Source organism: Danio rerio, chromosome 25 (genome assembly GCF_052040795.2).
Source record: "Danio rerio strain M-AB ecotype USA chromosome 25, GRCz13ab, whole genome shotgun sequence".
Taxonomy (NCBI): Eukaryota; Metazoa; Chordata; class Actinopteri; order Cypriniformes; family Danionidae; genus Danio; species Danio rerio.
Genome location: NC_141045.1, coordinates 11,851,619 through 11,973,514, shown reverse-complemented (window position 1 = coordinate 11,973,514; position 121,896 = coordinate 11,851,619). Strand labels below are relative to the sequence as shown.

Below are 121,896 nucleotides of genomic sequence, written 5' to 3'. Positions count from 1 at the left end.
ATATATATATATATATATATATATATATATATATATATATATTGTTTGTCCAACAGTGTGTGGCTTAATTGTAACACCCTGTTACAACTAACCCCATTGTGTCATGTTTTTCTCAAAACTGGCTAGCAGTCACTGTGTCGCTTACATATTTCAAAATGGTTCCATCTTTTAGCCTAGAAGACGGTGATCACAGCAATATAAATATATACTTCCCTTCTTAGACTTTACAGACCTGAAACTTGCTTATAGCACTTATTCATTGTTGCTCTTGGTTGTGTAAATTGCTTCCTTGTCCTCATTTGTAAGTCGCTTTGGATAAAAGCGTCTGCTAAATGACTAAATGTAAATGTATAAGATTTTACATTATATAGCCTAAATTGTCCATAGTGTATGGGTGTGAATGAGTGTGTGTGGATGTTTCCCAGAGATGGGTTGCGGCTGGAAGGGCATCAGGTGCGTAAAAACTTGCTGGATAAGTTGGCGGTTCATTCCTGCTGTGGCGACCCCTGATTAATAAAGGGATTAAGCCGAAAAGAAAATGAATGAATGAATGAATTAATATTTGGTTTGATTTTCCTTGTATCCTTGTTGATGTGGGTCAGGCTGTTACATTAATGTTGTTTTTCAGAATTTTCTTCAGATGCTGAAAAAAAAAAAGAAAACTAATTGTGAACATTGAGAAATCACGTGTCATTAAATTAATCTTACAGTTCACATTAAAACTGGAAGTCTCAATAATACATCAGCAACATTTGAAGAACTGTAATAGCATAACATGTAAAAAGCAACAAAACTAATATTTTATGCAGCATAAAATATTTTAAGCGGGCATAATGTCTTGGCTAATCAAGCCAGATTCCTGTCTGTCCACAAGTGAAATAATTAATAACATACCAAATTAAATTGAAAATGCACTAAAGCAAGGATTTCAGTAAAGATGTGCTTTCATATTAGGATGAGGAAGTACATACAGTAAAACATGTTCACACGGGAAAGCTGTGATTTATTTCTAAATTTTTTCACCTATAATCAGACATCAGATACAGTGTCCTTTCTTACAAACAAAACATGACTCCTCTGATATCAGATGTCCAAATGTTTCCACAATATTCTACGGACGGCTTTCATGTCAAAAGGGTTCTCGAAATTTCTTGTATTACTGCACCACCAATCAAACTCAAAGATGTTTTAGTATTTGAAACATCATATAAGATGCCAACATGAGGTTTAGCATTCTGCCATCTTTAAAAATTCGGGATGAAATGACAAAACCCAGACAAAGATTATGTGCAAAGGAAATGCACAGTGATTTTACCAACATTTACTTTTTGTGAACTGTAACCCTACTGAAAAAAAACAGCTTAAACCAGCCTAAGCTGGTCAGGCTGGTTTTAGCTTGTCACCCAAGCTGGTTTTAGCTGTTTTTTTCAGCAGGGAAGTGACCACTAAATGATTATACCACTTTAAATTAGTTCATGTCACATGTTTTCCGTAGCTCGGGTAACAAATAGGTTAATCAAATTAGCAGAGCGAAGAGGATACCTGTTTCTGTGCAGTTCGAGGAGATGAGTAGCAATTTATGAAGAAAGGAGGCTTAATCCTGCTCGGTTTATATCGTAGAACTCTTTGGTAAAGTGTGAGGTATGTGAAGTTGATTATTTAAGCCATATGAGTTTGTTTGTATGTATATGTTAATCGTCTTTATACACTTCATTGCTTACTTTTCTCTCTTTTCATTGTTTAGTTCATATATAGTGTCATATTTTTCTGTATACAAGTTGTATTTATTGATTTTTGTTGTTTCTTTGTGTAGTTTCATGGTGCTACGCAACGAAAGTTTAATGGCTCTCGTCTTGAGCAAAATAAAGAAAGAAGTACCTTTCAGAAACTCTCTGTCTCATTCATGGATGCCAAAGAGCAGCTAATTGAACAATCACAAATAAGGTGAAGGAGGTGTCTGTAAGGCTGTAATAACTGTTCACAAACCATTTTCTAGATCTTTCTGAATGAAATGCCTACTTTACTACATCCAATCAGTTCACAGTAGAAAAAAGCCACGCCCACAGTTTTCTCATTTAATATTCTATTTCTCTAGGAATCGCGTCACAAGAAAACATTGTGAACATTACTGCATCCAAAATGGTAAAAATCCTTGGAGTAAGGATTGATGATCAACTAAACTTCTCTGACCACATTTCTAGAACTGCTCGATCTTGCAGATTCGCACTCTATAATATCAGAAAGGTCCGACCCTTCCTATATGAACATGCAGCTCAACTCCTTGTTCAAGCTCATGTTCTCACCAGACTGGATTGTTTCAACTCTCTACTAGCCGGACTTCCATCTAACTCTTTCAAACCTCTTCAGCTGCTTCAGAACGTCTTTGAACCTAAAAGAGCACATGTCACTCCGCTACTCATCCGTTTGCACTGGCTGCCAGTTGCTGCTCGCATCAAATTCAAAGCTTTGATGTTTGCTTACAAAGCGACCTCTGGCTTTGCTCCTTCTTATCTGCTCTCACTTCTGCAGATTTATATACCCTCCAGAAACTTGCGTTCAGTGAATGAACATCCCTTGTGGTTCCATCCCAAAGAGGGAAGAAATCACTTTCCCGAACTCTTATTCAATCTGCCCATTTGGTGGAATGAACTCCCTAACTGCATCAGAATGTCAGAGTCACTCGCTGTCTTCAAGACATTACTAAAAACTCAACTATTTAGTCTCCACTTTCCTTCCTAATCTGCAACTGCCTTTCTGGCTATACCACTAACTGTACTCAAAAAAAAAAAAACTTACATTACTAATGCTTTGCTAGACTTTACACACCTGAAACTTGCCTACAGCACTTATTCATTGTTGATCTTATAGTTGTGTAAATTGCTTCCTTGTCCTCATTTGTAAGTCGCTTTGGATAAAAGTGTCTGCTAAATGACTATCCGTCTTTCGGATGAGACGTTAAACCGAGGTCCCGACTCTCTGTGGTCGTTAAAAATCCCAGGATGTCCTTCGAAAAGAGTAGGGGTTTAACCCCGGCATCCAGGCCAAATCTGCCCACTGGCCTTTGTCCATCATGGCCTCCTAACCATCCCCATATTCCAATTGGTTTCATCGCTGTCTCCTCTCCACCAATCAGCTGGTGTGTGGTGTGCGGTCTGGCGCAAAATGGCTGCCGTCGCGTCATCCAGGTGGATGCTGCACACTGGTGGTGGATGAGGAGATTCCCCCCATTGTGTGTAAAGCGATTTGAGTGCCCAGAAAAGCGCTATATAAATGTAAGGAATTATTATTATTATTATTATTAAATGTAAATGTAACTAGAACCTAAAGTTCATTGATAAACTTTGATGTTGGCTTGAGAAAGCCAACGTGACTGCGCTAGGACTGGGAATGGCAGTTGGCAAAAAGCACGGCGGCGGTTGCTAAGTGGTTGCTAGGCAGTTGCTAAAACGTTTATGGCATTGTTAGGTGGTTGCTAAGCAGTTGCTAAATGACAATGCTCGTGTACATGTTTGATCAAATGCTAATACTTAGTAGGCATTTCTAGCATATGTTATTGCATTTAGATAATCATTTATAGCATGTAGCTAATCGTTATTAGCACTTGGCTTCCATTATCATTGTTACCATGCATAGTACACAGGAAGTCCCATTTGCTAGCACGAGTCAAACAAGCCAATGGCCAGGTCCCTACGATGTTCTGATGTAGAGATATTGCTATATTTAAATGGTTGCTAGGTTATACTGTTTTATTGCTATGGGGACATTTGACAGGTTAGTGATGATACATCAAAGCTTCTTAGCAATATGAGTGATCTAAATCAACCCCGATGTTTCTATGACAGTCTTTATGAGTTTCAAAAACTGGACTTGAACATTAAGTTGGCAGTTCATTCTGTTGTGGCGACCCCTGATTAATAAAGGGACTAAGGGAATGAACATTATGTAAAATTGGCTTGCTGTATTTTTTTGAAAATACAATGCTTAATAAGTGTGAAAGTGATACATGCAAAAAAGGCTTGCCATATCAGTAAAAAATATGGAGTTTAAGTAAAAAATGGCTTACCATATTTTGAGAAAAATAATGCTTAAAAATTATTTATTGGAAAACTATAAGTCTGATAAACCTTAAAGATATAGCAACAAAATCTAACGCATCTAAATACAGCTTTTGGCCAAATTTGGGGCTTGTATAATTTTTTTTATATACTCGGATTATAAAAATTTTATATTTAACATTTTTTAATAAAAAAACAATAAGTCTTATAGGCATGAGGAAATATAGCAACAATCTTGAATGTAGAAGGCACATTTTGACCACATTTGGGTCTTGCGGCATGAACGGCCTAGGAGGAGATACGTTTGTTTTCAAGGACAGAGAAGTATAACAGTATGTTGGCTTTCTCAAGCCAACATAAAAAGAAAACAAAGGCATTGCAGCTTCTAGTTCATGCAGACTTTAAACTGAGTTGGCTAGAAATAGATGAAAATTCTTTACTAATTATAGTAACATCTTGCAACATCATGTCTTGTTTTTTTGCTTAGTTTATATGTGTTGTGTTCATAATTAAGTCAAACCGTTCCATAAGTAATTTGGAAGTGGACAGAGACTTATCTTTGGGGTGCACCAGGGGAGCATTGTGCAGTAATTGCACCATGACTAAATGTATAATTTCCACTCTTAGTGAGAATCTCCAGACACACAAGATTTTAAGGTGTTTTCTGCAGATTCTCAGTATTCTGAAGGTTGTACAGTAATATTATTTTTCATGCTCCACACAATGTGAGTGGGTAAAAATTCAAATAGATCATATTATCTGAAAGGAAAACATTTTTCAACAGTGAAATTAGGCCTACCACTTTCTCTCTATCCTGCTGCTTGGTATCTCTTCCAAATAAGCATTGCCAAACCAACAATTATTGCACATACCAACAGTACAGAAACAGCAACAGCAATCCATATGTGGTTTCTCTGAGGTTCGGCTAAAAGAAAAATTCAGAATAAGATCAGATTAAGATTTTATTTGAAACGGTATTTCATGTGTGGAAAAGATAATTACCCAAATCAATGTGATATTCTTTGCCCAGGTGTTTAATAGAGCAGGTGTATTTGTGTTTTTGTCTCTCCTCTGCTCTGATCTCCAGACTCTTCCTCATCTGGTACGTCCCGTCCCCATTGGGCAGCAGATCTCCTCCAGTGACCTCATAATCAGATACAGGCTGTCCATCTCTCAACAGGGTCAGGTTGATGTGACGAGGGTAAAACCCTGTTGCCAAACAACTCACACGAAAATCTCCAGAGTCTGAATTTGCTTCGTAAAAGAGTCTGACTTCTGGTTTCACTGTTGAGAATAAAAAAGAACTGAAAGATTTCATTATATTAGGCTAAATGTCAATTGGTTCACTATTTGTGATCATTCAGTTTACCTTTTCTATTGACTTGATCCTTCCTTTTTTCAAGGTAACCCTTGAGCGTCTTATAGCAGAATGGTTGATATAGAGTTTTATGACGGTTTTTGACCATTTCAAGAGTTTGTTCTATTTGTTCCTGTGGGATGGATAAGTTGATGTGAAGGGTAAAATTATGGTCAACATATAGCAGCGTATCTATGGTGAAACCTTCAAAAGCTTCTTGTGTAATCATTTGTCCCGGTTCACCATCATCTTTTAGCTCACACATAGCCAGAATTTGAAGGACAAAAACACCTTAAACAGATAAAAAACATCTTTAAACTAGTGTTTATATTAAAAACCACTGCATCTACAAATCAATTTTTCCATTAAATAAATCCTACAGTGTTTATAATCTAAATGCCCATTTTGCTGACTATAGTCTTAAACAATACTTACCATCAGTTTTATTTATATGTTTTTGTGCATATGCCCATCTTTGCTTAAAAGCTGACTTTGTTTTCCCATTTATATCTCCAAGAACATCTTGATCATACACATCATCTTCAGCTGTTGTGTTTCTCTTGCTGTGAGACTGTCTGTATCACCATTATAGTATAGGACACTGACATCATCCAGCATCACTACATAACTCAATTCAGGAAATGGCGTTTGTCCTTTGATGTACGTTGCAAGCATCCATAAAGAGTGAGAACCTGTGAAATTAATAGAGAATTTAAAAAAAAATCATGATTCAGAGAAATTACGTGAGGAAAATATTAGTTAATTTGTCACATAAAAAGAATATTTAAAGGTTTCTTTATGTTTCCTTGTGATCTAAAACATAAAAACAAAAATAAAAGGTGCATGTAATGTTCATTCATTCATTTTCCTTTGGCTTAGTTCCTTTATTCATCAGGGGTCACCACAGCGGAATGAACCGCCAACTTATCCAGCATATGTTTTAAACAGCAGATGCCCTGCAGCTGCAACCCAGCACTGGGAAACATCCATACATACACATTCACACACATGATTCAATTCACCTATAGCGCATGTCTTTGGACTGTGGGGGAAACCGGAGCACTCGGAGTAAATCTACGCCAACACGGGGAGTAAATGCAAACTCCACACAGAAATGCCACCAGAGCCAGCTGGGAATCAAACCAGTGACCTTCTTGCTGTGAGGCAACAGTGCTAACCACTGAACCACCATGTTGCCGGTGTATGATGTTTTTGGCAGTTAAAATTTCTTATTTCTCTCATGTTTCTTTGAACATTCTTTGAAACATACAAGATAGTGTAACTACACAAGTCAGTAAAATATACCAGTGTTCTAGTGTTTTTCAGATGTTTCAATGTTTAATGAAAAAAAAAATAATCTTAAATATTGAGTTTTTAAATTTGACCTCTGTAGTTATTATGGTGAGAGTAACTAAAAACTAATACAGAAATCATGCGATGCATTCTAACAGTCACAAGTAATCCATAATGTTTTACACTTTGAAAGCAATAGGGATCCTGTTTAATGGTGTCAGATATTATTATGGCTTTTTAATTCAATATAAAATCATGCTACAAAACATAAAGGGGTCTATTTTGACCATCCATGCGCAAAGTCTAAACCGTAGGGCGCAAAAGCATTAAGGGCGTGTCAGAATCCACTTTTGCTATTTTAAGGACTGACAAATCCGCTTTGCATCATGGTGCATGGTCTTACAGGGTTGAGCTTATTCTCTTAATGAGTTATAGGTGTGTTTTGAGAATAAACCAATCAGAGTTTCATCGCTCATTCCCTTTAAGAGTCAGTTGCATCACTCCATAGCACATTTGCTATTTACATGGCGGACTTTGTAAGTAAAAAACTGAATCCTTCACTTGCAAGAAAACCGTTGAACAGAGCAAGAATGTGAGAATGAGCCTCCTCATTCTTTAGTTTCACTTTCACTCTCGTGGATAGGGAAACGTAATGTATGCACAGAAATCCATTAGCCTATAAATAATTAATTTTTTTGTAAAGCCCAAAGATTTGATTTAAAATTATTTCTAAATTCAGTTCTAATTTCCTGCAAACTAATAAATGAACAGTAATAACAAAGTGTGGTCAAAAAATTTTGGTTAAATCTAAAATGCTGCGACCCATATGGTCTAAAGCCTGCAGGTGGGCAAATCTAATCTTGTTTTCAATAAAAGAAATATAAATATGCATATAATAAATACTACTACTACTACTACTAATAATAACATTATGCAAAATCAAATTGTTATGAATAAACTGAAAAAACTTCTCAAGATGAAGAAGGCATGAAAGTGTTTTTTATATTTATGTAGGCTAGAAAATAATATTTTTGTAAAATTTTAATCCTTTAATTCTTTTTCATTTGTAAAGATATTTGCGTATTGCTGTAAACCTTGTGTGTATTAAGCAATGTGAAAGCGAGGCACACAACTAACGCACTCTGCGCTGGACTTTAGACCTGCTTTGATCTGATCTATTAAACAGTCTATTATAGTTCTTCAAGTGCTAGCAATGCACTTTAACATACCTCATTTTTTAGACCAGAACGCCTATGGGCGCACATATGAGCGCAAATGCATTTGCTATTTAAACAGCATAGTGCAAAACATCAAAACAACTCTTGCGCCAAGCTGAAACTAGCAAACAACATTTGTGTCGTGCCTTCCTGGTGTATCATAGGGCCCAATGACACTGTCATAATGACAGTATATGTATTGACTATATGACTATATATTGATAAAGAAAGTGTTGTGTGACTCCAAAGCATTTCAGACATCAAAATATGAAGAAGTCAAATAAAAGTAAAAATATGAAAGAGTAAATGTGACACATTTTAATAAAAGTAAGTAAATACAACAAACTTTGTATTTCTGTAACTACTTTTTTATTTTTTCCCATTTTGACTTCTCACAAAGTTTGACCCCTTTTTTAAGCATCAGCGGTTTGTAACCAGGAAATGATGATTAAATAAGCATATACATTTTCAGTCAACACTGTGATTATATCTGTTCTGGTATTTTATTATGTACTTTTATTTAGGTTTTTTTTATGTGTACAAACATACTTCAACAGACTGTTCAATCACTTCCTGTGCTAAAAAATAACACTAAAAATCTTTTTGAATATGATTTTCATATGGTACATTTATTGGCAGCATATTCTGTTCAGCTACTGACCAAACTGTTTCTTTTATTTATTTATTAATTATTCTCCAGTTAAGAAACAGCAGTCAAATTTAGGTAAATATCTCTAAAACAGATTCCATTTGCAAGCTAATTTTAATGCAAATTCAATAAATTGTTTTAAAACCTTACCTTTTGTAGGTACAACTAGAAGTAAAATTTTAACCATGTTAAAGACAAAGTGTTGTACTATATGTTTGCAGTCAGCAATCACTTGAAAATTATCAACTTTAAAACACTAGAAATTCTTTATAAGATTTCTATATAAGAGCTTCTTTGCTTTTCATTTCTAGTCTCCAAGTCTCTTAAAACAAACAAGGCTTAATATGTCCTTATTAATCAGAAACTTTTCTGTTTTAAAAGCCAAGACCAACAGTGGCCGGTAAACCTGCAAAATAGACAGGGATAGTTCACCCAAAAATGAAAATTCTGTCATCATTTACTTTTGTTGAACACAAAAGATATTTCTAATAATGTTGGTACCTGCACCCATTGTATTTTTTCCTACTATGAACGTCAGTGGGTCCCAGCAACAGACCATCTTCCAAATATCTTCTTTTATGTTTAAAAGAAAGAAACTCATGAAGATTTAAAACCACATGAGAGAAAATTAATAAAAAAAAACTTTTGGAGGGGGTGGGGGATGAACTATCTCTTTAAATCTCAAACACGGAATTATGTCTAATAAAATGTGTCACTAGTGATATTCTTCAAAATGTACACTTCTGTAATTTATTAAATTATAAAGTATTTTTACCATAAAAATACATTAATAAAGTGGTGGGGTACATAACTGCAGACATTTTTTAGCATAAAGCTTGCACTTGAAAGGAAGTGTATATTACTAAAAGTACTGATTATCCAACTTATGGCTTGGACCAGAGAAGATAGATTTAATTGCTCTTGTGCATCAGTGAATATTCATTGGTTCATTATTTTTACATATAGTTGTTAAATATTTATAGAAAAATACAAAAAGTATATATAAAAAAATTAGTTAACAATAGCTGTGGCTTGAGTCTTTAGTAAAACTCAAGATGACCTTTAAGATGACTTAAAATGAAAAAAGAATAATACAAAAATGTACAAACAACTATAAATCAGGGTATGTTTTTTTCCAGGTTAATTAACATAGTTTAAGTATATTAAAACAAATAATAGATGACTTCAATCTAAAAGCAAAACAACATTTGAGGTAAAATTATAAAGACATTTATAATTATATTAATGAATTCCAAGTTAACACAATGTTTCACCAGTACATTGTCAATTGCTTTGTTCCTCAGATTCAAAAAAGCTGTGTCAGGATGGTAGTTTCTAATTTTCTTTGGGTTCTATAAAAATAAGGTTTTGTTGTTGTTTAATGTATTTAATGTATCACATTTAAGGTCCAGTTTAACTGGAAATTGTCAACTGAAATGGAATAAGTAGGGGCCGATTTTTATATTTACTCATCTCTAAGCTTTCGTTTGCAGTAAACTAACAGTTGGAGTAACAAGGCATATAATATTTGACCCAAGCCATCAAACTGATGTCAACAAAGAATATAATTACTTTTCCAGAGCAGAAGCAAATGGTCAGATTTTGATTAAAACTAAAAACTGTTTTCAGTTAGCTAAAAATAAAAATTATTTAGATTATAAATATGATAGATAATTTAATTTGTACACAAAATAAAATAATAATAATAATTAAATAATAAAAACTGAGTCCAGCAATATACTGTATGCTTAATCACTTAAGAAAACAAGCCATTTGGTTAAGTGTGCTTTTTTGAAAAATGGGTCATACATCTGATATTTGCAAATTTAGGGAATATGTCTCTAAAGTAACAACATTCTTTTACACATTTAAAACATCAGTAGCATTTTAATAAAAGCCTACAATCATACAACCAGCTGAAACATGTATAGACCTAGTTTTCATTTAGGCTCCCTAAAAATCCCACTTTTACATTTTTAATGTCATTGTTTGAGAAGCGAGGATTGATGTAGCCTAACTGTCTATGACGCAGCAAAACACATATGCAGCTATGAAAAAAGGTCTCCTGCCTTTGCTTTGAGTGCTGTTGTGTGCGTCTATAATGAACCGTCAGTACACAAGAGAGTCGTTTTGGCGTTTGTACGCTATTAGCAAGACATTCAGAAAGAACGAGGTTATGCTCAGCAAGGGCGTTCGGCGCATTCGCGTGCTGAAACACGTTTAAGTAAGACGATCGCTAGTTGTGAATCTCTGTATATGATTACGTCATCATGCTGTTATAATAGGAATTACTATGTCAAGTGCCTTAGAAGTTCTTTTTAGGTTGTTTTATGCCTTGCCAGTTTTTGAGTACTTTCGGTTTGCATTGCATAACGTGTTCGGCTAGTGGATAATATGTTGTGTAGCCATGCATATGCCCTGACTTTATACACTGTGATTATAGTGGATGTGGTTTTTGAGGTCCAATCATGTTATGCAGATTGTTTCTTTGTTTCAGTTTCATTGTAGAACCACACTACTCATATACCGTATGAGTATTTTTACAACCACCTCAGCGTTCGATAATAGACTACTCAAATTGATTAAAATGTACTGCCTGATTCACTGTGTTCTGATCGATTTTAATACACTATAACAATCTAAAATGTTTGAAAATGTTGTTTAAAAATTTGTTATTTCTTTCTTTTCTAATTCTTTTGATAGGCCTATATGAATATTAAAATTCAATGTACTTGTACTTTTTTACAACTTTATACCACAAAATAACATAATTTGAACAGTGATTTTTTCACAATTTATCATCGCATAGCAGTCAAAAACGGGAAAATGTAGTTCAGTACAAAAACAAGGCATTCTGGACCTTTCGCTGTGGGCATGATCAACAGTTAACACGGCCCAAGTAAAAAAAAAACCTTGGACACCCCGACAACCACATTAGAAAACTTTCACTTCCGTTTACAATGACGCGAATTAAAGTATATAAACAATGTAAACATCTTACCATAAGACGCAAGTGGAAATGTAAGTGAAAAAATTAGGAGTACTGACTCTGTACATTTGTACTGCATGTCTTTAGTCTCAGCCTTAACTCGGTCAGAAGAAACTGGAAAAGGACTTAACTGACCGGGGTTTCATGTGTCGTTTCCTGCCCACTCACTACTGATTGGTTGAGAGGTTTGTTTTTTATGGATAAATAGTTGTGCGTCCTGGTTTCTTTTCCTGACCAGCTTTCCTTTATCCGCCTTGCAGCCAGAGCTCACTTAATATTGGATGGGAAGTTTATTTTTGTACTCACGACCTGCCTGGAAACCCCACATTAAAAAAACTATGGTAGTTCAAAGTAAATATTTTAGTGTTTTGAACTATACTACAACAGTACTTGAAATAATCTGTGGTAATATAATTATACTACATCTGCTAATATGTAAATTACATACTGTACAACGGTTTCAAATAGCATAATGTATGCACAGTATTATACGCTGTAGTATGGTTTTAAAACACTACTATGTATTACAAAAAATTTCTGAAAAAAAATTCTCGTGGGACTTTAGCTGTGCATCTCCCTGAAAACAATTACACAAATAATTGAATAAATGGTTGCCCAGTGATGGGTTGCTGCTGGAAGGGCATCCGCTGCGTAAAACATATGCTGGATAAGTTGGTGGTTCATTCCGCTGTGGCGACCCTTGATGAGTAAGGGACTAAGCCGAAAAGAAAATGAATTAATTAATTGAATGCATTTTCATCAGAATCAGCCCTTTATTTAATTACATTTAAAATTGCATTGCAGACACAACTTTAAAGTATCAACACGGAAAAATATTTACAAAAAATTTTAAACATTCAGGGTGAAATGGTGGTGCAGTGTACTGCTGTCACCCCACAGCAAGAAGGTCGCTGGTTCGAGCCTCGGCTGGGTCAGTTGGCATTTCTGTGTGGAGTTTGCATGTTCTCCCCGTGTTCGCGTGGGTTTCTTCTGTGTGCTCCGGTTTCCCCAACAGTCCAAAGACATGTGGTATAGGTGAACTGGGTAAGCTCAAATTTTCCTTGGTGTATGTGTGTGTATGAGTGTATGTGTGTGTTCCCCAGAGATGGGTTGCAGCTGGAAGGGCATCCACTGCATAAAATAATGCAGGATAAGTTAGTGGTTCATTCTGCTGTGGCAACCTCGTACTAATTAAGGGACTAAGCACAAAAAAAAATTAATGAATGAATGTATACTATCGATGTTCTAATTGTACTATGTAAAAGACAGGAAGTACTGAATTGTTTCTTTTAAAAATGACAATACATTTGATGTACACTTTACTAGGCACACTTACTAGTACCGGGTTGGACCCCCTTTTGCTTTCAGAATTGCCTTAATCCTTCGTGGCACAGATTCAACAAGGTACTGAAAATATTCCTTAGAGATTTTGGTCCATATTGACATGATAGCATCACAAAGTTGCTGCAGAACTGTCAGCTGCACTCCATGATGGGAATCTCCCATTCCACCACATCCCAAAAGCTGCTTTATTGGATTGAGATCTGATGACTGTGGAGGCCTTTTGAGTACAGTAAACTCATTGTCATGTTCAATAACCAGTCTGAGATGATTCACGCTTTATATTAAATTATGACCCTACCAACCAAATATTGCAGCAGAAATTGAGACTCATCAGCAGGCAATGTTTTTCCAATCTTCTATTGGCAAATTTTGGCTGAGCCTCTGCAAATTGTAACCTCAGTTTCCTGTTCTTGGCTGACTGGAATGACACCTGGTGTGGTCTTCTGCTGCTGTAGCCTATCCGCCTCAAAGTTGGACGTGTTGTGCATTCAGAGATGCTCTTCTGCATACCTCTGTTATAGCAAGTGGTTATTTGAGTTACTGTTGCCTTTCTGTTCAGCTCGAACCAGTCTGGCCATTGTCCTCAGACCTCTGGCATCAACAAGGCATTTGCGCCCACAGAACTGCCGCTCACTGGATATTTTCTCTTTTTCGGACCATTCTCTGTAAACCCTAGAGATGGTTGTGCTTGAAAACCTCAGTAAATCAGCATTTTCTTAAATACTTAGACCAGCCCGTTTGACACCAACAACCATGCCACATTCAAAGTCACTTAAATCCCCTTTCTTCCCCATTCTGATCCTCGGTTTGAACTGCATCAGATTGTCTTGACCATGTCTACGTGCCTAAATGCAATTAGTTGCTAAAAAGTGGCCGGTGAGTGTATATTTTGTTGATTTTTCTTGTACACATTTTTGTAGTTAGACAAACACAGTGTGTATCAAACACACTCTATACCCTTGAGATATTTTAAGCCAGTGTGTTCAAAATGTGATTTTCAAATTAGCCACAGGTGTTTGCTATCAAATTATTTTATTTATATATATATATATATATATATATATATATATATATATATATATATATATATATATATATATATATATATATATATATATATATATATATATATTGTCTTTGCAGCACAAACAGAAATTGCACAGTTCAATTTTAAACAGCAAAATTATACAATTTAATAGTTTGTGTTTTACACACTCTGGACTGAGATGTGACACATTATGATTACCACCAGCATAAGATGTAACAATAAAATAAGAACTGTGACCAAAAATGGATTTAAAAAGCTTTTTATTTAAGATTGTGTATCTGTGTAACAAAGCTATTTTTGTCTATATTCTGAATACCAGCAGATCTACCTCACAGATAACATACATGTTCAAAACTTTTCTTGCAATGACTGAATGAGCCGTTTTTAATGAATCTGAATGAATAATTATGTGACTAAGATTTTTCTGTTTAAATTTAATAAACCCTGTATTTTATTTTAAATTACTTTATATTTCGATACTTAGCATTTGGAAAATATTAGATTATTAAAAATATATATAGATTTTATGTGAAATATGACATATGTAAGATAGAATTTTCCTTAGAATATTGAACTCTGCTATGATATGCTATGATATGCTATGATATACTATAAAATAGTATAACAAATAGCATCTTATATAATGAGATAAAGCATGTCCATTTAAATATGTAATTTACCAAAGATGTAAAGTGTTGGAAAAGTTTGAATATGCACCTAAATGTGCTCGAAAAGTCCTTAAATTTGACTTTGGACTTTGTGTAAGAACCCTGTGTTTGTCGAAATAACCCATTAGAAGTTACTGTACAGGTTATAATCAGCTTATTATCCCTCAAAATACTTAAAAAGTTTCATAACCAATGAGATGATATTGAATTAAATATATGAATTTGGATCACCGAAGCATATTTATTACACAAAATACTGAAAAAAGCTGACTCAATAGTAAATCTATAATTCAAAGCCTGATTACTGTCCATCTGATGATGCTCTGTAAATGTTTTATGTTATTCTCTAAAGGCTCTTATATAGAGAAATACAGTGATACAATTTGGGCAACACCCATTATGTTTAAGCAGACTGAGCCACCAGCCAGTCTGTGATGTCCTCCTGGTTTTCAGCCACCCATTTTATATTGGCTTTTGTCTTCTCGATGGCCTGTTCCAGAGCTGCTGTCGCTGATCCAAAGCCGATCTCAGAATTATCACTTTTAAACTTCAGCAACTTTTCACATGATTAGAAATATGAATAAAAAATATTCATGTCAAAATTTTACATGGTTTCATTAAATTCATGAGTCGTGGTGATAAGACAATATTAAATTATTTAGAAAACTCTCACCTGCTCAAGTTCAGCTTCAGTTGAAAAGGTTTTGGTTATGCCACTTATAAGGCTGGCAAAATTAAATGATCCAACGCCATACCTAATGACACAATTTAAATATGTCAATTATGTGCCTGTATTAAAAAGTACACTTCAAATCACCAAAAAAATTTTATATGAATATTAATGTACAAAAAGCTCACTCTGTGAACATATATTCCCATTTATTCCTGACAAATTCCCATGCCAGCTTCTGACCATCAGGATTACTAGCAATATACACAATCACAGATGTGGCGTCCTGTTTACGGATCATTGATGGGTCCAGCGTGTAGCCAAGGTACCTATATTTATGATAGTAAAAAAATAAATAAGATAAAGTAAAAAAAAATAAGATAAAAAGTTATATGAATAACTAATTTCAAACCTTTTTAAAAGAGTTTGATTTTTTGCACAAGCCAGGGATGACATGAGTTTGTCAGCTTCGATGGCGGCGTTTTTAAACATCGTCCACCCGAAGTCCCACTCTTCAGCTCCCCCTGTGGCAATAGCACTGCAGTACACTGTGGACCTCAAATTGGGGTGAATCCTTTAAACCAGAAACTTCAATTAGACATACTCAGTGCTTAATTTGTAAATGAATAATTCCCAGAACAAAACTAGGAAATAAAAGTTACTGTGATCGGCGTCCACCAAACCATTTCAGTTTTCTTGGAAAACATGACATCATTAAACGGTAATATCGCAAAAAAGAGCCTCACATTTCTGAATGGTCTTTTATTATTTTGTGTCATGTATAACATTATAGGTCAGTCATGGATAATAAAACATTTAGCTACAAACTTAAATCGTATGAACAATCACTATTCAGTCCACTTCACTATTATGGCCAAGTGGAAAACAAATAATTTAATGACTTACTCCGTCTAATCTACAAGAAGAGCCCAGTTACCTCTTCTGTTATGTTTTCTGGCTGACTTGAGATCCTTTCTCCTGCTATCCAGATCCATTTGCACAGTTTCATCTTATCAAGATCTCTTTTGATCAGGATCATTATTAGATTTACTCGTGGTTTTAAAAAATTAAAATATGCATGACTGGCTCTTTGCCATTTTGAAAATACAAATATTACTTAGGCAAGCCACTATGCTATTATTTATTTTCGCTGCTCTTTGTGCGTGAAACAAGAATCACCAACCAATGAGACTGATTGTAAACACACACGTAGGTATTCACCATGCACAAGTTAATGCCGGATTTAATAAAATAAATACCGAAACAAAACACCAATATCGGAATTTTTTTCAGAACAGGATCCGGCTTAAATTAAGCATTGGGTATGTTTATTAAATAATGTTGCTATACTAATAAAAGGTCATCTAACATTTTGTCCACATTCTGATTCCTGATGCACCAAGCTGACAAGAGCTAACACCATGTAACAACAAGATTCCAGTAACAAGCAATTGGCAGTCTGTGACGCAACATGACAGAAACATTTAAATACCAGCCACTACAATCGAATCGAGATGTTAAAGGCTTAATTTAATCCAAGTATTACATATTGAACCTCTTTAAGATGATTAATAGGCCACTGAATGACTCATGTTGTTGATTTGCACTGTCATAGTTTGGAGTTTCATTTTCAAATCGTCTGCTATTGCTAAGTATTTTATTATTAAGATCTGAAGTGAACCATCTGCTGCTGCTTTCAGTAGTATGGCAATAAATGTTATGTAAAATGGTATTCAAAGTCACATAGATAGAATTCAACACTGAAAAAGCACACAATCTGTACCTGAGGGGATCTTTGTCATAGTAGTTTATGCTGTTGTTCTGCTGAGGCATTGTAGAAATAGGCAGCATTTCAAAAATTGAAATTTTGCGTATCATAGTCGCAGATGTTTAGGACAAAAACTTATTTTAAGATGCAACAGACCTTTCAATGCATGTCACAGTGCTACGTAGCATGTAGTTAGGACACAGTATCACTGTAGCATTATAAAGTTAAAGAGTTTACAGGTGTTTGCAAACTAGTATGTGCTTTCAAAAATTATCATCTACATCAGGAGCAGATATCAATATTGATCTATGATATTTATCAGGTATATCTGTATCACCTGATAAATTATTTTATTTTTAATCTTACTAGTATTTGGCAGATAAGAAAATTATTTTTTTCACTGCTCTTTTATTTAATAGAAAAATCACACACCCATTTTATCTTTTGCCTCTGTATTGTTATTTTAAAAAGGCTCCAAAAATTCACATTATAGGGATAGTTCACTCACAAATGTAAATCTACTGACTATTTACTCTCTCACAAGTGGTTTCAGATCTTTATGGGTTCTTGATGAACACTAAAGAAGACATTTTGAAGAAAGATGAAACCTGTAACCACTGACATCCTTATATAGTAGGAGTAACAAATACTGTGGAAGTCAATGGTTACAGGTTTCCAGCTTTCTTCAAAATAACTTCTTTTTCGTTCAACAGAAGAATGAACACAAAGGGCTCTATTTTGACGGTCCATGTGCAGAGCGCAAAACGCAGAGCGCAAACGCTTTCAGGGCGTGTCAGGACGCGTTTTTGCTAATTTAAGGACGGGAAATCTGCCTTGCGCTTCGGCGCATGGTCTAAAAGGGTTGAGTTTATTTTCTTAATGAGTTATAGGTGTGTTTTGAGAATAAACCAATTAGAGTCTCATCTCCCATTCCCTTTAGGAGTCAGCTGCGTCGTGCCAAGAGCGCACTCGCTATTTACAGGACGCAAAGTAAGTCTAAGTGGAAAAAATGAGCATTTCACAAGCAAACAGTTAACAGTTAACAGTTTTTTTAACAGAAAACTGTTAAAAAGAGCATCTACTGGCTGAGAATGAGAGATAATGGATCACTTTCACATTCGCTCTTGGATAGGGAAACCTTTACGCACATACATCAATTAGTCTATAAATAAATACTTTTGTTTGTTAAGCTCAAATATTCGTTTCAAAAACTATTTCTAAATTCAATTCTAATTTCCAGCAAATGAATAAATGAATAATAATAACAAAGTGTGCTCAAAAACCTGAGTTATATCCTAAAACACATGCTGTGCCACATATGGTCTAAAACCTGACAGGTGGGCAAATCTAAGCTTGTTTTTAATAAAACAAATATAAATATGGATATAATAAATAATACTGCTAATAATAATAACATTATACAAAAGCAAATTGTTATGAATGAACTGAAAAAGCCTCCTAAGATGAAGAAGACATAAAAGCAGTGATTTTTCATATTTATGTAGACTAGAAAATAAAATGTTTTTTAATATTTTAATGCTTTATATTGATATTCTATATCTATTCTTATTATTATTATTATTATTATTTATTATATATATCCTTAATATTTTTTTTTTTCATATGTAAAGATATTTGCCTATTGCACTCTTGTGCGTATTAAGCAGTGCGTAAGCGAGGCGCAACTCTGTGCCGGAGTTTAGACCGGGTTAGTTTTGGTCTAATGAAAAATCTGTTTTAGTTTCTTAAAATAGCGACGCGCCAGCGGTCCGCCTCAGAACGACTTCCTTTTTAGACCAGAACGCCTATGGGCGCACAAATGAGCGCTAATGCATTTGCTATTAAAACAGCGTAGCGCAACGCCTCAAAACGACTCTTGCGCCAAGTTGAAACTACCAAAAGACTATTGTGCCGCGCCTTGCACCACACTGTGTCGGGTTTATGATAGGGCCCAAAAAGGTTTGGAACAAGTGAAGGGTGAGTAAATGAATTTGTCCTTTTAGATTTGTATTTACTGGCCTCTATATTTATTGGTTTTTCAAATATAAATAGTTATCTGTTATTGATGCTGACTAAAATTTCCAAATATGTGCATGTCTAGGTCTCTATAGTTCGTACTCCTCATGGAAAAAGGGAAATTAGAGCAGCACAACACTGCAAAAACTACTGACTCTATGAATAATTGGCTTGATCTGTCAAAGGAGTACCAATTGCTCAAATGCATTCTGAATATACTCACGGGTTGTGGTTTGGCTGGTCCATCCATTGTTTGTACCAGCTTGAAGTGAGATTTTGACATTCATCTACACCAGTGCTGCAGGCGAATCTAATTGCATTAACTTGATTATACCTACAGAATGACAATACAAAAAATAAATCAAATGTCAATTATTTATGACTTTTTTATGATACAATTTTGGCATCACTTGAAAATGTCATTATTTATGGATTACTTACTGGTCTGTATGGCCAGAGGGAACATCAGACCAGTCTTCAGTAATAGTCTTGAAATAGTCAAAAAGTGGGGTCACCTGCTTTTTAGTGTAGCTCTACAACAAGAAATGCAAAATTTATAAAAATAGCATGCCTATGTACATACTTATACAACAGACCCAATTATCAAGTATGATTTATTTTTAACATCGATTAATTATTAGAACAAACCTGTAAGAGTCGATAGACCTCAGTTTGTGTAAACATGAGGTAGAAATAATCCAAGTTGTTGAGGGCAGACTGCCACGGCATATATTCTCTTTCTTCAGATAAGTATGTGGTTGTTTTTAGTGCTAAAGTGACAGGAATTATCTTAGCCCTTGAAAAAGAATTCAGATTACATTGAAATTTGCATTCACATATTATAAGTAATAACTATTTCTTTTGACCCCAGAGTAATAAAGGGACTAAGCCGAAAAGAAAATGAATGAATGAAATATTTTCTTCTTAGTTCTCTTCATTTGTGCTGCATATCTCTTTACCTTGCGAGATTAAATGCATCGTCTACTATCTGAGCTCTGTTGATGACTGAAATGACCTGTATGAAAATTATGCAGTAATAACATATGAAAGACAGATAAATGTGGCTAATTTGATATTAAATCTAATCATGTCTATGTGAATTTACCTTGTGATTCTCTGCCAGCTGATTTAAGAGACGTTCCCAGTTCCCAATGTCATAATTCACTCTGTAATACCCTGTGATGTTCAGGTTCAGAAGCACCCACTCACTCCCAGTCGTCTTCATATCATTATATACAGCTATATGTTGAAAGATAATTATGTAAATCTGTTTATTATACATAAAGAGTGTTTGTTGGTTTCAGAACTGCCTGACAGGATAAAATGACATAATCAAAACATGTTTTTGTGTTCATACCAGTTCTTTCCAAAAGCCAAAAGCGTGACTGCACCATCTTTGATTTCATCCAGTTAATGGGTACAATCCATTCATAGCTAAAAGAATCAGTAGAAATAGTATTAAACACTATAGAAAACAGGCGTAAATGGAACACTACAGTGGTCAACATTTGAAGTGATTCAAAACCTTGCATCAAAGTTATTTTAAACCTTTAAACGACACTCAATTTTGTCTTAGGACAATTTTGTTGATCCACTCCAAATGTTGACCACTTCTGCAGCTTCTGAAATGACTTTAGGCCTACTTGAATGGAGACGTCCTCTGCAGAGAAGACTCGGGATCCAGAAGGAAGTGCATCTGAGAGACCTGACCAGTCGTAGTGTTGACCGTGACCACAGGGAAACCCATTTGAAGAACCCAGCGGTCCATGATTACTTTAACACTTAAGGGAAGTACTGTTCCAGTCTTATTAACAGCCTAGATGTGTTACAGGGATAGTTCACTCAAAAAGAAACATCATGTCATCATTTACACACTCTTTATTGGTTAATACGTTTCAGAAGGAATTATTATTATTATTTATTTATTTTATTTTTTTGTCGTCGGTTATTTTGATACATCAGCACATACAAATACAGTCTCAGTCATACAGTGGGAAAGAATTATTTTTGAAATATTCTGTGACATAACTTACACCTTTAAAAAGAGTAATGAACCACTAGAGGGCAGTACTGACAAACATTACGTTTTCTGAGAACTTCTATGTAAACATTAGTCAAATAATTACGTTTTAAATGCATTATATTGACATATTTAAGTTTATATTTAATTTTGAGGTAACTTACAGTTTGAAGGTGATCCCACAGATCCTCACCGACTGTATTTTGATCGGCAAACATGGTGAGATAAGTCTTTTAAGAGGAAAACATAATATAATTTTACTTTACTGCATATATGGAGCATAAACATTAAACTTAGAAACAAAACACACGTTATTATCACATGCAAGAGGATGCATCTTACATTTAGTCCCTGAACGAACACAGGCTCTGTGAGGAAGTCTGACAGCATTCTCAACACCGACGCCCCCTGCAGGTAATGAATAAACATTGAGTTTTTTCTTATCAGTGTTCTTCAAGTTTATCAAGTGTACTGTACCTTGCTGTAGGAGACAGTATCAAACTGCTCAATGATCTGCTCGGGTTTTATAATATCTTCCTCTTTAGAAGACAGCGGATGAGAGGAGGCCAGAGCATCCACAGCAAAAACGCGGTGTACGTCTTTAAGAATGATCAAGTCTTTCTGTGAAAACGTACAGGAAAGGGAATAATATAAATAAATAACCTAACATAATATAAAGTATTATCTGTTTCCTTTTTTATTGTTTTAAAAATATATTTTTGTCAGTTATTTTAATGTCTCCATTTGGCGTGTGGTGACTCGGGTGGTGACGTAGGGAAACAAAGAGCGGGTGTTACCAGAGTTACTCCAGATTTATTTTGAAATTTCTCTCAAAACGTTTGAGACTCAGGACGAAGAAGCAAATATTTGAGCTGTTAAATGTCGGTAGGCGTTTCAACGATTATAGGTGAGCTTTGTTTAAGGTAGTCAATGGCAAAACGTTTATCAACGTTTTTTTTTTTTTGTCACATTAAATTTGTTTGTAGATCTGAGGCAGGATGTAAGGCTGCCACATGGAAATGAACAGATCTTTACAAAAGACAGTTGCAGTTAAACCACGGTAAGTTAACGTTAAACTCAAAACAAACTTGCTTTTGCTACACTAATTCTTTAAAGTTTTTATATAACCTTTGTATACAAAAATCTGTAAGGGACTTTAAAAAGGTTCTAGATCACCCATATAAAGTTTTTATTTTTTTTGTCTTAGAGCACCTAAACTTCTCAGTTTTTTTTTTCAAAAGATTGGCTATTTGATTTTTATTTTCTAAAATGATTTGTCAGCTGCTGTATATTATAGAGTTTGTAAATTTAAAAAAAAGTACATTATGTTTTATTATTGCTTAAAAAAATGAACATGACGTTACCCTGACTAAACTCTAAATAGAGTTCATTTTAAAAGATGTAAATGTTTTTAATTGATTTTTGCCACATGTAGCATTAATTTGTGAGCACTCACCACGTTCCAGGATGGTTCTGCAAAGTCTGCACCAAGATACGACACATAAGATGCAAAACCTTCATTCAACCAAACCTCATTCCACCATTTTAGAGTCACAAGGTTGCCAAACCACTGAGCAGTAAAACACATAAAAAACATGATATTATTATATTACACATCATAGGTATTATACATTTAACTTGTCATATTTTTGTGAATACAAGTACCATGTGAGCCAGTTCATGGGCAATAATGGTGGCTGTTCTTTCTTTGTTTGCATTAGATGAGACGGTTGGATCGTATAGAAGGTTAGATTCTCTATACATCACCAGACCCCAATTCTCCATCGCCCCAAAGTAAAAATCAGGAAGGGCAATCTGGTCTTCAAGTGAGAGAAAGAGTGAAAAGAATTAATTTCCCCTAAGCCAATAATATAATAACATTCATGAGTTGATATAATATAAACCCACCTGATTTAGAAAGTGGATAAGGTACATTGTAATAGTTTTCAAAAAACTTCAGGATTGGGCCTGTTATATTCAGAGCATAATCACCATGGCCGTCCTCAATGGCTTTCTTACGGGCCCATATCCGTATCTGCTCAGAGCAAACATCATTTAGTCATACGCATTACGAGCACATATGCAGTTAGGGACATTTTGTGCTCAATAAACATAATTTTTATCTGTTAAAACAGCTTTACAGCTCATGAGAGGCGAATGAGAGCTGTACCAAGGTGCCATCTGCTGATGTAACATTAGTGTAGTCACTGACAACCAGTGCCAATAGATACGAGGACATGATCTTTGTGGGTTCAAATGTTGTCACTGTAACTGGCTGTCCATCAACAATGGTGTCCACGTTTTCTAAATAAGGAAAAAAAGCAGTAAACCTACATTAAAGCTGTATAAGTCAATTCAACAATGTTTTCTAATTCAAATCAGTCTTAATTCTGCATTAGCAAGTTTTTAAAAGTGAAGGGTACACATTAGGGGAATACAGTCTTTGGTGGTTGTTGCTAGAAGGGATACAGCTGCGGCTGTAAATATTATCGATTAAATTAGCCATTACTTGTATTTCATTAATGTCTAGCCCTACCCCAACCCTAAAGCCAACCATCACAGTAATGTAAAGCAGTAATTATACTGAGTATTATTCATATTATTAATTAAAATACCCTTTAAATAGTATTTTATTTACATCTTCCTCTCTTCCAACCCTAAACCCAACCCTCACAGTAATGTAAAACAGTAATTATACTGAGTATTATTCATATTATTAATTAAAATACCCTTTAAATAGTATTTTATTTACATCTTCCTCTCTTCCAACCCTAAACCTAACCCTCACAGTAATGTAAAACAGTAATTATACTGAGTATTATTCATATTATTAATTAAAATACCCTTTAAATAGTATTTTATTTACATCTTCATTTCTTCCAACCCTAAACCTAACCCTCACAGAAATGTAAAACAGTAATTATACTGAGTATTATTCATATTATTAATAAAACTACCCATTAAATTGTATTTTATTTACATCTTGTCCTCTTCCAACCCTCACAGTAATGTAAAACAGTAGTTATACTGAGTATTATTTATATTATTCATTACACTACCCATTGCATTGTATTTTATTTACATCTTGCCCTGTTCCAACCCTAAACTCAACCCTCACAGTAATGTAATACAGTAATTATACTGAGTATTATAAATATTATTAACTAAACTAAGTATTAAATTGTATTTTATTTACGTCTTGCCCTCCTCCAACCCTAAACCCACCCCTCACAGGAATGTCATTAGAACTAACCAATCTCCATTCCATTGGACAGGGCCACGGTTCCTCTATCATGGATGAGAGTGATGTGGAAAACGGCTTTCATTGCAGGCTCATCGAAACATGGGAAGGTCTTGCGAGCATGTGTGGGATGCATCTGGCTGGTGGCAACTATCCTGGAGGAAGTCATTATTGTCATATCTGCAAGATACTTTGTTCCTAACAAAAAATGGTAAGTGCAGACAGTAAAATCCACACTGGGTTATTAGTAAACCATTGTGTATAAAAATAGGTATTTTATGTGTTCAAACAACGTGTGCATGATGATTGAACCCCTCACACATGAGAACTTCCCTCTATCATATAATGCTTAAACATAAACATAAAAAGCTGCTTTATGGCTGCTGTTAGTGTCTTCTCTTTTTTATATGAGGGTGCAAAGGTCAGACAGGTATAAAGCTCCTGAGAGACTCCTGAGAGAAACAAACATGTGACCTGCCAACTAAAATAGCCAAGATGATGATCTTAATGCAGATCTGAATGTCTTGCAGATCTTAAAAATCTCATATGGACTTACTTTTTCTCTCCGTCCTCATCGTATTCACTACGGTACAACCCGGCCAGGTCGTCTGCAAGTTCTCCAACAAACTCAGTGTAAAGCACATAGAGCTCTCCAGCTTTGAGTTTACCATTCAGTTGCAAGACAAGGTACTGCGTCATCTCCTCTATCCAGGTTTTCTTCACTGAAGGCACCTCTGAAGTACTAAATGCTGATAGTTTGGCCAGATATCCATCTTCTGAGGTCAGGTTCAGCTTATTGCAGTGAATTATGATGATATCAGTCTCCCGCAAACATTTAAAGACCACGCTGGAATTTCCAGTAAACACATAGAGGCCGTGATCATCCGGCTGGAGTCGAGGCCAGAGAGTGATGTTGTAGTAGTGTGGAAACAGAGTGTCTGGTAGACGATACTCTTTCCAAGGCTCGACATGAGATTCAGTTGTTGGAAGGAGTTGAACGGTCCACAAACCAACAATGGTGGCCAGTGAAGCCATTCCCAAGAAGGTGCATCCAAGGCACATTGCGCTAAAATGGATTCTCTTCATGCTCCCTATCAGTTTAGGTCAGCTACAATCAGCCCAAACAGATGTTATTTTATTTATTCTTCCCACCTTTTCTCCTCCCAAAGGGTATAATGGCTCATCTATTAACACCGAGACTGGCTAGTGAAAGAATTTGGAAATCTGATAAGTTGAGGTGCACTAGGATAATATACCATGCCATGTGTCTTTCCTGACATGTTTATGCAGCCATTACTCTTAAGTAGAATGTGACGGTGAGAATCGTGGGAAGGAACTCATGAAAACAAACATGGATGCGTCTCAGTCGTGAAATTATCTAATGTAAACAAAAAATATATTATGGTTTGGTTTAAATTTTATGTTTAATTATATTAGAGGCCAGTTTATAATAAGGCTACACACTCAAAAATATGTTTGCTGATTGTTCAAACTACTTATTTAAAATGAGCTATAATGTATTAAGCTAATTGGCTAACTTAATTCTTATTATGTTGTATCAACACAAATCCATTGTGTGGAAATCAGCATTTTTTACAATGAGGCATAAATGATGAGGGTATCGAAATTCTTTGCTTCTGTGGTGCATCGTGATGTAGACTAGGATGATTCGGTATTGTTTTAGTAACAGACCATACCTAGTTATGATGTACTGAAGGTTTCCTGACTTACTTTGTTGTGGTAGCATATATGGCAATGGAGGCAACACGTGTGCAAGTAATTAAAAAGTGCATCATTGATTCATTGTTGATGCATCGTGATATCATTCATTCATTCATCCCTTATTTATCAGGGGTTTCCACAGTGAATGAACCGGCAACTATTCTGGCATATGTATAATGAAGCTGATGCCCTTCCAGCTGCAACCTATTACTGGGAAACATGGTGATATCAATGACATGATAATTATTATCAAACCAAACCATGAAACCAGTGTACTGTAGTTTTGCAGCCCTACTAAATGATAAAACAAATATTCAACAGTATCACCTTTGCCAACTGTTTGGAAAACTATGCATCATCCAGGCATTCTTAAAATGAAATGTTTCATTGTTTTGTTTTCCTCGAGTGATTCCAATGAAGAACTATTTTTGGTTTCTCAAAGAACCTGTTGGCGTTTCTAAAAAAACATTACAAATATTAAAAAAACACTGACTAGAAAAATTCAATTGACGCTAAAGGTTCTTCATGGTTCTCCACTGATGCCAACAAATAAACTTTATTATAAAAAGTGAGATTTAAAACATCAACTTATGTCTGTGATTGCATCTCATTTCCTTTAAAGGATGCATTCGAAGGGCACTGCATCATCATGGAGCAATGAAGGCTGTCTTTCAAATGCAGCCTCCAAATGTTTCCCAGGTAATAAAGGATACAACTGGTGGATCCTTTATGGCCTTGAACATACCTAGATTCATTGTCTGCTGATAATGGCAAATTAAAAGGATTAAAAGTATTAATTAGGTTTTATTTTACTTGTCTATAAATAAACATGTTAAAAAACAAAAAGAGTATGAAATGTCTTACTAAAAGTGATTTTACTATCAGATCGCTTAAAATAAGTTTTAAAATCACTTTGAAAAAAGTAATTACAAGTTTTATTACCACTTATTAACGGCGACTATGATAGTTACTAGGAGAGGAGATCGGTCCTCTGTAGGCTTGATCGTCTCATTTCAAAACACTTTGTTTGGCTTGTGTGGTTTTCAAGGACTCATCTTTGAAGTGTGCATCATTTCCAGCACACAAAACTCCATTGCAAACAAATGGCTTTGCAAAATATTATGGGCTATTCATTTCAATAGGAATTATTTCACTTTCAATAGGAATACAGATTTCACTTAAAAATTCAAGCAGCTTGGTTTGAAAGTGACAAAAATCTGCTGAAATAAAATTATTCTTTTGAATCAAAGTTTGTGGCTCAGTGGTTAGCACTGTTGCTTCACAGAAAAAATAACGTTGGTTTGAGTCTCAGTTGATATTTCTGTGTGGAGTTTGCATGTTCTTTTTACAGTAATTCACAGTCCAAAGACATGCGCTATAGGTGAATTGGGTAAACAAAATTTGCCATAGTATGTGTGTGAATGTGAGAGTGTTTGGGTGTTTCCCAGAACTGGGTTGGGACTGGAAGAGCATCCGCTGCGTAAAATATATGCCGAAATAGTTGGCGGTTCATTCCCCTTTGGTGACCCCTCATAAATAAGGGACTAAGCTGATGAAAATGAATCAATCAATCAAAGTTATTTGACACACACAATTTGATTTTTTGGTTATGTTTGATTCAACATTTCAATTACGAAAGCTCCTACTTTGATGTATATTATAACTTTTGAGAGACAAGGTAATTTACTGGCCTCTGACGGCTGGCACAGCTTTGAAATAATAAGTTAGAAATGTATCCTTATGCTTGAAAATGAGCTTTGGAACAAAGATAACCAAGAGATTATGAAGTATGAAAAGCCCTAACAAGTACTACAGTCAGAAAACAGACAGTTAACTAGATAGACTAGACAGTTAATCTAGTTAGACTAGAAAAGTAGAAAAGATTATGGATGGATGTGTTTATTTTCATTACACAAAATATCAAAATGACAAATACCAAATAATCATGCACCATTTGCATATTCAGTTCTACAGTTATTTAACATTATAATAACATTATAAAACATTGCAAAGAATGATCAAAGACAAAATGAATAATTACAACATGAAAAAACTCCAAGAAAACATATTTATACACTGTACATCTTCATAGGAAGAAAGTAGCTGTGGAAAATATTGCGAACATCATGAATAATAAATAATCATTTTTCTTGAGTCCTCATTTAGATATAGCAAAACAGCGTGTTCCCCAGTGTTCCTCTCCTCCTCAGAGCAAACTAATCACAGCATGTTCATAGCTTTTAGGGTTTGGATTGGTCTTTAAACCACTGTAAAACATCAGCTTTGTTCTGTTCCACCCATTTGATGTTGGCTTTTGTCCTCTCAATGGATTGCTGAATGGCTAGGGATCCGGAACCGAAGCCGATGTGCTCGTTGTCCTCCTTGAACTGCATTAGCTGCATTTGCAAAACAGAAAAGGATATTTAGAAACATTCACATGTACAGTTGAAGTCAGGATTATTAGCCCTCCTGTATAGTTTTATCCCCAATAACTCAGGGATATATTTATCCCCAATGTCTCAGGGACAGAAATAATTTTTTTTGTTCACTTTTTTTTCGAAATAAAACAAATAAGACGTTCTGCAGAAGAAAAATATTATAGAAAATACTGTGAAAAATTCCTCGCTCTGGAGAAGTCATTCGGGAAATATTGGAAAAAGAAAAAATAATAATAATAATTTTGACTTCTACATGATGGCAGTCAAATAAATCAAGCATTGATGAAGAAGATAACATACCTGTTTCAGTTCAAACTCAGTGGAGAATCTCTTTGTGACGCCGTTGATCAAATTGGAGAAAGAAAAAGATCCACCTCCATACCTAATGGAGAATTTTAAAAAAAAGTGGAAATGCGTTTACTATATAGAAAACTATGGGCCCTATCATACACCTTACGCAATAAGGCGCAGGACATATTTGGCGCGATTTGTTGCTATTTTTAGACCAGTAAAACCCTCATTTTGAGGTTTTACGCCACTTTGTGGCATATTTTTATATATATATATATATATATATATATATATATATATATATATATATATATATATATATATATATCCATATCTTTATCTATCTATCTATATATATATATATGTATGTGTGTGTGTGTGTGTGTGTGTGTGTGTGTGTGTATGTGTGTGTGTGTGTGTGTGTATATAGAACTGCCTCCATGCCTTCATGTCGGGGAGCTTTTTTAGATTGTTCATGACAATTTGTGCTTGTATAATGTTATTGTTACTAACAGTATTATTTAATATATGCAAATTTATATTTAGTTTAGATTTGTCCATCTGTTGGGTTTTGGAGACGTATGTTATAAGAATAGGAAGTGTTGTTGTATATAACTCAGTTTTTTGAGCACACTTCATTATTATTGTTAATTTATTCATTTGCTTGAAACTAGAACTTAATTTATAAACAGTTTTGAAACAAATATTTGCATTTAAAAAACATAAATATGTAAGGTAATGGATGTTTTCAGTGGAGTCCATACAACACTGTTTCCTCACTCCACAAAAGTAAAGGAGTAAAGAGTAAAAGAATGGAGGAGTCTCGTTCTTTATCCACGCGCTGCAGATGGTCTGTTTAACTGTTTTCTCGCTAGTGAAGACTTTTGCAACATGCGCTTTAGACTTTGCACTTAGAACATTAAATAGAGTCCAAAGTGTTCCAAAGAGTTTACTTACTGGTTGAAAATGTACTCCCAATTGGCTCGAACAAAATCCCAAGCCAATGATTGGCCGCCTACATTGCTTGCAATGCTGACAATGGTAGAAGTAGCATCTTGCTTGCGAATTTTGTTTGCATCCAAAGTGTATTCGAGATACCTGCAACATAACCCGAAGCTCATGTATTTAACTGAATATAATGAGAGATATATACATTTGTTAGTATTAACCTGCCGTGAGCTCACCTGTTCAGTAACCAGGGCTGGGTGGCACATGCCATTGCAGCTCTCAGTTTGTCTTTTTCGGAAGCGACGGAAGTCTTTTCAAACATTTTCCAGGCGAATTCCCACTCTTCAGCACCACCTGCAGCAATGGCACTGCAGTAAACTGTAGACCTCAAGTTGGCATGAATTCTGATGCAGAAAAAAACAACGGTTAAAAAAAGAGTTAAATGGCAGTCTATTGATTCAACGTTTGAATTTTGCAGTCAGTAAATGTACTGAAATACTGCAAAGGCTTAATATGCAGTGGCCCCATAACTTTAAAAATTATTTAAAATCTTTGATGTTCTTTCTGGAGATGTTAAATGTTACTTTTGACCCTGTTGCTAATCATGAAAATGCATACAAACTTTTAACACACTGATGTGTTGCGAAGTTGTGTTTAAGGAAAAAAAGTATTACATATTTGATGTTATTTATTCATTCATTCATTTTCTTTTCGGCTTAGTCCCTTTATTAATCATATATTGCCACAGCTGAATGAACCGCCAACTTCTCCAGCATATGTTTTATGCAGGGGATGCCCTTCCAGCTGCAACCCATCACTGGGAAACACCCATTCACTCTAATTCATATACACACACACTACGGACAATTTAGCTTACCCAATTCACCTCTAGTACATGTCTTTGGACTTGTGGGGGAAACCGGAGCAACCTGATGTTATTTATTTTAATATAATCCACTTCATTACTCATTGCATTTATATAGTGCTTTTTTATACACTCAAAGTGCTTTACACATTGGGGGAATCATTGGGGGGCATTTAATAATTAAAAAAAATACATCTTATATTATTTGACAAATTAAATATTTATACATGTTTTGTAACAACATTATAGACATACTACTTTATACTTTCAAAACTAAGAATTTATAATATTGGCCTACTGTCCCGAGAGCCCTGAGGTCATAAGATCCTTAAGCCTGAGGCTCCCTCCCGTTTGCAGGACGAGAGGGGTAGTTTGAGCTCAGGTAGGTCTCGAGAACTCCCCCCTTTGTTTAAGGGCTGATGGCAGATAATAGTAGAGCTGGTTATGAGCTCGACTATAGTACTAATTAAGATCGATCAATTGACTTATGACACATGTTTTCAACTGTGGAAAGAAAACTGGAGAACCCGGGGCAAAACTCACGCGAGCATGGGAAGAACATGTAAACACACAGAAATGACAGCTGGCTTGTTAAGGATTTGAACCAGTAACATTCTTGCCGTGAGGCAACAGTGTTAACCGCTGAGCCACCACTGAGTGGAAGGGGGGATTCTTCATGGAGAAGATAACTGTAGTAAAACCTCTGGCTATTTATAGTGAGTCAGAAATCATCTGATTAGTGAATCAGGTGTTAGTTAATGCGAGACCAGCTGTGTTCAATCATAATCACGTGCTCCTCTCAAAATTTGTTCATGAATAAACTTCACAGTTGAAATCAAAATTATTAGAATTTTTTCATAGAATTTTAATTCATAGTATTTTATATAATTTGTGTAAGTGATATGAAATGTGTAAGGATTGATGCTAGGATTTTTTTTCATAGTGTTTTCAAAAATATTTTTTTCTTCTGAAGAAAGTCTGATTCCTTTTATTTCGGCTAGAATAAAAGCCGTTTTTAATTTTTTACAAAACATTTTAAGGTCAATATTATTAGCCCCCTTAAACAATATTTTTTTCAACTGTCTACAGAACAAACCATCATTAAACAATGACTTGCCTAATTAACCTTATTAAGCATTTAAATGTCACTTTAAGCTAAACACTAATTTCTTCAAAAATATATTAAAATATCTAGTAAAATATTATGTAATGTCATCATGGCCAAGATAAAAGAAATTAGTTATTAAAATTGTTATATTTAGAAATGTGTTCCATTTAAGCAGAAATTGAGGAAAAGATATACAGGAGGGCTTATAATTCAGGAGGGCTTATGATTCTTACTTAAACTGTATATTATATCAGAGCTATAATAATAATAATATTCTTATGGGGCGTCACAGTGGCACAGTGTGTAGCACGATCGCCTCACAGCAAGAAGGTCAATGGTTCGAGCCCCGGCTGCGTCAGTTGGTATTTCTGTGTGGAGTTTGCATGTTCTCCCAGTCCAAAGACATGCAGTACAGGTGAATTGGGTGTGCTAAATTGTCCGTAGTGTATGTGTGTGTGAATGACAGTGTATGGGTGTTTCCCAGTGATGGGTGGTAGCTGGAAGGGCATCCACTGCATAAAACAAATGCTGTTCATTCCCATGTGGCAACCCCTGATTACTAAAGGGACTAAGCCGAAAAGAAAATGAATGAATGAATAATATTATGTAGCAAGAACTGTATGATCTGCTTTAGTATACATTTTATCATCAATGCTATAATGCGATATAATGTAAAATAGTCAGACACAAAATTTCTGTTTACTCCAGTGTGAAACTTACGGGTTGGCATCTTCATTGTTCATCCACTCTCCGAACCATGATGTAACAAGATCTGTACAATTTTTTAACCCAATGCTGCAGGCAACTCGGAGAGCATTCACTTGATTGTATCTGCAGATACCAAAAAAAGTATGCAATAAATACATATTTATGTAAATATGGTAAATGCTGAATATTCATGACTTACTGTTCAGTATGATTGTCAGGCACACCCTGCCAGTCTGTTAGTTCTGTAAAGTATTCAAACAAGGGTGTCACCTGCTTTCTAATGTATGCCTGCAAACATGAAAACAACATGATTATTAATGTATGTTAACAAATATTTAAAGCTTAGTTTAGCTGGTGTTATTGAAATATCCAGAGACAAACTTACCTGCATGTGGCCGTAAACCTCTGAGCGATCAAACATGAGGTAAAAGTAGTCCAGGTTGTTGAGAGCAGACTGCCATGGCATGTATTCGGTTTCTACATCTAGAAACTCTGTGGTTCTTAGAGCCAAGGTTGTTTTAATAATTCCTGCTCTATAAAGGATAGAGATGATTATTAGTATTTGGACTGACTGGAGATTATACTCAGAATTTTAAAGAATGAAATTGGCATCTTACTTGGCCAGGTTGAAAGCATCATCGATTAGCTGTGCCCGGTTAATAACTGGAATACTCTGAAGGAAATCACATTTAAAAGTAGTTATTATGCTGAATAAAAACAGTATATTAACAATAAACCTTAGCAGGAAAAACACACACGCATAACATGTAGACATTTATGCTGATATTTAATTATTCAATATATTGTGAATATGGACATGCACAATATTGATATCAAGAGCACTTCAAAATATTGTGAATAATTATTTATTATTTAAACTTTCTTTTAGTGTCTTTTAGTAATATCCAGGTTGTTGTATTGGCAGTGGATGATCATTACAGCAACAAATTAAAGATTCATAAGTGGTTTATTTTCACCATCTTCACCTGCATGTGGAACACATATGATTATGTGAATACCCAAATTAAACACATTGAACATCAAATCAAGTATGAAACACATGGAAAATGAATCGCACTTGAAAGAAATGTGGAACACATGAAATATGTAAATCACACGTAAAACAAGCATGGAACACAGATGGAACTTGTAAATCACACTTAAAACACGCATGGAACACAGATGAAACATGTAAATCACACGTAAAACAAGCATGGAACACACATAGAACATGTAAATCACACATGAAACAAAAGTGAAACACACATGGAATGCATGTGAATCATCAGCCTGATCTCACGAGGAAACGTAACTATTTTATTTTTTTGTAAGTTTAGTGGCTAATTCTTATGAATTAGCTACTAAACTGTTTGGTTGTACAAAACTGTATTATTTTAAAAAGGACACCAAACCCCACCCCTTAACCCAACCATGGGGATAATCAAATCTTATTAGATTATACAAATGAGATCGAACAAATTTGTACAAATTAGCCAATAAATCACAAAGAGATAACATTGGAATCACACGAAACGTAGTGTCATGTGAAAAAAAATGTTATCACTTAACTTAAAATAAAATAAATATCACTTAAATAAAAATGTTCCAAAACCAAGTTTCATGCATAATTAATATGTGTTTCCAGTATATTTTATATGTGATTTTAACAGACAAGATGCTCATTTGACACTGGCTGAATTGTTAATAAACATATTTCTCCTTACCTCTCTGGATGTCTGGAGAGCATTAAGCAGGCGTTCCCAGTTTTGCTCATCATAGTTAACCCTGTAGTATCCTACCATGTTGATGTTGGCGAGAACCCACTCATTTGCATTCGTTTTCATGTCATCGAATTGAGCTAAAAGAGAAAAAGCATAGATTTACCGTAAGTAAATGTTGTCTTTTATTGTATTTATCCAAACATGACAAGATATGAATTCTGAAATCGGAAAAAAAAATTGTAACATCATCATCATTCAATTATGTTTTTATTATGGTTTTATAAAGGTTTTGTATGTATCTATATATATATATATATACATTTGAAGCCAGAATTATTAGCCCCTCTTTAATTTTCTTTTTTTTCTTTTTTAAATATTTCCTAAATGATGTTTAACAGAGCAAGGAAATTTTCACAGTATGTTTGATAATATTTTTTCTCCTGGAGAGTCTTATTTGTTTTATTTCGGCTAGAATAAAAGCCATTTTTAATTTTTGAATAAACATTTTCTACAGAATGAACATTCATTAAACAATAACTTGCCTAATTACCCTAACCTGTCTAGTTAACCTAATTTACCTAGTTAAGCCTTTAAATGTCACTTTAAGCTTCATAGAAGTGTCTTGAAAAATATCTAGCAAAATATCATCTGTCATTATGACAAAGATAAAGAAATCCGTCATTAGAAATGAGTTATTGAAACTATTAAGTTTAGAAATGTGTTGAAAAAAAAACTTCTCTCCGTTAAACAGAAATTGGGGGAAAAAATAAACGGGGGCTAATAATTCTGACTTGAACTGTGTGTGTGTGTGTGTGTGTGTGTGTGTGTGTGTGTGTGTGTGTGTGTGTTGTGTTGTGTTGTGTTCTTCATTTACTGTCATTGTATGTAATAGAATATAGAATATAATATGTATCCTTTGTCATATGAAGCATACTAGATGATGGCTGCAATGCCATTTTTTTGCAATGCTGTCACAATATAAATCAATCAATATTAATGTCAGTATCAATCTTAAAACTCACTGTTTTTCTGCAGCAGCCAATACTGGGGTTTTATTGCTTCATTCTTTGTCCATGTAATTGGTACAAACCACTCATAGCTGAAAAATAAAGAATACTGTGATATAGTTATTCCACATTTTTATAAGACAGAATTAATATGTAGGATATATCTTAGAGGGCTTTTAAATTGTTTTCAATTTTAAAATGGTAAACTTTTTGTGTTTTAATTGTTCTTCAACATGACAATGCAGTTTGAGGGCCTATAAAATAATCTATTTTTTATTTTTGGTAAATTATTGCTGCGTAAATTTACACTATTTCAAATAGCCTCCATCAAATGCAAAAAAACTGATCTTGCAAGCTTTGTCAGCACATATTTACACATACTTGTTGTTTTTGCTATACACTAGGCTCTATGCTAATTTTGTTATTGTCAATAATTTGCACACTTAAATTGTTAATTTTCAGTATGTTTATCAGCGTATGACAAACTTTGGAAATTAAATTTTTTCGCTTTTATTCATTTATTTATTTTCCTTCAGCTTAGTTCCTTTATTCATCAGCGGTCACCACAGCAGAATAAACCGCCAACTTATCTAGCATATATATATTTTACACAGTGGATGCCTTTTCAGCTGCAACCCATTACTGGGAAACATCCATACACAGTCATTCACCCATATACACTACGGCCAGTTTAATTAAAACTAAAATGTTCTTTTATATTTTTAAATATAAAAGGGAATTTAGTTTTTAATAGTGACATCCTAGATTTAAAGAATCTGGCAAATCCTGCTGACTAAACTCAGTGATTGATGCTTTTTGTTTGACATACTTGAATTCTGATGGCTCTGGTTTGGTTTCAGGGTCCAATAAGAAGTGCTCCTGTGAGATCTGTCCAGTTACGGTGTTAATAGTGACCACAGGGAAGCCCATTTGAAGAACCCAGCGGTCCATAATATCTTTCACAGATCTGGGGAGTTCAGTTCCAGTCTCGTCCACAGCCTATAACAATTCAGAAATGAGCATTTATTCTCTGTATACAGTTGAAGTCAGAATTATTAGCCCTCCTGACTTTTTAGCCCCCTTGATTAATTGTTCCCCAGATTTCTGTTTAACGGAGAGATTTTTTCAACACATTTCTAAACATAATAGTGTTAACTCATCTCTAATAACTGATTTATTTTATCTTTGCCATGATGACAGTAAATAACATTTTACTAGATATTTTTCAAAACACTTTTATACAGCTTATAGTGACATTTAAAAGCCTAACTATGTTAATTAGGTTAACTAGACAGGTTAGGGTAATTAGGCAAGTTATTGGATATTGATGGTTTGTTCTGTAGACAGTCGACAATAAAATTACCCTAAAGGGGCTAATAATTTTGTCCTTAAAATTGTGTTTAAAAAATTAAAAACTGCTTATTATTATAGTCAAAATAAAACAAATAAGACTTTCTCCAGAAGAAAAAATATTATCAGACATACTATGAACATTTCTTTGCTCTGCTAAACATAATTTGGGAAATATTTAAAAAAGAAAAAACAAATTCAAAAGGGGGCTAATAATTCTGACTTCAACTTTACATAGTTGAACACTCTTGTTAAATTTCGACATACCATTTGAAGATGGTCCCAAAGATCTGTGTACACTGTGTTGTTAAATTTGAAATGTTCCAAGTAGGTCTGTTGAAACAAATCGGTCATGAATGAACAGAACAATAAATTCCTTAAATCAAACCAGTAAATAGTGTACAAACGAACTTACTCTGAGCCCTTGAGTAAACACGTCCTCAGACAGAAAGTTTGATAGCATCCTGAGTACTGATGCCCCCTAGAGGAAAATACTACGTTACAAAAAATAACATTTGCAATCAACATGTTAGACGTTACAAACTTAGCACAAAGTTTACCTTACTGTAGGAGATTGTGTCAAACACTTCGCTAATTTGCTCCGGCCTTTGGACATCCTCTTCTTTAGATGATAAGGGATGAGATGAGGCCAATGCATCAATAGCGAAAACTCGGTGCACATCATTAAGAACGATCAGATCTTTCTGTGAAATTTAAGAGTTTGAAGTTAGCCGTAGCTTTTAGCATTTAGCTTTCGCTTTGGCCTCAAATACTCACAATGTTCCATAATGGCTCAGCTTTATCCGCCCCAAGATATTCCACATAAGAGGCAAAACCCTCATTGAGCCACAGGTCATTCCACCACCTGATAGTCACAAGGTTTCCGAACCACTGGAAATATAGTGAAAATGTTTATTAATGAGAGAAAGCAGCTCGAGCTAACATAGCTACAGTACATATTTGCGGAGAAGTTGCTAAGGATGTCTTATCATTAGTACAAAAACCTATTTTATATATAGTTGTGCTCCGTAAACCCACTCTCAGATCATACAAACATTTTTGAATAAGACTAAACAAATTCATATGAAATAACTATTAAATCAAAAAGTTACGAATTGCCATGGAATTGTTTTTGAGAAAGTTTTAAGTTATTGGTACAGTTCAGTAAAGTATGGGATCAACCCAATCAGTATCATTTACTTCTAATGCAAATGTCATCATGTAGTCAGGGGTGCTCAATCCTGTTCCTGGAGATCTACCTTCCTGCAGATTTCCGTTGCTACCCATATCAAACACACCCGAACAAATTAATTAGGACCTGAACACCACGTGATAATTACAGGCAGGTGTGTTTGATATGGGTAGCAACTGAAATCTGCAGAAAGGTAGATCTCCAGGAACAGGATTGAGCACCCCTGATGTAGATACTTGGCACAAGAAGGCGACAAGCTTTGTTTGAGCCAGGCATGGTTTATTGTTGTACGCCATCATTGTAATATGTTATGTTTCAGCTGTGTATTTAAAAATGGAGCTTGCTGTGTTGTCATTCCCCTAGCTTAATTCACATGCAGGTGATGATTCTCTGTACATTTACATTTAGTCCAATGACAGATGCTTTTGTCTAAAGTGGCTTTTAAATCAGGAGACATTCAGCAAATTATCAAGAAAGACCAATAGAGTTCAGCAGTGAGTCTAGCTCCACTCTTTCCAAAAATGTGTTATGGTATGGTTCGTGTTTTGGTACCTTTGACAATGAAAAACTAATAAATGCATACCGTATTGCACTCCACCAGTGGAAACCGGCCATAATAAGAACATCTGTAAACATTTCACATTTAATTTCCTGTCATAAAAAGTGATTCCTACCTGATGGGCAAGTTCATGGGCTATTATAGTGACGACCCTCTCTTTGTTTCCATTTGAGGACATTTCTTCATCGTACAGCAGGGCTGTCTCTCTGTACGTGATTAAACCCCAGTTTTCCATTGCACCAGCGTTGAAGTCCGGCAGAGCGATTTGATCTGCAAACATTTTGAGGCATGAGTAAAAATGCAGCTAAATTCATTTTAAGGTGAAAATGTAGTCTTTAGGAATTCATAAAATGCAAGGTAATGGCTACCAGCAATTTAAAAGAAACAAAAAATAAACTATATTAATACCTGTGGCACTTGACAATACATTGAGGTTTTAAAAAGTGAACTATTGGTTTGTGCAAGAATTTGAACATTAAAAGCTTAGTTCACCCAAAAATAAAATGTTGTTATTAATCACTCATCCTTATATTGCTTAAAAAATGTGAGACTTTGAAACACAAATGAAGACACATGTTCGTCTTTAATAAAAACAAATGAAGATATTGTAAGTTAGATTTGATAGCTCCCTCTTCCTCTATTGAGAACAATGGTCGCTCATTCAAAGTCCAGAAAATTACCAAAAAAAAAAAAACTTTCGCAAAAATAGATCATATGTCTTCAGTGGTTCAATTGGACTATTATCAAGTGACAAAAATACTTTTTGTAAGCATAAAACACAAATATCAACTTGAATCTGCGGACGATTTTTGCTATTTCTGTGGAGAATTTTGGTGCGCAGATTCCGTGTGGGCGTAGTCATGGTACATTGCTCATAAACTTGCACAATATACTGACACTGAGGAGAATAAATTGTTAAACAAAGTTGTTTTTTCTCCTTTACGGGCACACAAAAGTATTTTTGTAACTTAATAATATTCAGATTGAACCACTTTGGTATTTTATTCCACCTCTTTGGTATTTTATACTTTGAAAGAACTAGGACTGTTGCTGTCTTTGGAGGATGAGGGGGCTCATTTCATTAAAAATATCTTAATTTGTGTTCAGAGGATGAACGAAGGTCGTTTGGAGTAACATGAGCTTGAGTTCTTAATGACTGAAAATCATTTTTTAGGGTGAACTTACCCTTTTATTTTTCATCAGCAGCCACAGGTATTAATTTTGTGTTGCCTGTAGTGGTTTCTTTGACTATAAAAGTGCAGATAGCTGTGGATTATTAATTTATGAATCACTAAAGATCATAATCCTTTTTTAAGTTATACAGAATAAAAAAAGATGTCTTCTGAATGGCTCTAAGTTGAGAAATTAAAAGCAAATGTAAAAGCTTTTCTGTGAAGTATGCTTTTAAATTCTAATAATAAAAATTAATGAATTGAACTTTTTGGGATTTAAGGTTCTTACCTGATTTGGGCAGTGGGTAGGACGAATTGTAATACTCCTCAAAGAATCGGAGAATTTTTCCGGTCACATTGAGTGCATACTCTCCTTGATTTGCATCAATGGCTTCTTTACGTGCAAAAATTCGAATCTGATTAAAAAAATGAATACAAATCGTAAATTAACACATGCTGCTTTCAAATTTTTGCTACATTGAGCAGTAATGTCTTTCTTAAGATTCTGAAGAAATATTAAGTAAATTACCTGCAGATCATCAAGTTTTTGTTCAATGTAGGTGAATTCGCTGACTATAAATGCCAACAAATATGTCGACATTTTTTCTGTGGGTGCGAATGTGGTTTTGGTTAAAGAAATGCCATCCTCTGTAACTGGAATCTCCTCTAAAGAAAGAAAAAGATAGTGAGTGATGAAACATTAACTTTCAAATTTGCTGGAGTCAGTTTGAAGATGTAAGGAAATTAATTGATTTAAGTTAATCTACACTGTAAAAATGCTGAGTTCCACTCAATTCCTTCAACACAAATTGGTTAAGTTAACTTAATTGTTTTTACAAATTGAAGTGGATTGAACATAAAACAATTAAGTTGTCCCCAAAAAAACGTAAGAATTCAACTCGTATTAAATAAGTAGTTTGAACAAGCTGCTAAAGTAATTTTAGCTGTTGTAATAACAAGCTGTTGATGCAACGAAATACTAACAAATGTTTGCTAACTCGCATCATTTTTTGTTTTAGTAAAATCAGATTTGTTCTAATGACGCTTAAGTCTTAACCACACATAGCATAGTAAAGTCAGATTTAATTTAGTAAATCTTGAACTTTGCTCTGTTGTAGTAATGTTGGAAGATCTGATTCATTGTGGTTAATCGGTTCTTGTTGGTAGTTCATTTAAATGAACAAGTTCACATAAATGATTCAGCAATTTGAGCCCATTGGTGTATTTTCTATTAAAGCACACTGTTTTTGGATTTATTCAATATAAATCCTGTTTAGATTTCATTCTCTAATTGAGATTTTGTATAACAAAAATGGTGTGATTGCACCACTGATCTATAATTGAAAAATTTTTTAAAGAACAACCTGTAACAAGTAGACAACCGGTAACAAGCAGAGCTGATGATAAACATAAAGTTTGACTAACAGTCAAAATGGTATAGCTACTTGTTAGATAAGGTTTTTATTTATTTATTTATTTTTGTGTGTGTGTGATCCTGGACCACAAAACCAGTCTTATATAGCTAATGTAATGTAATGTAATGTAATGACCAAAAATACCTTGCACACCCAACATGATCTTATGGCAATTCGTAACTTTTTGATTTAGTGGTCAATTCGTATGAATTCGTAAAATCTCATTCAAACAATGTAGTGTGATTTCGCTTATCCCCCAATGACGGTTGGGTTTAGGGGTGGGGTTGGGTGCCACACCTCCTTTTTAAAATCGCACATTTTTATACGACTGAACTCATGCAAATTTGTACGAATTAGCCACTAAACTGACAAAACATAAAATAATTGTTTTCTCATGAGACCAGGCTGGTACACCAGTGGTTGCCAACCAGTCTATCAACCCGAGCTTTATTACTCTCCTTACAGATCCCAAAAATGACAGAAGAATAAGTACATTTGATTTAACTGCTGTTTTGATTTTCATTACGGTTAACTGCTGCAAACTTCTGTATACAGCTCTCTGCATGTCATTCTTCATGCTCAGAATACTGGAGATAAGCCAAACACATACAATATCCACCAAGAACGGGAAGAGGGATTTGTTTGTACCATACTGAAAGATAAGTGTGTTTGAATATTGGGTAATGAACAACCAATTGTATAATGAAAAATCCATCAAGGTGCAAGATCACACAGAACGAGTTGCCACGCAATTCAATGCAAATGATGTTGTGTGCTTTTCTACTGAAGCAGCCGTTTGCTTTCCTATAACATTGTGAATTGGAGCTGCATGCAAAATATGATGCAAAACTGCAGTTTCAGTTGCAGAATTATGCTTTAATGTTTGTTTTGGTATACTTTTTATAGTATTATTATTTTTAGTTATCTTTGCTTTATTTTTCTGTCAGATTTTTGATGAGTGGATCTTGCATTTCAGCAAAGCTGAAGTTAGGGATCTTATGCTTAAAAAGGTTGTTGACCACTGTTTACTTAAAGAGTGGGTAAATGCATAGCCTTAAAATTGACAAGTTAACTTTACTGAATAAAGTGAGAAAAAAAAGCGTCAAAATGCAGCTTAAAAGCGGCAAAATTACTTTACATTAAAAAGTGAGTAAACGTTTAGCCCTAAAAGCAACACATTGACTTTACTTAAATATAGTGAGTAAACCCAATGTAACTTGGAACAGTTTTTCTAATTTTGCACATAGTTCATTTACTTAATAATTAAGGCAACAGCACTGTAAAAAAATGGCCGTGATTTCAACGGTAAAAAACATGTAAAAATGCTACAGTACAAATCCGTAACATGGTTAACAGTATGTATCCTTAATATAAACGGCAAATAACCATAAATTTACTTTCCCAGAATTCCCTGCATGGCACATAACTTTTTATGCATTTTGTTGACATTAATATGGATCTTTTTAGTTGTTTCCCCATCAGTTATGTACATTAGAGATTTATGTTACATCTAATGTTGATAAACAATGTTTATTTCATTACTTTAATTTTATGCGTGTTACCATACTGGTGTTTAGTAGCTGTGTGAATGACACTGAGCACCTTCTAGATGCTAATACTCTTTTCTGCTTGTGGGAAAAGTTGATTGTGATGAGCATTGGCTCATTATGTAACTTCCTAATCATCACCTGCATGTGGGTGTGCTAACGTGTCTAACTGTGTAACAAAAGATGTGTAGACGTTGGTCATTCAAAATACAGACATATATAAATTAATAAAATACGGTAGTTTACCGTAAAAATGAGAAATTACTTTTACGGTTTGTACCGTGTTTTTAACGGCAAAGTACTGGCAACCACAGCTGCCGTTTTTTTCCCGTAAATTTTACGGATTTATTTTTTACAGTGAGGTTTACTACATTTTTTAAGACAGTTTATCAAGTTCACTAAGTAAATATTATGTTCCGTAAAGATATTTTGTCAACTGTAACTGCGCTTTCCTAAGACAAATTTAAAGGTGATTTTCTTAATGTTTTGATTTTATTGAACCCTCAGATTCCAGATGTTCAAATAGTTGTACAGTATCTCTGCCAACTATTTTTCCACACACAAAAAATTACGTTTCCTGTTTGTTTAAACTACTTAAACAAAATAAGCTAAAACAACACAATTCTTGAGTTTTTTAAGGGTACAACATAATTTGTTTCATGATAAATCCACTTAAAATTGTAATAAAAAAATGAATTTGTTAATTTAATTTCTTCATGTTGTTCCGACTCTAATTGATTGCTTTTTTACTGTGTACATCTTAATAAACCATATACAAGAATGTAAATCTTATGTATTGATACAATTTAGTTTTAAAAAAATTACACTTATAACTGGTTTTGTGGTCCAGGGTCACAAAATATGATTTATCAATCTAGCTAGATTATTGTGTGTAAATTCACATACCGATCACAACGCCATTGGAGAGCGCGACAGTTCCTGGATCATGGAGAAGAACGATGTTGAACACGGCTTTCATTGCTGGTTCATCAAAGCAAGGAAATGCTTTTCTGGCATCCGTTGCCTGCATCTGAGTTGTGGCGACCACTCTGGGAGGAAAAAAAAAAATAATATATAAAGATTTAACTAAATATATGTGAACTTTAAGGATAGAGAGGGCCAAAACTTACTTGAGCACACCATTCTCATCATAATATTCACTCCGGTAAAAGCCACCCAAGTCATCAGAAAGCTCTCCCACGAATTCAGTGTAAAGCTCATAACTTTCCCCAGCAGTTAGTTCTCGATCTAGCCAAATCGCCATGTATTGGGTTTTTGGATGCATTTTAGTTGACACTATGTTAGGAGCTGGATTACCTCCGAGTGCTTTTAAAGTGGTCGAGTCTTTGATGGTCAGCTTATTGGAGTGAATGAGGATCAGATCTGTGTTTTCCACACATCTGAAGACCACACTTGAATCTCCCGTGAAGATGTAAAGTCCCTCAGCGTTCTTCTGGAGCCTCGGCCACAGGGTGACTTTGTAGGTTTCTGGACTGAGAGTTTGAGGAAGCCGCCAATGGTCCCATGGTTCATTGGATGGTGCTGTTGTTGGGACGTTTGTCGTCGCTGGAACATTTGTTGTCGGGCCCTTTGTTGTAGTCGTCTGTTGGTTCTCGATCTCGTTGTTTTTGGACTTCTCTTGGGAATAGACCACAGAAAGGGCGATGATTGTGGCCACCGCTCCTGCGCCTATCACAATCCCTACTATCCCGAGGGTTTTGCTAATGTAGAAACCCTTTCCCATGTTTCAGCAGTCACAGGACGAGGGGGAGTGGGATTGACATGTGCACAACTTTTTATTTAAAGCATGGGATGACTCTCCTCCCACTGGAATTAATGGCTCATCCATTATACACAGGACAGATTCGGTGTACAAGAGGGAAGATCTGAGGCATTTATAATGTCATTAAAGCCACTGTAAAAATGGCTATTAATTAACAGTTTCCTGTATTTTATTTATGCTTTTCAATTGCGTAATTAGAGCTTAATTTCTGGTTCCATGGATTTTGATGGGGAAAGATTCACTCTTTAACAAAGTGACTTTTATTGACATGTTTGTAGTTAGAAACTACACAGTTCCCTATTTAGTGATTCACAAGTGTTTTCAGTTAATTTACGGTTGTGTATTGCATTTTGGGATGTGTTTTTGGATGCTCTGACGACTTTTAATGTTGAAAATTTAACTCTACAGTTTAACAAAGTGACTTTTATTGACATTTTAGTAGTTTGAAATCATGTATAAGAAACAATATATAGAGAAATAAGTCGGTAAAATAACTGAAAATGTACTGGAAGTTTATTATAAGGTTTTTGTAGCGTAATATACAACACTAACCCAGACAATATATTCAATTTTTAGTTTATGTTTATTTCTATAGCCGTTTTACAATGTAGATTGTGTCAAAGTAGCTTAACATAAAAGTTCTAGTAAATCAAAACTGTGTCAGTCCAGTTTTCAGAGTTGAAGTTCAGTTTAGTTCAGTTCAGTGTGGTTTACATTTCACTGCTGAAAGTCCAAACACTGAAGAGCAAAACCATCAATGCGCTGCTCCACAAGTCCCAAACCAGGCAAGTCAGTGGCAATAATGACGGGGAACAAAACGTTCACCAATTGACAAAAGTGAAGAAAAATAAACCTGGAGAGAAACCAGGCTCAGTTGGGGATGACCATTTCTCTTCTGGCCAAACTTCTTGTGCAGAGCTGCAAATTAGCCGCCGGAAGCTGGAGAACATCCAATGTATCACTTTAAACTATTAAAAAAATTCTTAAATGTGACTTTTTCAAACTTTTTTAACTTTTACAAAGTTAGAAGTTGTTAGAAGAAAGATCACGCTCCCATAATGCAATTGAAGAGCATAAATATAAGCATAGAAAATAAACTTACAAAATACAGAAAACTGCTAATTTATGGATATTTTTTACAGTGTATAATATTGTTTGTGTGTGTGTGTGTAACTTTTGTTCCTCATATTGTGGGGACCAAATGTCCCAAGTATAGCAATACCAGTCAATTTTGACCTTGTTGGGACATTTTTGGTCTCCATGAGGGAAAATGCAGATTGCTTCTCGTGAGGGTTATGGAAGGATGATAAAATATATAGTTTGGTAACATTTTATTTTGATGGTCTATTTGAGTATTAGTAGACAGTCTGCTTAATGTCTACTGATGCATTACAAAAGCATAAATAAACAATAGAGAATCACAAACAACTGTTAATTTGCATATTTTGATTATATTGAAATGCAGTACGGCCACATTTGTTTTTAAAAATATAATTTTAAGAGTTATTGTTACTCTCACTTTTGTGTATTAAGAAAAATCCATATGGCAATTTCGGCTTCATGACAAGAATAATCATGAGCATACTTTCCAAATTACACCATACATAGTGGATCAAACATGTTTATGGAAGATGTCTGAAACTATTAAATAACATTTATTCTTGTCTTAAGATAATTTTAATACACTTTATCCACTTCAAATGCTGTCTATATACACTGCAGTTAGAATTCTGCACTGCAAAAAACACTTACTTTGACTTTTATTTTGTTTTGTTTCATATATATTGAAACATATATATATATATATATATATATATATATATATATATATATATATACAAAACATATATTGTATTGTTTTAAGAAATAATATACTAAAGTTAAATCCGTTTTTCCTTAAAACAAGCGAAATAATCTGCCAATGGTGTAAGCAATTTATTCTTATGTAAAAAGGAAAATAAGATTATTTTGCTTACCCTATTGACAAATTATTTTGCTTATTTTGAGGAAAAACTCACTTAATTTCATCATATTATTTCTTAAAACAGGACTATATGTTTTGCTTGTATAGAAAACGCTTCTTGATATACATATTAAACTGTTGAGGTCAGACAAGTTCAACGTTGTAATTCCATTCAAGATCAATTTTGTTTAGTGGCATAAACCAGTAGTACAAAAAAGACATTGTCCTCAGAAGCATCTGCTTGTGAAACTGCTGCCACAGACACATAATCACTAACATAACTGTTAAAGGATAACTGAGTATCTCTGTCATACAACTTTATAGTTTGAGCAAAAATACAGTTGAACTTTAGCTTAATTATGTTGTGTTTACCAGGAGCAAAAGACTGGATCAGTGACAAATGAACTTGTTAAAAAAAAATCTTCTTCTGGACTTTGAAGCTCACTTTACAAAAAGGGTGAAATAAATGATGAATTATACAAAGATATGGCCTTTGGATTATGTGTGCGTTTATGATGGAACATTGTACCAGAGATGACATTTATTATTTAGATTAGCATCTCAGAAAATGTCGACAGTAACTTTAACTGAACCTTTCATTTGTAAATATATGACCGTAATGATTATCAGGTTTTACGGTATCTCTCCCTCATCATATTATCCCATATCAGTTAGAAATGATGTTCGACAAAGAAACTGACTCTGTAAAACTCATCGTAGCTGTCGCAAACGCTTTAATATTATGCATTAATAATATGGCATGTCACAATTTACCTAAATAATAATGTAATTTTTTTATTACAAAGGGCTACAGCATACTTTTTTAATGCTAAACAAATTTCACTCTTCACTTTTTTATGAAAATTATTCGTTCATTCATTTTCCTTCAGCTTAGTCGCTTTATTCATAAGGGATCGCAACAGTGGAATGAAACGCCAACTTATCGAGCATATGTTTTACACAGCAGATGCCCTTCCGTCTACATCCCAGTACTGGGAAACATCTATACACTCTCATTGACACACATACACTACGGCCAGTTTAGTTTATTCAATTCACCTATACCACATGTCTTTGGACTGTGGGGGAAACCGGAGCACCTGGAGGAAACTCAACCAGAACACAGGGAGAACATGCAAACTCCACACAGAAATGCCAACTAAACCAGCCAGGACTCGAACCAGCGACCTTCTTGCTGTGAGGCGACAGTGCTAACCACTGAGACATAGTGTCACCCCTATGAAAATCATCTCTTCTTTAGTTGAATTTTTAAAAAAAAATTTAATAATTTTAACATTTGAATCTTGCCTTTCAACATATTAAAAAAAGTAATAATTAAAAGACATTTTTTGTACGTTTTGAGAACAAAAAAAAGTTTTTAAAACACTTTCATTCTCTTCCAATATGTGATATGGGATGCGAAAATATGTAATCTCATTTGCATGAACATTATGGGCTCTATCTTAATGATCTAAAAGTCAAAAGCGAATGGGGCAAATGTGCTAAGAGCATGTCCAAATCCACTCTTGTTTTCTTTTAGGATGGCAAAAAATTGAAAAAAATAAATGGAAAAGCTCTTAATGAATTATGGGTGTGTTTTGAGCTTGCTTTAAACCAATTAGAGTCTCATCTAATATTCCCTTTAAGAGTCAGTTGTGACCATGGCACATTTGCTGTTTACAGTGCGTCTGGAAAGTATTTATAGCACGTCACTTTTTCCACATTTGTTTATCTTACAGCCTTATTCCAAAGTGGATTCAATTCATTTATTTTTCCTCAAAATTCTACACACAATAGCCCATAATAACAATGTGAAAAAGATTTCTTGAAATTGTTGCAAATTTATTACAAATAAAAAACCTGAAAAATCACACGTACAGAAGTATCCATACAATGTATTCACACTTTATTGTATTTTTGCGGTAACTTACTGGCCCTTTAACTTACCTGTAATTGTGTTTTACAGTATAGTAGGGCCCTATCACAATTACATTTTTTACAGTAAAATAGCCTTACCGCAACTACTTTTTATAGTAAAATGACCTTTAACCCATTTGAATTTTACCGCATGACAATTTTCACACTAGATTTACTGTAATATATTTACATTTTACACTAGCAGTGCAAAACCTTTATTTTTCGTATTTACTATTCATTCATTTCATTTTTGTTTTCGACCTAGTCCCTTTATTAATCTGAGGTCGCTACAGAGGAATAACCCGCCAACTTAACCAGCACGTTTCACACAGCGGATGCCCTTCCAGCTGCAACCCATCACTGAGAAACATCCATACACACTCTTTCACACACATACACTACGGACAATTAAGCTTACCCAATTCACCTATTGACCTTATTCTAAAATGCGGAAGTGTGCCTGTTTTCGTGATTGTCTTAGAACTTCCGTTTCAATCGCCTATGGGAGAAATGACAAGGAATAATAAACGGCAAAAAAACGGTCAAACTACTTGCTCTACAAACAAATGTTTGCATGACTATACAGACCAAGTAGAATAATATAACAAGGAAATATAAGTTTGCAACATCAAACAGCGAAACGAGCAGTTTTTAATGTCTAAAAATGAATGGAAGTGAATGAGACCGGAAGTCTCGTGCCAAAAAGATTCAAATGGCAGCGCCCGCTCGTCTACGGAGAATAAGGTCAATAAGACATTTCTTTAGACTGTTGGGGAAACTGGAGTACCTGAAGGAAACCCACGTGAACGCGAGGAGAACATGCAAACTCCACACAGAAATGCCAACTGACCCAGCCGAGGCTCGAACCAGCGGCCTTCTTGCTGTGAGGCGAGAGCACTACCTACTGCGCCACTGTGTCGCCATACTTCATTTATTTTCTTGTCGGCTTAGTCCCTTTATTAATCCGAGGTCGCCACCGCCATACTTACTATTGAATTTAAAAAATTCCCACCAAGCCACCAATTTTTAAATCAACTGTCTCCTATTTGTCTTCAACTACAGTAGCAGCACTTGATTACTTTGATTACAGTAGAATACCGCATATTCCTAATATCCAGTAAGTTACTGTAAGTTTTAATGTCCCACAATGCACTGCATATTACAGTAGTGAACTGTAAAGAATGTATCTAGTATTTTACTAAGTGTTTTTGCAGTAAATAACTGTAAAATCACAACAAAGTCCCAACACATACAGTCCCAACACAAACTGATTAATTTAACTTAACAATTTAATTGGATTGAACTTAAAACTATTAAGTTGTCCCCAAAAAAATCAAGAATTCTTCAGCTGCTTTTAAATAAGTAATTATTTAATATAAACAAGCAGCAAACTTTTTATTTTTATTTTTTATTTGAGTGAATGCATAAAAAAAGTCAGTGTTCCCTGAGTCACTTCGCTCTGATGACTTCAGATGTCATCTGATGGCTCTTGACCTTTGATATCTGCTATCTTCAAGATAACACTATGATATCATAGATTTCCAGATATGGTATCGTTTTTTTTCGGTTGTGTGAGGTAAATGTTATCATTTGAACTCCTTGTTTTTTTCAACTCGCCTTTAAGGACCTCCTTTTTTAAATGCAATAAAGCTGATTTTATAACACTGCACAGTCACGGTGAAACTGCAGTGATTTGTCCAAAATATGCTGACATACTGTTACACAAATAAGATCTTGTCCTATGATTATCTGTTTTTAAGTGCACAAAATCGTAATCAGAACATGACGCTGCAGATTCTTTGAGATAATAAAATGTTTACGATTAAATGTTGAGGTGTAAAATGACAATGAACCAATGAAATGGAGAATGTCAGGTAAACATGCAATACTGCTATAATGGAATTTAAACCAAATACTTTTTTATAAAGCAATTAAACATTTCTCATAAAACATCTAAAGCAAGCATCATTCATGGTTGCGATTTATTAACCCACATAATGCGAGGTGGATTGAAGGTTATATATTCATTATATATGCTCAGCATATATAAGTATAAATCTCTCTTTTAAATTCATAGTTTTAATAGGAAGCTATACAATATTATATCTGTGCGTATACATTAGATTAGTCAGTACTGAAGCCAAATCTGGAGCTTATAACAAAATAACTTACAAAAACGGTCTAAAAAATAGTACAGCCAAATTTATATTTTATGGTAAAACATTAATATATATTAAAAAAGAGAAGCAAAAAAAATTAGAAAGATTTATTTATTTATTGATGGTTGTAATATTTTTTTCAATATTTTGCTTGAGTTTAATTGTCTTTTCTTTCAATTTCTAAATATGTTTGTTGACTAAAATATAATTTTAATAAAATTATCTGTTTAATAAATCTGTTTTGTTTAAATGAACCAAAACACCCAGAGGAAACCCAAGTGAACACAGGGAGAACATGCAAACCCTATAATATATATATATATATATATATATATATATATATATATATATATATATATATATATATATATATATATATATATATATATATAGTCAGAATTATTAGCTCCCCTGAATTATTAGCCCCCCTTTTTATTTTTCCCCCATTTTCTGTTTAACGGAGAGGTTTTTTTTAAACATTTCTTATCATATTAGTTTTAATAACTCATTTCTAATAACTGATTTATTTTATCTTTGCCATGATGACAGTAAATAAAATTTGACTAGATATTTTTAAGACCCTTTTATACAGCTTAAAGTCACTTTTAAAGGCTTAACTTAATTAAGTTAACTAGGCAGGTTAGGGTAATTAGGCAAGTTATTGTATAACAATAGCTTGTTCTGTAGACTATTGAAAAACAAATTAACTTAAAGGGACTGATATTTTTGACCTTAAAATGGTGTTTACAAAATTAAAAACTGCTTTTATTCTAGTCAAAATAAAACAAATAAGACTTTCTCCAGAAGAAAAAATATTGTCAGTCATACTGTAAAAAGATCTTTGCTCTTTGAAACATCATTTAGGAAATATTGAAAAAGAAAAAAAAATTAAAGGAGGGCTAATAATTCTGACTTAAACTAAATATATTTATAAAATCAAGTTTGATACTATTCATTTTATATATTTTTTATACAAATAATGCTTAATAGATTTAAAAAAAATCCAAGTAAATAGCTTCACATAGTTTCATACGTACACGTCTAAAATTATCCGAATGCAAAATGGTGACCTATTTAAAAGTAAAAATTGTGAGGGGGGAAAAATCTGAAAATACATAAAACAAACAACCAAAGAATGTACATTTTGAAGCCTACAGGCAAATTTCAATCCCTCAGTTAAAATATGCAGCTCTTTATTCAGGGTTTCTGTAGGTTTCACCAAGTTAAATTTAAGACTTTTAAGACATTTTAAGACCCTTATGAATGAAATTTTAAACTTATAAAGGGCTAAAGGCTAAGGATTTCTTTCAAAAGCCCCAGATGAAAAAGACTTTTGAAAATTGCTCTATCAAAAAAATAAATAAATTATAATTTAATACATTTAATAATAGAATAATATATTAATAATTCAAAAATAATTTAGATAATTTTTAGTAAAATATTTTAAACATTGTGTAAAAACAGGCAAGCTCTAGTTGTAAACATGCACTTCTTTCCAACAAAAACTTTCTTGTTTTATAATGTTTAAAATGTTTTAACTAAATCTGTGCACAACAATCTGTCCAGGTCGGTGTCCTCCTCAGCAGTAAATACATGGAGAACTTGTAAAGGTAAGGAAAATAATTAAACCATTATAATAAATAGAGTAAAAAAAAATTTTTTTGAGATGGATTGTTGGTGATTGTATGAGTTTTGGCCAGATTGGGTAGCGATACATGAACAAAAGAAAATTAAGACCTGTTAAAAAAGATGTAAGACCTACAACACAATATTTCAGTACATTTAAGATTTTTTAAGCCTAAAATTTGGATTTTAAGATTTAAGACATTAAGACCCCGCTGAAACCCTGTTATTTTTAAACAATTATCTTCTTGGTTACAGTACACTGAAATCCTTTATGAGACTAAATGAATTAGAAAACCCATTTTATTTAACTAAATTGGAAAAAATTTAAAAAGACACAAATGATATTTCTGGACAAAATCAATTTTAATGTAACAGTAACATTCAATATAAATTATTAATGTGTAACATTTACCACTTTCATAATTGGTCTAAAGCTGGCAGAAAACACATGTTAGAACTTTACAGCATCACAGACAAAATACAAAACAACACTTTAAACAAAACTGGAAACACGCTTCTGAAATGAAAGATATGTTGTGAATGATTGGACCCTGTAGTGCTTTGGACTCAAATGACTGTCAGTAATGGCAAGAGGGAGACGGCATCTATGGCAATTACTGATAACACATAATAATAACAACAACAGAAAAACACATGGATCAGACGAGCCGACTCAAAACGGGGAGAGACTGGGCACTTTGATATTAATGTCCCCGATATTGATGTTCCGGGGGATTTCAGGAAGATTCATGTTTTTGACTGCAGAAACGGCTCGTGCTGGTGCTGCAGACAGACCACCCTGCAGAAAAGCACACAAATCTTAAAACACAGAAACAAGTGAATAAAAGCATACCATGGAATATTTAAATAGGAGCCCTTGTTGTCTATTCTAATTTTATCCTGGCTCAAGATGATTGAATTTTTAAAAACATTTTCCATTCATGAGTTTATAAAAAAAATAAATTCCTGTTATTATTATTTAAAAAAACATTATAAACTACTATACTCATAGTATCAATTTAAATCTATTTTAATATTTAATAAATAAATATTTCTTTCTGATTCAATGTTTATTTATGAATAAATATTGATTTCTGGACCATAAAACCAGTCATAAATGTAATGTTTTATACATTATCTGAAAGCTGATTAATAATAATAATAATAATAATAGATCCAAAATTAAGTTTTAGTTTATACATAAAATATAAGTATTCAACACATCATGTTTTTTTTCTGGGAATAATATTTCTAAAGAAGCTGTTGACATGGAGTGGAACCAGATTTATGTAAAAACCCAAACAATACAAACATAAAAATAAAACAAAATAAATTGGTTATGTTTAGTAACAAATGGGATTCTGTGGGTCTCGTCAATAAAATCTGATCTTCATTTCGTATTTTCTATCGGATCCAAGTCAGGTGATTGGCTGGGCCATTCTACAGCTTGATTTTCTTTCTCTGATAGCATTTGAGAGTTTCCTTTGCTGTGTTTTGGATCATTGTCTTGCTGAAATCATTGTTCATCTTCATCATTCTGATCATTTAGATGTTGGACTGAAGCAGCTAATATTCATTTACAATGACGAAGGGTTGCTGAAGAACTACTTAAAGGGTCACGAAACACCAAAACACATTTTTTGAGCTGTTGACAGTCGTATATGTGTCCCACACTGCTAAAAACACTATTAGGACACCTATATTTCACTAAAAAGTGTAAATTGGTTGTTTTTGCGTTATTTCAAGCAAATTCGTACTTCTGGTTTGAAACAAATTTTTGAAGCTGCGTCACGGTCATGTCATAATAGCGTTGTATTCCAGCGTGCAGACTGGACGTCTGAGCCAGACTGTGTCTTATTACGTCTTACAGTGTGATGCATTAATGCATGAGTAAAGCTTGGTTCAAACCAATCAGCGCGCTCTATTGTTCAACTTCATTAATATTCATTACTGTCATAGTGTTTAGACGGCAGACACGCCACGTTGTATTGGCAAAACAAGCGTGAAGTGTTGCTTTTATAGTTTGCTGCCGTTAAGTTTTGTTTTCATTTTCTCTCTGTGAGAGCGCAGCTGGAGTCATGTGGATTACCAGTGTACGCAACGCTCGACAACAATAACTTAACTTACGTGTCTAAGAAGAATTATTGTTTACCTGAGAGCTGTAATCTGCAAACGCTGAGATCTGGATTCGCTTGTAGTCTCCTCTTAATAAAGACGCAGCTCTAGTTGCTGGTGATTGTCCTGTCTCTACAGATTTGGTAAGTGAGCGACCAGTGCTCTTTGTTTATTCAGTTTGTTCGTATCGAACTTAACTATTTTACCGAGTGTAAACATGTTAGCACCACAACCAAACTTTTTTTTGTTACCGGAATAAAACATGCGGCTTTCTGACGCTACCTGCCGTGTGCATCTAAGTTTCTGGGAAATGCTGAGTTTTTTTTTTCTTCTCTCATTCGCCGTGCGGTATCAAACATTGCATGAAAAATACACGCTTAGAGCAGTTCCTCGAATCAAATGTCTCGTTTGTCGCGAGGGACATGCATGAATTCCCTGAATGAAAGAGCCAAACTGCAGTTAAAGTCCACCATTTAATAATTTGGCAAATAATTCGACTACAGATGTCCATGTAAACACCATCACTTTCTCCCGTGTTTGTGTGTGTGTGTGTTTTGACTCTGAAACTCGCACGTGCCCAAATAGACACTCCCACACCAAGCCTCTTTTCTTCCTCCAACACTCCCCCCTAAACAGAGCTGGACACACCCACTTTTCTGACTTTTTCCAAAGTAGAGGTGTGAAAACACCCTGCTGAAACAAGGGGGTTTCATGGCCCTTTAAATTTCAGATTTTTTTTTTTTTTTTGCATATATGTATTTCTTTGGTTGTTATCAACATTCAGTAAAAAATAAGCAACACCTTTAAAAAAATAATAAATAAAATTCTGAGAAAAATGGTGACGTGTTCAATATTGCTGTATTTACAATTGGAACTTTAAAAGATATCTTCATGGTGCATGATCTTTACGTAATAGTCTTATGATTTTGGCATAAAAGAAAAATCTAGCTTTTGGTTATTGCTAAAAATATACCCATCTAACATAAGATAAGTTCCAGGATCACGTACAGTTGAACTCTGTACGACTTTCTGTGGTCGTTAAAAATCCCAGGATGTCCTTTCGAAAAAGAGTAGGGGTTTAACCGGCACTTGACCGGCTTCCTGGCCAAATCTGCCCACAGGCCTCTGTCCATCATGGCCTCCTAACCCTCCCCATATCATTGGCTTCATTACTCTCTCCTCTCCACCAATCAGCTGGTGTGGTGTGCGGTCTGGCGGAAAATGGCTGCCATCACGTCATCCAGGTGGATGCTGCACACTGGTGGTGGATGAGGAGATCCACCCTATTGTGTAAAGCGCTTTGAGTGCCCAGAAAAGCGCTATATAAATGTAAGGAATTATTATTGTTATTATTATTATTATTATTATTATTATGTTTATTACCAATTTCTGAATGATTTTAACTTCTCTGTTGACCAAAATGTTTATTAATAAACTCAAAAATCTATTTTTTTTCCTTCTTAAACTTATACTATTAGCGCACATGCTCTTAACTGTTTTATATACCCCAGAGAAAAAAAGTGTTGTGTCCATAATTAAATTAAAACAAAAAAAATAATCCTTTCCACTCAACGCAGTAGAAATTTTAGGGCTAAACCTGGTCCAAAACAAGGATGTAAAAAAGTAAACAAATTGTAATCATATTAATAATTTTTTTTATCTTATATGTAAGACTGCATTATATTTAGATTTTTTCATCGCATATATTTTTTATCAGTGCAAACAAAAAACTAACCTGACCAGGCCTGCTCTCAACAGATCTTTTCTTTAATATTGCCCTGTGTGACATTTCCTCACTGTGACTGCCTCTACCATACACATGTTAAGAGTACATCTAGTGTTGTCAAACATTACTGATCACCTCTAATCCAGATAGGATATCATGTGACAGTCAATCACTGATAGCAGCACAGACACCTTTCACCATTATATGAAGTACTGATACGGTCAAAAGATATGCAGGAAAAAGAAAATGATACTCATCAAAACTAATGTGAACATTACCAAGCCTCTGCTCTGTGTATTTTTACTATTCAACCATGTTAAATATGAGCAGATACAGTTAAAAATGTAAAATATTATCCCTTCTGTGATTTTTTTCTTCTTGTAATATTTCCTAAATGATGTTCAACAGAGCAAGGACATTTTCACAGTATGTCTGATAATATTTATTTCTTCTGGAGAAAGTCTTGTTTGCTTGATTTCAGCTAGAATGAAAGTGTTTTTTTTTTTTTAACTATTTTAAGGTTAATATTATTAGCCCCCTTAAGCAATATTTTTTTTAATTGTCCATAGAACAAACCATCTTTATACAATGATTTGCCTAATTACTCTAACCTGCCTAATTAACATAATTACGCCTTTGTATGTCACTTTAAGCTGAATACTAGTATTTTAAATTTTCTAGTAAAACATTATTTACTGTCATCATGGCAAAGATAAAAGAAATCGGTTATTAGAAATGAGTTACTAAAACTATTATATTTAGAAATGTGTTGGAAAAAATCTTGGGAAATTGGGAAAAAAATATATACAGGAGGGCTAATAATTAGACTTCAACTGAACGTTTTGCGTTAAACTATAAAACCAACCCTGCGTGTCTAATGCTGTGTTCACACCAGACACGGTACGCGTGGATAAATCGCAATATTCGCGTGTGAACATTTTGAGTATAATCGCTTCATTCACGATGATGGAAGCTTTCATCTGTGCTTTAGACTGAGCTGAGCCCAGTTTGATCAACTGTTGTCCGGTGATGGCTGGAGGATTTCCCCCCGGGACACCAAGAACAGGCGCTATGTCATAAGCACACCCCTACAAGAGAAAGCTCCTGATTGGTTAACGTGGCACGAATGTTTGCTGAAGTTCAGATTTTCGAACTTGAGCGATTTGCACGAAACGCGCAATAAGCACGTCAATCGACTTTTGAATTTGACTTAACATGTAAATCAGTCGCGCTTGAAGCTTCTTTCGCGTCTGGTGTGAACGCAGCGTAAAACTTCTAATAAACCGAACTAGTGGCATCTGAGTGACTCCAGTTGGTTTGGCCTAAATGTGAACTTGCCTCTGATTTCTCCATTCTGTTCTGAAGCTCCACTTGAGCAACGATTTCATTCATATTCGTTTCCAGAACCATCCCACCCATCACGACTTCCTGGAGAATATAATGGACCTGGAATGAACAAACAAAAAACGTAAACATTTGAAAGAATCAGATCTGCCTTTTGTTTCTTGACATTAGCTTAAAGGGATAGTTCAGAAATCTAAAGGGCTAGCCCAAAAATATAAATCCTGCCATCACTTCTTGACTCTTCCGTTGTTCATTTGAGTTTCTTTCTTCTGTTGAACACAAAAGAAAATATTCTGAAAAGATGTTGGTAGCTGGCACATATTGATGTCCAGTCATTTTTTCCTATACTTTAAAAAATTGCATGACAAGACAACAAATATGTTTATGTTGCTTTGATTTATTTTAATGTTTCTTGTTTCAACTAAATGTTTACAAAGTTGTACAAAGTTTAACTTAAAGTTCTTGATCAGTTTGATTGTTGAAAGTTGAGATAAGTAGAAAAGTTCATTTGGTTCACATGAAAAAGTTAAAAGTTTTTTTACAATGTACGACAACACTGCAAACAAACAAAAAGTTGACCTAACTTAAAATTGTAAGGAAACGTGTTGCACAGCTTTTTTGAGTTGACTCAACTTTTAACCTAAGTACTGTAGTTGACTAGATTTAAGTTGAATCAACTCTAAAAGTCATCATCAAGTTGTCCTACAGTTTCAAGTTGAGTCAAAGTTGTTTTTTACAGTGAAGTCAATGGGTGCCAGCTACCTGCACTCTTCAAAATATAAACTTAGCTGGTTTAAGTCGACTCAACTTTTAACTCAAATACTGTAGTTGACTATATTTAAGTTGAATTAACTAAAAAAAGTTGTCATCACGTTGCTTTAAAATTAAGTTGAGTCAATGTTGCTTTTTTTACAGTGAAGTCAATGGGTGCCAGCAACCAGCATTCTTCAAAATATAAAATTTTAACCCAAGTACTGTACTTGAGAAGATTTAAGTTGAATCAACTAAAAAATTGTCATTAAGTTGCCTTAAAAGTTAAGTTGAGTCAATGTTGTTGTTTTTTTTTACAGTGAAATCAATAGGTGCCAGTAGCTAGCATTCTTCAAAATATCAATTTAGCTTTTTTGAGTTGACTCAACTTTTAACGCAAGTATTGTAGTTGACTATATTTAAGCTGAATCGATAAAAAAAGTCATCATCAAGTTGCCTTAAAATTTTAAGTCAATGTTGTTGTTTTTACAGTGAAGTCAACGGGTGCCAGCATTCTTCAAAATATCTTATGTGCTCAACAGAAGAAAGAAACTCAACACGAGAGAATAAATGATGAGGTCATTTTCATTTTTTAGCAACTCTAACATAACATGTTTCATATGGAGTATCGAAAAAACAAATGTGTCCAGTTACCGTAAAAAAGCCATTGGTTATCATTTTCCACGTCATTCCTTCCACTCATAAAACAATAATTCTGATTAGATAACCAACAAAGGCAGTGTAGCGTACACTTCTATCAGCGTATATGTTTTATGACGGTGCCATAATCCAACAGGCCATTATCAGAAAGGATATTCCGACCTGTATTTCAACTGATGAATTATGATCACCCCGATTATTCTTACCCTGAATGAAATTTAACAGCACGTTTTAAGATGTAAAACCTGTTCAAATGTTTCATAATTCTCTATAAATAACAATAACAATAAAACTGACCTTATCCATGTGGAAGATTAAGTCAAGTTCGCACACATTCTCAAAGCATTTATCCAGGGTCTCCACAAAGACCTGTATTATTATGATAAAAATACATAAGTGTGAACCACAACAACATGCTCTTTCACACTCACGCAACATTTCAGAATATGTCATCTGAATTTAAATCAGGAGCAAATCAACTACTAATGCTAATAAAGATTTAAGTTTCGGCATGACAAAGCTATGCTGTCATGATTACAAGGTTGGGTAGCCTTAATAAGGTAAAGTTCACACTAATTATTTCTGTCAATCAATGATTGCACTAAAACAAAGGTATATATTAAAGTGTCCCATTATGCTTTCTTGATGCTGGCACACTTTCATTTGTTTAATGTGCAACTGTGAAAGTTGCTTAATAAATTAGGTTATTGTTTCCCAAAAGAAAAGATGAATTATCTGGAATTTCTACTTTATGAGGGGAAAAAATATATTTTTTGAACTTGCATGGATGTAAAATTACATTTACAATTCAGTCCGTTGATTTATTGCGATCCTAGAATTTAATGCAAAAAGACAAGCAAATTCCACACAATTTTTTCTCAAATTTCTGCACATTACTAGCAGAGTTTGGACAGATTTGTGAATCATGTGGCTTTGATCGCATCTCACATTCAACCAGAGCCCAATTGAAGCAGGCTGTGCGTGTTTGATCAATTACTAAAACTCAATAAGTTGCTATTAGTGTACTCATAGACTATGTTTACATTGTAATAGTCATGTAAGTACTTGGCACTTTTCTAATTCTTGCATATATATATATATATATATATATATATATATATATATATATATATATATATATATATATATATATATATATATATATATATAATTGCTGCGCATTCTGAGAAAACACCATTGAAATCAGTTATTTTACGCTGCAAAAAAATTTGAAAATAGCATTATGGGGTACTTTTAAAAAAAAATTTTTTTTCTAACAGAGTTTTCTCTTCCTGCATATAAATAAATAAAAGGTTTTACAAGATATGAATATTATCAAAGCACAACGACTCAAGAAATGCTGCAAATTCTAAGAATAACACCATTAAATCAGTCATTTTGTGCCACAAAATAATCTAAAAATATCATAACACAGGCACTTTTCTCATTTATCTTTCTTCTGGTTCCTTTCCTTGCATATAAATAAATAAAATAAGGTTTTACATGATGTAAATATTGCCAAAGCATAACGACTTAAGAAATGCTGAAAATGCTGAGAAACACACTATTGAATCAGTCATTCTAGACAGCAAAAATAATCTGAAAATAAGATAATGGGGCACTTTACTCATTATTTTTTCCCAGACTTTCCTCTTCTTGATTATAAATAAACAAATATATAAATAAGGTTTTACAAGATGTGAATATTGTCAAAGCCTAATAACTAAATACAAAAAATTCTGAGAAAAACACCATTGAATAAGTCATTTTATGCCGCAAAAAATAGCATAGCAGGGGCATTTTTCTCCTTTTTTCTCAGCGTTTTTTCTTTTTGCACATTTGCATATTTTAAATATATAAAAATAAGGTTTTACATTATGTAAATATTTTCAAAGCATAAAAATGTAAGAAATGCTGCAAAATATGAGAAAAACACCATTAAATCAGTAATTTTATGCTGCAAGAACTCTGAAAATAGCATAATGGAGCACTTTTCTCATATTGCTTTTATCAGTGTTCTCTTCTTCTTGCATATAAATAAAGGTTTTACTGGATGTGAATATTGTCAAAAGCATAACAACTCAACAAAAACTGCCATTTCTGAGAAAAACAGTCATTTTACACTGCAAAAAAATCTTAAAAAAAAAATCTTAATATAAATAAATAAAAATAAATAAATAAATAAAAATCTTAATATAAATAAATAAAAATAAAGTTTTACAAGATGTAAATATTTTCAAACCATAAAAACTAAAGAAATAATACAAATTCTGAGAAAACATTGAATCAGTCATTGTATGCCACAAAAAAAAAACTGAAATAGCATAATAGGGGCACTTTAAAAATGCAATATAACTTGGATGCAAAAAGGAAACATAAAATGCCCTCGTGTGGCTATAAGCTGTGTGCACCACTGCAGTTTCGTTCACCTGTATAAGATCGAGAATCCCCAGCTCGCTCTCTGACGAGTCCACGCAAAACACAAAATACAGAGTGGCATAGTGTCTGTAGATCAGCTTGTAGTCAGAGCCGCCGATCAAACTAAAATGAAGGAGCAAAGCTTCAGTAACTGACTCTCATACAATCCTGAGTATTGATATGTGCAAGATTATTATGCAAAAGCCTCTCCATCACCTTCCGCCTTCCAGAAAGTTGCAGACATTATCATCTCTTTTGGATACCAGATGAAAGGTCTCCCTGATGATCTGCTGCTGCATGTCTTCGGCCTGTGAAAAGAACATACATTCCTTCAGTTTCTTTGTGGCTTAGTCACTATATTCAACAGGGGTCACCACAGCCGAATGAACCGCCAACTCATCCACCATATGTTTTACACAATGAAAGCCCTTCCAGCTGCAACCCAGTACTGGGAAATACACATGCACACACATACACTATGGCCAATTTAGTTTATTCAATTCACCTATAGCCAGGGTATTTGCAGGTTCTTAAAAAGTCTTAAAATTTCTTAAATCTCAAAAGCAAAATTTTACGCCTTAAAAAAATCTTACATCTACTAAAATGTTGTGTTGTAGGTCTTAAATCTTTTTTAACAGGTCTTAATTTTCCTTTCTTTATGTATAACTACCCAATCTGGCCATTAACTCCCATACAATCTCAATAAATCTTTTAACTTTTTCTTACAGTGGCATTTGCTTTAAAGCTCTCTATTTATTCACTGCTGATGATACTGACCTCACCTATTATTAAATCATGTTTATTGTTGACTGAAGTCATTTAGAGCTATGTTTTGTTCTATTCTTGTTATGGGTTATATAATTTGTGAATGAGTATATTTGAAAATTACTTAAATTATATAAACAAAAATTATCATATTATTAAATTTTTATACATTTTGATAGGGTAAGCAATTTTCCACCTGGGATGTTCGAAAAAAAATCTTTAACATTTAGCCCTGTATAAGTCTAAAATTTCATTCATAAAGGTGTTAAAAATGTCTTAAAAAGCCTCAAATTTAACTTGGTGAAACCTGCAGAAACCCTGATAGCGCATGTCTTTGAACTGCACCCGGTGGAAACCCACGTGGACATGGAGAGAACATGCAAACTCCACATAGAAATGCCAACTGACTCATCCGGGGCTCGAACCAGCAACCTTCTTGCTATAAGGCGATGATTTTAACCACTGAGCCACCATGTTGGCCCATGAAAAGAACATATTATATTAATTTTATTAGCATATTCTGGCTTTTCATATTATTATACATTGATAAACATATGCTTAGCAGTAAATTAAACACATAAAACCGCAATGTGATTGATATAGATTTAGATTAGGTAATAATTGAGGTAAAGTTTGATTTATATTCACACATTTGTACTTTCTCTTTAATAATATTATTTCAGAATAGTATTATTAACAAATTTAAAATGGAGATATCATTTTAGCAGCCAATGACTGTCAACATTGTTCAACATTCACTGATCAGTCAGTGAAATAATGCTAATGTTCAGACCCAATATTCAAAGTAGCGTGGTAAACAATACAGAGACGGTTAAATGAACGAATGTGCAAAAATAAAATTAACTTTACCTCAAATATCAATTTTGTGGATGATATAATATACATATACTTGCATTAAATATATTTAAACACCTAATGAGTGAATACATTTCCAAAAAGCAGCTGTGACAACTATGAAGTAAGTCATTTTTACTCACTACAAAACGGTACACTGATATTATACATGTATGTTCAACTATAGACTGTTTATACATCTATATTAATTATAAATCAGCGTTTAGTATCAATGGTAAAGACGGAGAGTAACGTTACTGTTAACTGGTAAATGCTGTTTTGCGCGTTTCTTACAAAATATTGGTAGAATCTGATGAGCCGGGGTTTCCCATGGTTGTTGAAAATAAGAATAGCCTTGATCATCGTTGCTTGATGCTTATTTTTGTGTGTGGTTCTTCAGCGAAGCGTCTGCTTGTCAATACAAACGACTCGATGTAGTTCCGTGTCTCGTGACTTTTTTTCCAGTATAAAAGTCCTTGGAATTAAAGCTCCAGGGTGGAAAATTTACATGCAGAGTTTGCTTTTTTGTCATTTAAGCGCTTTACAATGATTATTATAGATATTTTACGTTATATTTTTGTCAAGTATATATTTCAAAAATATGATTATTTTGTGGTAGGTAATGTAAATGTCCCCGTTTATTTATTTTTTTTACATTTTGTACATATAAATCTCTTTTCTCATTTTATTTTTATCAGTTTTCTTTTATTGCATATGAATAAATCAAAATAAGGTTTTACGAGATGTATATATTTTTAAGGCATAAAAACTGAAGCAATGCAGCAAATTCTGAAAAGAAAACACCATTGTCTCAGTCACTTTATGCTGCAAGAAATCTGAAAATAGCATAGTAGAGGCACTTTACTCATTTTGTTTTTCTCAGAGTTTTCTTTTTTTGCGTATAAATAAATAAAAATAAGGTTTTACATGATGTGAATATTGTCAAAGCCTCACAACTTTAAAAAATGTTGAAAATTCTGAGAAAAACAATGAAATCAGTCATTTTAAACCACAAATAATCTGAAAATAGCATAATAGAGGCACTTTTCTCAATTTGTTTTTCTTCTGTTTCCTTTTCTTGCATATAAATTAATAAATAAATGCTTTACAAGATGTGAATACTGTCAAAGTCTAACAACTCAAAAAAAAATGCAAATCCTGAAAAAAATACCATCAAATCAGTCATTTTACAACGCAAAAAAATCTGAAAATAGCATAGAAGCACTTCTCGTTTTTTTTCTCAGTGTTTCTTTTTGCATACATAAATAAATAAAAATAAATTATGTAAATCATTTTAAAGCATAAAAACTAAAGAAATACTGCAAATCCTGAGGAAAAACACCATTAATCAGTCATTTTATGCTGGAAGAAATCTGAAAATGGCATAAATAAAGTTTGATTACTTTGCCATTTAAGTACTTCGAAATAAATATTATAATTTAACGTTATGTTTATTGTTTATGTTACATTTTTGTCAAGTATATTTCATATATATGATGATATTGTGATAAGTAATATAAAAATATCCCCGTTTAATTTTTTAACATTTTGTACATATATACTATATACACACACACCCACAGTACCCCCACCCACCCCACTGACAAAGGTCCAGTATTTGTCCAATGCATAAGCTCATTTGTCCAATGACTGTTATACCATCATAAATTATCAAAATAACCCATCAAAATGGCGGAATCTGATGCAAGTCAACTTTCACTGTATTTTTGTTATAGGGAAAACATTTTTTAAGTAACTTGTAATCTAAATCTTGGACCTTAATCTCGTTGTGAAGTTGTGAAGCACCGAAAGCGACCCATATTATTACTTATTAGACTGTTGTTGTTCTTCATGAATTTTCAAATGTACTTTGTTTTTACAAGAAAAGTTGTGATGCTCTCTACAGTATTATGTTTCTTTTTCATTATTCAAATAGGCAAATTTGGAGACAGAGAAAAGCTGAACGACCAATTTATTATTTGCCAATTAAATGACAATAGGCCACAGTTTCAAATGTAAAACTTTAACAGATTGATATTTTCAGTATGTGATATATCATAAAGTAGCTTTAAAGTAGCCTCTTCTTCATGTTTCTTCATGTACACAAAAAGCGTCCATTCGACAAGCTAATCCAGCAAAAAAAAAGTGATTAAAATCTCTCTAAAATGCAGAATTTAAACCACATAATTAAATTAAAATAAGTCGAATGGTCCAGTTTTTGAGAAAAAAAACCCCTTTCACTAGGCAGGCTACAGTCCTGTATATATATATATATATATATATATATATATATATATATATATATATATATATATATATATATATATATATATATATATATATATATATATATATATATATATATATATATATATATATATATATATATATATATATATACGTAACTTATATGTTCACAAGTAAAGTCTTCACTTTCGTTGTAGGCTAAATTATTTATAAAACCTTCTATTAACGATATTTAAGAAACTGCCAATGCAGTGATAATATAATCAACAACTAAATGTAGCTTAATTAGCCGTTAATTAATTTACGATCCAATCAAAACAAACGTGAAATGTATGAGCCGAGGACTTTGATTTTGACGCACTCGCGGACGCGGCGTGACCCGGAAATCCTGTATTTCCTCTTGTCGCATCACCCGTGTATCTTGTCTGTCAGCAAGCTGTTACTTACATAAACTATTCGATTGAAAATATGAAACATTTGACAGGGGAGTGACAATAAACCGCCGCCGCATTGAAGAATGAGATGCTGTTTTGTCGCTCGTGTTCGTAAACCGCAATAAAGAAGAGGGTTCTGGAAACGCTGCTGTTTACATCGAGACTAACACATTTATTTTGCTTCAGTTGGTAAGTGGATCCTCGTTAACCTATTGTGTGTTCGACAGGATTAGGACATATGTTTGTTTTCTGATTTCTTTGTGATAATATATTTATTCTTCAAACTATTCCAGTCAAATTGTATATTTTAATTGTGATAAGGGTGTGTCTGAGGGGAAAAAATAACAGATTCAGATGCAAGTCAGTTAGAAGACACATGTTCCTTTGTAAAGGGCAAACAATGATGTCGTTTGTTTTCACATTCCTAAATTAACTGCCCCGTATTAACCTAGAAAAGGCTCTTAAAAAGTTCATAACCATAATATTAAACACACCAGCATTTTGAGTGTGCTTTTACATAATGCAATTGAATGTTAACCTTTACACTTAAACATATCATATTAAGTTTAACAACGTTATTAATCACACCAAGGGCTTTTAAATTAGGGCAGTAGCATCGTGATACAGCAGTTACATAAAGAGGCAAATCACTTACAAACCATATTTAAAAATTTCATAATAACTTCATAAATAGTTCAAAAAAGTACTCGTATGTTAAACATTTAAAACTTGCTAAAATGTAAGCCTTATTGCCTCTGGAACAAAGGTGAATATATATTTGTTACACTATAAAACCCAACAGTCAATTTTATCAAATGAAATGAATGTAGTTAACTCAAAATTGACAAAGTTAATTCTACTCATTTAAAAAGAGTTTTGAACTCGGTGCTGAAGGTAATGAGTTTATTAAATACCTCATTACTAGGACCAGACAGAATCTGCTGACATTTTTTTTGCTATTTCTGCAGAGAATTTTGTAAAAAATCTGCGGATTTATGCGGAATTATTTTGGGGGATCGTAACTATAAATAAATAAAATAAAAATAATACTTTTTTTAACTTTCATTTAATGTTTACAATTCAAATCCATCTAGATCAGGGATGTCAAACTTAATTCCTGGAGGGCCACAGCCCTGCACAGTGTAGTTCCAACCCTGCTCCAACACATTTACCTGTAGGTTTTATACAAGCCTGAAGGAAAATTAGTTTGATCAGGTGTGTTTAATTAGGGTTAAAACTAAACGAAGCAGGGCTTCGGCCCTCCAGGAATTTAGTTTGACATCCCTGATCTAGATCCACTTATTAGGTAAACAAAGCAAGTCTCTCATATAATATGTATGCTGAAAGACAGAAAATAATACTTTACAAACTGTATTGTATTTGTAAATAAATCAAAGGAACACTTTTAAATTAATCAATAATATTACTGAAATTGTTCAAAAACAAAATAAATATAAATGTACACACATTTACACAAATAAATATGACTCAATGGGCCAAATATCTGCAGAAATCTGCAGATTTCTACGCGCACAGATTCTGTGTAGGCCTACTCATTACTTCAACTTAAATGGAGGAAGTTCACGGTACTCATAGATTAGTTTTTAACTCAAATGGTTTGTAGCAATCGGTTTCCTCACACGGTTTGGGTTGCTCTAACTTGTTGGGTTTTACAGTACTCAGTTGGTTTAAGTTCTCTTCATTTATTGGGTTTTACTGTGCTCAAATTGCTTCATTTACTCAAAGATTAAGTTCAAAGTACTCATTAGGATTAGTTTATGAATGTAAATGTTGCAATCGGTTTCCACAAATGGTTTGAGTTTTTGGGTTTTACAGTGTAGAAGAGCATTTGATGCTTCTAAACCTTTTTTCTAGAGGACAGTAGTATAAAAAAGGCTTCAGAGGAGGGGAATCATTTCCTATCACACTTAGATTTGTTTCTTATTATTTGCTGTTTATGTAACTCAGCTAGATTCAAGAGGCAAACCAATAATCTTGGATCAAGTCTTGACTAAGTTTTGAAGGCGATTTGTGTTTCAAACAGAAAGTGAGGAGAACCAGCATGAAAAGGAAAAGCTTGATATACTTAATATAGCTAGTATAAAAAGTTCTCTATTTTCTCTACACAGTAATAGTTCAGTTTCCTAAGAACATAGTTGAAATCAGAATTATTAAACCCCTTTAAAAAAAATCTTTTTTAAATATTTCCCAAATGATGCAAGGAAATGTTCACAGTATGTCTGATAATATTTTTTTCTTCTGGAGGAAGTCTTGTTTGTTTTATTTTGGCTAGAATAAAAGCAGTTTTTAAAGTTTTAAAAACATTTTAAGGTCAAAATTATTAGCCCCTTTAAGCTATTTATTTTTTTCCAATAGTCTTCAGAGCAAACCATCATCATAACAACTTTCCTAATTACCCTAACCTGCCTAGGAAACCTAATTAACTTAGTTAAGCCTTTAAATGTCACTTTAAGCTGTATAGAAGTGTCATCATGGCTAAGATAAAAGAAATCAGTTATTGAAACTTGTTGGAAATGTGTTGAGAATCTCTGTTAAACAGAAATTGAGAAAAAAATAAATAAACAGGAACCCGGCATTTTTATTACAGTGTATAGAAACTTCTTGTGTAGATAATCAGCATCATGCGTATCTCTTTTGTGTCTTAAACTGAGATGCTCAAACTAAGTTGGCCCATAGTAACCTTTGATTTGGCCCACCATCCCATCTGAGAATACAAGGGGAATGATGGGGATGGTTTTGAAACTGTCCATTCAAATTTATTGCAACCCTTTATTTGTTTTATTGTTAAAAGCTAACTGAAATTAAATGTTTTAACAAAATGATGTAAATAAATCAGATTTTGTTGAAATGTACATCTCACACAACAATGCAGAGACTTGGGTGAGCAATTCTGGGTTTGAAACTCCACTGGGTTATAAATATGATTGTTTTTTTTTTTTTAATTGCAATAATTTTAGTTTTTAACTCTTCATATGAAAAGGTTTGGGATAACCCAAAAGTAAATGTAGGATTCTTTAAAAGTAATATAACCCATTTCTACTGCCACAAACTTGATTTTGATTACCATTTTAATGATTTTTTTGCTTTGTTTTATTCCAGCAAAGAACGGAGCGTCCGTGAATAATCTGCTTCACCTCTGAGTGAGTTTCGTTGCTTTGTTTAAGCCTGGATGGAAGTCATATGATCTGTAGATCCTGGAACTGGTTTAGTGAAGCCCTCTGTGCTGTTTGCTGTGTGATTTTTAAGGGGTGTGGCGGAACTTTATCTGTAACTATTTTCTTACTTCAAACTTCCTTATACCCAACAAAGTCTGTGGAAGTGCAGCAAATCAGCTCCAGTTTCTAACACTGAGAAGAGATTTTAAAGTTGAAAAATAATTAAAAGATAAATTACAATTTATATACAATAAATTATAATGTTGTTTTATGTGTTTTTATAGTGCATTTGTAGTTTGACAAGTATGTGAAACTGATGTTCAGCAGGAAGACCAGAGAACTTATTTCAAGTTTGTTCCTGTAGTGTTACGGAATGTATACTAGATGGCGCAATTGCGTCACAATTATGCTCACTGTCGCAATTAAACTCTATCTAGATGCGTTTAAAATTGCTTGAAAATGTAATCGTTTTGGCTCAATTTGATCACCTTTAGGCTTGCTTCCTCTATCTGTAAAATGTAATTGATTTGCTTTTATAATAATTGATCTTACTGAATAGGTAATACTTATTAACCATTTAAATAAGATCAATTTTTTTTTCTTTTGCCTTAAATAATCTCTGGACTTTAAATAAAATTAAACCCTTTGAAATTAAAATAAAAATGTTTTTTTCAATAACAAGTTCATGAAATACACATTTAAGATAGATTGAAAATGATATATAAGAGAATAAATGACAGTAGTTCGTTGATGGGTTTGGGGGAAACATGCCATCATTAGAATTCTTTACTGTTACTTGCATGCATATATACAGTGCTCAGCATGAATGAGTACACCCCCTTTAAAAAAAAATATTTGTATCAATTTTCTGTGAATAGTCGATATGACCTATTGCTAAAAATGTCCACAAATCTTTTTTTTTTCTTAATTTTATTTTTTGATGTTTATTAATTTTATTCAATAACAATATAACAGTTCAATAAACCCGTCTTGTTTAAATTCACCAAAATATATTTGCCATATTAACTGATAAATGAATAAAAATATAAATTCTCAAAAAGGGCTGTACTTATTTATGCTGAGCACTGTAAATGTGTATGCCTGCATGTAAATATGCAAGTCGTAAATTGCTCAGGATTTCCAATAACTTATCAAGTATTTAAAAGTACTTGCATTTCAGATATATGGATTCAAGAACTGGAAAGTACTTAAACAAACATAGGTCCTTGAAAGTGCTTGAATTAAATTTGAAATTAAATTTGTTTATGGTTTTATTTAAGCATTTGTACTCAATTTTCAACAACAGAACGAAAAAAAAAACTGAAATTCTTGAAATGAAAATCTTACATTTAAATCTTGTACAGTAACACTGACATTTTATCAATATTCCAGAAACCACATTTAAATATTACTAGCATTGAAAAAAAAATTTTTCTTTAAACATGATTTCTTTTTAAATGGTCAAGCATTTTAAAAAAATTTACGGATATTTTTTACATGGATATTAAGTTTAACATGGATATTAAGTGTAAGTGAAATATTAAGTGCTTTCACAGCGCTACATATGCTGGGTTATGAATTACAAAGGGGCTTGTTTTAAAATTAACGGTGGTTTAAAATGTCCGTGAATCTGCTGCTAGTAAAAATGTGGGAAAAGTTTAAAAATCCACCTGGAAATTGCTTGAAAACTGCTTAAATTTCACTTTGGAAAATGTGTGTGCATATTAAAAAGCAATCATTGTTTTTGTGTTTGTCACAGATGTTGGGGATGTGACCTTCTCTCACAATATGGTCTCAGCCACTCATGTGATCATGACTGTCCATCCTGTCCTGGTCCTGCTGCCCATCCTGGGACTCTTTGTGCTTCCATGTGCTCCCACACATTCTCTGAACGGCCTCACCATTGTGGCTAATAAGACGGTGGCAAACCCAGCGGACTGTGGGACTGAACTCTGTAAGTCTGCCTATTGTAGTCATTCCATTATAAATCCCTGTAAATTCCTTAATAGATTTTTCTACCTTTTAGTTTTAGTTCAAGCATTTGATGATAACATATTTGTATGGCAGGTTATTTGAAAAAAGTACTTTTAAAATGTGACAATTTTAAACTATAAATATATATATATATATATATATATATATATATATATATATTTTTTTTTTTTTTTTTTTTTTTTAATTTACTTAAGGTAGAGTTTGTGTATATATGTGAATCACAGCAAGACACAAAACGTTTATTTATATACACATATATATACATACATACTTGCATGCATACATACATACATGCATACATGAACAAATAAAAAATAAGTTAATTACAAAATATCTTTAATACAAATTTTAGATTGCAGGGTGTCCACGGGGTCTTAAATTGTCTTAAAATTCAAAAAGTAAATTGTAAGCCTTAAAGTCTAATATTCACTGAAATGTTGTCTTGTATGTCTTAAATAATTGTAAACTGGTCTCAATTTTCCTATGTTTAGGTAAAGCTAAGCCAAGTGGGTCACCATGCATCCAATCACCAACAATTAACTTTTAACAGAACTCTATTTATAACTCTGTTTACCAATATGGTTAAATTGTCCTTAACAATAAAATTTGTTTAAAAGTTCTCTGTGCGTTTATAGTCCATATATGGTGAGGACTCTGACCTGAACAGTCTGTTGTGTATACATTTAGTTTATAAATAATTTTTTTTTTTGTAAGATATGTTGAAGAATGTGTATGCATACAACTAGGGTTTGCTTGTTTTGACAGTTTATTTAAAATATGTGGCTAAGAAATAACTTGGTATATTATAATATAAAAAGTTCTGTATAAGTCTTTAAATTTAAATTATAATGGTCTTTAAAAGGTCTTAAATTTGGCTCTGAAAATTGCAGAAACCCTGTTATAAACAACACAATGAATATGTGATTATAACATTACATGAACTTTTTGTCACAAATCCTCATTTGTGCAAAGCATCATGGTCCTTTAATCTTGGTATGCTATCTGACATCAACGGAATGCGTTAGAACAATTTTAGTATGTCATAGAATACAATGTCTAGAAGAATAATTTCTATTTCTGTACATGTGGACAACATTTTTGTCAACGTTTTGTTGCTCATGTCATTCCAAACCTGTATAACTGACTTTGTGGTGCACAAAAGAAAATATTTTTAAGAACAATGAGAACCAAACAGCATTGGACTGGAATTCCTGTCAAAATGTCTTGAAGACAGAAAGGGATGCGTGATAGAGAAATGATGGCAGATTTTTCATTTTTGAGTGAACATTCGCTGTAAGTTTGGAAAACTATACAAGTGTATGATTTAAAAAGTCTGCGTCCACATGTTAAGTGTGACATCATGCAAAGCAGCTTCCAGGTCCAAGCATTCTTATCAAACAATGTCAGAAGACTCAACAAATTGTAATAATAATCATGACTAATATCTGATGGCCAGAAAGAGATTCGTTTTTTTTTTTTTATATATATATATATATAAATTGTTTAAATATTGGTGTCTGTGATGCAGCAAGTCCAGAGACTGTTGTGTCCACCATAATTTTAAATAAAATTCACTTTTGATGTGTAATCTGAATAGGGGAGCAATAATTATTGATTTTGGTTGTATGATTATAGTCTGAGGAATAATCACGGTTATCACGATTATTATGCATTCATTAATTTCAACTCTACTTGTTTAGAAAATCGCATGAAAACTCCTTATATTTTGTTGCGTTATTTATTGATGCTCCGTAATCAAACCAATTGATACTGCACAAAATAATACAAAAAAATTATTCCATTTCTCTTTTTTGACTTAAAAATAAGTGAAAAGGTTTTTAGCATTTAAACATAAGTAATGATTTTACAGTGAAAATAAATGACGGAAGAAGTATTTAAATAAAATAAGAATGAATGAATAAAAATTTTATTTGTCTGATGCAAGTCAAAGCTACATATTAGCAACAATAAGCAAATGCAGAAATGTATAATTGACATAACTTAGTTGCAGAGGGGGGGGGGGTTCGTACAGTAACATGACATTGAGAAGCCTTTACGATTAATTAAGCATGACAAATTAAAGCACGGTCATAGTGAAAACGGTTAATCGTTGGATCACTATGTACAATGTTGTATACATTGCGTCATACGTCAAATATGTGAATAACTGGAAATAACGAACTTGTCCGCACAAAAGACGCGATATGTGACCGGCTCTTACGTGCGATGTGAAAGAGGTATCAGATGATAGCCTCAGCCATAGTTAATCTAGTGTGTGTGCGTATCAGCTTCGATGTACAAGCTCGGAACTTTAAACTAGGGTACAGTTGGCATAACTGTGTTGCAGCAGTTTTGTTCTGTGCAGAAAGGCAGCGTTGAGAAACCTTTACATTTAATTAACTGTTACTAATTAAAGCATGGTTATTAGTAGGGGTGTAACGATTTATCGTTGTACGATTTATTGCGATGCAAAAATGTCTCAATATGCATTGTGGCGTTATTACGATTTGATTACGATATGACGTCCGTTTTCTCTTATTAGTTGAGCTGTTTGCACAAGAGCTACGTTCCACCTGCTGTCGCACGCGAGTTCAGATTGCAGCAGCAGTAATGTTAGCATACCAAGATGAGTGGAGCTGAAATAGAGGATGGCCCATCCTCTCAAGATCAGACGTCTGGCAACATTTCGTTTGTACAGTCATTGCTTTAGACTCGTCCGCTTTTTGACACGCATACTGGGTCAAACATCCTAAGTTTTAAAGTCTTCACAGTGATTTACATACTTTGCACAGCGACAGGGATACCTCCTAATGGTGTTGAAAGAGTCACATACTGTATTTATAAGGTACAATTCACCCTAAAATATTATTCTGTCTTCATATAATGTTCCCGCCGCAAAATCGCACATGACGTGAGCTGTTACTACAGAGGGCGGACTGATAGACGCGCGCGTATGGCAAGCTGTTTTAGCATTTAAACCTTTGTTCTGACTATCCATAAATATATTTAGAGATATCTCTAATTATATTTTGACTAGTCATAATTATAATTCGACTAGTCAGAATGACAATTAGAGATATCTGCTATTACAATTGTACTAGTACAAAATCAGATTCTAGATATCTGCAAATATATTATGACTAGTCATATTCCTCCATTGACTTCCATTGAAAAATATTTGCAGATATCTCTAAATGAGTTTTAACTAGTCACAATTGTAATTAGAGATATCTCTAAATGAATTTAATTAAATATGAATGAAATACCTGGAAATGTGGATTTTTTTTTTGCACACACAAAAAACGCAAGTGACCAAGCAAAGCCTTAAGCTCTTACTGTTAAATTCAATTGAATAGAAAGCTTATTTTTTTTGCACCTTTACTTAAATTGTTCCTTAATTTTGTCTCTGTCATTTCAATAATATTTTTAAGAAGTTTTTAAATTGTTTTATTTTCCAGAGACAGGCCTGTTTAATTTATTTTCTTAAAGAAGGTTAAGTTTAACAAGTTGAAACAAAAGAAATACATAAAAAATAGTTTACTTGGTAAAATTTGCATTTCAGTTTAATTTTCAATATTTATTCCAAATATCGTGATACATATCGAATCGTGAACATTATATCGTGATACACATCGTATCGTGAGCTGAGTGTATCGTTACACCCCTAGTTATTAGAGAAACCGGTTAATTGTTGCATACCTAGATCGGACTAATAAGTGGTCATAAATTAATATTTTCTCAATTAAAATTCAGGCTTAGTCCTGGAAACAATATTTCATGCGTCACGACCTTACAAGCGGAAAAGGCAAGTGACAGTCCCATCAGCTGGCCAAAGCTCTAATATAGGACATCTTTATAGTTGGTTGGTGCGTGATTTGATTTATTTTTCCACTCTTTTCTAGAATTAATCCAGCCCTTTTTATATTTTCAGTTTTTTTGAAGTGCTTAAGAATGAAATGCAATCTGCGTGCAAAGTTAAGAGATAATACAGAGTACCTGTGGAATATCATTTTTTTTTTTTTTTTTTTTTTTAAAGTAAAGCCATATGTTTTGTTTTGCCTGTTTATACATCATGTTTTCCTCTTGAAGGACGTGCGCTTTCAAAGAGGGCCATGTGTTTCACATTTAAGATGAAAGGGAGGCCTGGGCTGGCTGTTCTGCTTATGCGCCAGGCGCTGCTTCAGCGGGTCCTTCCCTTCTTCCAGTCCTCATCAAGACATGCTCTTTTTTTTAATTAAATCACTTTCTTTTTTTCCCCTCCTTTCACTTCGGCCACACACGTTGCACTTGACTATCTTGCCACCTCTGTAAACAAGCAGACAGCCCAAATGACCCCGGGGTGGTGGGGTTCTGGCTTTGTGTTTGGGGGTAGATCTTCTGGCCCTGCCCCCCCATCCCATAACACACACATACATACAAACGTCGGTATTGAGTTTCCATCATGTTAACCGTATAGAGATCGAACGCAAGGTCAGAATCGCCACCGCCATCTGGAAGTCTGCAATGTTTGGAATGATGGCGAGCTATAAATACATAAGCATTCCACATTCCAGCGGAGGGAACGGTGTGTTTTTTCGACACGTCAAAGACCAATCAGACCTGTGGCGACTGCAAAAATCAAGCCAGGTCCTCTATGGTTTCATACCGGAATCCATTTGCTTGTGGATTGGTTGGTTTTTCTGCTTTTTACAGCTGGAGAAGTGTTTAAAGGAGGGGAAAAATGCAACCAATGCAGCTGGCCTCTCGATTTAGTGTGTCAACACTGACCAAGTGATGATTCAAGCTCCACTTTTTTACCTCACCGAATTATTGATTCACCTGGAGCTTTTAAACACTCGCTGATTGTCCATTGGCTCGCTCCAGGAAAAGAAATGGGGGCATTTTGGAGCTTTTCTGCAGTGCCAGCGCAAGCACATTCTTTCTAGCCCCGTTGGTCCCGCCGCCTGCTTAAGTAATCAGGGGAAGTGGGAATAAGGAAAAGAGTGGAGACGGATGTTGAGGTTGAGGTGTGCTGTACCTAACGCACACATGGCTGCTGGGATGGGATCAAAGAAAGGTGCGGCGAGGCCTGTTTTTCCTCCCAGACGTCGCTCGTTCTCCAAGACTGCAGAACTCAGGATATGCAGTTTGACATCCAGTAATGAGCATTAAGGGAGCGTCTTTGTCCCAATGAAAACAACCTGAGGTTGATGAGTCACAGATCGCACTGCTCATTTTATTTCACATTTTAGAGCCGGCTGTAAAATATATTTCGCCGTGACACTCTAAAAAGAGCATTTAGAAACTTTCTTTGGGTTATTTGTCCTATTAAATTTGGATTATAGCTGTTTTTAATTAAGCTTGGAAATTTTTGGTATTGATATTTGGGGAACGTCTAATATTGGTGAAACACAAGGTTACGTTTACTAATCTCGTTTATTTCCAAATGTTTATTTGTACGGGATTTGTTTAAAGGGACAGGATGCTCAAATAAACTTTAATTCAATATACTCACCTGCGGGCCATTTTGTTTTTCTTCAGGAACACAAATACTTTTTTAAAAGCTGAAACTGTTCATGCGATAGTTCCTTCTTCATTTATTCCAAACCTATGGCGTGAAATAAGATATTTTGAAGAATTCTGGATGGATTTGTACCCATTGACTGGCCTAGTAGTTTTCTTTCATTCTACTGAAGTCAGTGGCTACCATCAATCAGCATTTTTCAAAATATCTTCGTATTAATCCACAGCCTCTGCAAGCATCTTACTTGGTACAATTCAAATAATCATCGTGATTGTTTTTGTTTTTTGTTTTTCAGGTCCTCAGAACAAATCCTGCACCAATGCCTTTCTCTATAAAGAAAAAATGTGTTTTCTGATTAGCTGTCCAAATCAAACCCAGAACTCGTCTTGTGGAAATTACACTAATTTCATCGACCTGTTAGTGGAACAAGATGCAAACTCAACAGGTAATACTTTTATCCTACCGTATGATCTCAGTGCTGTTCTTCTTTAAGATTTCTTTATTTTACCCCCTCATGCAGTGCAGCATCACAACTCCAGTGCAATATCTCATTTTTTAGCATGTTTTATTAGAGTTTTTATGTCTTATATTCAAATATGTTATTTAATTATTTATTATCTAATGCATTGGACTAGTTTTGTTCAGTTTTTATATCTTATTTTCTAATATAGTACAAGGGGATATGTTATTTATACATATCTATTATTGGTTTATTGATTATTATTGGCTGCGTTCACTGATTAAAACCAACTCTAGAGCAATTGCGATTGACAAGATATGACCGTAAAACTACAATGCGGATGTTTATTTGTTTTTTTCTTGTCTTAGTCGCAGTCTTTTTCATAACACTTCAATATAGTTACCATTAAATTTTAATTTCTGTGTGTCACGGTGTAAATTTTGGCTCTATTTTGGCTCTACTCCACCAATAAATATCCTTCACATGCACAGTGATCTTCATTTGACCAAAACACAGCATTTAAAGTGTTTCCTCGGATATAGAGTTAAAAATTAAAGCTGGCTTTCATATGCGAGTCTTTTTCAAACCAAGACAGTACACTGGTTTGAACCAACAGGAGGCAATGATGACGCTTTTATGCTGGGCTCACACCAAACGGGCAGTCCAGTATTTACAATAATAAATTAAATGGTGAATTGCGTACTAATCATTGCAAACAGGAGAACAAAGGCGGATTACCATCCCGCAGGCAAACAACAAAATATGTGACTCATTTGCTGTGAATGTGTGGAATTCCACAACTCAATGCAATATCTACATTTTTTTTAGCATATTTTATCATCGTTTCAAAATCTTAGATTATTTTTATTTAATTATGTATCTCTTGTAGTCTTAGAAGTTACGCATCTTAAGCAGAAATGCTGCAAGTTCCATCGTATCCTGTGTACAATGCCAACAAAGCTGTCTATCCTGTTCTAAGATTGTATTGGATCAGTTTTATCAGCTTATTTTCTAATATTATTAGTAACTCGCATTGAACGATTCATTTAAGGGGACACGGTTAAGGACGCCATTCATACCAAACAGGAAACAAAGTATTTACATGAGTAAATTGCATACTAATCAATGCAAACGTGAGAAAAAAGGCAGTTTACCATCCCGCAGGCGAACGTCAAAATATATGCGATGCGTTTGCTGTGAATGTGTGGTATTCCACAACTCGATGCGATCTCAATTTAGCATATTTTAATCATTGTTCCAATATCTTACATTATAACTAATTGTATTTAATTGTATATTTTTGTTAAATTATGTTTCTCTTGTATACTTAGAGGTTATGTATCTTAAGCAGAAATGCTGCAAGTTCCATTGTATCCTGTGTACAATGGCAGCAAAACTTTCTGTTCTTTTATATGATTGCGTTGGATTAGTTTTGTTCAGTTTTATTAATTTTCTAATATTATTTTCTAATATTTTAAGTAACTTGCACGGTTTAATTCAAGGAGGCCTGGTTTAGGACCCCATTCACACAAAACAGGGAATCGAGTATTTACATGAGTAAATTACATACTAATCAATGCAAACATGACAACAAAGGCAGATTACCGTCCCACAGGCGAACGACAAAAAATATGCGATGCATTTCACCTAATTTCCATCTTCCGCGTTTGCTGTGATCCCCAGTTGGTTTCCAATATTTTGGAAATCTTCACCCTGGTCTGAGTTTGCAGAAAGGTTTGGTTTGTCACCTTATAATGTGTTTTCTTGTGAACAAACAGCGAAAGCGTACAGAACAAAGTGTGGTTTTGAAATTACCTGTGTAATTGCAGTACTATCAGCCAGATGTCACCATCCGCTAACCCAAACTTTGTTTTTGCAGACTCTGTCCATGTGAACAAAACTCAGACTGACGAATCAGAACTTCCCCTTCAGTCTTCTCCCAACCAAAACTCTTCCCAACCCACTTCAAACAGTTCTTCATCCAATACCACTCAAACATCAACACCTCAAACGAATGTCTCAAACTCAACAATAACCCCAACAGCGACTGTTTTTCAAAACAATATAACCACAGCGCCAACCCCCACAACACCGAAGCCTGCCACTACTGTCGCAGTGCCAAATAAACCCATTCCAACACCAGCCATAACGTCCACAAAACCAACCACGACCACCCCTCCAACAACAACCAGCACAACGACAGTTGCACAAACCGCAAGACAGCCTTCGCCAACAGGGACAAATTCATCCACCAACATCTCACCATCAGTGCCTACAACACCTCCATCCATTCCTTTAACCAAACCACTCCAAACTTCTCCCATTCCAACAGCCGTTGAGAAGCCACCACCAAAAACCTCAATGAACCTGCCAGTAGTGGTTCCCACACTGCCTAAAGACGTTCCCAAAGGGGGCAAAGCTATAGTGGAGGTGGCCGGAGACCCTTTGACCAGCCACCTATTAAACACAAGCTCCCTATTGGCCGTTCTACTTTTCGGCCTACTTTTTTTTGTGGTTGCTGTGGCTCTTTTCCTTAAACAAGCGTACGAGAGCTACAGGAGGAAGGACTACACTCAGGTTGACTATCTCATCAATGGAATGTACGCCGATTCAGGGGTTTGATTTCATTGTTTACGTTTGGTAGCAGATCGACTTTGGTAGCACGCATTTCGGGTTGAACAAGATGGTTTGGCGCGTATGTTTCATTTCTATGCAGACTTGGCTTCCACGTAATTTTTGGCACCACGGGGCTGAAGCCTTAGTATTACCTTAGCCCTCATCCTTCGTTCGACGAATGTCATTAAATAAGGGATTCATCGTGCAATATTTGGAAATGTCCGGTCTGGTGTGTCACGTCCAGTGTTTCATCCGCAGCGGGCGAGTTGGCTGCAATAATTGCCTTTTTTATGTGTGTCGGAACGGTTCAGGAACGTTCAGAGAGTCGTTTATGAATTATTGCCTCTTTTCGTATTTGTACGCGTGAGTGAGGAACAAATGCCAAACCAGGAATCGTGGAACAGAAGCACATTATCGTAAAGCCAAGGGAATAACTCAGCCATTGCGTTTTTGGTGTCAGGAACAAAAGATAAGTAAGGTATGAAGTGTGATCGTTTGATATGTGCCAAATTGATTTTGTAAGTCTTAATAGCTGCACTGTTAAAAAAAGAAAAAGAGATATATAATAAAGAACTTACTTTGCACTCGGTCTTGTTTTATTGTGTGTGAAGTGTCTGCCTCTGCTAGATGTTTACTTAACCGTGATCCATGATTTGGCCGTCGTGGAGTCTGTGCAACCACGAAAATGCGAGCTTTCATCATTGTGGCGCTTCTGTGTATTTTCAAGGGCTCTGGGGAGTAAAGGAAAACTAAAATGAAAGCTCTACAAGTCAAATTACAATTTTACAACTTTGTGTGCAGAAAATAGCAATTATACTTGTGGATTTGTTTTCAAATTCCACTATTAGTTAATTGTACATATTTCACCCCAATGTTTTTATCTTTTTTTTTTTTTAGTAAAATCTTGGCTATTTTTTATAATAGTGTAGTGTGTTGTTGGTTAATGTGACACAGCAGCACATGGTTTTGTTCAATATTACAATGACATTCAATAAATTTGTGTTTGGATGCATAATAAACATTACGTTTCATATGATTTTGCCCTTTATAGTTACACTCACTGGCCACTTTATTAGGTACACCTTACTAGTGCCGGGTTGGACCCCCTTTTGCCTTCAGATTTGCCCTCATTCAACAAGATACTGCAAATATTTCCCAAAAAGTTTGGTCCTTATTGACGTGATAGCATCACCCAATTGCTGCAGATTTGTCGGCTGCACATCCATGATGTGAATCTCTTGTTCCACAAAATCCCAAAGGTGCTCTATTGGATTGAGCTCTGGTGACTGTGGAGGCCAATTGAGTACAGTGAACTCATTGTCATGTTCAAGATACCATTCTGAGATGATTCGCGCATTGACATGGTGCGTTATCCTGCTGGAAGTAGCCATCAGAACATTGATACACTGTGATCATGAACGGATAGACATGAACAGCAACAATACCAGGTAGGCTGTGGCGTTGACTTGATGCTCAATTGGTACTAATGGGCCCAAAGTGTGCCAAGAAAATATCCCCCACACCATTACACCATAACCAGCAGCCTGAACCGCTGATACAAGACAGGAGGGATCCATGCTCTCATGTTGTTGACGCTAAATTCTGACCCTTACATCTGTATGTCGCAGCAGAAATTGAGACTCATCAGACCAGGCAACGTGTTTCCAATCTTCTATTGTCCCCGAGTCAAGCTAATGTATGAACCACCAATCAGACGATTCCTAACTCGGTATAAAGTCTTCGGCTGCTGCAGGCCATCCACCTCAAGGTTCAAGTGTTGTGCGTTTAGAGATGCTCAGTTACTGTTGCCTTTTTTATCAACTTGAACCAGTCTGGCCATTCTCGTTCTGGCATCAACAAGGCATTTCTTCCAAAGATCTGACCTTCACTGGATTTTTTTTTTCCGGACCATTCTCTGTAAACCCTATAGATGGTTGTGAGTAAAAATCCCTGTAGATCATCAGGTTCTGAAAAACTCTGCCATGGTGTCATGTGATTGGATGAGTGAGTAGTAAGACAGGTGTACCTAATAAAGTGGCCAGTAAGTGTATATTTGAACCATTGTGTTCTTGGCCTGTAATTGTTGTTCTCTTAAAATAATAAAAATGCCTTTAAGTTGTAGGAGACTTTTTTTTTTCTTCAGTTGAACTAAAATATTTTGCAAAAACTTTTTAATGATTCATAATATCAGATATTATGGTTTTGAAACAAAATTGTAGACTATAGGCAACACAAAAGTAATATTGTTTGCCAACACTGTGGATCAATCATGTTGTAAATAATGCTCCATTTCTTGCAGAAACAAATGCGCACATTTTAGATTGTTTGAGGGTGAGTAATTTAACAGCAAATTTTAATGAACTATTTTTCTTCTGGTGGACTAAATGTTTGAAAAACATCTCCCAAATCAGTACAGAAAACATGGATTTTTTTATCCTTATATAGTCTTGTTCATGACCAAGCAGAAAAGGATGCATAAGATCAAGGGGTCCACCGGCTCGTGTTTGGAGCCCCAGGTTTCCCATAGTTTCAAAGTGTTTTATGAGTAAAATCAGCCTTTGGAGTAAACAAGATGCCACACATAAACAAGCCACATCTGTCGGCCGATAATTGCACCTTGGAAGCGTGCAATGCACAATGTCTAATTTTAAAGGTCTGGAAGTTTATTGGGATGGAGGGAAATAACGAGTTGAAAGGAAGGTAGGCCGACACCTTTACAGCAAGCTCTCCAGGGGACCATTTTGTTTTGGCGGGAAAACAACAGTTTCAGAAATAAATGTGGATTTTATTAGAGGCATGGGACGGGTTCTGGTGTTATCTTCTCCAAGCATTGTGAAACTACTTTCTGACCTGATCTAGCCTTCAAAACCATCTTTTCACAAGCTATGATTACCACATCTCTTGTTGAGTGCTGCATTTCTGTCGATCCCATAAGGAATAGTCTGTCTCAGGCCTCAAAATTTCCCAATCTCACTTTTATTTGGCATTCATACATTGTGAATTTCGAGCCAAAAGAAAAACAATGTAGACCAATTTCCAATAAGAAAACGTTCACCTCGGTTTCCAAACCAAACACTGGGCCTTTCATTTGTTTTGATGGTTTGGTATTGATTCTCATCTATTAGCCGTTCATTTGCATCAACTTTCAGCAGAACATTCCCATTTTCCCCTGGTTGTGTAACTGAGTGGCAGATTTCTGCAGGGCTTCGGGCCGACTGAAACCCTGACTATCAATTTCCAGTGAAAAGTAGGTAGCAAGAAACAGGGTTAGCGCAAAGCACATTGACATGATGCCTCTATAAACCCTTTGTTTTAAGAGGGATTGTTCCAGATGGCATCTGTTACGCGCAAAATATGTCTTGCGTTAAGTCTTGGACCCGGTATTATAAACTCGACACTGTCTGTCCGTTTTAGCTCTTATTTTTTGATAGCTCACATATCGCCTACAAGAAGTTGCTTTTTTGGGCAAGATGCCACTCCCGGGTCAAAAGATAATTACGTCATCAACCACGACATCAGTAATTATTAACAGGCAGGCTGTAGACATTGCCAGTGACGCTGTGGGGAAATAATAACTGAGAAGAATTGGGCTGACAAAAGTATAAATAAAAAGAGTGGGGAGGTGGCATGGTGGCTAAGTGGTTAGCACTGTCGCCTCACAGCAAAAAGGTTGCTGGTTCGAGTCCCAGCTGGGCCCGTTGGCATTTCTGTGTGGAGTTTGTTCATCCAGGTCCCCACAAAGTCCAAAGACCTGTGCTACAGGTAAATTGGGAAAGCTAAATTGTCTGTAGTGTGTGTGAATATGGGTGTTTCCCAGTGATGGGTTGCAGCACGAAGGGCATCCACTGCATAAAACATATGCAGGATAAGTTGGCAGTTCATTCCGCTGTAGCGCCCCCTGATTAATAAAGAGGCTAAGCCGGAAAAAAATTAATGAATTTGGCCATAATGTATTATTGTGAATGTGAGTGTATGAGTGTTTTCCAGTACTGGGTTGCGGCTGGAACAGCATCCGCTGCGTAAAACATGCCGCAATAGTTGGCGGTTCATTCTGCTGTGGTGACCCCTGATAAATAAAGGGACTAAGCCGAAAAGAAAATGAATGAATTTGGCCATAGTGTATGACTGAATGTGAGAGTGTATGGGTGTTTCCCAGTACTGGGTTGCGGCTGGAATGGCATCCGCTGCGTAAAACATTTGCAGGAATAGTTGACGGTTCATTCCGCTGTGGCGACCCCTGATTAATAAAGGGACTAACCCGTAAAGAAAATTATGGAATTTGGGCATAGTGTATGACTGTGAATGTGAGAGTGTATGGGTGTTTCCCAATACTGGGTTGCAGTTGGAACAGCATCCGCTGCATAAAACATATGCCAGAATAATTGGTGGTTCATTCCGCTGTGGCGACCCCTGATAAATTAGAGACTGAAGGAAAATGAAAGAAGAGTGGGGCTTGAGTACAGCATCCATATTTAAATTTCAACCCAGTGGTATTATAACATCATCACCGGCCCACAGGACCAAAAAAACCCAGAGCTCGCTCGCCTTTTGTCCATCAGGCAGTGGAGAAAGTGATTTTTTTTATTTGCGCGCGGCGCTCGGCAGATCAAAGGGAACGCCGAGAGCCATATTACACAGGTGACTGTAAAGGCAGGTTTCATTACAGCATTTTTCTCTAGGCCCGGGAATTACTGCCTGCTTTACTCACACGCACGACGTGCACATGTGCTTTCACTTTGGATTTGGAGTTGGTTGCAGAACTTTACCATTCAACCCATCGAGCGCTTTCAGTCCGCCAGGGGTTGAGTTTGATCCTTGATGTTTACAGCTCAAGAAAGAGGCTGAAATGAATTTGCATCATTGTGTTTTGGTCTTTTGTGGGCTTTCATATGAGTATGAAGAAACAGAACAGGCTAGCAACTAACAAGAGGGCCAAGCCAACAAATTGATCTGTCATTCACTCACAAAAGCAGGTTTTAAACATCTAAAAACTTAACTTTCTGAAATAAAAATATGATTATTAGACTATACTTATTATTAGACTTGACGAATATGATTATTAGACTATACCACTTTCAGCTCGAAACGAAAAAATAAAATTGGTGCAGTTTGGCCATTAATGATTTTGTGGACTGAAAACCCAAACTTCTGAAATCAGGAAAACATTGTAAAATTGACTCCCCTGCCCACAAATCAGCAATTTTTGCAAAGAAACATTATCCAGGGCTTAGTATAGGATTTGTGCATCAAGTTCTGTAATGTGCCATTAATTAGTTGGTTTTCAAACTATTCTATGCTCACGAATCCACAAAAAAATCCCCTACAATTTGCAACAAACTATTTGCATAAGCTTTTGCACTTACTGGCCACTTTGTTAGGTTCACCTTTCTAGTACCGGGTTGAACCCCCTTTTGCTTTCAACTGCCTTAATCCTTCATGCATAGATTCAACAAGGCACTGGAAATATTCCTCCGAGATTTTGGTTCATATTGATATGATAGCATCACGCAGTTGCTGCATATCTGTCAGCTGTACATTCATGGTGTGAATCTCCTATTCCACCACAACCCAAAGGTGCTCTATTGGATTCAGATCTGGTGACTGTGGAGGGCATTTGAGTACAGTGAACTCATTGTCATGTTCAAAAAAACAGTTTGAGATGATTTGTGCTTTATGGCATGGTGCGTTATCCTGCTGAAAGTAGCCATCAGAAGATGAGTACACTGTGGTCATACACAGATGGAGATTGTCTGCAATAATACTCAGGTAGGCTGTGGCATTGACACAATGCTGGTATTAATGGGCCCAAAGTTCGCCAAGAAAATATCCTCCACACCATTACACCACCAGCAGCCTAAACCGTTGACAGAAGGCAGGATGGATCCATGCTTTCATGTTGTTGAAATGTGAACATTAACCATACAAAAATATAAGTTGCCATTTAGAAATCCCATACTGACATCCATTTCTTTCTTCTGTTGAAGAAAATTAATTCATTGTTTTGTTTTCTCAGTTTATGAATTGCGTTTGCTTTCCAACATTATTCAAAATATCTTCTTTTGTGATCTACAGAATAAAGAAATACTCTTTTGGTACAATTTGGTGATAAATTGTCATTATTGATAAATCTATCTCTAACGTTGATAACACACAGGCAAAAACGTAGGCAACATATAAAACATTGTATTGGAAATAAATACCATAGTAAAATGTGTTGTGTTGTTTACAAAGGTGCAGAGAATTTTTAATCTCTAAATATAATTTGGTATGCTAGTATTAAAAAGCCATCTCAAATAAATAACCCAGTTGGTTAGGCCAACATGTTTACCGTCCTGTTTACCTATAGCCACATGGGCTAAAAACATCAAAATTTGGGGTGTAAACAAAACACAATGTTATTAAATGTATTGAATGTTTCTTACTATAATTAAAAATCTGCATATAGACTATCAACCAAGTTGTCAACAACCAAGTTTACTCAGTCAGGTTAGCGTTAGCCATTAGCTCAACATGTTTTCTGTCCTATATTTACCAAAACCACTGAGCTAATATTAGTTGTTTTAACTAAATAGGAAATAAAAACATGATAATTATATAAAATAGGATCATTTACAGAATTCAAACTTGTGTAGTTTCTCCCACAACCTAAAGTTTCTCCCAAAAATAGATTTTTTTTCTTTATTTATTATTAGATTCTCTCTCTGGCATAAATTTCCTCCAAGACAAAAATGCAAAGCTCTGTGTTCTTACTGTATCAACATTTGACTTATTCAGGTCATTTTTGTTTCTCCGAGGGGTTTTTATTACTATGAAACAAACATTGAAGGTTCTTTTCACTGAAAATCCCCTCAAGCACCAGAACACAGAAAGAGGACGATAATCTCAATTTTAACCTTCAACCATCGTATAAATATAACACGAAATCATTTTCCTTCTAAAAATATGACAAAACGTTGCAACATTAAAACTAGAAAAACAGAAATGAAACCTAAAATGATCCTGTTATGTCCGTCATTTTACTGATGATTGCTATGCCATAAATGACCTGTAGCGGGCAGTACAACAAATCATATTGTCTTCTATTGGCAACCCATGAAGTGTGTAATCCTGTGATTTAAAACATTACAATTAATCTTTTATAAATTTCTATTAAATCGATGGTTTACACACATTTTTAGTAGACTGAACAATATTTTAAATACATTTTAATTAAATTAAATTTAAATCAGAACTTTGACCTTATCAGTTTTGTTCATATTGTTTGTAAATGCTAGTTTCTGTATAGACCATTTCAATGTGGTTATGTCATTGGCCCTGTTTGTTGTCAAACAATTTTATACATATAACGATTGAACTTTCTTTAGATATTCATCGTAAAATACTACCAGGGTTCTTGTTATCTTTTAAGGATATCCTGCTGGGTTTTTTTTAATGCTCCTGATAATAAAAGTAAGGAATATTTCATTATTAAACACCTTTTAATCCTTGCTAAATTTTATATACAGCGTTGAAAATTCTCTCAGCGTATACCTTGTTTTATTGTCTTTGAAAAGGAAATTCAACAGTACATTAGAACTATTGCTTCCTCTAAAAATCTTAAAGCCATTAGAACGGTTAACTTATTTTCCTTTTTTAATTTTCTTAACACATAAATTAATATTATTTGTTTTTCTTTTTATTGCTGTTTTCTTTTCTCTTTTATGTGCTTATTTGATGCTTTGCTCAAAACTCATATACACTCTTTGTAACAAATTTATATGATGTTGTTATTGTTACCCTGACATTAATAAAAAAATATATATATACATATAACAAGAGGCAATTCGATTATAACAACATTAAAACACCTGCCAGGGGATTATTTATCAATATTTTGACTTTTTTTGGATTCTCTGAAGTTTTGGAAATGAAAAAGGTAAAACAGGAAATATGTTAGGACCATTGCTATTGTTTACATCCCTCAAAATGATCTATAGACAAAAAGTTAAAAGTCTTGGCTACAGTTTTGCAACCAGAGTTATTAATTGTTATGTGACAGCGTTGATGTTTGCAGTTACTTTATGTGTTAATATATCAAATAATAATAATATGGCAGCGTGTTTGAGCTTGTGAAATGTACAGATAATAAATCTGGATAACAAAAAAATAATTAAACAACAATAGCCATAAAAATAGAAATCACACCACAATATAAATAACAGAACTTTATTTTTTTTTAAACCACATAAGGGACTGACTGCATTTTACTTGCATTGCTATTATTGGTTACTATTACTGGAACATGATAAGTTAGTAATTTTGGGGGTGGGGGTGGGGGATGATAAATGCAGAGTTGGCTGGTTGGCCATTATTTGGGAGGGAAAAACAACTATATATTTATCCTTTATTTTAAGGTAACACAATTGTATTACTACACTGTAAAATGCAAAAAGTCAAGGTAACTCAAACCATTTGAGAAAACTGATTGCAACAAACCATTTAAGTTCAAAAACTATAATGAGTTCTGTAAAACCCAATAAGTTAAGGCAACTCAAACTGTTTGAGTAAACCGATTGCTACAAATCATTTGAGTTAAAGAACTAATCTATATTAATACTGTGAACTTACCCCATTTAAGTTGAAGTCATGATGTATTTAATTAATTTAATACCTTTAACACTGAGTTCAAAAATCTTTTCAAATGAGTAGAATTAACTTTCAGTCAATTTTGAGTTAACTACACTCATTTTATTTGATAAAGTTGACTGTTGGGTTTTACAGTGTTTTATTGTTGTTGTTGTTGTTGTCGTCACTGTAATCATTATTTAGAATAAAATACAATAATATTTGACAATAAAATGCTCAGTCCACATGTTTGCAATCAATGCCTAGATTTAAAGTTCTTTTCTGTTTTTAAAAGTTCTTGCCTTTATTTTATGGTTACAATTAAAAATAGGACTAAAAACATGTCAAATTGATTGAAAACATCAGTTTATTCAGAGTTTAACAAATAAGAAACAATTTGAAACTTGATTTTCCCCCTTAAGTTCAGTCTTATTCCTTTTAGAATATTATATAATATATTCATTCATTCATTTTCTCTTCGGCTTAGTTCCTTTATTAATCTGGGGTCGCCACAGCGGAATGAACCACCAACTTATCCAGCATATGTTTTACGCAGCGGATGCCCTTCCAGCTGCAACCCATCTCTGGAAAACATCCATACACACTCATGCACTACGAACAATTTAGCTTACCCAATTGACCTATACCACATGTTTTTGGACTTGGGCAAACCGGAGCACCTGGAGAAAACCCATGCCAACACAGGGAGGCCAAGTTAACCTAATTAACCTAGTTAAGCCTTTAAATGTCACTTTAAGCTGTATAAAAGTCTCTTGAAAAATATCTAATCAAATATTATTTACTGTCATCATGGCAAAGTGAAATAAATCAGTTATTAGAAATTAGTTATTAAAACTATCATGTTTAGAAATGTGTTGAAAAAATCTTCTCTCCGCCAAACAGAAATTGGCGAAAAAATAAAGAGGGGGTGTTATTATTTAGGGGGGCTTATAATTCTGATTTCTTAATATAATTAAGATAATAATTCTGTATATATATATATCAGAATTATTATCTTAATTATATTAAGAAATCAGAATTATCTGGCTGGCAACACACCATAAAGCTAAATGCTTAGTTGTTTAGTTATTCATATCACTTTACTGCAACGTTAAAAAGAAAAACATATATATATATATATATATATATATATATATATATATATATATATATATATATATATATATATATATATATATATATATATATGTTTTTCTTTTTAACGTTGCAGTAAAGTGATATGAATAACTAAACAACTAAGCATTTAGCTTTATGGTGTGTTGCCAGCCAGACGAGCGCTCCACAGCGCCGCGCAATCCCTGTTGATGACGTCGATCAGTTTCCGCTGTCAGTCAGTCATTCCCCTCCTCGTGCCTCCTCTACTATCGCTAGAAAAGTCGCTCGGGCGAAAAAAAAGTCCGATTGATCGACCTACGGACTAACAAACTTTCTCCTAACACCAATACCTCGAAGAAATGGAGCTGGGATTATGGAATTAAAGCCCAGAGCGCTTGCGATGGAGATTTTATTGCTGGAACTGCTGCTTTGTTGTAGTCTGACGGTGATTCGCGGTGAGTAAAAGAGTTTTTGTGGAGTTTTCCTGCGGCTCGGAGGTGTTGAAGTCATTATAGCTCGGCGAACAATGTGATACAAAGTAAAAACGCACGAGCGCGAGACTAAACCGCTGCTTGGCTGGGTTTTGCCTTACTTTACGCGCATTTTGTTTTGGTACGAGTATTTTACAGCTAAAAATACAACTATAGTAACTTTAGTGAACTGAGTGTGCGAGAAGTTTATCGTAACCTCATTCTGAGGTGGGTTTGTAAACCGAGATTTGCTTTTCTGCAAGCTTGGTTGAAGCTTTTAAACAAAAAACAAAACGAAAATCCTTTTGGTGATTCCTGTTGGAAGTGTTTGACTTGGTTTCATCCGAGTTTTTTTTAAGTTCCCAAGACGTGTAAACTGCTCTGGTTGTAGTGTTATGGAGGCCTCGGTGGTGTCGGGTGTCAAACAGCGAGAAAAGAGTGTAAAATGTATTACTTTGAGTCTGAAACTATTCTAAAGACGTGCTACTTTTTATTTTACCTGAATGGGAGCAGTTGCGGTAAGAGTTAAGTGGATATGCTAACGACGTAAACATGACTACGTGCATCAAGAGTGAATAAAGAAACACTTTTAACGAGCTCAAAGACCCTCAAAATATAAAGAGTTGGATTTTTTGTGTGTTTGATAACTTTTATAACATTTACTAAAGTGATAATTCGCTTAAGGTTAACAGATAACTCGTTTAAAAGTTGATTAAATTTAGTTTTTTGGTCTACATAGGTAGTCAATGGTCATGACTTAAAAGATATGTGTAAATACCTGTATGTATCTAGACACCATTAGCACTATTTTAACTAGTCATTTAGAATGGACCAGGAGAGTAAAAAGACTTAACGTGTTATAATAAAGAAGCGAATAGTTACAAAAAAGGCATAATAGTTCAAATAATGAAGTAAAATTGTATGAAAGTTGGATATGCTTACGATATACAGTGGATTTGCCAACGACTTAAGAGTAAGAGTAAGTGCATCAAGAGTAAATAAACGCTTTTAATAAGCTCAAAGACATTCAAAATATAAAGAGTTAGTTTTTTGTGTCTTTGATAACTTTTATTACATTAACTAATGTGATAATTTGTTTACAGTTACCAAGTTATTAGTTTAAAAGTTTATAAAATTAGTTTTCTGGTCTACATGGGCAGTTGATGGTCATGACTTTAAAGATTAGCTTGTGTGTAAATACCTGTCGGTATCTAGTCACCATTTGCACTATTTTAATTGGTCATTTAGAATGGACCAGGAGAGTAAAAAGCCTTGATATGTTATTATAAATGAGTTAATAGTTACGAATAGGCATGGAATGACAACCGTTTTCAAGGTATACTGCAGTTTGAAAAAGTTAAGGTTTTAAAACTGCCTTAATTTTCTGTAATGCCGTTCCCAAGGTATGTGAAATATTTTTTTAATTACATTTTTTTTTTTTTACCAAAGATGTCATTTTAAAACTAATGAAGACAGCAGAAGTCAATGAGTAATTTTAATTATTTAGCCTGACATGTTTACTGCTCCAAAACATTTGAAATATTTCTCAAAATAAAATATATTGTGTTTGAAGGGGAAAAAGTTGTTGTTTTTAACCCAGATATTTAAAAAGAACTTATTTTAGAGCAGTAATCACAATACCGTAAAACCGTGATATTTTTATCCAAGGTTATCATACCATCAAATTCTTTACCGACCCATGCCTAGTTACGAAATAATAGTTCGTAGTTATAGCCACAATAGTTCAAATAATGAAGTAAAATTGTATTCCAGTTGCTGTAACGTGGATATGCTAACGACGTAAACATGACTTACTTGCATCAAGAGTAAACTAAATTCAGTTTTTTTTTTTCCATTACATTAACTAAGATTAGGACATGATAATTAGTTCACAGTTAACAGGTAATTAGTTTAAAAGTAAAAAATAATTCTCGTCTAGATGGGTAGTTGCTGACCATGACTTTCCAGATTAATATGTGTGTAAATGATCAATATCATAATATCTGTTTGTAATAGATGATTAATATCATAATACTGGCACGTTATAGATGATCAATATCAGAATATCTGCATGTTATAAATGATCGGTATTGTAATATCAGCATGTTATAGATGATTAATATCATAATACCGGCTCGTTATAGATGATCAATATTGTAATATCAGTATGTTATAGATGATTAATATAATAATACTGGCACGTTATAGATGATTAATATCGTAATATCGAAGTCAGCACATTATAAAGGATCAGTATCGGAATATCTGCATGTTATAAAAGATCAGTTTTAATATATCAGCATGTTATAGATGATTAATATAGTAATATTGTTATGTTATAGATTATTAATATTATAATATTAGCATGTTATAGATGATCAATATCATAATAATATTATTAATTAACATTATTAGTTTGTTATAGATGATTAATATTATAATATCAGCATGTTATAGATGATCAATATCATAATATCAGTTTCACAATGTTATGAAATACAATTGCTGAAAACTTTCCATGGCAGTTGCTGGTGAGAAATTGGCATGCAAAGAGGTTTGTGCTTAAATATTTATAGTTTTAGCAGCATGTACTCATTATTGGTTTGCTGGGTGGGATGTTTGTATTTACGCCTAGAAAGAGAGAGGGATTGAACTCTGTTTCGGTTTTATTTTGGGTGAAGCCATAGCAAAACCGTGTGAATATTTAAATTTAGATGGATTGCATCATATAATGTGTCTCCTGTATCTCCAAAACAACAGTGTAGTGGCTGGTAAAAGTGCATGGGTTAAGAGTGTTCACTTTTACCAGCAAATACATGGTTGTTTTGTAATTAGTCCAGTCCTCTAATTCTGATGCCTGCTTTTAGTTTTTGGATGTGTTCATATTTGAATGAACGTGCTTTTGTTCTGTCAGACATTATTAAGGGTTTGGTTTGTGAATGACTACTTAAGTTATAGTGTTACCAGGTCGTAAGAACGACATGAAATCAATCCACTACTATAAAAATAAAGGTTCCAGTTAGACCAGAAAATATTGGAAAGCCTGTTTCTGTTGGAAAACTAAGGACCTATAAAATCAGTTTTACTCGCCCCATCCCCCCTGAAAATCTCTATTTTTATTCCAAATGGATTTTTATCAGTTTGTATGAGTTTTGTGTTGTGTATATCTCTGTATATGTGTATAAATGTGTGAGCTGTGTGTGAATTTCTTCAAGATAAAGCAGTCGTTCACCCAAATCTGAAAATTCTGCCATTATTTACTCACTTTTGCATTGTTCTTTACCAATTAGAGATTTGGAAACATGTAACCACTGACTTCCATAGTATTTGCTTTTCCTATAATGGATGTTAATGGTTACAGGTTTCCAACATTCTTTAAACTGTATTCTTATCTATTCAGACTGGTTTGGAACAAGTCAAGGGTGAACAAATGATGCCAGAGTTTGCATTTTTGAGTGAACTATACCTTTAAACTCTTATTTTTGTGTTCACGTTTTTATATAGTGAGTCTACAAATGCTGAAAACATGCAGTTTAATCAGTACTTCCAAGTGCTTTTGATTATTTTTATCAAAAATTTGCTTGAATTTATCTGTTTTACTTAAATCATAGCATCCTGAAAGCCTTTAACCTATTTTACAAAAGCAATTTAGTTCACTTGTACTGTATTAAAACCATATATACGAGGCCTTTAGTGAATTCATAAACGTTATCTGTCATAGAGCTTTATTTTTTTTTAAAGAAACAGACTCCTTTTTCTTGGCTGAAATGTTTGAGTTTTAAAGCATGATGTTCTTGAATGATTGTAAGCCATTGTTTGTATGCAGCCGCTGTTGCGTTATTACAAGCTGTTATATTGCAATTATAAGACTAGACTGTCATGCTATTGTTTCGTGGAGTGTTGGCTTAGTCTTCTTAAACGTTTCTGGTGGAAAACTTGATTTATTCAGGTCACGTCAATTGCGAGCGCTTTACTTGTTGACATGCCACTATTTAAGATTGGTAATGTCTGCCAGCAAGATTCACTGCAAATGTTAGAGGATTTTTTTTTTCCTGGTAGTATTAATAGAAATGTAATAAGTTATAACCCACTATGGGGAATTTAATAAATTGTGTATTCTGAGAGCATTCTGGTTGCGTGTAGTGCTAATTTAGCATACGGGAACGACAAAAGGCCTTGTTGAGTTTTAGCATAACAAAAACTGTTAAACTTTTGATGCAATTGTCAAGCTCCTGCTCCCAATGTCAGTCACTCTTTAAGCTAATTAAACAAGTTTGCATTTGAATAAAAGGATTTTTTTTTGTTTAAAAGAGGTGAAAGAGATGTAACCTCCAGAGCATGTTTTGATCTCGTCTCTGCAGCATTTTATTATGGTTTAAATTGTTAAATTAGTAGGAAATGTACTGCATAAAATTAAAGGTTTCAGATGGAATTTTGGTCACAGCTGTGGTGTAGAACCATTTTTTAAAAAGTAATTCTTGCAAGAACATTGTTTTTTTTTATTGTCAAGTACCTTTGAAGAACTTCAATTTCACTTTTATAATAGATCATTTCAGTGGATTACAGAATAATTGCTTGGTTACAGATTCTTAATGTAACCTTTACTTTTTAAGAGGATGGATGGATGGATGGATGGATGGATGGATGGATGGATGGATGGATGGATGGATGGATAATCAACACAATCTCTTGATAATTCATTACTTTTTGATTTAGTGGCTAATTCGCAATAATTTGTACAATCTTGTTTGTTGATCGATTTGCTTATCTCCCAATGATGGTTAGATTTAGTGGTGTGGTTTGGTGCCACGCCTTCTTTTTAAAATCAAATACACTTTCGTATGACTGAACTTTGATGAATTCATACGAATTAGCAACTAAACTGACAAAATGTAAAATAGTTATGTTTTCTTGTGAGATCAGGATAGATTGGTTACAGATTCTTAATGTAACCTTTTAAGACATAGATAGATAGATAGATAGATAGATAGATAGATAGATAGATAGATAGATAGATAGATAGATAGATAGATGGATAGATGGATGGATGGATGGATGGATGGATGGATAGATAGATAGATAGATAGATGGATGGATGGATGGATGGATGGATGGATGGATGGATGGATGGATGGATGGATGGATGGATGGATGGATGGATGGATAGATAGATAGATAGATAGATAGATAGATAGATAGATAGATAGATAGATCAATGGGATCACATGGCAATTCATCATTTTTTAATGGCTTATTAGTATGAATTCGTACGATCTTGTTTGTACAATTTTGAACGATTTGCTTATCCCTCAATAACTGTTGGGTTTAGGGGTGGGGTTTGGTACCTGCATTTTTTAAAATCATACATTTTTGTATGACCGAATTAGCCACTAAACTGACGAAATGTAAAATAGTTACGTTTTCTGGTGAGATCTGCATAGGAAAAGGAGATTGTTTCAAGGACAGTGGTTTTATTTTAAACAAATAGTAAAAAAAAGTAGTAAGCACATTGCTTTAAGCTTTCAGTAATCTGTATATATGGCATGTCGTACTCTAGGGTCAGGAAGTTCTCAGATATCCTAAAATATAATTTTTTGATGTGTTTTTTAAAGGTAGATGAAGGTGAAGGTTATACAGTGCAATATTAATTACAGATCTCCTCTATTTAAAATGAGAAAAAAAAAAAACAAGTTCTGAAAGAGACCAAGTCTCAGCTAGGTAATAAAAAGTAACTCTATGCAATGCTTTACTTACCATAAAAATGCATTGTAATGCATTACTTTCTAAAGTAACTTTCCCCAAAACTGATAATAAAAACCTTTTAAGTACGAAAGTGTGCCTGTTAAAACGTTACCGCTTTTGTATCTTTATTTCCGAGTGTGAAACATCTACTTAAATGTTTGAAATAACGTGAAAATAAGGTTTTGTAATATGGGTGAAATGTATGTAAAAAGTGAAAGATGGTTATTCTGACATGCATATTAAAATCTCATCTGAATGCTTTAATACTGTTTATGTTATTATTATTACTAATTTTGCTCATAATAGGTAAAACTGTGGTTTGAAGGATAGTTGCAAAAGATTTAAAAAGGACGTATTATAATGTGCAAAAACATTAAAGGCCTTTTTGTTTGCATAGGCGGATAAATAGATTACATTTATAGTATTTTAAAAACATACTATTGAAATTTAAAACATCTCTCCAGCTGTTTAATATCTCATTAAGAGCGTATGAAGGTGCCACCGAGTTCAGTGTTTTTTTATTTTTTCACTCTGCATGTTTGCATACTTGCGTGTTTTTTTTAGCACAATCTCTCTGCTTTACTGTATGGTCTCTTGCTGATAAGGGTTGTAGGAAGTGAGCGACCGGTTTTGATCGTAATCAGGCAGATCAGGTAGGTAGAAGGAGAAAGAGGACAGAGGAGGAAAAAAGAAAACAGACTGATAGTGAATGAGCGGAGCAGCTTTTCATTTGAAGCTCTTTTACCCACTTTCCAGGACTCTTCACGTGTTCGTAGCCCTCTTTTGTGCTCCTCCCTTCTGAAGATGGTTCATTCTGGTGACAAGCTCAGACTGCTTCTGCTGTTTCTTCGGTTTCTTTGTGCTCTTCCTCTACAAAGGAGGAGGCCGGTGGGTCCAGGTGCTCTCAACTCCCCCTCCTGGCACTACAAAAGTCACAAGAAGAGCGGAAGTGCCTTAGTCATATGGGTGCTTGCTTGCACTGTAAAAAAATGCTGGGTTCCACACAATCCATTTGTTTTGTTTTTTGTTTTTTTGGAACAACATGAAGGAAATAAGTTAACTTGTTAGTTTTTACAAATTGAAGTTGATTGAACATAAAACAATTAAGTTGTCCCAAAAAAAAAACTAAAGAATTGTGTTGTCTCATCTTATTTTCAATAAATAGTTTGAACAAATAGCAAACGTCATTCGTTAAGTGTAGTAGTGTTGGATTATTCATCGAAAACAAATCAAAACTAAAAGTCTGAAGCTCAAAGTTATGTAATTTTCCCATGTGGCTTATTTAATTAAAAAAATTCTGTTAACACTATTCTTTAAAACACAACCGTATGTGAATTCTGCGCTATAGGAGTCTTTTGCATGTTCTCTCACCATGGGTGGACTTTTAAAGGGGGCCTTTATGCAAAAATTATTATTTATTGAGGGGTTTAAACACAAGTGTGTGGCATCAGTGTGGGAAATACAACCAGCTTCTAATGGTAAAAATGAATTCATTATATTTTTAATAATCACACTATAAAATGCAGAAACACTTTCATTGACCTTCTCCCGCTGTACATGTCATCAGAGAGAGAAAGCCCTGCCTATTGGTGACAATCTCTCCCTCATTAGCATTAACAACTCTGAGTTTTGAAGCAGTCATAGACTTTGATTCTGCATGCCATGCTGATACATAGATGTGAAGCTCCACCCTTTTTGTGGAGCACAATCTCATTTGAATTTAAAGCTGCAGTCACAAAACAGCATAATTTCAAAGACTAAAAAGGGCAGTTTCAAAGAGTTCTACCATTATTTGTGTGATATTTTAAGTTGAAACCCCACCTACACACTCTAGGGGCATCAGAGACTTATTTTACCACTTGTAAAAAGAGGCATAATATAGGTTTCCTTTCAAATAAAAATAATAAATAATGACGTATAATGCGTCAAGCTTCACTAAGATCTATCAGAAAAATAACTTAATTGTTTGATGTTTAGTTTTTATGATTTCAAATAATCTTGCATGTCTTTTATGAAGGGAAAAAACAAAACAATATTTTCAGGTTACTATGCTTTACACGTTGGAATGTTTGAAATGCTATTAATTTACAAGATTACCTTTTCAACATGTCTGCTTATTGAAATAAAAATTTCTTTGCAGGCGTGACCACGTGAATAAATACAGTAGTAATTTATAGAAAATACAAGGGCTGCACGATATTGGAGAAACTGATACTGTGAAATTTGATTTTTTCTGCTATTAAATATTGCAAAATGAATACAGTTACAGAAGATGGTTTGAATAGCTCTATTTGACTGTTTTCTGGGGTGTCAAACTGTATTCAGGTACAGAAATTTAATGATCAAAATGCAAAAATGCTTTTCTTTTTGTCTTGTTTCTAGTAAATGTCCAAACAATTCTTAGACCAAGTAAAAAGATTGTTTAGTTTTCACTGTTAGAAGAAATAACAGGGTGTCTGCAGGGTCTTAAGAAGTATTAAAAGTTGATAAATCAGTTATGAGAAAATGAAGGCTCTTAAAAGGTAGTAAAAAGTCATAATTGCATTTTAATTGTATAATTGCATAAATGCATTTATTTTCCTCCTAATATTACTAATGGTGTGCTTGATACATGCGATTGGTTTGACAAGGGGCCTGTCCGGCCTCTGTTTGGGTGATGTCATGTAATTTGCGACAAACGTGGGAAGGTGATGTGATGCTCTCCATATGTAGCGAAACCATAGAGCGAAACAGACAGCAAAATGGGAAAATGTAAGCTTGCGAACTCCTGGTTGGAGAAAGACGTGTATAAACAGTGGCTGAAGCCTGTCACTTAAAACAACCGTGTAATTTATTCTTCCAAGCTTTATTTTTTCAGAGCTTATCTGAGTTCTGTTGCATGGTTGTGCTCCATTGATTTAATAAACTACAACTGGTTATTAACAACTGTTTAATAAGTTAAAGTTTTGATACTGATTAGAACTTGAAGTGACGATGAGCTCTTAAAATATTCCGAGAAGGTCTTTAAAAGGTATTGAAATTACTTTTTAGATTCCTGTATATATCTTGAATAAGTAAAAAATAAGAGTTTTGCTGCTTGTTTATAGGACATTATCTGCCAGTGGAATTGAAATGTAGATATTTGGTCTAAAAACAAAACAGAAATTCTAAGTAAGACATGTTTTTTTGCATAAATTATATAAATTCTATATAAATACAGTGATTAAATACAATTCTGTGGCTCCTGTTCAGATAGAATTCAGACTGGACTTTGCATATCTTAGCAATGTGACTATTGCGGATGCGCATATTGCAATATTGATGCTTAACAATATATTACGCAGCCCTAGTAAATACTATAGTGTTTTTGAACCATACTATATAGTAAAGTACTTTAGTTATTACGTTTTTTTTGTTAATTCTATGGTAATACAACAACTGTAGTAGTCATGTAAACAAATTACCTTATACTTAATTAATTTTTTTTTTTTTACAACTACACTGTATATTGTACTATAATAACGGCAGTTTACTGTAGTAAAATTAAATCACACTACAGTGTTTATTACAGTTGATTAGTATTATCAGCTTTTCACACGAAAAAAAAGTGACTGTTTTACAAGATGTCTTTATTTCAAGCATTTTGTGATGTGCTTTGATTTCAATTGTTTAATGGATTCAACTAATAACCAGTTAATTTCCTTTAATCATTGTGATTTCACAAAGATAAGAAATGCATAAAATACTTGAGTATTTTTGCAAGCTTGAACTATGAGGGCATAAAAATGTAATTGAATGAGGCATAATAGTTTAAGTGTTTAATTAATCGAGTTTTTAAATCTTAGGTCATATCATCCAGCGCTTGTGTTTGGTTAAAGAGTGGAAATGAGTTCTCTGAGGGACGTCTGTTTATGGAGATTAGCAATCTTCACGCTGGGACTGAAATTTATTGCTGGACTTTGACTGATTTTGTTTCCTCTAGTAAGCCGCAGTGTTTAAATGTCCATTGAAACAAGGCCCGCTTTGCCTTTGTCCTCAAGATCTCTGGCACGTTGCCTCCTAAAACCATTACAAAGTTGCTAGAGTTCATCTGTTTTCGCTTTTCTCTCTCTTATAGTGGACCTCAGATGTTCACCGCAAGACATTTGTGTCCACAGAAGTTGTGAATCTTTGAGTGGCTTCTCTTCTTGTCTCTGAACAGGCGAAGCATAAAATGAAAAGGTGGAATTACAAAAGTCTAGATTGTCAAAGGAGCTTTTGAATATATTTTTCTGGACAAACAATTTTTAGGCTAAAATTTGAAGGTTTTGTCAAAAGATTTTGTGGATTCTTTCATTCCGTTCATTTCAATGTCCCTCTGTCTGTCTGAGATAAATCTTGAATGTTTTTATTAAGATATTTGTGGCTGTCTATGATCATCTTTTTGTTTATTCGATTGTAAGTTTGAGATAAGAGTTCTGCATGATTTTTTTATCTGTCCGTTCATCTGAGGTAGAAGTATTTTATAAAGATATTCTTGGCTGTCTATTATCCATCAACCTGTCTATTCTTCTGTTCATTTTAAGTAATAATCTAAATTTATAAAATATCTCCTGGCAGGGTATGCATCTTTCTGTCCATGCCAAGTAAAAGCGATTTAAGATCTTTCTGGCAATCCATTGTTCCATCAGTCTGTCCAACTAAAGGTAGAAATTAGACATTTTGATGGATTTTTGTCTATGGATCCATCCATCACTCATCAGTCTAACAATTTGACCATCTGAAGTAAAATTATTTATCTATTCTGAGGTAGTGTTGTCACGATACTGCAATTTTAAAAACGTCTATTTCCCATTAACATTTGAGCACATGAAAGCTCAACAGAAATGATTGTGATTGGCTGTGAAGATCATCAGTTCACCGAACTCACGGTTGTTTACTGAGTGTAACTACAGATGCTGGGAAACTGGAGTGTTTCAAAGTCTCATCGGTCAGTTGGTTTGTCTACAAGCTGATATACAAGCAATCCTTTGATAAATCGCAGCTTTAAAACGCTCTAGTGTCCCTGTAAATGTAGTTACACTCTCACAGTAGTCATGTCAAAGCAGTTAGTAAATCAGCATACTATCATCTCAAAAACTTTGCAAGAAGCAGATCCTTTGTTTCCACTGAGGACTTACAGAAACTTGTTCACGCTTTTATCAGCAGCAGGGTGGATTACTGTAACGGCCTCCACACGGGCCTTCCCAAAAAAACAGTCAGACAGTTACAGCTCATCCAGAACGGTGCAACCAGGATTCTGACCAGAACCAGGAAATCAGAGCACATCACACCTGTCCTCAGGTCTTTACACTGGCTCCCAGCTACATTCAGAATAGAGTTTAAAGTATTATTACCTGTCTTTTAATCACTAAATGGCCTAGGACCTCAATACATTACATATATGCTCTCTGAATAAAAACCCAACAGATCACTTAGATCTTTTGGATCATATAAACTAGAAACTCCAAGAGTTCAGTCAAAGCTTTCAGCTACTGTCGCTGAGGGAATCAGCGTCCAGAACTAACAAACTGAAAGTAACATAAAAAATATTTTAATTTCGCTGGACCTTTTAGGAATAGCGTTTATGTTAAATCTGTTAAAATCTTTTATTCTCTCCTGTGCGTGTGGAATAAATTAATTGCAATTATCCTCCTCTTACACAGAGAATCAAATTTTCCCTTTCCTCTAGCTCTAGCTTTCCTCCAGTTTATGTGTTTGCTTTAGGCTGTAGCTGAACGTGTAGAAGTGAGTAATCTCATCTGTTTGAGTTTGAGATTGTGCCGGGGGGGGTGTTGTGGTGGTTATGCATAATGCTGGTGGTGGTGTTTTTTTTTTTCTTGCACATTTGGGCCACAGAGGTCCGTGTGATCTCATAAAACAGTGCAGCTGTTAGGACGAGGTTATCTTTTTAATCCCCGCTGCTCTGTGCTCTTCGGGGTAGGAGGTGTCAGTCCTCCCAGACTCTGCCGGACCATTCCAAAGGCTTTTCTGTGCAGATGGAGAGCATGTGCTGCAGTTTTGCTGCTTGAATGGCGTGCATGGTGCCAAACGGTGTAAATAAATGCCGGGTTCCACACAATTCCTTCATGTTGTCCCAACGCAGATTAAGTTAACTTAATTGTTTTTACAAATTGAAGTGGATTGAACATAAAACAATTAAGTTGTCCTTAAAAAAAACATTAGGAATTGTGTTGGTTCAACTCGCATTAAATAAGTAGTTTGAACAAGCAGCAAAAGTATTGTTTTGAGTGTAATATATGGGCTGCGTGGTCATTATTCCAAAATGATCACCATTTTGAGGCATGTAAACGATAACAATGATAGTGTATTTCCTGTTTTACTTTTTTAATTTCCATAGCTTCAGAGAATTTAGAAATGTTAACATATTGATGAATGATTTTATGATAGCTGTTTTGATGTTAAGTTATAATTTAATTGCCCATTAATAAAGGTGAAATAGTTTGACAACAAGCAAGAAATGTCCAATGGCCAATGACATGACCACATTGAAGTGGTCTATATTACTGTCCGCACCAATGCATGATATTGTTGCGTTTATTCTAAGTGTGTACTAAAGTTTTGTCGTCTGCTACTTTTAAATGTGCACATTTAAAAAAAAAAATTGTTATACACGATATATTCTGATTGGCTGTCAATGATTTTTATTATTTGTGTATTATTTTATTAATCGATTTGTGTTGGGACAACATGAAGTATTTTTGTGAACCCGGCATTTTTTTTTTTTTGTTTACAGTGTTCATCAGCTTAATAAATTGTTTTGTGTTATTTCTCTGTACTCATATTCATAGTTGCAGTTAGTGAGTTGTGCTATTTGGATCATTTTGTTGGAAAGTACATCTGTGTAGAAAATTTGCATCTGTTTATTTTAAATAATTGCAATTGCAAATAATTTCAGTTTTGAAGATATTGGGTTATTTACTTTTTTCAGTTTACTTTGTAAGAAACCCTTTAACCATAAAATAAATAGAAAGTATTCTTCCACTTCAACCAATCCAACCAATTAAACGGGTCTATGAAAGTTATTGTTTATTTATTGTTTTTTAGGGGGGGCGATATGACCAAAATTTAATTTCTCGGTTATATGAGAGACTTTACTTTACAACACTTCTAGTCCTCCATAAAGCGTCTTTTTGGGACTTAAAGCATGCTGTTTGTGAGTTGGCCACACCCACTTATTTACATTTTACATTGTTAAAATGTGTTATTTACATTATTTACATATACAAACAATAAAAAATATTTTATGGTACACGTTTCATTTCACGGTAACAATATATATTATCATACTGCCCAGTCCTAGTTATTGTTGTTGTTGTTTATATTGAACAAAATAGCAAATGTAATGTAGTAATGCCATTGTACAGAAATCTAAAGATCATAAAATCATAATTAAATCATAAAAAGATTATTTAAGTTAAAATTACAATACTAATGTTTACATCTTCATTCTTAAATGGTGTTAAATATTTTAAGAGTGTAGTTAATAGGTGAGTATATTTACAGTATTATCAGTAACTTGTTGAAGTATGATTTTTAAATAATAATTAAATCAATAATTACATTGGAAATAAAAAATATTGTTCAGTAATCGAAATCAATTATTGAATGTTTTGGCTGCACAAAATTGGAAAAATCTGATATTGCGATATTTTACTTTTCTGCAATAAATATTGTGATTATACACAAATATTAAATGATTAAATAGCTCTGTTTGACAGTTTTTTTTTTGTTTGTTTGTTTTCCAAGTTTAACAATATTTTGATACAGAAATTGAATAATAACAATGCAAAAAAAAAAATTTCTTACTTTGCTTTGTCTTGTTTTTTTTTTTTGTCAAAATATCCCCAAATTCTTGTAGGTCAAATAAAAATATTGTTTTGTTTTTGTTTTTCCTTAAAACAAGCTAAATTATCTGCCAATAGGGTAATTAAATACTCAAATATTTGCTTTAAAATGTGGATATTTGGACAAAAAACAAGACAAAGAAATTTAAGAAAAAAAAACAAACAATAAATATAAATAAATAAATAAATAAATCTAAAATAATTAAATCCATCTAAACATCATACTTTTTTGTGTCCAAACTCTCTTAAAATGCTCATTCCAAGGCCTTAAATACATATGGAAACGATAAGCTTTTACTCTATTATGGTTAAATTTAACAGTGACTCTACAAATCAGATATGTTCTGTAGCTCCTGGTCAGCCAAATCAGACTCAACATTGCAGAATCCAGATCTTGCGATGTGACTTTCCGATGCGCACATTGCGATACTGATGCTGAACGATATATTGTGCAGCCCTAATTAATTTGATTTTAGATCGCTCAGCCCTAGCATGTCTTTGTTTTATTTAATTTTTTTCATTTTAATGTAATATGCATCTCGTATTTTATACTCAAATTTACTACTCGATTAGAAGAAAAAATTTAACTATATTCAGAGAAATTCTCTGGCTTTGATGTAGTTGTAAAGCTGGAAGAAAGGGGTGAAAGAGTTGGACGAATGACTGAAGGAAGGATGTGTGTGGGTCTGTTGAAGTGGGGACGGCATGGGGGGATTATTGTGTGAGCTCTGGGGTCTGTTCAGTTTTTCTGTTGCGTCACTGTTTAATAGACTGTGTTTGCATGAAGCGTACACAACTGTAAATCACGCTAAAGTTGCGTTTACACTTGCCAAAATAATTGCGTGACACTTCCTGTGCTCATAAAGGGAAATATGGTTTGTGAAATGGAAGCTTAAAGGGTTTGTTTGGGATTACGGGAGATATTTTGATACGCATATTTATTGTCAGTAAGTTTATTTGCGTTTGATGGTCTTTAGATGTTTAAATGGCTCAGGATAGAGTGAAGAATGGATCAAATTTGGCTTCTCGGGAGTGTTGAATGTGGCAATTACTAAACGTTAGGCAGATGTGTGTACTTAGCAGGAAGGCAATGATATTTAAATGACGTGACTAGCTAATACTGAGCATCTGGGCTAAATCTCTTCTCCATTTCCTTCAAAAGTATGTATGTGTGTGTGTGTTTCCTTCCCTTTTGTTAGTTCAGTAAAGTTTTATTTTTAAACATTAAACATCATGTGTATATAGTTTAGAATAGTTTATTTAAGTTAGATCCAAAATTTTAAACTGGGGTTGACAATTCAATGTTAATGTTAATTTTTTTTTTTTTTTTTTAGTGTGTGTGTATGTGTGTGTGTGTGTGTGTGTGTGTGTGTGTGTGTGTGTGTGTGTGTGTGTGTGTGTGTGTGTGTGTGTGTGTGTGTGTGTGTGTGTGTGTGTGTTTGTGTGTTTGTGTGTTTGTGTGGTGTGTGTGTGTGTGTGTGTGTGTGTGTGTGTGTTCACTCAGCATTATTTAATCTACTTATTTAAAATGAGCTGAAACAACACGACTCTTAAGGTTTTTTTAAGGACAACGTAATTTTTTTATGTTTAATCTACTTAAATTCGTAAAAACGATTAAGTTAACTTAAATGATTTGTGTTGGGACTACATGAAGGAAATGTGTGGAAATGTGATGCAATATTTGTATGTGTCTTTTATTTCGTATAAACAGAACAAATGTGTATGTGTCTTCATTATTAAGTTTAGTTTAAAACGTGTATGTATCTTCATTTCGTTTTAGTTTAAAAAAGTAAAATTTAACTTATTTAAATGATATAGTTTTTAATTGAAACCATTTTAGGTTTATAATAATAAATTGTGTGACAATTTCTCATTCTCAGTATATAAATGTGCCAATAGTAAGTATATTTCAATCAAAAGCAAAGGTTTAGTAATGGGGTTGGGTCGATAGACGATGCCATCGTCCATCGCCAATAGCGGATAGGCTGAGCCGGCATCCTGATTGTTTAATTAAAACGACTCTTCAGTCCTTGGAATCTATCAGGTAACGCGTCACTGCATCAGTAAACATCTTCAGTCTTTGGCTTTAACGCTGATACTTAGTGATTTTAGCGAAAACCTCAGTTACTGTTGGTTGGTTCCTGTTGGTTGTGCACCTTTTGTACCAACCAAGTTTGTCGACGCCATTATAACGACACAGATCACTCTGCCTATTCATGCCAAAGTCCCTCGGAAAAAGTAATGACAGTTGGTAATTTGTGTGTAACTCATCTTTATTTATTTATTATTTGATTATGGATAAAACCAAGACGTGCTGGGTCAGATAGTGCGGGTCATGCGGGTCAGATAGTTAAAACGGGTCAGATATTTAAAACGGTAGGCTACAAATGCGGGTCATGCGGGTCAGATAGTTAAAACAGTAGGCTACAAATAATTGGTTCGTTATAAATAAATTAATTATTCATAAGCCGCCTACAACAACTATGCCATCAGCCATTGTGATGTTTCACATTAGATGTCGTAAGATGCCAAATTCGTCGATATCGCCCAACCCTTTTTTAGTAAGATTACATTGATGCTTTTTTTCCCGCAAATAAGCGTTTGGTCAACATTCAAACAAACAAACAAAAACAATGCATCTAATATGGTAAACCCAAGGGAAGCTTTATTTATTAACATCTTTATTAAACTTAAACTTAAGCCTGCAAGATTAATCGTCTCTAAACCAAAAATGCATTTTGAAAGGGCCCAATTTTTTAAAGCAAAAGCTGTGATTATTTATATATGTTATCAAACATGCTAACAAGCATATATTTTTTGACCGTTCATAAGCAAATTACCCTGAACAATGTGAAAAACGAAACCCAATCTAATTGTGAAGGTTTTCTTGTTGATCTTGCACTTTAAATGTCAAAAACATTTGCTGTCATCGTTTAACCTTAATGTCTGTTATCGTCAGAGTTTTACTGATGTAACATTGTTTATAGTGTGTTTGGCGTCTTAAAAGTTTAAGATTTAATATCATTTTATTTATAGTTTTCTTAATTTGTCATGACAACTGATAACCTTATTTAAAAAAATCGCAACCATGTTTAAGGGATCTTCAATAAACAGCAGCACACTTTGTGATTATGCTTGGTCTTTATTTGCCTCTGTTATAACCACCACATCAAACATGTAGGTCTTATATTAAATAGTAGCAAATTGCATTTAAAACCAAAATATTGATCATGTTAGTTAAAATCGCCATTAGATTTTTTTTCTTCTAATCGTGCAGCCCTAGCTAAATTAAGAAATCATGTTTTTTTAAAACTGGCAGCACGGTTGCGCAGTGGGTAGCACAATCACCTCACAGCAAAGAGGTTGCTGGTTCGAGCCCCAGCTGAGTCAGTTGGCGTTTCTGTGTGGAGTTTGCATGTTCTGCCCGTATTCGCGTGGGTTTCCTCCTGGTGGTCCAGTTTTGTACATGTCCAAATCTGCTGCGTAAAACATATGCTGGAAAAGTTAGCGGTTCATTCCGCTGTGGCGACCCCAGATTAATAAAGAGGCTAAGCTGAAAAGAGTATGAATAAATGTTTTTAAAACTTATTTTTTGAAGAAGGTAAAAAAAAATCGAAGACAAAGTTCTCTCTTTTTGTTTATATTTTTTAGTTTTACAAACTTTTCTCATTTTTTAAATAATCATTCATTTCACTACAAATTTATTTATGCAATTTCTGTCAGACAAACAGGTATGGACTACTGCAGCAATATCAAAATGCTTTTTATTTGATCTGCCGCAACAATGTGTTGCCTTACATTATTAACATTTTGCACGCAAGTCTCATAGGAATTCGTAACTTTTGATTTTGTGACTAATTCGTAAATCATATTTGAATATGTTTGTACAATTTGGGCATCCCCCATTGACGGATGGGTTTAAAGGTTGGGTTTATGTAGGCCTATCACAATAATTATTATATTGACTTATCGCACCATACATGGACATGACCTCAATTATTTTTAGCGATTACATATCATACATAAAAACTGCTTAAGTGTGACGTCATGCGAAGCGGCTTCCCGGTCAAGGTGCTCTATGAAACCGAATAGGGAAACTCATCAAATGGTAATAATAAACGTTTACAATGCGATGTTATACTTTCGAAAATCACGATCGCAATATATATATGAATATATTTATGCCTAATATCCAATGGCCAGAAAGTGAATAATTTTTTTTATAAATTGTTAAAATTTTGGTATTTGTGATGCAGCAAGTCCAGAGATGGACATGTACACTATGCTTTTATATTAAATTCGCTTTAATGTGTGATAGGACTAAAAAGTGTTCATAAACGAATATTTTCTCAATTCAAATGAGTAGCGACTTAGACCCGGAAACAGTATTCCATATGTCACCAATACGTCACGACTTAACAAGCAGAACCTAGCAATATTTTAGCTAAACATCTTTATCTCCACTGGTGTCAGTGTCAGTATGGTTAAAAAAAAACACTCTAGTATTTTCTATAAATTACTTTAATATATTTTCACGTGGGTGTCAGACAACTGAAAATAGATCTGGTAGCAGATATCGCAGCCTCTGTTACTTTTTTACCTTGCACTTTTATTGTTAACAATTATTATTATTTATTTAGGATAAATGTTTTCACATTCTAATTCCAATCCCTAACTATTAAATTGTTTAAATGACTATAATTCAATTAAATATTTTTAAGAATGAAATATTATGTATTCTCTGAAAGAGTGTACTTGCGTTGTGACGATGTTATATCGTCATTCTGGCATTATATAATAAATTAATGGCATAAAATGACAATAATATCGTTTATCGCAATATTTTTGGTGCAATATATCGTACAGCAAAAAATAGATATTGTGAGTGGCCTAGGTTTATGGCTACATCCCCTTTTAAAAATGTTATGTTTTCGTACAAATTAAGTTAAAAATAGTTGTTTCCTCGAGTGATCAAGCTGGCATTGGAGGTGAATTTGAGTGAAATCTCCTTATGAACCAACCAGTAAATAACCTTGTTATATTATTATCTTGTCAGTGATTCATAGAGTCAAATATGATGACTCTCAATTTTAGGAGACCTGTGGTGACTCACTGGCACCTTTTTTCCACAGAGGAGCTCGACAGGACACTTGCAAGCTGGTTTTCCTTCTTGGTGGTTGCTGATAAAATAACCCTCAAGCCCAAAATTGCTGCAGTGTTTGCTTTCAGATAACACCAAATCACATATCTTGCACTGTTTAGTCTCATAAGACTACCTGCTTAGTGAATACCAGCCTGGGCAGAAAGCTGAGATCACGGAACAAGAGAAAAAATGCCATTTTAGGGCCATCAAAATCTCAAAATAAGGCAAGAATAGCTTTTGCTCATACTTGAGGTACAGACCTCTAATCACAGGTATTACACTTTGGTGTTCAACTCATCCTGCAAAATTTATGTGACAGACATGAATGAGACGTGAAATCATGCGGTTTGTTGAGGAGAGGTGTGTTATTACTCTTTTCCAAATGATGCGATTCAGACTTTTCTTCTGGCAGCTGATAAATTAAGGGAGAAAAATCCAAAAGTCCAAATTATACAAATGTCTTTAACTTTTCCTTCTCACAGAGTTTAATCACTTTTTGTACTTGTGTAAAGTCTGGCATAAGTTAAAAACAAATAGGGTTGACAAAAAAGCCTGACAAAATAATTTTAAATGTAATTTTAAGAACATTTTAAATTTATTTTCAATTTAATTTTGTATGTATTTATGTTTTTTTATTATTATGATTATTGTTGTTACTTTTAGAATTTTTACTTCGGCTTTTTTTTTTTTTTTAGAAAAATAGGTCATTAGTTAATGTTAGTTCATGCATTTACTAACATTAAGTATGGATAATCTTGTAAAGCATTTATTAATCATAGTTCAACATTAACTAATGCATTAATAAAATTGAAAGTTGTGCTTGTTAACATTAGGTAATGCACAATAAGTTAACATGAACTGACTTGAACTTATGTTATTTACTTAACGTAACCTAAAGTTAACAAAGATCTAATAAATGTATTACTAATTGTTTGTTTATGTTATTACATTTTTTAAGGTGTTACCGTATTAAGTTCTACAGCAATATTAAAATGCTCCTAATTTGATCTTGTTACATTTAGAATATTTTAATTCATTCATATGAAGACAAAAAAAAAAAAAAAAATATATATATATATATTAGCCCCCCTGATTTTTTTACCCTCCTGTTTATTTTTTCCATAATTTGTTTAACGGAGAGATTTTTTTAAACACATTTCTAATCCTAATAGTTTTAATTACTCCTTTTTAATAACTGATTTATTTTATCTTTGCTATGATGACGGTAAATAATATTTTACTTAATATTTTTCAAGACATTTCTATAGACCATTTCAACGTGGTTGATGTTATTGGCTTATGATCATTTCCTGTTTGTTGTCAAACTATTTCATAACTGCAGCAAGAGGCAATTACATCAAAACTTAAGGTTAAAACAGCTGTCATTACATTATTTATCAGTATGTGTCTCTTTTTGGATTCTCAAAAGCTGCAGAGATTAAAAATGTAAAACAGGAAATACAGTGGGACCATTGTTTTTGTTTACATCCTTCAAAAGGGTCTATACAGCTTAAAGCAGGGGTCACCAATCCTGGTCCTGGAGGGCCGGTGTCCCTGCAGGGTTTAGCTCCATCTTGCCTCAACACACCTGCCTGGATGTTTCAAGTATACCTAGTAAGACCTTGATTAGCTTGTTCAGGTGTGTTTAATTGGGGTTGGAGCTAAAATCTGCTGGACACCAGCCCTCCAGGAACAAGTTTGGTGACCACTGGCTTAAAGTGACATTAAAAAGTTTAACTAGGTTAATTAGGTTAACTAGGCAGGTTAGGGTAATTAGGCAAGTTATTGTATAATGATGTTTTTTTTCTGTAGACTATCAAAAAAATCTATATCTTAAAGGAGCTAATAATTTTGTCCTTAAAATGGTTAAAAAAATGAAAACGGCTTTTATTATAGCTGAAATAAAACTTTCTCCAGAAGAAAAAAAATATTATCAGACATACTGTGAAAATCATTTCCCATCATTTGGGAAATATTTAAAAAGAAAAAAATTCAAAGCGGGCTAATAATTCTGACTTCAACTGTATGTAAAATATGTAATTTTTACATTGATGGATAAAATATATAATGCAAACCAATAAACAGATTGAAAAATGTACAAATAAATACTACTCAAAGAAGATCTGCACAATATGTAGTTTCAGCATTGATATCACAGTGTGATCATTCGCAACAGTCACATCGCAGAATATGCAATGTTGGGTTTGCATTATAATTTATCATCTGCATGTGTTTTCGATGCCTGTGATTGTATAATGACTTTAAAAACTTTCAGGTATAAAAAATTGCACCATTAACTAGGATGAATTTGATTAAATTTATTCAATTTCTCTACTTAAATACTATTAGACTCGGAAAACGATCAAACACTTTATTTCAATCGCATTTTAAAAATATTTATAGATTGTTATGCATGAAAATACAACACATGTAAAATCAGAAGTGCACTGCTAATAGCACAGCAACGAAAATGTGTCGGGCGACCGCAAAAATTGTATAGATTGTTTTTTCAGATTTTATGGAGATGCACTCCCACTGCTGAATCATCCCAACTTATCTTACATTATAAATTCTTTCCAAAATAGAGATATGAAGTCAAATAGTAAAATTTTATTCACATCGCAATATATCTCGCAATATAAAAAATATTGCAATGTTCGATTTTTCCAATGTCATGCAGCCCTACTCAAACTTTTAATGAATCATGTGAAACTTTTAGCTTGGTTTTTCTAGAAAATGTTGCATGGACAGTCTAGTAAAGTTCCTTTTAGCTTACTAAGTGTTCATCACTTAAGAATTGTACTTATCACATTTACTTTTTAAAATAAGAACTTAAAGACACCTCTATCACAACCTGAATGTTTTTAGATTGATGCTAATATCCTTTAACTTGGCAAAAGCTCTAACCTATAAATCAGAAAAGAGAAAACAGTAGGCCTGTAGTAGATTGTGTACAACATGAACTCTGGATCATGCTCATAGTTTGGAGTTTTCCATCTGAAACTGCTTTATTCTGCTAATATTTATCTTTCAAGACTTTAACATGTCGTTATATTAATAGCGTCACCGTGAACATCAGAAACCCGCAGCTGTTTCTCGATGGTGACACGGTTCCTGCTAAAGCGGCACGCTGGTAAACCACAGCAGGACGTCCCAAGCCTCAGCCCTCGCGCCATATAGTCATTGTGTCTGCATCTAATGACATCATATGTCCTCACCCCCTGGAAGTTATTGACTGCGACGTGAGTGGCACTTGCTGGCACATGTTGACGGGGTGCGAGGTGCCAACTGGCGGTCCCCGTGGACACGTCCGGGTGCCAGAACGAAGGGCAGACATTTCCGTTGTTTCCTCTGCTGTTCATTCCCCAGTGAGCGTCACATGTGCCTCTCATTTAGCGCGATGAGTTCATGAAAAACTCTGATTATTTAGAGAGCGAGCGCCTGGATTGTTGCAGGCAGACAGAGTGGATTACTAAGCATGTTTGTTTAGGGAGGCACATTTGCTGGTAGCGAAAATGCACAGTCATAATGTGTAACCGTAATTATATTAATGAGGATTTAAATTGGACTTATTATGACCTTTTTAATAAGATGTTATATAAATCTTTCATGTTCACAGTATGTGCTTGTGAATAATCAGTTAAAGTACCTCACAGATCATTTATTGTAGTCAAATTTAAACCTATTTGGGTGTTAGCAAAAGCAGGTTGATTTTGTGCTTGTCCCTTTGAATGCTGATGAGCTCCTGCTTTCCAGAAGAGGGCGGAGCCTTTTCAGACTATTCTGACACTTTAGAAACAACAAAACAGCAGGTTTTACTTGGCCACAATGTTAGAAACTACCAGTAGTGGAGCACAGGTTTCTGTTCAAACCAGCCTCAACAGTTATTTAATGACATATATAGAAAGAGATCATAGCTTTTAGACTGCACCAGGACATTTCTGAACAGTTAGTGGATGAATGTTTGTAGTTGTTGTGGAGTTAAGTGCCAGATACTTCCTCAGCTAGCATGTTACTGCTTTGTTTCTTTGCAATTAAGGCTGGGCGATAATTCGATAACGATGATCATCACAATATATACAATTGTAGTTGAATTTTCCTCTATTTGTTAAATATTTCCCAAATGATGTTCAACATAGCAATTAAATTTTCACAGTATGTCTGATAGTATTTTTTCTTCTGGAGAAAGTCTTATTTGTTTTATTTCGACTAGAATAAAAGCAGTTTTTTCATTTTTTAAACACAATTTTAAGGACAAAATTATTTAAAACAATATTTTTTCCAACTGTCTACAGAACAAACCATCGTTATACAATAACTTGACTAATTACCCTAACCTGCCTAGTCAAGTTCACTTTAAGAACTGTATAGAAGTGTCTTGAAAAATATCTAGGGAAATATTATTTACTGTCATCATGGCAAGGATGAAAAAAAATTATTCATTAGAATAATAAAAATTAAGTTATTAGAGATGAGTTATTAAAACTATTACGTTTAGAAATGTGTTGAAAAAATCTGTACTCTGATAAACAGAAAATGGGGGAAAAATAAACAGACGGGCTAATAATTCAGGGGGGCTAATACTTCTGACTTCGACTGTATGTTTTTTTTTAATATACCGATAATGACAGTTCGATAAGTGTTTGATAATATTTACACACTATGCGTAACAATGCGCAGACATTTTGCAGCCTGCCTTTCCGGATGCCGCACGCAGTATACAAGTTTACAGCCATACAGTGTTAGTTGGAGGAGTAAAAAACAAATAAGGTAAAAAATGTCACAGGTATTGTTGACAAGAAACGTCACTAAACGTCAGTAGTCTGAAGCCACTGTATTTTTTGCAATCCAACACAAAACAGAGCAACGTGCATTTCATCATTTAAAACAACACCACCCTTATGAAGATGCTAAGAAATTACAGACCCAAACAAGTGTTGGTAAACGTGAACCATCTACAAGCATCAGCGCAACTACCCAGCAGAGTCTCATGTCCTCATTTTCGAAAACCGTGCTTTCTGAGAAAAAAACCCATGAAAAGACAGATGAAAGATATGACAGACAACACAATCTTTATGAACACTTGATGCTTGTTGGAAACTGCAGGCTGCATTATTTAAGTGCATTTATTACGACATTGATAGGATCTTTTGTTGTCAAGCTTATGTTTCCTTTTTATCATTAAGATATTTTCTTTGAAATCTGCAATACCACTGTTGTCCCACATCGACGGTAAAACAACCAGCCTTTATATATTTAAGGGACATCATCACCGAGGAGAAATCAGATGCTCAAGAGATGATCTTTAAAATAATGACATATTTAAAATGCAGCATATATATGACAGACGTTCACAACAACAGTGAATCATTAATTAAATCTTTATTTTCCACATAGGGAAACGTCATCCATGAAGCGCTTCGAAACAAGTCTGCTGCTTTAGCGCCAAAACAATCCATTAAACTATTTTCATGGTTTCAGTTTAATTTGCTTAATCAAGCAGTTTGAGCAGCAGGAGCTGGACAGTCTTTACAAACTATACACAGCACTGATCGTACTCCTAGATTACCTCAGAAGAATAACTCGTTCTGAAGGATGAGAGAACAAACTTTTTGTGGTTGAATGGAGATGGAAAGCATTTCACAAAATGTGTTAAATTTTACAAAAACTGCACAAAGGGATTGTCTTGCTGAAAATCCTTAAAAATTGATAGATATAGCGTGATAATTTTTTTGCCATATCACCCAGCCCTATTTGCAATTAAACATTACAGTATTTTTGCAAATTTTTTTTCGATTTTTTAGAAAATATCAAAAGTCTTTCAGCTTTCTATATCTTAAATAATAAATGTGCGTTTCTCAATTCTGCTCACGATTTGAAGAAAAAAATCTAATAGCGATTTTAACTAACATGATCAATATTTAGGTTTTAAATGCAATTTGCTACTATTTAATATAAGACCTACATATTTGATGTTGTGGTTATAACAGAGGCAAAGAAAGACCAACATAATCACAAAGTGTGCTGCTGTTTTTTTGAAAATCTCTTAAACATGGTTGCGTTTTTTTTATTATTTTTTTATTATTTTTAAATAAGGTTGTCAGTTAAGAAAATATCTATAAATAAAAATCTATAAATAAAATGATATTAAATCTTAAACTTTTAAGGCGCCAAACACACTATAAATAATGTTACATCAGTAAAACTCTGACGATAACAGACATTAAGGTTAAACAATGACAGCAAATGTTTTTTGACATTTAAAGTGCAAGATCAACAAGAAAACCTTCACATTTAGATTGGGTTTCGTTTGTCACATTGTTCAGGGTAATTTGCTTATGAACGGTCAAAAATTATATGCTTGTTAGCATGTTTGATAACATAAAAAACATGCGAATTAAGCAGCGTTTCCATTCAGCGAGTCAAAGCAAACAAAATCGTCACTGCCTGATTAACTAGGGACAAATATCAAAAGTCTAAAACTGAATTTGCTGAAGTAGGAGAAGCCGCGTCAATCTTTCTTCATTTAATAAATGACTTGCGCCTCAGAGCGCAATCCTGACATGCAGTTAACGCTCGGTGGTGTTTGAAGGTGTGAGACGCGGAGCACAGACAATCTTGATTCTGGAGGTCATTAATAATATAATAACACTAATACTTAAACGGTAAGGTGTTTTAGAATAACCAAAACAACATTTCAGATGTTTTACAGTGTGCTCAGCCTGCTGGTTTGTCTATTTACACACATTGTCATCATCACATGATCTCTTATCACAAAATCACATGACCTTTTTTAATGCACAGACTGAAATTTGTGCGGTAAAAGTGTTTCCATCGTAGTTTATGCGCTTCTTTTCTTATCGGATAAAAAGTTTATCCTACACAGTTATGCAAATCCGTTTTTTATGAGCATTTTCAAAATTTTCATGGCGTTTCCATCAACCGGTTTTTTACGCGCTTATGCAAAACACGCATAAAAATAAGTGGATGGAAACATAGGTAGTGATACACAGTGATGTCTGCTTGTCTCCTCCAAAAGCAGCTTCAGCAGACACTGTGTGATGTTTTAAATGTTTGTAATGTTTTTGCGGCAGATGGTTTTTGCGAGTCGCTTTCTGTATGTCCAAAACCAAAAGCTTCAGTTAAAGCAGAATGACTGGGATGTGCAGACGTCTTTCCAATTCGGCGCTTGCTTTCGTGACCGTCACCTAGCAACGGCCGTAAACAAAACAGCAGCTCGATGACGCAAGCATACCGGGGTTCAGAAAGAAAAAAGACAGTGTGAACACAAAACATCCAAGGAGGTGGCAAGGGGAGACATTCGAACTTGCGTACGGTCCAGGCAAATAAACCAAGTGTAAAAGCACCGTTAAAAGTAGTTTTCCCAACACTATTCAATTGCACATTTGCACCAGACACGTTCTTACAATCATTCCATATGAAGAGTTCAGATGCAAAAACCAGATGCAAAGTGCCATCTGAATTTTTCTCCTAAAACTAGATTATTTCTTAAGCTCCTACGTATAAGTAATTTCCCTTTTATGTCAATTAATACATTATTTTCATTGTCTTTTAATGTGTAATAAGTGAACATAAATAAAGCAATCTCAGAAAAATGCTTATTTTAGAAGACAATTTCAGATGGCACTTAAAGGATCAACTCGTTTACTTCTTAATGTACCAGACAATCACATTTCACTTTGTTTTCTTTAACCTTTAATGCCTCTTTTGTACAATATCCTGCTCAATATTGTTCTGTATGTAAAATTAATTGTTTAGTCTATATTAGGTTATAATTACGCCCACAAGGAATCTGCGAGCAGATTTCTGCAGATTTTTAGCCCCTTATTGATTCTGTTTATTTACTTCTGTAAATTTATATTTATTCAGTTTTTAAATTAATTCCAGTAATAATATTGACTAATATAAAAAAATTAATATGATTTGTTCACAATACAGCTAAAGTAATCTTTTCTGTCTTTTAGATATTTTATTGACCTTATTCTCCGCCGACAAGCTGGCGCAGCCATTTGAACCTTTTTGGCTCAAGACTTCCGTTCTCATTCACTTCCATTCATTTTTAGACATTAAAAACTGCTTGTTAAGCTGCTTGATGTTGCAGTTTGATATTTTATTATTATATTATTCTACTTGGTCTGTATAGTCATGCAAACATTTGTTCTTAGAGCAAGTAGTTTGATCATTTTCTGCTGTTTATTATTCCTATTCATTTCTCCCATAGGCGACTGAATAGGAAGTTCTAAAACAATCGCGAAAACAGGTGCACTTCCGCATTTTACAATAAGGTCAATATGAAAGATGTGGTTTGTTTACCAAATAAAGCGGATCTAATTGGATTTGCATTGTAAACATAAAAGTTAAAAAGGTATTATTTTAATTTAATATATCAAGTGTTTATTAGCTGATACTCTGTGAGGTTTATGAGCCAGGAAGCCTCAAAATGATGGCACAACTGGCTGATATAACATGTAAAGTGATGGTTTATTTACAGTGTACGAGAGTGAAACCCAAAACCCAGCAAAGTAGCAAAACAAACAAAAACAAAAGAACAAATAAACAACAAACAAAACGATATATGTACAATCACAATAAAAATACAAGTCACAGATCGCTTACGGCACCACAGTAGCTCGCTCGCTTGCCAGGTGAACTGACCTTGAATTGTTGTTTGGGGCTGCCTTTTAAAGGTGAAGCCCCACCCCCTTAACATAGACCAACATGCACTAATTTAAAGGTAAGCATAAACATCTGTACATGTTCTCAAATGTAGTATTTTAAACCACATTAAACCCCAACCAGTCACAATTAATCAATGTAAACTAAAATAAATCAACATAAAATATAAACATATAAACATGAACATATAGACACATAAAGACAGGTGTCTTTAAAAATTGATCTTAAATCATTCCGCATAAATCCACAGATTTTTAACAAAATTCTCAGCAGAAATAGCAAAAATGTCTGTCTGGCCATATTTATAATTAAGTGTGTATGATTAAGTATTTCAAGTAAGTATAGTTAGATTACTACTCCTGTTCGTTAGTTGTGTATAGGTTTAAAATAGCTCTTCCTTTCATCCTTGATTTTCGTATTTATGACTGTGCTTATGTATGTAGCACTGTAGTCTTGCGAGACGCTACATTTCATTTCAATGAATGTCCACACATGCAGCGGAATGACAGTAAAGCTTAAATTGGTGTTTCCATTGACTTGTTTGTAATGTACAAATTTTGTAACGAATCCAGCAGAAGACCAGAGCTCCAACAAGTGCTCTGGATTATTGCTATTTGTTGAAATCTATAACAGTGTTACAACATTCTTCAGCACATTTAATTAAAAAATAAATGAAGTTTCTCCTAGGTCATTGGTAATTCCAGCAACAATGCACATGTAATGTTTTTTATTTTATTTATTTTTTTGGCATAAAGCTTTTAAATGATTCCACCGCACTCTTCTGTATGAGAAGGGATGAATCTTGAAAAGTTTGTTGATTTTTTTATTTATTTTTTCTTCTCCACATAGGCTGGTTGTTTGTTCAAATGCCTTGTTAAAATGAGTTTTACATTGTCAATATTATTTGTTGGACAGGGTCTCCTTTGCTGCTTTTCGCCAACCGGCGGGATGTCCGGCTGGTGGACGTGGAGGTGGGTCGCTCAGAGTCTGCAGTGGTGGTCAGTGATCTGGAGGACGCGGCCGCAGTGGACTTTCTCTTCTCGGAGGGCCTGATTTTCTGGACAGACGTCAGCGAGGAGGCCATCAAACAGACCTACTACAACCTCTCTACAAACTGTAAGAGCAGCTTTTTGTGGCTTCGATGATTTCATTTCATACTTGGGGTTTTTAGTGAGTTTGAGGGGCTCTGTGGAAGTGTTTGAAGAAACCTGAAAGTAAATTATAATCTTATTTTTATTTTATGAATTATTTATGAAGTAGATTTAAAAAATCAAAACTTTTTAAATATAAATAAATGTACAACTAATATAGAAGAAAAAAGATAATTATTTTGATAAATGGGAAACATTTCTGAATTCCTGTGACCCACAATCTTAGCAAACAAATAACGACTCAAAATAATAATTAAGGCTATGATATTAGCCTTGTACTGTTTTTTATTATTATTTTTTTTTGTGTGTTTTGGTTTGGTTTATTTACTCAATTTATATGTCGTTGGTTATTTATTGTATTTATTTATTTTGTATTGTTCTACATTTATGTCAATATCCTGTATTTGATATTCATCTGCATTATTAGCAAATTCGAAAATCAATAAAAAGCTTAAATCTAAAAGAAAAAAGATTCAAAACATTTGGTCCAGAATGCTATTCTTGTTCATGTTACAATTTTTAAAATAATTTTATTCTATAAAATTTTATAAACGTTTTAAGAATTTTATTTCTTCGAACACAGTGCTGTTTTGTACAGCCAGGGATGCACTAAAAGTAATAAAATTAATCAAGAAAAAATATTAAAGGTAATCATAGAGAGTTCAAACATCACAGTGTTGTTGTCTAACTTTTCTATTTGTATTATGTCATTGTTGTGTAAATGTATCCTCATATGATTCAAAAGAGCCTCAATCATTTATCCAATATCACCACTTAGTACCACCAGACATTTACAGATTCAACCTAAACTTGGGTTTTCATTGAGTTTGAGGGGCTCTGTGGAAAATCTTGTAGAGAACCCTGAAAATAAATGTTAAATTAATTAATAAATAATTTTTAAAAAGTACTATTTTAATTGTACTTTTTTTAAGTTAAATAAATATGCATTTAATATAAAATATTAAAAAAAGATTGAAAACAAATGATCTTGAATGCTTTTTTTTGTTTCTGTTTTTTTTATTGATCTAAAAATTGTATTGTGAACACAGTACTATTTTCATTTGCCAAAAATGCACCAAAATATCATAAAATAATTGATATTAAACTTTACTATTTAAATAAATATATCATAAAACAAAAATGTAAGTAATAACAGAGAGTTTAGATAGACAAATGATTTACACAATGAGTAATTGCCTAATCTATTTATACATTCACATTCAAACTAAACTTGGGGTTTTTAGGGAGTTTTAGGGGCTCTGTGAAAATGTTTGAAGAAAAGCTTAAAAATGAATGTTCAACTAATTTATAAATAATTTAAAAATCTAAGTACAAAGAAAATAATTTTTAATGCTAAATAAATATACATGTGATATTGAAAACCCTTGGTCTTGAATGCTTTGTTTCTGTTTATTTTCTGTTTAGTTTAAAAGAAACTCCAGACACGCCTGATCTGTTTTTGTCTAAATGCGTAGTTTTTAGGAAAAGCCATGTCAATAAAGGCTTTTTAATATTTTTTCCCAGATTGTGAGTGCCTTGGACTTACTTTTGCTGTTTATTCTGATCAAACCCCTTACCCAAAAAGCACTGACACATTAATTGAGCTACCCCTGAGCACGTTTTGGTTGATTTTGGGCTCTGTGGAAGTGTTTGAAGGAAAAACCTAAACATAAATAAATAATTTATAAAATCAAAGTACAATAAATATAGTACTTTTTTAAAAGTTAGATAGATAACATTTAATATAAATAGAAAAAAAGCTTGAAAACTTTTAGTCTTGAATGCTAGTTTTTCTTTCTGTTTATTTTATTAATCTAAAAATTGTATTATTTTAAAATCAGTTTTTCTTTGAATCCTGTTTGTATAGCCACAGATGCACCAATATTATTACATATTAAATATGATCTGATATCTGACATTATGTACAATTTTTCTAAAAAATATAAATAACAGTAATAGTAAAGAATTGCAGATAGCTCAGCATTTCTTTCTACAGGTTGTTTGCTGGGTCTTAAAATGTCTTAAAATCTAAATTTTAGCTCTTTAACTAGTCTTAAATTCATTGACATTGTATTGTAGGTCTTAAATCGTTTTAAAAAGGTCTTAATTTTGCTTTGTTTAAGTAAAGCTACTTAATTTGGGCCGACATCCATTCACATCTCTATAAAACCTTATTTTTTAAGTTAAAATGTTTTTTTTTTTTATTGTAGGAAAAACACTTGCAATTTTGCATGAAAATACACTTTTTTTACATTATAACTCCCTCCCCCCTCCCCCTAAAGCATCCATATTCAGTCGAACAGGTAAATGTATTGTTATACATGAGCTAAGGCATAGAAAAACATATACTGTATTCCAAACACAAAAATACACATATACATATATCAATCAATTAACCACTAGCATGAGAGGTATTTGCTTATGCCATTGTATAGTTATATTCTAAAAATTGTAAAAACAGAACCCAAATTTTATGGTACTCCTTTAATTTGCCCTTTATACTGTAGGTGATTCTTTCCAGTGCAATGCAATGTGTCAAACCTTTCAGCCAGTGATCAATGGATGTTCTTTCAATAGAGTGCTATCAAACGCCTTACTTACTTACTTATTTCAAGAGTAAACAAGAATTGGTTTTAAAATAATTGAGGAAATTGCAATTTGCCAGAAAATCTTAATCACCTCACATTCCCAGATACAATGAAAGAATGTTCCTTTAGGTTTTTGGCATTTGAAACGTACATTCGGGATGTTTGGGTTGAACTTGTTTTGTTTTTCAGGTGTGATATAGGTGCACATTTCCCAGTTATATCGGATAATTTTAAATCTAGTATTAATTGACAAGTGCTTTGACACATATTTGGCTCCATTCTAAATCTGTCAGGTTATATTTAGGTTTGGGCCGATAGATGATGCCATCGTCCATCGCCGATGGCCAATAGACAACATGATGCTAAGCCAGCATTGCGATCCATCACCCCACCCCCGTCGCAAACCCGCTCGCGAAAAAATACACACTCAGGCCTTGTTTACACTAATACTTCTTAGTGTTAAAATGGCATTTTAGAATGGAAATGATCCACATCCACACCGTTTTACCTAGCATTTCGCATTTCTGAACAGCCCTCCGTCTGCTGAAAACGAACATCACGTGACCACACACGCAGCCACAGCCACAGCCACACACACAAACACACAGCCACACGCTGTCACTCTGCTCATACAGGCAAAGAGCAGTGCATGTCGAAGAGTTTATGAAGGATGTACCGCTGCACCGCGTCTCACTACGTTATAGTTGTTAAACATGATATTTAGACATTCCAAGTCTCCTGAAAGGTCCAGTAGTCTCTATGCATTTGCGAGACTCATAATGGCCTCAAACAAGTGATAATCTCCCGGAAATCGAGCATCTCAGACATAGAGGTCTCTGTTTAAATTTAAAAATTTATTGCAAAAAGATACAATTCACAATAGCTGTTGACATTTTACAGCAAATTTCCTGCATTAAATAAATAAATAAAAACAATTACACAATTCCTCATGATAATACCGGGCCATTACATAAAATCTTAACCGTTTAAGTCTAAAATGTCATTCTTAATGATCTTAAAAGGCTATTAAAGTCTTAAATTTGAAAATTTGACTTGATGCAACCTGCAGAAACCCTGTGTCTAACTTTTCTGTGTGTCGTTGTGTAAAAGTATCCTCATAACAATCTAAATTAATTATCAAATATCATCACTTAGTGTAGTACTACCTGACATGTACAGATAGATAAACTAAATAATTCTACAATAATTAATCGCATAATCTCATTCACATAACTGTGCATGTTATTGTTTTAAGATCAGCTCTGTTTATTCTGTCATTTATTATTGTGACCCGCTAGAGCACAACAAAAACATGCGGTATCATTATCTGGAGGCAGAAAGAAACATTTGAGGAGTGCTTCAACTGCTGTACTATTGAGGAACTGAATAGACTCCTTGTTTTTGCAGCTATGAAGGAGGCCACGCTGGGCAAAGGGCAGACGGTGGTGGTTTCAGGTCTGGATTCCCCCGATGGCTTGGCCTGCGACTGGCTGGGACACAAACTCTACTGGACTGACTCGGAGACAAACCGCATCGAAGTGGCCAATTTGGACGGCACCTCCCGAAAGGTGCTCTTCTGGCAAGATCTGGACCAGCCCAGAGCGATTGCACTAAACCCCTCTCATAGGTG

The 121,896-nt window shown here is 34.1% G+C and overlaps 6 protein-coding genes and 2 long non-coding RNA genes across 13 annotated transcripts in view; 3 read left to right on the top strand and 5 right to left on the bottom strand.

Annotated features, from left to right (window-relative positions):
• Positions 1-301: 301 nt before the first annotated feature.
• si:ch211-147g22.4 lies at positions 302-11,692 on the bottom strand. 2 transcript variants are annotated; one of them, XM_087311909.1, is made up of 6 exons: positions 11,573-11,692; positions 5,848-6,104; positions 5,425-5,703; positions 5,058-5,339; positions 4,855-4,980; positions 302-643 (listed from the first exon to the last, which is right to left on the bottom strand). In XM_087311909.1, exons 3-5 carry the CDS (start codon positions 5,675-5,677, stop codon positions 4,865-4,867), a joined length of 651 nt encoding a protein of 216 aa, XP_087168035.1. In that variant the 5' UTR covers positions 5,678-5,703; positions 5,848-6,104; positions 11,573-11,692; the 3' UTR covers positions 302-643; positions 4,855-4,864. The 2 variants fall into 2 exon arrangements, with proteins under 2 accessions (XP_087168035.1, XP_087168036.1); XM_087311910.1 differs by having other exon boundaries at positions 447-643; positions 4,928-4,980; positions 11,573-11,666.
• Positions 11,693-14,195: 2,503 nt separating this feature from the next.
• On the bottom strand, positions 14,196-25,421 carry LOC100004744 (aminopeptidase N). The gene is made up of 20 exons (XM_087311889.1): positions 24,892-25,421; positions 24,348-24,490; positions 23,265-23,398; positions 23,003-23,129; positions 22,760-22,914; positions 22,551-22,664; positions 21,572-21,715; positions 21,437-21,502; positions 21,259-21,324; positions 20,718-20,890; positions 20,432-20,508; positions 20,180-20,313; positions 20,034-20,089; positions 19,723-19,870; positions 19,516-19,607; positions 19,298-19,408; positions 15,703-15,864; positions 15,479-15,619; positions 15,294-15,375; positions 14,196-15,176 (listed from the first exon to the last, which is right to left on the bottom strand). Exons 1-20 carry the CDS (start codon positions 25,419-25,421, stop codon positions 15,024-15,026), a joined length of 2,808 nt encoding a protein of 935 aa, XP_087168015.1. The 3' UTR covers positions 14,196-15,023.
• LOC141380907 (uncharacterized) lies at positions 21,525-51,810 on the top strand. 3 transcript variants are annotated; one of them, XR_015526218.1, is made up of 4 exons: positions 21,525-22,001; positions 22,081-22,154; positions 24,370-24,546; positions 51,767-51,810. It is a non-coding gene; the product is annotated as an uncharacterized LOC141380907 (long non-coding RNA). The 3 variants fall into 3 exon arrangements; XR_015526219.1 differs by having other exon boundaries at positions 21,540-21,979; XR_015526220.1 differs by lacking the exon at positions 51,767-51,810 and adding an exon at positions 24,866-28,358 and having other exon boundaries at positions 21,848-21,979.
• Positions 27,941-44,135, bottom strand: anpepb.1 (alanyl aminopeptidase, membrane b, tandem duplicate 1). The gene is given in 20 exon segments (NM_001089325.1): positions 27,941-28,453; positions 28,796-28,877; positions 29,744-29,884; positions 29,971-30,138; positions 32,428-32,538; positions 32,615-32,703; positions 32,801-32,948; positions 33,033-33,088; positions 34,140-34,273; positions 35,159-35,235; positions 35,973-36,142; positions 36,761-36,826; positions 36,909-36,974; positions 37,054-37,197; positions 37,271-37,384; positions 38,360-38,514; positions 39,706-39,832; positions 39,946-40,082; positions 43,285-43,427; positions 43,509-44,135. Coding segments are annotated over 20 exon segments (2,898 nt in total). The 5' UTR covers positions 44,123-44,135; the 3' UTR covers positions 27,941-28,297.
• Positions 51,811-52,170: 360 nt separating the features above from the next.
• ap3s2 (adaptor related protein complex 3 subunit sigma 2) lies at positions 52,171-62,903 on the bottom strand. Of its 2 annotated transcripts, NM_001002539.1 has the most exon segments (6): positions 52,171-52,625; positions 57,006-57,113; positions 58,719-58,790; positions 60,851-60,962; positions 61,056-61,147; positions 62,754-62,893. In NM_001002539.1, coding segments are annotated over 6 exon segments (579 nt in total). In that variant the 5' UTR covers positions 62,823-62,893; the 3' UTR covers positions 52,171-52,499.
• Positions 62,904-65,080: 2,177 nt separating this feature from the next.
• On the top strand, positions 65,081-79,474 carry wu:fa25f02. Its single transcript, XM_087311898.1, has 5 exons — positions 65,081-65,329; positions 68,261-68,301; positions 70,076-70,270; positions 76,110-76,259; positions 78,154-79,474. The coding sequence occupies exons 3-5, from the start codon at positions 70,105-70,107 to the stop codon at positions 78,894-78,896; spliced, it is 1,059 nt and encodes a 352-aa protein (XP_087168024.1). The 5' UTR covers positions 65,081-65,329; positions 68,261-68,301; positions 70,076-70,104; the 3' UTR covers positions 78,897-79,474.
• Positions 67,329-69,736, bottom strand: LOC147830808 (uncharacterized). The gene is made up of 2 exons (XR_015526236.1): positions 69,386-69,736; positions 67,329-69,111 (listed from the first exon to the last, which is right to left on the bottom strand). It is a non-coding gene; the product is annotated as an uncharacterized LOC147830808 (long non-coding RNA).
• Positions 79,475-88,856: 9,382 nt separating the features above from the next.
• lrp5 (low density lipoprotein receptor-related protein 5) overlaps positions 88,857-121,896 on the top strand; it is a 127,145-nt gene continuing 94,105 nt past the window's right edge. For both annotated transcript variants that reach the window (NM_001430956.2, NM_001177458.3), the window contains 3 exon segments: positions 88,857-89,065; positions 117,443-117,643; positions 121,674-121,893. In NM_001430956.2, the coding sequence (NP_001417885.2) occupies positions 88,984-89,065; positions 117,443-117,643; positions 121,674-121,893 (503 nt within the window). In that variant the 5' untranslated portion in view covers positions 88,857-88,983.

Coding starts and splice junctions, on each gene's coding strand:
- ap3s2 (XM_087310666.1), bottom strand. CDS start 62,822: ATGATCAAGGCTATTCTTATTTTCAACAACCATGGGAAACCCCGGCTC. Junction 61,148..62,753: donor TCAGATTCTACCAATATTTT/GTAAGAAACGCG, acceptor TTCTTTTCACAG/GCCGAAGACATGCAGCAGCA. Junction 52,626..57,005: donor ACAGAATGGAGAAATCAGAG/GCAAGTTCACAT, acceptor GCTTTTCTGCAG/GGTGGTCTGTCTGCAGCACC.
- si:ch211-147g22.4 (XM_087311909.1), bottom strand. CDS start 5,677: ATGTGTGAGCTAAAAGATGATGGTGAACCGGGACAAATGATTACACAA. Junction 5,340..5,424: donor GGATCAAGTCAATAGAAAAG/GTAAACTGAATG, acceptor TATTCTCAACAG/TGAAACCAGAAGTCAGACTC. Junction 4,981..5,057: donor AGAATATCACATTGATTTGG/GTAATTATCTTT, acceptor TTTTTCTTTTAG/CCGAACCTCAGAGAAACCAC.
- wu:fa25f02 (XM_087311898.1), top strand. CDS start 70,105: ATGGTCTCAGCCACTCATGTGATCATGACTGTCCATCCTGTCCTGGTC. Junction 70,271..76,109: donor GGACTGTGGGACTGAACTCT/GTAAGTCTGCCT, acceptor TTTGTTTTTCAG/GTCCTCAGAACAAATCCTGC. Junction 76,260..78,153: donor ACAAGATGCAAACTCAACAG/GTAATACTTTTA, acceptor TTGTTTTTGCAG/ACTCTGTCCATGTGAACAAA.
- LOC100004744 (XM_087311889.1), bottom strand. CDS start 25,421: ATGAAGAGAATCCATTTTAGCGCAATGTGCCTTGGATGCACCTTCTTG. Junction 19,409..19,515: donor CCCTCTGGCCATACAGACCA/GTAAGTAATCCA, acceptor GTCATTCTGTAG/GTATAATCAAGTTAATGCAA. Junction 15,376..15,478: donor TGGGAATATATGTTCACAGA/GTGAGCTTTTTG, acceptor TTGTGTCATTAG/GTATGGCGTTGGATCATTTA.